The 121,896-nt window shown below is 37.4% G+C and overlaps 3 protein-coding genes and 2 long non-coding RNA genes across 9 annotated transcripts; 2 read left to right on the forward strand and 3 right to left on the reverse strand.

Moving 5' to 3' along the window:
* Window positions 1-34,637: 34,637 nt before the first annotated feature.
* LOC106092313 (uncharacterized) lies at window positions 34,638-38,791 on the forward strand. The gene is made up of 3 exons (XR_001222136.2): window positions 34,638-34,695; window positions 38,393-38,540; window positions 38,653-38,791. It is a non-coding gene; the product is annotated as an uncharacterized LOC106092313 (long non-coding RNA).
* Window positions 38,792-59,164: 20,373 nt separating this feature from the next.
* Window positions 59,165-101,985, forward strand: LOC106092319 (G protein alpha i subunit). Its single transcript, XM_013259147.2, has 5 exons — window positions 59,165-59,735; window positions 96,689-97,160; window positions 97,519-97,613; window positions 100,299-100,487; window positions 100,555-101,985. The coding sequence occupies exons 1-5, from the start codon at window positions 59,615-59,617 to the stop codon at window positions 100,743-100,745; spliced, it is 1,068 nt and encodes a 355-aa protein (XP_013114601.1). The 5' UTR covers window positions 59,165-59,614; the 3' UTR covers window positions 100,746-101,985.
* A 3,281-nt stretch (window positions 101,986-105,266) lies between these two features.
* Window positions 105,267-108,296, reverse strand: LOC106092312 (uncharacterized). 4 transcript variants are annotated; one of them, XM_013259139.2, is made up of 3 exons: window positions 108,098-108,296; window positions 107,804-108,022; window positions 105,267-105,658 (listed from the first exon to the last, which is right to left on the reverse strand). In XM_013259139.2, exons 2-3 carry the CDS (start codon window positions 107,979-107,981, stop codon window positions 105,432-105,434), a joined length of 405 nt encoding a protein of 134 aa, XP_013114593.2. In that variant the 5' UTR covers window positions 107,982-108,022; window positions 108,098-108,296; the 3' UTR covers window positions 105,267-105,431. The 4 variants fall into 4 exon arrangements, with proteins under 4 accessions (XP_013114593.2, XP_013114592.2, XP_013114591.2 ...); XM_013259138.2 differs by having other exon boundaries at window positions 107,804-108,042; XM_013259137.2 differs by having other exon boundaries at window positions 108,091-108,296.
* Window positions 108,297-110,144: 1,848 nt separating this feature from the next.
* On the reverse strand, window positions 110,145-117,247 carry LOC106092320 (putative serine protease F56F10.1). 2 transcript variants are annotated; one of them, XM_013259148.2, is made up of 8 exons: window positions 117,147-117,247; window positions 116,571-116,991; window positions 116,394-116,514; window positions 115,258-115,493; window positions 115,065-115,200; window positions 114,556-114,996; window positions 114,312-114,481; window positions 110,145-110,418 (listed from the first exon to the last, which is right to left on the reverse strand). In XM_013259148.2, the coding sequence occupies exons 2-8, from the start codon at window positions 116,887-116,889 to the stop codon at window positions 110,291-110,293; spliced, it is 1,551 nt and encodes a 516-aa protein (XP_013114602.2). In that variant the 5' UTR covers window positions 116,890-116,991; window positions 117,147-117,247; the 3' UTR covers window positions 110,145-110,290. The 2 variants fall into 2 exon arrangements, with proteins under 2 accessions (XP_013114602.2, XP_013114603.2); XM_013259149.2 differs by having other exon boundaries at window positions 116,571-116,986; window positions 117,147-117,222.
* A 1,580-nt stretch (window positions 117,248-118,827) lies between these two features.
* On the reverse strand, window positions 118,828-120,850 carry LOC131998509 (uncharacterized). Its single transcript, XR_009398751.1, has 3 exons — window positions 120,647-120,850; window positions 120,442-120,565; window positions 118,828-120,362 (listed from the first exon to the last, which is right to left on the reverse strand). It is a non-coding gene; the product is annotated as an uncharacterized LOC131998509 (long non-coding RNA).
* Window positions 120,851-121,896: the final 1,046 nt, after the last annotated feature.

Here is a 121,896-nt window from a genome sequence, read left to right on the forward strand (position 1 = left end):
AGCGGCGGACGACACCGACTTACAATGTCAAAACGATCACGAATATATAAACACATTTTGTTGGGTGTCAGATCATTATTTCGATGAGTTATAAACGGAATGACGACGCTAGTAAGCATACTCCCATCCTATGGTGAAGGGTACACAAAATAGGATTTTCGATGATAAGAAATTTGGAGCCAATTGTGAAGTAAAATGAGATTCAACCAGAGAGATAAATTTAAAAGTCTTCCTTCATTAATATGCTTCGAGCAAGGAGAAATCTCTATCTTTAAGTATTTTTTTTTTTTGTGTACGAGTATTGTCCTATCCTTGTATTCTTCCTTCTTTCTTTCCTGAAGTCACAGAGGGCATATTATCGTACGATTTTAAATAAATTTTAACAAGAAGGTTATATTGGTCCCTTCTATGTCTCTTCAAAGTGTTGTTTACATAGATATACTTTTCGTTTTCGGCTTTGAAAATTTTTAAAAATAGTTGATTTTTGTATTTATTTCAACATATATGCAGAAAGTATTTTTCTAACATTCCTATGTAAGAAAATACCTATGTATGTATATACATATGCCTATGTGTGCGTGTGGCAATGAATCATGTTTCACCGCCCATAATTAAAATCGATTTCAACTTGCAATAAACCATGATTTATGTGAAAAAGAATAAATGGCCAATACTTCTCAACAGTGCTCAGTCCTGCCACACACCACAACCACACAAAAGATGAATCCTCTATTTCCAAAAAACCATTAACCGCAAAACGAAATGCGCATTACTACAGAAGAATGAATAAAATGGCAGAACAGAACAGAACACTTGAGTCAGAACAAATGATTCCATAGACCCCAAATAACAAACCAACCAGCCAACAAACCAACCAACCTCAAAAGTCAATCGAGAAACAACAACAAACATCACACCACAGGTGAATGCAATAAATGACCCAATTATGGCCGAAAACAAAGTGTTAACAACGCTAGAACAATGGCCATACTTATGGTGGCTGCTGGCCAAGTTGCGGTGGTGGTGGATGGTGGTCATTGCTGAAAATTCTCAGGCAAACACGCAATTGGTAGCCCATCTTCCTACTTCCCTTTTCTCTTTATCCACGATGGCCAGGGTAAATGGCGGACAGACAGACTTATAGCTTGTGTTGAATGTTAAACGGGCGTTACTTGGTGCTGTGAATCTTTTTTGCTGAGCTGGTTCCGTTTTTCGAGGCTATTTTTCCATTAATTATAGGAGGATGGTCTGTGATCTCTTTCAAGTTTCCACAAAAGCCATCCGTTACTGCTGTGCTGTGTTTTTTTTTTTTCTTCTTTGGAAGATTATGGTTTTTTTCGTCTTCAGAATGTCTTCTGACAGACCATTTATTTTGTAAAATATTCCAGTTCAGTTGGAAATTAAACAGAGCATCGTATGAGTAATTTAAATAATCATATAACTGAAAAACTAACTAATTAATTGAACACGTTATAGTGATTAAGAGTACAAAGACGCAAGATTGTAAGCAAATGAGCAATGGTTAAAAGAGTATTTCACTTAGGCAAAGAATTTTAAACAACTAAAAAAGTGAAAAGTTCGGACGGGCCGAATCTTGGGAATTTCTATATACCAAATTTCTGCCAAATCAGGCAAAACAAGTAAGAGCGTGCTAAGTTCGGCCGGGCTGATCTTTTGTACCCTCCACCATGGATCGCATTTGTCGAGTTCTATGTGTGGTATCTCTTTCTAGCCAAACAAAGAATATTGAACAAGAACTGTTATGCTATTGGAGCTTCATCAAGTTATTGTCCGATTCGGAACATAAACGAATGCTGAATATTGTAGAAGTCATTGTGTAATATTTCAGTTCATTCGGATAAGAATTGCGCCTTTTGGGGGCTCAAGAAGCAAAATCGGGACATAGGTTTATATGGGAGTTGTATCAAGCTATTGATCGATTCATACCATATTATACACGTATGTTGAAGGTCGTGAGAGAAGCCGTTGTACAAAATTTCAAATCGGATGAGAATTGCGCCCTCTAGAGGCTCAAGAAGTCAAAATCCCAGATCGGTTTATATGGCAGCTTTATCAGGTTTGCGCCATACTTAGCACAGTTATTGGAAGTCATAAAAAAATACCTCATGCAAAAAATTGCGCGCTCTATTGGCTCAAGAAGTCAAGATCCTTGAGTGGTTTATATGACAGCTATACCAGATTATGAACCGATATGATCATACTTAACACATTTGTTGGAAGTGATACCAAAACACCACGTGCAAAATTTCAGACAAATCGGATGAGTATTGCGCCTTCTATAGGTTCAAGAAGTCAAGACCCGAGATCGGTTTATATAACAGCTATATCAGGTTATGGACCTATTTCAACCATACTTAGCACAGTTGTTGGAAGTGATACCGAAACACCACGTGCAAAATTTCAGTCAAATCGGATAACAATTGCCCCCTCTATAGTCTCAAGAAGTCAAGACCCAAGATCGGTTTATATGGCAGCTATATCAAAACAAGGACCGATTTGGCCCATTTACAATCTCAACCGACCTACACTAATAGAAAGTATTTGTGCAAAATTTCAAGCGGCTAGCTTTATTCCTTCGAAAGTTAGCGTGGTTTCGACAGACAGACGGACGAACGGACATGGCTAGATCGACTTAAAATGACGTGACGATCAAGAATATATATACTTTATGGGGTCTTAGACGCATATTTCGAGGTGTTACAAGAACAACGAAATTAGGTAACCCCCATCCTATGGTGGAGTTTATAAAAATTAAGCTTATAAGGGCAGTTGAAGGCTAATCGAAGTATCAGTTTATATGAGACCTATTCCAGTTTATAGGCGAATTTAGTCAATCCATACCATGGATGTTGTCAGTCCTAACGAAACACTTTGTCCAGGGGCGCAAGATTTACTACGTAAAAACTCAAACTGCACCATTGTGCGTCGTGTCGTCATGTATATGAGTTTCAAAGAGGAAACTTTTTGTTTTTTGGGACACCCTACCTACAAAATTATCTTAACGTCAATTTTTATTTCTGCATTTCATTTGACTTTCTCAATTTCAGATTAATTTAATTTGAACTATTGAAAGATACACAATAGAGCAACGCGTTAAAGTTATTCAAAACCAACGTCAAAATTTATACGCATTCTACAGAAAAGCAGAGGACCATACCCCTCTACGCGTTTACTCTGTGTGCTAACCAGTGATCTTGCTGGTCCACACATAAATGTTCGAATGCAGGATCTTACCGTATTCCCATTCGGAACCATCCCGCCTTGCTTACGTGTTTGTGAAAACCTGCAAAATCGTCGAGATGGGAAAAGAACGGCCCAAGATTGAGAGCCTGTGAACCAATCGCGTCCATGAAGCAAAGATAGCGCTTTGTCATGAGCCTGAAATTTATTTAGAGAATTTACACATTCCATCGCGCAGATGAAGCCTAAGTATCAAGGGTAATAGTTACCGTTCCATGATTTTGATTAGGGCTGTCTTAATGGTACAGATGCCTTGGGGATAGGTTACATATAACAGGCGGGGAAACTTGGTCCAAATGAATGGAAGAGTGGATTAAGATACAATATTGATACATTTTTTAACGAAATTTCACTGCCCGCTGGTGATAGGTTTATTGGCAAGTCATTTGGTTTACGGCCCAGCTATTAGATTATGGCAAATACAGATCTAGAAATGTTATAGGTCTAAGGTCAAGCAAAAACGCTGTAATTTATTGACATGCGCTTGAGAAGATAGATTGGCGGAAATTGAAGCTTTACGATAAATTATCCCAATTCATTTTAATAAAACTATAGTAAATAATATATTGTAGTAAAGTAAATATATAAAGTCACGTCCACTCTTCTTATCTCTATTCTATTTATTTGATCATAAAATTAAATGTCAAAATACTTCTGCCACCCAACATTTTGATACTTGGACCAATATTTTCTTCGAAAAAAATTTAAGTTTGAATAAAAGTATATATGAAGTTTTAAATTAGATTAACGACTCCTTTTGGTCATACTAGAAAATTTTAATTTTATTTTAAAAAATGTCCCTAATCTAAACTCTTTAAAAATAAGTTTATCAAAATAATAATGCATATGACTGTATAAGAGAAGGTTTGAAAAATCCTACAACAACCTGAGTTATGGACATTAAGATGAGGGATTCTGACTCTGGCCCGCTTCGGTTCTCCATGTCTAGGTAAAAAAGTATATGTTTCTTGGCAACAAGTGAGAATTAAAACCCCTTCCCTTATTGTTGATGTCTAAACCGCTGACTATGAGAAATGTTTGCCCTCGTTATCAAAGTTATGATATTTTGAGTGATACTCTAAGGAATGGAAATTTTTGTTGATCTGTTATGGTACGGTTTCCTTACGTTTCATGTAAATGCAAATTTTGCCCATGAACATTCCACTAAGGAACAGGGACAGGGGCGTTTCATAAGAAATTAATATATTTATATACGAATAACTAGTATATCCAAAGATATAAAAAAGCTTTTACAACATCGAATACATCACCTTCATTTAGCTTTGGATTGATGGAAACCATCCGTAATTTTTGCATGGAACAATATATAGCGAATAATTCGCTGCTAACAGATTTTCAATCTGGTTCCCGAGCAAAGCACAGTTGCACTACTGCACTTTTGAAAGTAGTTGAAGATGTAAGGAGTGATATTGACAGAGATAAAGTTACCTTTCTTGTTCTTTTAGATCATTCGAAGGCATTTGATTCCGTTGATCCCAATATACTTGGTCTTAAAGTGATACATTTATTAAAATTTTCTAAAAGAACAACGGATCTAATATTTTCCTATCTTTCGAATAGAAGCCAATCGGTATGTTTTGATAGCTGGTGTTCTAGCTATCTTTCAGTCTCAAAAGGTGTTCCACAGGGCTCTGTATTGGGCCCACTCCTTTTTCCCTTATATAGCAATGACCTTCCTGGGCATTTGCGGAACTGTGATATGTATGCCGACGACGTACAGCTGTACATGAGCTCCTCGCCGGAGAGGCTGATCGATGGCGTACTTCGACTAAATAATGACTTGGATAGGATAAACACAAGGCCAAACTCCAGCGGACTACTTTTAAATCCTGCGAAGTCAAAGTGCCTTGTGATTGGTAGGAATCGGGTGACAATGTCGCCTAATCTTGATGTAGCAATTGCTGGAGCCCCAATTGAGATGGATTCATCTGGAGTTCGATGATAGACTTTCATGGAAGAATCATATCAGTACGACAGTGGGCAGGACCTATGGCGTTTTACGAAACTAATAAATGAGTCGACAAAGGTATACTATTGTCAATAAGAATAATTTTCGCTGGGACATTTATTCTGCCGAAACTATTATACTCTTGCGAGGTTTTTTACAGTTGGGATGTAACTCATAGGAATAAATTGCAGGTGGCCTTTAACGATGTCGTTAGATACATTTTTGGTTTGCGTAGAAGGAACCGGGCATCTGACTTTGCCAGACAAGTATATGGTGCCTCATTTAACTCGTTCGTTAAGATACGCTCGTTGCAAATGATCCACAAGATTATTTATACCAATGAACCGTTATATCTGGCTTCTGTATTGCGTTTTGCCAACTCTACAAGAGATAAACAAGTAATACAAATACGTCTTCAATATCGTGTATCTGAACAACAGTTCTTTGTTAAGACTATACGTCTCTGGAATAATCTTCCCAGTAGTATTCAAATTATAAGTAATGAACGATAGTTCAAATTCGATTTATAATCATTTTAATTAATTATTGGTTTTGTCTTTTTTATAACTATTTTTTTTTTATCAGTAACTTTGATTAAATTGTTCAGTTTTCTTTAAAGTTTCTTTTTCTGCTTCTAAAGTTTTTTTATCCTTTTTTTATTTAAATATTGTATCAGTAACTCTGTTTAAATTATTAAATATTTTTTACCAATTATTGTTCTATTTAAATGAAAACTTGTTGAACTCATTGTATTTATTAATTTACCAACCCATGATTTATATAAGACATTGTCTTTTGTATGGGTTTTATCAATATAAAATACAAATACAATACAATACAATTGAGACAACGGAAATTTATATCAATGCAAAAAAAAAAAAAAAAAAACAATTATACTCCGCATGAATGAATAGAAAGCAAACAAAAAACAAATTGTTTACAATCTTTTCTGAAATAATTTTGATTTTTACCTCACTAAGGTAAGGAGAACGAAGCAATTTCAAAACATCGTCCCATTACAAAGCAATTATTGATGTTAACTATGATGGTCATAGTAAACAAAACCAAATGCTTGCTAATTGTTTTGATTTTAATAACATTTTTCATAATTCTATTCGGAAATTGAAAATGGAATACGATGTTGAACGATTATGATACATGGAGCCAAAGGCAACAACACATCGTTGTTGGTTGATCTAATCAAAGAGAAAAGTTCATTCCTTCTTCTTTTTGCCGTTGTTTACGTTACGTTGTAGTTTACGTTACGTTTCTTTCGGTTGTCTTCGGAGAAAGCTAGCCACCGGATTAGGCCATTATAGCGAGCGGGAGGGAGTTCATTGATCTTGAGCATCAGTTGTTATTCTTCTGTTTTCACGATTTATTTGGGAATTCCCTACTCAAATTGTTTACTATTATTATTTGTTTTGGTGTAGCTTGTTCTTATTATTGTTGTTATGATTGTTGTTGTTGGCTCCGTTTGGTGTTATTGTTGTTGTTGTTGCCGCTTCTACTTAAATTTATTATTGTTTATAGAAACAATTAAAAAATGATAATATTTATAATAAAGAGGTCACAAATGTTTATGATTTGTCTGCAAAGCAAATTGTGTACATTTCTTACAAATTATTTGGGAAAAGCATAGCAATATGTTTTTTTGGCATAACAAACACCATTGAAATAACAATAAAATGTCATTGATAAGCCGTATAGCAATTACACAATTTTATATAGATACTAGCTGAATCCGGCCCGCTCCGCTGCGCCTTCTTTTATTTTCGACAATTAAATAACTTTAAGTGAAATACCATGCTTCGAAAATAGTATATCGCTTGGCTAACAGTTTAACAATATAACTGCCTTTATCTGAATCCCATATGAACATTATTGGGTTACGAATTAAAATTTGGATGTAAGGTGTACTCCATACTTAAATTACTTTATTTCAGCCCGATATTCTCAAGATGTCTGACACTTGGCCCTGAAAAAATGTAAGCATCGTGCTCTTCTCTCAAATACAATTTATTTGAACTCCAATGGCAATGGTTTAAGGGGCGTGTAAAGATTCTTTTTTTGTCCATAAGCAGGTTAAGTTCGAAGATGGGCTATATCAGTCTATATCTTGATATAGACCCCATATAGACCGATCCGCCAATTTAGGGTCTTAGGCCCAAAAAAGCCACATTTATTATCCAATTTTGCTGAAATTTGGGACAGTGAGTTTCATTAGGCCCGTCAACATCATTATCAATTTGGCCCAGATCGGTTTAGATTTGGATAAAGCTGCCATATAGACCGATCCTCCGATTTAGGGTCTTAGTCCCATAAAAGCCACATTTATTACCCGATTTTGCTGATATTTGGGACAGTAAGTTGTGCTAGGCCCTCCAACATCCTTCGTCAATTTGGCCTAGATCGGTCCAGAATTGGATATAGCTGGCATATAGACCGATCTCGCGGTTTTAGGTTTTGGGGCCATAAAAGGCTCATTTAATGTCCAATATCGCTGAAATTTGAGACAGTGAGTTGTCTTAGACCCGAGCTTAACGCCTTTTTACTTGTTTCATATCAAATACCTTTCATTTGAGCCTCATATTGGCATGGTCGAAAAATTTTTACACTTTGGTCCTACCTTTATTTGAGTTCCATATAGAGATGGTCAGTAAAGAATTGGTGTTTGTGGGGTATTTTGGGAAAGGGGTAGATCCCCAGAAATTAGTCGCGAAGTGGGTTACAATTCTTGCTCTGCCCTCCAAAACCTTTCATTTAAGCTCCGTATTGACATGGTAGGAAAATATGCTCGATTTAGGGGTGTTTTGGGGAGTGGGTGGTCACCCAAACACTTAGCCCTGAAAATATATCAGCAACGTGCTCTGCTCTCGTATATCTATATATCATTTATTTCAACCCCAAATTGCCATTGACCTCATTCATATAAATCCCTTATTGCAAAAGCCAGCAAATATGTCCGGTTTGGGGTATGGGTCCTAAAAACTATAAATATCGAGCACCACTTGAATACCCATATTGTCTTGGTGAGCAAATACGTTCTATTTGGGGGTTGCTATGGTGGTGGGACGTCCCTAGATAATTGGTCCCGAATGTTGACAACAGATTTATGGTCTACTCCCAAATACCTTTCATTTGAGCCCTATTTTTCAATAGTCGCCAAACATGCCTATACCGGGTGTTTTGGGGGATGGGACGGCCACTAAGTGACTTGGTTTTGAAAATATATATTGGATTCGTATTCTACTCTAAAAAACCTCTTATTTGGGCCTCATATTGCAAGGGTCAGCAAATACTTCCTATTTGGGGGGTGTTATGGGGGTGGAGTGACCCCATAGACACTTTTCCCGAATATTGATATCAGATTTGTGCTTTACTTCCGAAGACCTTTCATTTGAGCCCCATATTGCTATGGTCGTAAATTTGTCCTCTTTGGGGGATGTTCTCGGGAAGGGCGGCCCCAAACATTTGGTCCCACATTTGGATATCAGAATCGTATTCTACGTTCAAATACCTTTTATGTAAGCCCCATATTGCCATGGTCAGAAAATAAATCCTGTTTGGGAGTTGATTTGAGGAAGGGGTGGACCCCTAGAAACTTGGTCCTATATTTGGATACCAGATTCGTATTTTACTCGCAAATACCTTCATTTGAGTCCCATATTGTCGTGATTGAATTATTTATATATTTGGTAAGTTTTAGGGTGGGGCGGCCCCCCTTGGTACCCCATCCGAAATTTGGATACCAACGTTTTGTTTTTAGGTTACTATAAGAGAGCCACCATTTCCAAAATCTAGCGATTCTGAAAATTAGGGTAAGAGGGAGGTAATCAAACTTTTTATTTGGCGTGTAAAGCGTTGTTTTGGTAGTAAACAGCAGTATGTTGACATCATTGTTACCATATCACTCAGGTTCTCGCAATGGTTCGAACCCAAGCGTTTAGCGATATAGGCGGATATGCAAACCTCTGCGCTAAGGTGGCCTCCATTGGCCACTCGATTAAAAATGCCCCGGAATCCATACTTGGGTACCAAACGCCTTCACCAAGAACCGCTTTGTACGACCAGGTTAATCGATATGCTACTTATGCCAACAATGCGACATATATACCAACAATACGGTCAGTCAATAGCAACTCGTCAAGCAAAGTATATGTATCGGGAGAAAAAGAGAGAGCTGAAACATCTATTATTAAAAAGGTAGCAGGAGCCGATGGCTTCCCAGCAAGACTATCAAAGATCGAAGGCTATGCGTAAGGCGTATGGTTGGAATTTCATCATATAACAGGGCAGCTGACACGAAGTGATGGCAATACAAACGGCCATATTTTTGGATTAAAAAACAATTTGTATACCCTCCATCATAGGATGGGGGTATACTCACTTCGTCATTCTGTTTGTTACTCGTCTAAGACCCCATAAAGTATATATATTCTTAATCGTCATGTCATTTTAAGTCGATCTAGCCATGTCCGTCCGTCTGTCTGTCGAAAGAACGCTAATTTTCGAAAGAGTAAAGCTAGCTGCTTGAAATTTTGCACAAACAGTTCTTACAAGAGTAGGTCGGTTGGGATTGTAAATGGGCTATATCGGTCCATGTTTTGATATAGCTGCCATGTAAACCGATCATGGATCTTGACTTCTTGAGCCACTAGAAAGCACAATTCTTATCCCATCGGGTCCGAATCAGACCATAACTTGATATAGCTCCAATATTATAGCAATTCATTTCTTTTATCCTTTGTTTGCCTAAAACGAGACATCGGGAAAAGAAGTCGAAATTTGCGATCTATGGTGGAGGGTATATAAGATTCAGTCCGGCCGAACTTAGCACGCTTTTACTTGTTTTTAATAAGCTCGGTGGCCTGTAAACAATATAAAGAGCTCTCAACACAACAAATATCATGTAGCTGTCATTTCTAACTTGACAGATGTACCAGTGTGAACTTGGTAACATTTCGTGTCAACTACCTTGTATTACTAGATATATCGAAATATATTGATAGTTTGCGTGCTACAGATCCGGCAAAAATTTTGGTTGTTGTTATTGTTTACAAACATTCTCTTGAATAATGCAAAAACATGGTTTCATAGCATGGTTTATTGTACTAGCTATGCAGTATTGTGAGTAAGTGAGCGAGTGAGTGAAGGCGAACATTTATAACAAATTTCGATCTAAACAACTTCAACATAAACACAATGCCGCAAAATCTGACATTAAACAACAATAACATCATTTTGATTGTGAATGGGAATTGTTTGGAAAATAATTGTGATGGCATAGACAAGTCGATACGAAAGGACAGACGGAATGTGGATTGTGATGTTTGGATTTTGCACACTGACCTATAACAACAACCTGTTAGCGTTCGAAATTACTATAAAAACTAACATTATCTTCAACTTCCATTCAATATAAGACTCCCGAGGATTTGTCTATTTATCATTGCCTTTCATGAGTCCAAACAAATTCGCTGAAAACGTAAATGATTTTTAGAGCAGGAGAACACTTTACAAGGGTATAGTTGCCTCCAAAGAGTCTGTTGAGAAGGAGGCGAGGGCGGTAGGATCTATTTGTTTAACATTGCTTTCTAAACAATGGGTAACACCAATGTTTTGGTTTTGTTCTATCTTCAAAATATTTACAAATAAAAAACCACCATGGCAGCATCAGCAGCCGCTGCAGCAACATTTATGCAAAGTGGATGGATGATAGGAGATTGGACCAAGCGACCACCTTTATTCGTATTTTTAAATATTTACAATAAAAATGTATTGCCAAGTCTATTCCAAACAAATCTTAGCCATCTGAATGATGGCATTATGTGAGTGCTTGCCTGTGTCAGTGGCTTGTATATTTTCCTATTCTCCTCAAGCACTCACGCCATAGGATCACGTGCCGTTTCTGTTATGAGATATTAACTTTTATTTAGCTCAGCTCTCGCAGCCAGCAGACCCCCATGTACTCGCATGTATGTAGGAGGACTGTGTCAAGGACCACATGTTGCAGATTCTGATTTTGATGATGTTTAAATTTAAATGTTTGTTGATCTCTTTTGTGGTTTATTTAACTTGTTATCATTTTGGTTAAATCTATAAATATTTATACTAAACCATAGTTGTGAATAAATTAAGAGAAAGAGAGAGAGCGAATTGAATTGAATTGGAATTGGTATGTTATGATGACTTTTGATTTGTTGTGAATTTTCAATGAAATTGAACTATTTTGTGTTTATAGTGGAAATAAACTGTTTATAAAAATTTGTAATTATTTTTATCAGAATAATAATAGTATTGCTGGCAAATATTGGCAAATAAAAGCAATAAATTTTTTTTTGTCATAAAAATTAACTTAAATCGGAGGTTATGGGAATTTTGAATTTTTGGGAAAAATAATCAAATTTAAATTTGCGAGTGGTTGTATAATAGGTAGTATGTGTTTCAACTCAACGGTAATCTCTCCTGATTGGCTAATGGTTTGGTCGAGTATACTATGTCATTCGAAGGTTCTCTTCCTCCCGTTGTTCAACTTAATTATACCCTCCACCATAGGATGGGGGTATACTAATTTCGTCATTCTGTTTGTAACTCCTAAAAATCCTCATGTCATTTTAAGTCGATCTAGCCATGACCGTCCGTCTGTCTGTCGAAAGCACTCAAACTTTCGAAGGAGTAAAGCTAGCCGCTTGAAATTTTGCACAAATATTTTTTGTTAGTGTAGGTCGGTTGGGATTGTAAATGGGCTAAATCGGTCCATGTTTTGATATAGCTGCAATATAAACCAATCTTGGGTCTTGACTTCTTGAGCCTCTAGAGGGCACAATTCTCGTCCGATTTGACTAAAATTTTGCCCGTAGTGTTTTGATATCTTCCAACTTCCAACAACTTCGCTAAGTATGATACAAATCGGTTCATAATCTGGTATAGCTGTCATATAAACCGATCTAGGATCTTGACTTCTTAAGCCAATAGAGCGCGCAATTCTCATCCGATTTGGCTGTTATTTTGCATGAGGTGTTTTGTTATAATTTCCAATAACTGTACGGAAGTATGGCGCAAATCGGTTAAAAAACCTTATATAGCTGCCATATAAATCGATCTGGGATCTTGACTTCTTGAGCCTCTAGAGGGCGCAATTCTCATCCGATTTGGCAGACATTTTGTACGACGGCTTCTCTCATGACCTTCAACATACGTGTCTAATATGGTCTAAATCGATCAATAGCTTGATACAGCTCCCATATAAACCAATCTCCCGATTTTGCTTCTTGAGCCGCTATAAGGCGCTTATTTTTGAGTAAGCTCAATGAGCTCTTTTGCAGGAATTGAAAGATCACATCAAACCCCAATGTGTATAGTGGAATATTACAGGAACAATTATTCGATGGTTGTTATTAAAGTCCGGATAATTGGTATTCGTTTCATTTAAACGAAGTTTGTATAAATTTATTTTTTAATAAGCAATAGTTCGGACAAATGAAAATATTTTCAAAGGTGCTAAGTTCGGCCGGGCCGAATCTTGGGAAGCCACCACCATGGATTCTGCTAAAAATGTATACACAATAAATTGAGTTCAAGGCCATAATTTTATTTTACATACCAAACTTTGTCAAACCAGCAAAAATCAAAGTTTCTAGGAACCGAACAAATCGGACCAAATTGTGTCTTCCAGGGGCTCAAGAAGTCAAATCGGGAGATAGGCTTATATGGGAGCTATATCCCAATCTGAACCGATATGGCCCATTTGCAATCCCCAACGACCTACATCGATATTAAGTATCTGGGTAAAATTTCAAGCGGCTAGCTTTACGCGTTCGACCGCTATCGTGATTTCGACAGACGGATGGACGGACGGGCGGAGATGACTAGATCGAATCAGAAATTCGAGACGATCCAGAATATATATATACTTTATGGGGTCTCAGATCAATATTTCGAGGTGTTACAAACGGGAAGACTAGATAAGAATACCCCCATCCCCCCATATGTGATGTCGTATAAGTCGCTATGAAAAATCGTAACGTCGACCAATTGGAAAACTTGTATAATTGTAATGTGACTTTTTCAATATAATTTGTATTTCAACTTTGCGGAGTTAAACGTGTGAAAAATGGATGGAATCAATAAATCCCAGCAATTGTTTTCAATAAATCAACTCTTCGACTGTACCGATTTATGTGGCTCATCCACAATTCCATCAGCTTCATCTTCATCCCATAACTTTCACCAAAAAGACGTATTTGTATAAAATATCATCGTATACACTCTATGGTTTAGATCAATAGTTACAAATCACTTGATTCCATAGTGGAGGGTATAAAATTAATGTTTTTCCATTAAAGTTACATTTCTTCAAAAAGCAGTATCCTTATTCTCATTCACTCAAACATGAATAGAATACAATTTAAATATACTCCCTCAATGAGAGCTATAGGAACTATTTTACACTCAATATCCCAAACAATCCGCATCCAATTGGAATATTCTCCTGTGTTCTGCCCCCATACTCTATTTGATAAAAGAAATCCAGCCAATTCAGGGAACAAAAAACTGTCATTCTGTCCACAATTGAAATCAACCACTAATCACATCACACATAGCACTGTGTGCCGACAATGCCACTTGACAATCAGTCAGACGTCTGCATTTACAGCCGAGATTTTGAGTGTCACACGCTGTTGGTGAAATAGCAACGCATTAAAACCCAAAACCACTTAGGATGCATTGGCATGTTTTTTACGGGATGTTGAATGTTGCAAGAGGAACTCTGTCGGTATAGCCTCCACGTATTCATATCTATATGCCCAAATTAAACTTCAAGTATCTCCTACCCTCCTCTCCTACTGCAGGCAAGATAGTTGAAGTCGGATTATACTCGCCTGATTTTATGTAAAACGAGTCCTGATTTGTACAGGGATATAATGGACATTTATCACACACAATATCACTAATGATGTTGGTACCACAAATATTTTGACATTTATCCAAATGCATTGAGGACAAGTTCAATAAGGATAAATTTATAAACTGTGTTTTAAAGTGGAATATTTATGAATGACCAACCCCATGACAATTGACACTGGCGCCAGTAGGAGGAATGGTTTATCGGTAATTATGAATATTAGAGACGCCTTGTCAACCACCTATGGTTGGCTATTGTGGTTTAGAAAACAGCAACAACTGTTCCTATTTTAACAGATAGGAAAGATATTTTCTTGTGTGGTCCTTACTTAGAACCCATTGAGAAATGACTACTGCTGACGAGATTATACCTTTGGTGTTTATACCCTACACCACTACTGTGGTACAGGGTATTAAAACTTAGTGAATTAGTTTGTAACACCCAAAAGGAAGAGAGATACCCCCATTGACAAGCATACCGATCAACACAGAATCACTTTCTGATTCGATTTAGCTATGTCCCTATGTCTGTCTGTCCATCTTAATTTCTGCACAAACTACAGGTCGCAATTTTCATCCGATCGTCTTCAAATTTGGTATGGGCATGTTTTTCAACCTAGAGATAAAGCCTATTGAAATTGGAAAAAATCGGTTCAGATTTGGATATAGCTCCAATATATATGTTCGTTCGATTTGCAGTAATACTACAATAAAAGGCTCATTTGTTAACCGATTCTCTTGAAATTTGTTAGGAAGGATTTTCTCTTGACTTTTGACATTACTGGTGAATTGCATAGAAATCGGCTCAGATTTGGATATAGCTGCAATATATGTATATCACCGGATTTTCACTCCTAGAGCCACTGTAAGCGCATTTATTGACCAATCTTCCCAAAATTTTGTACAACGCTTTCCTCGACGACATCCACAACATCTAAGTTTGCTTGAAATCGGTTCAGATTTAGCTCCCATATATATGTTCGTCCAATTTGCAGTAATATTGCAATCAAATGGTAATTTGTTAATTGATTCTCTTGGAATATGGCAGAAAGGATTTTCTCCCGACTTATATTATAGATGAATTTCATAGAAATTGGATCATATTTAGATATAGCTGTCATATATGTATATCGCCCAATTTTCACTTCTAGAGCCATTGCAATCGCATTTTTTGACCAATCTAGCTAAAATTTTTCACAACACTTTTCCCGACGAGTACCACATTATCTGATCGAAATAGGTCTGGAATTAGATATAGCTCCCATATGCTTGAAAATATATGCTCATCAAATTTTGGATAATTTGCAATAATGTTGTCATTTGTGAACCGTAGTTATAACAGTTTGAACATCTTTGCTTGAAATGTGATACGACTTTTGCCTTTCCTTACTGGTTTTTAAATCAAATACTTGAGTGGAGATAGACCATGATGATACAATCGATATTTTAGGCAAAGTATTGATACAATCGATATTTTAGTTACTGATTGAATATCAGTTGATATTTTTCCTATCGATACTATTGGCAAACTTACACCATTAGTAAACATGAATACCCTATTGAAGATGCATTGAATATGCCTTTATCAGTCTTATACATAGCTCCCCTATATACATGCATATCATTCATTCGATATACACTTCCTAAGCTGTAGCAGCCACAACTTTAATTTGCTTTTAGCATCTAAAAAGCCTAACTAAAACCGATGACAAAATTATGCCCACAAATCAAAATCGAAAGGTAACCACACAAAAGTTGAGCCATCATTAAAATGGAAGCCTAAATAGAATGAAAAAGCTAGAGTTATGCAGTACATCTGTATTTGTTGGTAGTGCTTTGGTCATCGGTATACATTAGAGTGGATATATTTTTGTAATCAACAAAACAATTATCAAAATAGGAATTTGCGATGAGTGCTAAGAAAGAAGGCCACCGTAGCGCAGAGGTTAGCATGTCCGCCTATGACGTTGAACGCCTGGGTACGAATCCTGGCGAGACAGAAAAAATTTTCAGCCGTGGTTTTCCCCTCCTAATGCTGGCAACATTTGTGAGGTACTATGCCATGGAAAACTTCTTTCGTAAGAGTTGGCGCACTGCGGCACGCCGTTTGGACTCGGCTATAAAAAGGAAGCTCTTTATCATTGAGCTTAAACTTGAATCGGACTGCACTCATTGATATATGAGAAGTTTCCCCCTGTTCCTTAGTGGAATGTTCATGGGCAAAATTTGCATTTGCAATTTGCGTGTTTTACCCAACCACATTAAAATTTTATTAATTATTTGTTACAAAGATTTTCCGCTTTCCACAATATCTGTATTATTGTGTATTATTTCACACAAATACCCTCCCATATATCAAAATATGTACTTTGTTCGCATTGCTTCACTTGTCTTTTGCGATTTCCTTCATTTTGTTTTGCAATTCAATTGGAAGCGTATTTTTATCTGAACACACCGAATTGACGTCGCCAACAGCCACAATGAAACAAAAACGATAAATAGCATAACCGAAAAACCTCCACTATTGGCATATAGAACCACAACAATTTTTGCACTGGCATCGACGCCATTCTTTATTTTAGTTACGCCACATCCCCCATTACCCCAGACCCGAAGAGAATTCTAGTGGGGTTTTAACTTCCGCTAGCACAATTTAGCACCTCCTCCTCCTCCTTACGGCTCCTCACGCTATTCCCCCAAATGTGATATTTGTGTGCGGAAGATGTGCCATTCACAAAGACAGAAAATCAAGGCATAAAGTGATACAGAGCCCAAGTATTTTTCGAAATGCTCGCAACATCTTACATTGGCGGCACATACTCGTATACGTGAATCGCTGGGTACAGCTGCCTGTGGACTGTCTGCTTCAACATGGCCATGTGGATATCCAAATTAACCGTGTGCAAGCGTATGTGTGGGGTTACTTGGGTGCCCACAGCCAACCAGCCATTGGACCTGCAACAGCACAATTTGGAATTCTCGAAAAACTCACATTTTTAACTCAACACCAAGAATGACGACACCAATTGTCGAGTGAAATGAAACAGAGCCAATGAAAGAATGAATGTCGGCCATAAAGACAGCCAGGCCATGATCAAACCTCCCCCAAGATCCTAGATAGCCATCATGACACGCACAAAACACCCGCACTTGTACTCTATGCTTGCAATGCTGAAAGTGAACCAACTCAAAACAACGACAGAACAAATTGCCTTTTTTTCTAAGAAATCAAAGAGTGGCAGACATCTTACCTTTTAGCGCGTTAATTAATTGAAGCTGATCGTGGCTGCTATGAGCCATTAATCCGTTAATTAATGCGCAATCAGAAAAGAGAGACGCACTTATTTTATAAAGACGAGCACCTACAACGGATGGATGTGAAACTGACATTTCCCATTTTAATTCCGCAGGAAATTCGGTCTCCTTTCTTTAATAATTGAACAGCAGAGAGGAAAGATAATAGGATAATCATAAACTTTAACAATGCCGATTTGAAATCCAGTAATAAAAGGCAAAACTCGGGGGGAGTCGACTATAAAAGACCCTACACGACTATATAATACCCTAAGTACTACGTGTACGTACTACTTTTTATACGTTGAACTTATCTCGAAATCTAGTCAAACTTTAATTTGGATACCTATTGAAATATCAAATAGAACCTTGTAAGATTTTCCTACGATAGGACAACAGATATTGATTTCCACATCCTTAAAAGGCCATACTGGATTAAAGATTATATGGGAGTTATATCAAAACCTGTGCCAATTTTTATGACACATACTGGGACGTCCATATCGGATAAAATATATACATTGGACTTATATCTAAATCAGGACCGATTTTAATGAAATTTTGCGCACGTATTGGAACCTCAAATAAATCGTCTCATACAAAATCGGACGAAAATTATGGTTTCTACAGGCTAAAGTCTATTTCGGATTAAAGATATCTAAATCCAACCCGGATTTTATGAAATTTTGCGCATGTATTAAGATGTCAAATAAAACACCTCGTACTACGTCTTGTTAAGATCGGACTAAAATAGTGGCTTCTATAGCCTTAAAAGACCATGGGAACCATGTCTTAATCAAGACGGATTTATATGAAATTTTTCATGCTAAATTTTGTAGAAATCGGGCCAAAATTGTGCATACTACAGCATTCTAATCGGATGAAAGATATTGGGTTGCCCAAAAAGTAATTGCAAATTTTTTAAAAGAAAGTAAATGCATTTTTAATAAAACTTAGAATGAACTTTAATCAAATATACTTTTTTTACACTATTTTTCTAAAGCAAGCTAAAAGTAACAGCTGATAACTGACGGAAGAAAGAATGCAATTACAGATTGTCAACGCCGACTATATGAAAAAACCGCAATTACTTATTGGGCAAACCAATATATATGAGAGGTATATCTTAACCGAACCTTTAACGACCTGTAACTTGATCATAAGAATACATGGAAAGAGACGGACAGACGGACCGACGGACATGTGTCTAGCTCTTCTCCTTCTAAGCGTTGCAAACAATGTACAAAGCTATAATACCCCGTACCACAGTGGTGGTGAAGGGTATAAACAGAAAGATAATAAGATAATCATAAACTTCAACAATGCCGAATAGGGATATATGTCGCTTTCTCATTCCCTAAGTAGCTACTCCAAGTATTGATCTGAAAAGCATAAGGTAGTTACATTCTTGACATTCCAAGCCGATCAATATGTCCGTATATCGAAATCTTCCAAAATATTTTGTTTCATACATGGTTTAGGTTGAATGGGTAGCCCACCCCGAAAGATGGGTTCACTCGGAGGCCTATTAGGCTACCCAGTTTGAAAAAAGGAAGACTAGGTGAAAAACAGTAAGTAAAGGCAAAAGTCGGGCGGAGGCGACTATATAATACACTACACCACTGAGTCTACGTGCTACATTTAATACATAGAACCTTATCGAAATATAGTCAGACTTTACCTATTCAAAGATCGAATAGAACCTTGTAAGATTTTCCCACGATAGGGCCATTACAACCTGGCAGCTATATCTAAATCTGAACTGATTTTGACTGAAATTGTATATACCTACTGAGACGTCACCTCATGCAAAATTTTTTAAATCTGACTAAAATTGTGGCTTCTACAGTCTTAGAGGGCCATATCGGATGAAACATATACATGGGAGCTATATCTATGGATCGACTTTTATGCAATTGTGCGCACGTATTGGGACGTTAATTAAAACACCTCGTGCTAAATTTTTTATACCCTTCACCATAGGATGGGTGTATACTAATTTCGTCATTTTGTTTGTAACTACTTGAAACATTCGTCTGAGACCCCATAATGTATATAAATATATTCTTGATCATCGTGACATTTTAAGTCGAACTAGCCATGTCCATCCGTCTGTGTGTCAAAAGACCGCTAACTTTCGAAGGAGTAGAGTAGAGCTAGGCGCTTGAAATTTTGCACTGGGATTGTAAATGGGCAATATCGGTCCATGTTTTATATAGCTGCATATAAACCGATTATTATGATTTCCAACAACCGTGCTAAGTATTGCTCAGATCGGTCCATAACCTGATATAGCTGTAATATGAACCTATCAGTGGTCTTGACTTCTTGAGCCTCTAGAGGGAGCAATTCCTATCTGATTTGGATGAAATTTTGCTTTCTTCGCTAGGACTTCCAATAACTGTGCTAAGTATGGTTCAAATCGGTCCATAACCTGATATAGCTGTCATATAAACCGATCTTGAATTTTGACTTCTTGAGCCACTGGAGCGCGCAATTCTTATACGATTTAGCTGAAATTTTGCATGACGTGTTTTGTTATGACTTTCAACAACTGTGTCAAATATGGTTCAAATAAGTCTATAACCTGGTATAGCTGCCATATAACGAGATCTGGGATCTTGACTTCTTGAGCCTCTAGAGGTCGCAATTATAATCCGATTTGTCTGAAATTTTCCTCTTATGGCCATCAACATACGTATTTATTATGGTCTGATTTGGTCTATAGCCTGGTACAGCTCCAATATAAAGCGATCTCTCTATTTTACTTCTTTAGCCCCCAAAGGGCGCAATTCTTATTCGAATTGGCTGAAATTCTCCAAAATATAATTTAATTATGGTCCGAATCGGACTATAACTAGATATCGCTCTAATAGCAGAGCAAATAGTTTCTTTTATCCTTTTTTTGGCTAAGTAGAGATGCCAGGAAAAGGAAAAGAACTCGACAAATGCGATCTATGGTAGAGGTTATATATAAGATTCGGCCTAGTTAAAATTTAAAATGGACAGTCAGATAGACAGATAGGCACTGAGGAATTGTCGACGTGTACATACCTATGTTCCGATGCCTCCGTCCGTCTGTTAGTGAATCTCCGTAGCTATTTCAGCCACATCTCTAAAACCATAATAGGCAGTGTTTTGCATATGTTCGTGAGAAGTTTGCCCCCTGTTCCTTAGTGGAATGTTCATGGGCAAATTTGCATTTGCATTTACATTGGGACATCAATAAAAACATCTGGTGCAAAATTTTGTTAAGATCGGATCAAACTTGTGGCTACGAGGTTGCCTTTTATATTTCGAGATTAGAGAACAAAAACAAACATTAATCATCGAAAATCGCATTATTGCTTTCAAAATTATCCCCATTAAGTACTATACACTTTTGCATGCTTTTGAGGTGATTGAGGTATCTTAAAAAAATTGCATTCTGAACGCATCAACCGCTTCTTCAGGTGTCGAAAAACGTTGACGTCTCATTTTATTTTTTACGTACGGGAATAAAAAGAAGTCATTCGGTGCCAAGTCAGGACTATACAGCGGATAAATCATCCAATCGATATTTGGAGTGCTCAAAAATGCAGTTGTTTGAGCTGATGTGAGAGAGCACGCATTGTCGTGGGGTAGAGTGATCCGTCTTCGGCGGTTGGTTTCCCTGATTTCTTGGACGACAACTGGCAAACAAATGGTTCTGTGCCACTCAGAATAGAGTATTCTGCATTTGTACGATTGCGACATGTTCAGTTTTTCCGGAAAAAAAACAGGTGAGCAACTTTTGTTGGATTTGGCTCATCTTGAAACACCCATACTGCTGTTTACTTTCGGGCTCATACGCGTAAGTCCACGATTCATCACCTGTCACGATGTCATAGACGTGTTTCGAAGCACCGCGATCGTATTTTTGGAACATTTCTTTCGTCCAATCGACACGAGCCTTTTTTTGAGCGATTGATTGAATTGTGTGGGATCCAACGCGCAATATTTATGTATGCTGGTCCCACTAATGCCCAAGGTCGTCTCAATCTCACGATGGGTCACATGACGATGCGCAATATTAGTTGACGCACAGCATCAGGTTTTTGGAACAACAACTGATTTTAAACGAACTTCACGAAATTCGTCTTGAAGTGAATTACGACCTCGGTTGAATTCACCATAACATCGATAAACACTAGTACTTGATGGAGCTTCTTCGCCAAAAATTTAATTAAGTTAATCGATGCACTGTTGTTGAGTTAATCCATGTCGAAAGTTGTAAAAAAAGGTGTAGGCTATAAATGTGATGATTAAATACTCTGCACCTTGCTCGGACCCGAAGCGGAGACAGGGAGATGACAAGGTATAAAAAATATAGGAAATATAGGAATCAAAAAGGGAACAAGTGCCTATCCCTTACGACGCAACGCGAATGCTTCCCCTGATTATCGGCTCACACTCACTCAAGTATACACTCGCCGAGTTTCGTCTCATCCACGCATCTGAGAAGACTCCCTAGAGACACATTTACAAGTTCGCCGGAGAAAAGCCACCTCCATACGATGGAAAGGCTGTGCCCCTGTAGACCAGGGCATGAGCAAAACAGATGTTCGATAGTCCCGTGCTTATCAAAAAAACGTACGCAGCAGTTGTTGTAGTAGTAGACTCCCATGCTCGAGGCCATATGGTCTATCACACATTATCCGGTTATGACTCCTGTAATCGCACTCAGTGACTCCTTAACATACATTGTTTCAGTATATTTATTAAAAAGCCTTTATTTTTTTTATTATTATTCATAGTGTCCAGCTCGTAGTTTTTTCTTAATTCACAATTTGCAATAAATTATAATAATCTGTCCCTGTACTGTATTCTAGCGAATTTTGCGAATGCATGTATAATTTCAACACTTGCTAAAAATGTTTTCATTGGAAAACAATCGTCTTTTCCGTTTCGTTTCCAAAACTGTTGCCAGCCATTAGAAACATTTAAAAATTCATTAAATTGGCAAATTTCTTTGTTGGTGGTTTTCTTTTGAGTTCATAGCTATTCTTCAATGGTAATTTATTCGCGTTGGACGACTTTAATAGCCTTTCTGTGATCGTATGCAGGCGAATTTGATCATAAAATTTTAAATTTTATATTTGAAATTTTATGTTTTTCCGATTTCGAAATTCATGATATTCCATGTATATCTCTGTCATAGGAAAAAGTGCATCATGGGGTAGCCACTTTAATTTTGGGCTGTGATTGTGGTGATTTTTATACCCTACACTACTACTTTATTACACCATCGACTCAGAACACTTTAAAGATTGAATTTAGCAATGTCCGTCTGTCCATTCATGTTTGTGATCAAACTAAAAATAAGGTTTGTTACAGAATGTCTGTCATTACAGAAAAATACATGCATTTGGAAAAGTACAGCTAATAAGCAGGGTTGTCGAGCTGGGTTAATGTGGTAATTGTATCAAAGGTGCGTTTTTGCCATTAATACGACTCAAATACAACATACCAACGCACGGCCCTTGAAGCCATCACACCCAATATGGTTGAAAAGTCTTCTAACCAAAGACGAAACGCGTTCCATAGTAGTTGGTGTGTGTTGCGATCTTTGGCTTTACTTTTCCGTTTGCATCTCCGAGTCCGAACGGCCTGACGCAGAGCGACACCTCTTTGGAGAGAAGTTTTTACATGCCATAATACCTCACAAAAGTCGCCAGCATTTGGAGGGGAAAACCGCTGAAAAAAATGTGTTTCTGTTGTTCTCGCTTGGTTTCGAACCCAGGCGATCAGCGTCATAGGAGTCTGCACACCCCAATATATAGAGTAAACAACAACAACCAAACTATTTGGGTGGTAATATAATTTTTGGGGTCTATTTGCATGTTAATGTTTGGGTTGAAATTGAGGAGCCTTTTTTTCCAAATGTTAAAACAATCAAAATTCGGAGTCTATTTTTTTTTCATATGAGGCAAATTTGTCTGGGGCCCAGTGTCATGCCGCCCAAAATTTGGGTATCATATTTTTACTACGGGTTTCCCATTGTTTACGGGGAACAAAAATATTGAATCACATTCGATGCATACATCTCCGACTTTTGGCGCTTTTACACCCACCACCATGGGGTGTGGGTATATTCGTTTTGTCATTCCGTTTGCAATATATATCCATTTGCTATCCTATCAAGTAAATATATTCTTGATCGTCTTAAAAATCTATTTGCAAATGGTAAAAAAAGCATCGCAGCCCAAAAATATTGAAAATACACACTATGTTTTGAGAAAATTTTCAATTTTTATATGAACGACAGAAAGCGAAGCCGGACAATATCCGATTGTAGGGAAATAATTTTAATGATCGCTCAATTTTTTTCAATTTACAGAAAAAGCTTCAGACGAAACATATTATCAAAATTCGGATGATTTCTTGAAAATTTTTTTTTTCTTTTGAAATGGCGAAGCTCCGCCAGCAAAAATATTCTCAAACGAGTAAAAAAGCGTTAAGTTCGGCCGGGCCGATCTTTGGATACCCACCACCTGGGGTATATATGTAAACCACCTTTCATCAAACTCCGGTGAAAATTGTATACCTTATGTCCTATAGTAGTTATATCGAAATATGTTCCGATTTGGACCAAATACTAATAAGTACAGTAGCTATATCTAAAAATAAACCGATCAGAACCATATACGACACGGATGTCGAAAAGCCTAACATAAGTCACTGTGTCAAATTTCAGTGAAATCGAATTATAAATGCGCCTTTTATGGGGCCAAGACTTTGAATCGAGATATCGGTCTACATGGCAGTTATATCCGAATTTGGACCGATATGGGCCAAGTTACAGAAAAATGTCGAAGAGCCTAACACAAAGCACTAGCCCAAATTTCGGCGAAATCGGACAATAAATGAGCCTTTTATGGGTTCAATCCAGATATCGGTCTACATGGCAGCTATATTTAAATCTGGACCGATCTGGGCCAAAATGAATAAGGACGTCGAAGAGCTTAACTAAACTCACTGTCTTAAATTTCAGCGACATCAGACAATAAATGCGCCTTTTATGGGCCCAAAGCCTTAAATCTATATCCAAATCTAGGCCGATCTGTACCATATTGCAGAAATATATCAAGGGACTTAACTTAACTCACTGTCCCAAATTTCGGCGACACTGGAAAATAAATGCGCTTTTTATGGGCCCAAAACCCTAAATCGAGAAATCGGTCTATATGGCAGCTTTATCCAAATCTGGACCGATCTGAACCAAATTGACGAAAAATGTCGAAGGGCCTAAGACAACTCACTGTCCCAAATTTCAGCAAAATCGGATACATGTGGCTTTAAAGAGGATACATGTGGCTTTAAAGAGTCTAAGTTCCTAAATCGGCTGATCGGTCTATATGGTAGCTATATCCAAATCTGGACCGATCTAAGCCAAATTCAATTCAAGATATAGTCTGATATAGTCCATCTTTTTACTTAACCAACTTATGGACAAAAAGGATCTGTGCAAAGTTTCAGCTCAATATCTCTATTATTAAAAACTGTAGCGTGATTTCAACATATAGACGGATGGACATGGCTAGATCGTCTTAGATTTTTGCGCTGATCAAAAATATATATACTTTATTGGGTCGGAAATAGATATTTCGATGTGTTACAAACGGAATGACAAAATTAATACAAACTCATCCTTCGGTGGTGGGTATAAAATTGTAACAATAGCTTGACTTGCGTCGCTTTTTCCTTAAAAAAATTTACAGTTTACGATTGAAAAAAATTTGTCTACTACTTCTTTTAGCAAACTCTTCTTTAAATTTGAGTCAAAATCATTGATAAAAGTACACCCCAAATTCTTTTATGCATTAACACCCCTAATTGTTTTCTGCATATACACTGTTAACCACAACAAAATATTTGGGGTGATTATGCACACATTGTAGTCATTTGCATGTCGGTGTTTGGGGTGAAATTGCATAATGAAAATGCATCCCAAATACTAACTCGATATTTGATCCCACGCTAATATTGGGGGGCAAATTCCATTTATTTTTTGGAATAAATTTGTTTTTGGGGTTATTATTTTTCATTGTGAAAAAGAACCTCAAATTTGGGGCGCAATTGTATGATTGGTATAAAATGAAAGGAATTTGGGCACATATAAGAAACTGCGATAAAAACTTGGTTTTTGGAAATAGAGTATTAATCTGACATCAAAATTTGTATTCCAATATGGGAATAAAATCAATTTTATTGAGAAACAGGGTACGAATCTGATATAAACATTTGCTACCAGAGTCTTGGGAGGCGCTCGATCCTCCAACTGGACATGTACACACATCAGTATGGGACTTGAATAAATGGGTTTAAAAGGTAGAATACAAATGTGACAGAAAAATTGGATCAAATGTCTGTACGAATCTGATATAAACATTTGCTACCAGAGTCTTGGGAGGCGCTCGATCCTCCAACTGGACATGTACACACATCAGTATGGGACTTGAATAAATGGGTTTTAAGGATAGAATACAAACGTGACAGGAAAATTGGATCAAATGTCTGTTCAGTAAAAAATGGGGTCTCAACAAATTTTCCGAATACATGTTACGTGGTACTCAAATAAAAGTTATTTGGTTAAAATCTCATATTCAAAATTAAGAACACGTTTGGAGAGGCTGTCACATACCCGAAATTCTACAAATGGATGTATGACAAAAAAATTTGCAACGTTTATGCACAAAATAAACTTTCAGACATACTATTGGGTTGCCCAAAAAGTAATTGCGGATTTTTCATATAGTCGGCGTTGACAAATTTTTTCACAGCTTATGACTCTGTAATTGCATTCTTTCTTCTGTCAGTTATCAGCTGTTACTTTTAGCTTGCTTTAGAAAAAAAGTGTAAAAAAAGTATATTTGATTAAAGTTCATTCTAAGTTTTATTAAAACTGCATTTACTTTCTTTTAAAAAATCCGCAATTACTTTTTGGGCTACCCAATATATCCAATCAGGAGAATGTGAAAATAAATGATTATTCAGAATTCAACCCTGAGAAATTCTGGACTTCCATATTTTGCAATAATTATTTTACAAATAGGCAAAATAGTTTTGTACCGTTGATTATAAAGCAAGACTCAGAGTTGCAGCCAGAGTTGCAAAATTAAAATTTTTTTGTAATTTTTTCCAAAAATTCATTTTGGCGTAATCTTAAAAAAAAACTATTATATTTTTAAAGAAAATTGTGCAAATATTATTGGCTTTTTTCTGTATTGGACTGCTTTTGCTGGAACGTTCCTAACGCTTAGTTCAAGATATATATAAATATTTCCTATCGTCGTTCCAACTCGTGAACACATTTTCAACATTTTTTTTTTTAAATCATAAATTCCTCATTGCCGCAAATATGTGGTTAAGCTTACTAAAAATTCAGAAAAGGTAAACAATTTCATTTTTGTCTCCCCATAACTATTTCATATTCCTTTAAAAATTTTTTTTTGGCACAATGTTGCTGCCAATAAAACGTGGCTGTATAGCTTTTTCAACATTCAACCTTCTGCAGATGTCAAGACATTGCCACCGTAGAGAAAACCCAAAAAGCAATGAAATAGCTTACATCTAGCTACAAATTGATCATATCAATGCATCATAAAAGAAGACTTTTATATCGGCATTAAAAGTAAAATGAAACGCTACGGGAAAAAAATTATGTTTTAATGCGGTTTTGTGTTAAAGTAGACATTTTTCGAAACAAAGCAACAAAAAAGTGGAATAATACGCCGCATATGAAACATAAGCCGAGCACTATGGAGCATGCGACGATTATCCCAGTCATCAAGGCAGCAAGCAACAGCAGCAGCATACATACATATATCGTAATGGGTGGTCTCCCAGTCAGTCAAGTGATCTGAAGGCACATTACACATTCGGACAAATTCTTACACATTCAACTCTAACCACATGACAGTGGGGTGCAAAGAAGAAAATGAGGCAAGACGCACTTTTTGAAAAAAAGAAAACTTGACATATATCAATAGTGATGATGAAATAAAGTTTATCTCATGAATACGGGTCTTTTATCCGAATCAAAATCTGATCGGCTTACCGTAGAGCGGCATCTAATGGTAGAGACTTTACAAGGGTTATTCCACCAACGTTAGTGATTATATTTGGTTTTTATTCAGGATTCAAGGGATTCAAACCTTAAAATTTAGCACTATAGGCAAAAACAATAATCTTTGTGACTCTGTGAAAACAAGCGTAGGAAACTTATTTTAGCCGGAATAAGAACCCATTCTTTATATGTCCTGACACATATATCCACCAATATAAAAATAATTTCAAATATTATTGATATGAATAAATTTCAATAGTATCATTTCAAATCACTGTGGCATCCAATGCTAGAAATGCATTTGTGAATGTATGAGGAGCTTCGTTCTTTTAGTGATCATTGATGAATCTACACTGCAAGTGCAAGTGAGAATGCAGCGCGAGCGATTGAAACTGACTGCAAGTGATGGATCGCGATGACGACCATACATGATGGGGATGATCTTGATGTTATTTTAGCTGTGTGAACTGATGTTGATGCTCGGTTGCCGGGTGATGCTGTCGCCGCCACTGATGTTCCTCTTCTTGTGGTTGGTAATGATACCGCTCTAATCATTTTTGTTCTGTTTCGTTTTCGTTTTTTTTTTTTTTTGTTTTTTGCTAAGATATTGGGGATTCTTCATTTTCACTTTAGTAACTGAATGACTGACAGTGACGGCAGACTTCAATGATATATGGTGTTTCATGCATTTCCATTCTAGAAGCTGGAGGGATTGTTCATTTCGGCACTATGACGATATCAAAAAGCATTGAAGTAAGGCGATAATCGGACAGTTATCAAAATAAATAGTCCTTTTGGGAAAAAGAACTTTAATTGTTCGAAACCCCAATAGATGTAAATATTTTTATACCACCACCGAAGGATGGGGATATATTCATTTTGTCATTCCGTTTGCACCACATCGGAATATCCATTTCCGACCCTATAAAATATGTATATTTTTGATCAGCGTAAAAATCTTAGACGATCTAGCCATGTCCGTCCGTCTGTCTGTTGAAATCACGCTACAGTTTTTAAAAATAGAGATATTTAGCTGAAAGTTTGCACAGACTCTTTTTTTTTGTCCATAAGCAGGTTAAGTTCGAAGATGGGCTATATCGGACTATATCTTGATATAGCCCCCATATAGACCGATCCGCCGATTTAGGGTCTTAGGCCCATAAAAGCCATATTTATTATCCGATTTTGCTGAAATTTGGGACAGTGAGTTGTGTTACGTCAGTCAATAACTTTCTTCAATTTGGCCCGGATCGGTTCAGATTTGGCTTTAGCTCCCATATAGACCGATCTCTCGATTTAAGGTTTTGGGCCCATAAAAGGAGCATTTCTTGTCCGATGTCGCCGAAATTTGAGACAGTGGGTTGTGTTAGGCCCCTCGACATCTTCCCGCAATATGGCACAGATCGGTCCAGATGTGGATATAGCTGCCATTCAGACCGATCTCTCGATTTAAGGTCTTGGGCCCATAAAAGGCGCATTTATTATCCGATTTCGCCGAAATTTGCGACAGTGAGTTGCGTTAGGCCCTTCAACATTCTTCCATAATTTTGCTCAGATCGGTCCAGATTTGGATATAGCTGCAATAAAGAGCGATCTCTCGATTTAAGGTTTTGGATCCATAAAAGGCGCATTTAAGGTTTTATTTCGCCGTCATTTGGGACAGTGAGTTGTGTTAGGCCCTTCATCAGCCCTCTTCATGTGCCGGATTATGACGAAAGGTGGTTTACATATATGCCCGAGATATTGGGTATCCAAAGCTCGGCCGAACGCCTTTTTAATTGTTTTCTTTTTAATTTAACAAAAATGGGCTATCAAGGATTGGAAGCAACCATATTTGAGAAACATGTTCATCCCAGTCTTGGATCTTTCAATATTGAATATATACCCAGATTAGCATTTTTACGCTTCTTCTTCAATAGGCAAAACTTTTGTATATGCGTTTTGCGTTCGCTCTTTTCATGAATGTCTTCAAATGGTTTAAAAATCTGTTGCAGTCTGCATTTACACAACATGATATAGCCAACTTTGCCGTTCCATATTTAACACGCTTAAACTATGTCAACGATTAGCTCTACAGCTAATCGTCAACCCTGGTTGACAAGGGATTGTCCTCTCAAATACTTAATGGTACGAGGGCTGCTATATAGGTTTCTGGCCTAGGCAGCCCCAAGTATTGTCAGGTTCAATTTGACATTTCCATTGCAAAGTTTGACATTTTCTAGCATTATGCTACTCAAAACGTTTTTACGTGCGACCATCAATTGTGTTGTTTACAGTGACTTAAAAAAACTAATTTGGCGAAAAATTTAAATGGTGAATATTTTCGTGCCATTTTTCATAACTTTCGACGTGGATAAGATAAAGTGCATTTATGAACTTCAATCTTTGTATGGCGATGAAGCACCATCTTATTGCGGTCAGTCGTCCAAAAACAGTCGTTGTACCAGAGAACATTGATGCCGTGCCTGAATTTATAATGGAATATAGTCATGTGACATACCGTAAGATAGAGGCTTCCTTAGGCAGTTCTTCCACCAGCATACATTCGATATTGCATGAACACCTAACAGTAAAAAGGGTTGCTCTCGTTGAATTCCGCACGCTTTGACAATCGCTCAAAAAAGGCTCGTGTCAATTAGTGCGAACAAATTTTGAGAAAAATCGTTTATAGGTGGCAAATCGTTGAACTATGCGTATGAGCCCGAAACAAAACAACAATCGACCGTGTGGGTTTACGAAGACGAGCCAAATCCAACGAAAGTTGTTCGTGAAAGAAGCACTTCGAAGCAACTGGTCGCCTGTTTCTTCGGCAAAACTAATCATGTGGCGACTGTTCCGCTTGAGCTGCGTCGCATGATCAATTCTGAGTAGTCGTACTACACAATTTGGTTGTCTAAAATCTTGGGAGAAATTCGAAAAATAAACAAGAGAAGACAAATCATTGTTAACCATGGCAATGCGATAACTCACACCACGGCTCAAGCCAGCGCCTTTTTGACCAGCCAAATCGTCGAATTGATGGGTCATCCGCCGTAAAGTTCCGACTTGGCACCCAATTGCTTCTTTTTATTCTCGCATATTAGGATAAAAATGCTGTTGAAGCGTTCAAAAACCATATTTTTTTCTCAACCGGAGTGGAATAAGTGATTCGACAATTGATTTGAGTGCATGCAAAATCATGCTGGAGGATACTTTTCAAAACAATAAAACCATTTTTGAGAATGAAAACTTGCATTTTCGTTATTAGGCCAGAAATTTATATAGCAGCCCTCGTATAAATGGAGACAATATTTGTTTATGGTTCTAGGACTTACAGATATTAGAAGTCAAATCGGGGGTTTGGTTTTTTTTTTTTGATCGTTTGACCTGTATACCCACAAAAATTTGTTTGCTGACATTAGCAAACACTTTCTGCTAACTTTTTATTTTTATACCCTTCACCACTATTGTGGTACAGGGTATTATAACTTAGTGAATTAGTTTGTAACACCCAATAGGAAGAGAGATAGACCAATTGATAAGTATACCGATCGACTCAGAATCACTCTTTGATTCGATTTAGCTATGTCCGTCTGTCCGTCTGGCCATGTTAATTTGTGTACAAACTACAGGTAGCAATTTTCATCCGATCGTCTTCAAATTTGGTATAGGCATGTTTTTCGGCCTAGAGACGAAGACTAATGAAATTGGAAATAATCGGTTCAGGTTAAGATATAGCTCCCATATATATGTTCGTCCGATTTGAAGTAATACTACAATAAAATGGTCATTTGTTAACCGATTGGAAATTTGGTAGGATCGATGGGCAAAACTTTGGCAAGTTTGGTCGAAAAATGCTCTTCTAGAAGTGAAAGTAGGGCGATATACAAATATGACAGGTATGTCTAAATCTGATTCGATTTCTATGAAATTGACCAGTGATGTCTGGAGTCATAAGAAAATCCTTCCTGCCAAATTTCGAGTGAATCAGTTAACAAATGAGCGCATTTTTCGACCAAACTTGCCAAAGTTTTGCCCAACGCTTTTCTCGATGAGTACCACACTATTTGAGAAGTTTGCTCAAAATCGGTTTACAATTAGATATAGCTCCCATATATATGTTAGTCATATTTTGGGTAATTTGCATTGTCATTTGTCAACCGTATTTATTACAGTTTAAACATATTTGCTCGAAATGTGATAAGGATAGCCCATCTGAAAATATCCGGCGAGGTCTATCAAAATTGGTTAAGAATTAGACATAGCTCCCACTTTGTACCTATGGGGTAGGTGTAGGGTATTATAAAGTCGGCATCGCCCGACGTTAGGCTTTCCTTACTTGGTTATTTATCAATGACTATCTTGTCTCCTTCAAAGTTATCCACCTCAGATTTTTTCCATTTTTTTCAATCCTCGAAACATTTCTGAAACATGCTCTTTGATCAATTTTTTCAAAACGTAAAAATTCAAAAAGCACACCACTGACCTTTTTTATCTCTCAAAAACAAACTGACCATCCAAAATGGCTGATATAACCAACATATATAACAGACATGTGTACCAGCATAACAAAAAAAAAAAACGAAATTTGTGCATATATACATCGCCCTTTGTAGACGTATAGAACCATAATTATTAAAATTTTGAACAGATTTACTCAAAATTTAGCCATCTTAAAACCTCTGCCAAAGCCCATCAAAATCGGTTCAGAGTTAGATATAGCGTTCATATTGTGGAATTGTCCAATTTACTCGTAGGTTATGTACTCTTGCCTTTCTTTACTTGCTCGAACAAGTAAGAACGTGCTAAGTTCGGCCGGGCCGAATCTTATATACCCTCCACCATGGATCGCATCTGTCGTGTTCTATGTGCGGTATCTCTTTTTAGGCAAACAAAGAACATTGAATAAGATCTGTTATGCTATTGGAGCTTTATTAAGTTACTGACCGATTCGGACCATAAATGAATGCTGAACATTTTAGAAGTCATTGTGTAATATTTCAGTTCATTCGGATAAGAATTGCGTCTTGTAGGGGCTCACGGATCAAAATCGCGAGATAGGTTTATATGGGAGCTGTTTCAAGCTATTGATCGATTCAGAACATATTAGATACGTATGTTGATTTATGTATGTTGAAAGTCATGGGAGAAGCCGTTGTACAAAATTTCTGCCAAATCGAATGAGAATTGCGCCCTCTAGAGGCTCAAGGAGTCAAGATGCCAGATCGGTTTATATGGCAGCTATATCAGATTATGTACCATACTTAGCACAGTTATTGGAAGTCATAACAAAACACCTTATGCAAAATTTCAGCCAAATCGGATAAGAATTGCGCGCTCTATTGTCTCAAGAAGTCAAGATCGCAGATCGGTTTATATGACAGCTATACCAGATTATGAACCGATTTCAATCATATTTAACACAGTTGTTGGAAATGATACCAAAACATTGCGTGCAAAATTTCAGCCAAATCGGATATATATATATATATCGGATATATATATATCAAAACATGGACCGATTTGGCCCATTTACAATCCCAACCGACCTACACTAACAAAAAGTATTTGTGCAAAATTTCAAGCGGATAGCTTTACTCCTTTGAAAGTTAGCGTGCTTTCGACAGACAGACAGCCGGACGGAAATGGCTAGATTGGCTATAAATGACATGCAAATGCAAATTTTGTCCATGAACATTCCACTAAGGAACAGGGGCAAACTTCTCACATATGAATGAGTGCAGTCCGATTCAAGTTTAAACTCAATGATAAGGGGCCTCCTTTTTATAGCCGAGTCCGAACGGCATGCCGCAGTGTGACACCTCTTTGGAGAGAAGTTTTACATAGCATAGTACCTCACAAATCTTGCCAGCATTAGAAGGGGAAAACCACCGCTGAAAATTTTTTTCTGATGGTCTCGCCAGGATTCGAACCCAGGCGTTCAGCGTCATAGGCACATGCTAACCTCTGCGCTACGGTGGCCTCCTCGACATGACGATCAAGAATATATACCTTATGGGGTCTCAGACTCATATTGCGAGGTGTTGCAAACAAAATGACGAAATTAGTAAATCCCATCCTATGGTGGAGGGTATAATAATTTATAGAATTTGAAAAAATTTTTAAATAATTCAACAGTTTTCTGAAAAACATAATTTCCGCAAAACGTGTAACAAATTTCCTTGACATTTTTTTATCAAATCGCGCCTAAGTTTTTTATGACAATTAATTATGATGAATTTTTCAAATAGACAATTTTTACAAAGTTTGCTATTAAAATGAAATTTAAACAACATTTTTATTCAATGAAGCTGTGGTCTTAAATTCTGTCAACGTAAAAATTCTTTTTCCAAAAGCATTGTGGAACAAATTGTGGCGTCACGTTATCGAATTTCCAAAACTAGACACTGACATATTGAGGTGTTGAAATGTCTAATTGATAGACTATGTTTGTCTGCCTGGCAGTGTGTCAGTTTGATCGCACCAACGATGACTGAAGGCAAATGATGGATTCTGTTTTACTTTTTGGTGTGATTGGCTATGCGGGAAGAGAAACGGTATTTTGTTCTTTGTAGGGTTGAGGAAAGCAGCTCTTATCATTAAACGATTGGTATTAGCATGTATAGAAAAACATCTTTCTTCAAGTGATACATTGACTTACATTGATCGACAACCGATTTTCGACACCTTTTCGTATAAGTAAGCCACGTGAAGTCTGAAAAACCTAATTTTTATAATTCCATGATGTGACTGTAAAGTGTTTTGCTTTTCTTAACTAAATCCAGTGAGCAATGCGATGAAAGTTTTCTACTTCTTAGCCACATTGAGGCATGTCATGTGTGTGCGTCTTTAACATTTTGATTTGTTGAGCATTCTGATGAACGTCAGTTTTATAAAAGAGTGTTGCACTTGAATACATTTTATCGCATGCATTTCTCAAGATCAAAGGCTGCAATTGAGAAACTGGCACTTGATTTTTAGAGCACCAATTACAAGTAATCGCTTCTGATGATAAATGGAATTGCAGACTTTGATGAACAGGAAGAAGGGGAATAAATCAACCCTCTTTTGTATGAAGGCAAATTCTTTTTTATCATTCCATTGAAAAAACATCAAAAAATCAATGTCAAATCGTAAATCTATAAACTTCATAATATTGTTGTTATTGTTAATTCTAGACCAAGCTATGCGAATTGGGGTAAGTTTCAAAAACACGCTTCTGATATCCAAATATGTAGTTAAGCAATTATGAAAATTCTCCACGGAGCAATATAGTATTCAAATGAAAGATATTTTGGCCCAATTGACAAGGAAAACCACTTCACCCCTAATGAAAATTAAAAAGGAATTAATGTTAAAAAAACAAGGACTTTTCAGAAAACACCAGTAATAATCTTACATTCTATTTTATGACTAAGTTTCTTAGGGTCACCCCAAACACAAAATCGCCTCAAGCGTACAACCCAAAACTAAGATAAATCAGAACATCAAGGAACATAAATATAATATAGATTATCAAGTACAAAGGCGCTAAGTTCGGCCGGGCCCAACACCTCGGGTATATATGTAAACCACCTTTCGTCAAAATCTGGTGAAAAATGCATAATTTATGCCCCATAGCAGCTATATCGAAAAATTTTCCGATTTGGACCAAATACTAATAAGTACAGATCATTGTTCAATTGTGTTTAACACAATATTGATCTTTTTAGTAGCTACATCTAAAAATAAACCGATCTGAACCATATACGACACGGATGTCGAAAATCCTAACATAAGTCACTATGTCAAATTTCAGTGAAATCGGATTATAAATGCGCCTTTTATGGGGCCAAGACTTTAAATCGAGATATCGGTCTATATGGCAGCTATATCCAAATCTGGACCGATCTGGACTAAATTGAAGAAAGATGTCGAAAGGCTTAACACAACTCACTGTCCGAAATTTCGAAGAAATCTGACAATAAATGCGCCTTTTATGGGCTCAAAACTTTAATCGAGATATTGGTCTATATGGCAGCTATATCCAAATCTGGACCGAACAGTGCCATATTGCAGAAGTATGGCGAGGGGCTTGATTTAATTCACTGTCCGAAATTTGGGCGACATCGGGCAATAAATGCGCCATTTATGGACCCAAAGCGCCATTTATTGACCCAAAGCCTAAGACCCTAACTCAGCGGATCGGTCTATATGTGGGCTATATGAAGATATGGTCCGATATAGCCCACCTTTGAACTTAATCTGCTTATGGACAAAACAGTTTCAGCTCAATATCTCTATTTTTAAAGACTGTAGCGTGATTTCAACAGACAGACGGACGGGCATGGCTAGATCGTCCTAGATTTTTACGCTGATCAAGAATATATATACTTCATAGGGTCGGAAATGGATATTTCGATGTGTTGCAAACGGAATGACAAAATGACTATACCCCCATCCTTTGGTAGTGGGTATAAAAATGTGATAAGTTAGTTTGATATAGGAGACAAGGGTGATATTTATACCCAAGCGACAGCAAAGGTATACAGACCTATAAGCCTTACGTCCTTCCTACTCAAAACCATGGAACGTATTGTATATACCATTATGATAAAGAGTAGGACATCCAGCGAACTGCTTAAATACACACAGCACGCCTATGTCAAGGGAAGGTCGGTGGAGACTGGCCTGCACGAGGTTGTGCATAAACTAGAATAATCCTTCGATGCCAAGACGTACACACTGGTGGTTTGCATTGATATCGAGGAAGCGTTTAACAATGTGCGGACCGACACATTGATCCAATCCTTAGAGCAGTACAGGGTGGACCGGGTCCCTAGAAAATTGATAAACCATATGCTAAGGAACAGATGGAGAAATTGCGGGTCCGATGACATAAATATATCGTCACTTCTTTGAGTCACAACCATAAATAACCTATTACGGATGCTTACTGAGGGCGAATTTGAACCCGTCTGCTATGCATACGATGTTATAATTCTTCTTAGGGATAAGGATCCGAACCAGCTATGCAGAAGGACCGAAAATGTCTTGCATATGGCATATGGCTGGGCTAGACCCGGGGGTCTCAATGTTAACCCAGAGAAAACTGAAATATGCCTGTTCACGAGGAAGACGAAGCTGGGCGAAGGAAGGAGGAAGACGAAGCAGGGCGAATTTCCACGTTTCCGCAATAAAACGATTTCAATATCTGACAAGGACAAATACTTAGGAGTGATCTTGGATAGGAAACTTAATTGGAAGTGCCACATTCAGAAGCGTATTGCGAAGGATCAGAGATGTTGGCCACTATATAGACGGGCCGTAGGCTCGCAATGGGGAATGAATCTGAGGATAGTCCACTGGTTCTACAGGAGCGTGGTTAGACCGATACTTACTTGACTGCTATGGAGAAAAAGTGCAGCATAAGAACCATACAACAGGTTCAGAGAAGGTGTTGTCTTGGCATAGGCGGAGCGATGAGGACCACGCCCACTAGGACACTGGAGACTATTCTAGATATCCCACCCATTGACATACAGATTAAGTGTGAAGCAGTCACTGCGGCTATGAGACTTAAAGCGATGTAAGAATGGATTGAGGATGAGCGTAGCTCATACTATGGCGGTATAATCGAGGCGACGATAGGAAACCTTGAAGGAAGGAAGAGGTTTCTGATCGAATACCTGAGACGATAGTTTAGGTCGATTATGAAGCACTGCTGCCAACGCCACTGTCTTGGACTGACGGAACCCTAGCATTGCCATCTGGAAGATCATCATACACAGATGGATCAAAGCTAGAGTGGACCTGGGGGTCTACATTGAGAAACCAACATTTATACCACCATTGCCATCTGGAAGATCATGTTACACAGATGGATCAAAACTAGAGGACAGAGTGGGCCTGGAGGTTTGCATTGAGAAACCAGGGACTGAGATCTGTTTTAGACTGCCTGACCATAATATGGTCCTGCAGGCAGAGAACCGGGCGATCACGGAATGCATAAGGTGGTGTGATGCTAACGCGGGGACGTCAAGTGTGAACGTCTTTATGGACAGTAAAATAACAACCAAGAGAGTAAGGTCACGAACAGTCTTGCATTGTAAGAAGAAGATAAACGCCTTCTCTAAGGATGGCACAATCCATATCGTTTGGGTGGCGGGCCATAACGCAGTAAGAGGGAATGAAAGGGCAGACGATTTAGCATTGTGAACTGCCGTCAATAAACTTGGCTAACAGTCCGAGTTAAGAGCGTGGGTGACGAATTCGCATGTAATGGGGGGATCCAGATCGTAAGAAGACGAGGCTATTTCTGAAAGGAGTTCAGTATAGCTATTGGTATCATGACGGAACACATATGACTACGAGCTCACTTATGTAAAATCGGTGCGGCAATTGATACCATGTGTGGGGCATGAAGGAAGATCATAAGACGTTAGAGGATTTCCTTTGTCATTGCCCGGCTTTCGCGTCTAACAGACATGAACCAACTTAGGGAAGTGGCATGGAAAACAATTAAGGATTTCGTAAGTAGCTCGGAATTCCTAACTTAGGTTTTCTTTTTCGAGATTACTTTTTTTGCATTTAGAGCGCATAACAAGCCGATTACTGGCTAAGATGTATGTCGATAGTGGCATGGGGCGGATATAATATCAGCACCCTCTTTTCAAACTAACCTAACCTAATACCTTGAACCCTAGTTTTAATATAGCCTCCAAATACACTGATTATATAAAATTTAATTATGCCAGTACTCTGTCCGTCTTATGCACTGTTTTCTATGAACAGCACATTGCACAGTAGCATCTGCTAGACATCGACAGGCATTGGCCAATCGGAGGTCATAAATCTTTATCTGGTTATTTGAACAATACGTACACTCGTGATTTATTTGTTGTTCCCATTTGCAGGAGGAGAACAAAAACGATTTCCCATTTTGCAGAGATGGTGTGAAAAGAAAACTCTTTTGGCCATTTCCACAGCATTTTGAAAAATAGTTGGCCAATACTTTTGTTCGCAGATGTATAACGTCTTACAACAAAAATAGAAACAGCATAGGTGAATTTCACATGACTAAACGAATGAAAAATGAAGGTCATCTTCCATTTGGAATTTAATGATAGGAAACGTTCAATTTTTTATACCATTTTTTTTACTTTTCAATGTTCAGCAGTTTACCATCATTCGCAAGTTTCTAAGGCTTTTGGCTGAGAAAATTTTCAAAAAATATTTTGAGAAACAATACCATATACATTTTATGATTCTTCAAAAAATTGCCGCTATTTAAAAGAAAACACTTCGCATTCATAGTGAAATTAAGTACAATAAACGTTTTTAGGGAATGCAATAAAGTAATAATCCTGGTTTTTGTTTCTTTGCGTTTTTCACAGGTTGGATACGTATGGTCACATCGTGCTATGATTTCTAGCAAATCCGTATGTACGTACTCATGCCATAAAGATACGTATGTTGAATGTGTGATAATGTAAACAATTTCAATCGTTTCAGATGATTTGTGTATAGTTTTATTCAATCTGTACAACAAGCAGCACAGTCATCCGAAATAAAGGAAAGTCGAGCAAAAAGAGCTTATTATGATTTCGTAGATAAACGTATGACCTTTTTTAATGCCATAATACAGTTTGGTATGTCGTGGAACCATAAGCATTACATCACCATTTCTACACGCAAAAAATAATTCATTAGCCATAAACGAACAACAAGTTAACTTCTTTTATGAAAAAAGTTTGGAATTTGGTAACGAAAACAAGTAAAAAGGCGATAAGTTCTGCCGGGCCGAACTTTGGATACCCACCACCTCGGATATATATGTAAACCACCTTCCGTCAAAATCCGGTGAAAAATGCATAATTTATGCCCCCATAATAGCTTTATTGAAATATGGTCCGATTTGAACCAAATTCGACACGGATATTGAGTGGTCTATTAAGTACAAGTCATTGTTGAAATTTGTAGATCCAAATATTGGTCTTTTTGGTAGCTATATCCAAACATAGACCGATCTGAACCATATACGACACGGATGTCGAAAAGCCTAACATAAGTCACTGTGTCAAATTTCAGCGAAATCGGATTATAAATGTGCCCTTTATGGGGCCAAGACTTTAAATCGAGAGATCGGTATATATTGCAGCTGTATCAAAATCTGAACCGATTTGGGCCAAAATGAAGAGGGCTGAGGAAGGGCCTAATACAACTCACTGTCCCAAATTTCGGCGAAATCGAAAAATAAATGCGCCTTTTATGGGCCCATAACCTTATATCGAGGGATCGGTCTTATGACAGCTATATCCAAATCTGGGCCGATATGAAGAAATTATAGAAGAATATTAAAGGGCCTAACACAACTTACTGTCCCAAATTACGGCGAAATCGGACAATAAATGCGCCTTCTATAGGGCCAAGACCTTAAATCGAGAGATCGGTCTATATGGCAGCTATATCCAAATCTGGACCGATCTAGGCCAAATTGAAGAAGAATATCGAAGGTCCTAACACAACTCACTGTCCCAAATTTCGCCGACATCGGACAAGAAATGCTCCTTTTATGGGCCCAAAACCTTAAATCGAGAGATCGGTCTATATGGCAGCTATATCCAAATCTGAACCGATCTGGCCCAAATTGAAGAAAGTTGTTGACTGGCCTAACACAACTCACTGTCCCAAATTCCAGCAAAATTGGATGGTAAATGTGGCTTTTATTGGCCTAAGGCCCTAAATCGGCGGATCGGTCTATATGGGGGCTATATCAAGATATAATCGAATATAACCCATGGACAAAAAAAGAATCTGTGCAAACTTTCAGCTCAATATCTCTATTTTCAAAGACTGTAGCGTGATTTCAACAGTCGTACGGGCAGACGAACTGACATGGCTAGATCGTCTTAGATTTTTACACTGATCAATACTATCCGTGCCTGTTCCATCTTGGTTTTTACTGTCGTGATAACCAACTTACTGTTCGTAAAGTTATTCAAACCTATTGATCGTGGGTGAACATTACCATTTGATGCACTGTGAGATCGCTCTGATATAGGCCAGGAAGATCGTTTATGGTCACGGAGTCAGACACAAAACTCAGTTTCTAGATCTTCAATTTAGACAAATCACTTGTTCTCTCCCCTCTCCACCTTCAATTCACTCGTTTAGCAAGACCTACCAGACATTCCCGCTGGCAGCAGTGTTTCGCCTTTGACCTCAACTATCAGATCCTAAAAATTTTCTAATCCACCACGATGGTATCACCTGCTACTATATTTTATGCACTCTCCCATCGCCTTATGTATTATAGCCGCTGTGTCTGCCCCATACTTGTGTCATCTCCTTCCCTATCTACCATACTACTGTTAGTTTCTTTACTTTACTTGGCTATGACAGAACATTTGTCCCATTAGCCGAACGTAGAATAGCGTTCGAAGCTCCTCGATCTTCTGCGCTTATTCTAAAATCTCTGACACCAAGTTTCGAGGTGTCTCTCACCACTTGGCAATGGTGAGGCCCCAGTAGGGAGCAACGTGGTGGCTGTGGTTTGTACCCAAATCGCGGGTAGAGCATAAGCTCGGCGTGGAGTTGCGTTTTCAACCGGGTGCCGTGACCCATAGATCGGAAGGAGTTTTAGATCCGCACCTAACCAAGGAGGTGAACACGTCCAAATACGTGGGATCCAATTGGTACTCATGTGTGGATAACCATATGTGGGGGCATTGGTAGACGCATTGTATTCACCCTTGGGCCTCGCAGGTTTGGGCCGTCATGGCAAGCATCTGCATTTAACACGACATTCGTGTGGTTTTGACCGTCTCGGTTTGCGTGTACCACCGCAAATACCCCGCCATTAATTAGGTATTTTAATATTAGCATGCTATGAATATGGCGACTGGATAAGCTGCCGATTGGGGAGGGTCAATTTTTGAATCGACAAAGCGGCTATCGAAATCGGATCAAAAATTTAAATCAAGTTTCTGGTTTTTAAAAACGACATCCGTCCGTCGGGTGGTATCTTTAGTTGGGAGTTATATCGAAATCCAAACCGCTTTTTATGACATTCACTGAAGCCTTCATATGGGTAGCAGCACATTCCATACTAAATTTCACAAATCGGTTCAAAATTGTGGTCACTACGTTCTTATATGTGCGGGCGATATTTATATACATATATATGGGAGCTATTTATCTACCGATTTTTACCAAAGATCGCAGCGTTCTACCCTAGGCTAAAAAAGTGATATGTTAAAAATTTCGTGATGATTAAATAACAATGCAATGAAATTTTGGTATCAGTATCAATACTATCGTTCATTTCCCATCACCTATATTTTAAACGAAAAGGAGATGTAAAAATCAGGAGTTCGAAGCTATATCAATCCACAGACCGAATAAAACCAAATTTAATAAAGTCCGTTGGAAAAGATTTTAGCCCAATCGGATGAAAATTGTGCTCTCCATAGGCGCAATGTATCTTATAAGACGCATTCAGACCGCTTATATTCATTTATTCAATTTAACAAAAAAATTTAACTTTGCCGAAAGCATCGTTAGGAAAAATATCAATATATATTCAGACAAACAAGTAAATGCGTTCGGTCGGGCCGAATCTTATATACCCTCCACCATGGATCGAATTTCTCTAATTATTTTCCCAGTATCTCTTTTAAGGCAAACATATGATAAAAGAAAAGAATTGCTATGATATTGGAGCTCTATCAACTTATGGTCCGATTCGGACCATAATTGAACTGAATGTTAGAGACCATAGTAGAAGTCATTGTATAAAATTTCAGACAATATGAGTAAGAATTGCGCCCTTTAGGGGCTCAAGAAGTGAAATATGGAGATCGGTTTATATTGGAACTGTATCAGGCTATAGACCGATTCAGACCATAATTGACACGTATGTTGAAAGTCATGAGAGAAGTCATTGTACAAAGTTTCAGCAAAATCGGGTAATAATTACGACCTCTAAAGGCTCAAGAAGTCAAGACCACAGATCGGTTTTTTATGGCAGCTATATCAGGATATGGTCCAATTAAAACCATATTTGACACAACTGTTGGAAGTCATAACAAAACACCTCATGTAAAATTTCAGCCAAATCGAATAGGAATTGTGCCCTCTAGAGGCTCAAGAAGTCAAGACCCAAGATCGGTTTATATGACAGCTATATCAGGTTATGGACCGATTTGGACCGCACTTATTACACACAGTTATTGGAAATCATACGAAACCACCTCGTGCAATTTGAATTTCAGCCAAATCGGACCAGAATTGCGTCCTCTAATGACTCAAGAAGTCAAGATCAAGATCGGTTTATATGGCAGCTATATCAAAACATGAACCGTTTTGGCCCATTTACTATCCCAACCGGCCTACACTAAAAAGAAGTGTTCGTGCAAAATTTCAAACGGCTAACTTCACTTCTTCGAAAGTTTGCGTGCTTTCGACACACAGACGGACAGACGGGCAGACGGACAGACATGTCTAGATCGACTTAAAATGACATGACGATCAAGAATATATATATACTTTATGGAGTCTTAGACGAATATTTCAAGGTGTTACAAACAAAATGACCAAATTAGTATACCCCCATGGTTGATAATAAAATTTCTAAAGTGCCATCGACATTTTGCCAGCTCTATTTCATATGAGCGTATAAGAAACAGCTATGGACGGACTAAGTCGTTAAAACCGGAAGCTCAATTTTGATTTGAGACCTATGGTTTCTTGGGCAAATTTTCTTAGAATTCGTCGTAAATTTCGGTTTTGATAACAGATAACAGCGAGTCTTAGACGAATATTTCAAGGTGTTACAAACAAAATGACGAAATTAGTATACCCCCATGGTTGATAATAAAATGTCGATAGTTTCTAAAGTGCCATCGGCATTTTGCCAGCTCTATTTCATATGAGCGTATAAGAAACAGCTATGGACGGACTAAGTCGTTAAAACCGGAAGCTCAATTTTGATTTGAGACCTATGGTTTCTTGGGCAAATTTTCTTAGAATTCGTCGTAAATTTCTTTTTTGATAACAGCTTGGTGGGGTTTGTTTGGTACACACAAATTGTACCACCCTAATGCCGATTCTTCACCTCCTTCTGTAGCAACACCGAAAATATTTTATAAGGATGTGGTGACTTTAACGGTTGGAGCTTTTAGCCATAATGTGCCCTCGATCAACATGTTTCTTAGTCCTGGTGTCTCAGGATATACCGATTATTGCACGATTTCGCTTTAATATGGAACAGTGGGTTGGATAAGGCCACTCAATATACGAACCGAGCGTAGTCCACATTAGATCACGCTTGTATAAAGCTGCCATATGGACCGATCTGCGATAAGCTTGTAAAAGGCGCAGAACTTATTTAGATATAGCTATACCAATCCGCTAATTTAAGGTCTTAGGCACATAAAAAGCGCATTTAGTACCCGATTTAGCTGAAATTTGGAACAGTGAGTTGCGCCATGCCATACAATATACAAACCGATTATGGTCCACATAAGACTTTAGTTTGATATAGCTGTCTTTTAATCCCTTCTGATGTTTTATGATCTTACACTTATAAAAATTCACATTTATTAACCGTTTTCTTTGAAATTTTAACTAATATAGGACTTCTTGGTACCTGAACCAAATATGTTCAGATCGACCCAATATGGGTAATGCCTAACACTGTGCGTTCATCCTCCAGTTAACCTGCCATCTCCTCTAAACGCGTGGCATTGTCGTTGTTGTTTACATTGATAAAAGAACCAAACTGAAACTATTTTCAGCATAATTTTCAGTTTTTCTCTTCAATATGGTTGTTGTTGTTGCTGCTGTCTATTTATCAGATTTTACTGCAGCAATTGATCTTTTTATGCTCATCGTCGTCATCGTTCTTAGAGATATGTATATGGTAATTGTATTGCAAGTTCATGCAAAAGATAGACACCATTTCCAATATGACGAACAAATGGATTATTCGAAAAAGAAACAAAAGATCTGCCAGAGGTAACGACCACTCACATCACCATCCTCTCATTCGGATATCAAAGATGTCGAGGCAACAATTTGGTTGCCGGCCTCCGAATAATTTATTTCTCAGCTTGAGTTTGGTAATTATTACGTCTTTTTGGCATTGTTGTTGCTGCTGTACATGCCATAATGTAAACAAAATTCAGTTAAATTTAGTTCTCGAAAAAAAGAATATACAACAAGAATTTTGTTCAATTCCTATGAAACAGCATGGATGGCTATCTTTTTGAACCATACGAGTCAAAAATTTAAAAAAATTTCCTTTTCCTCAATCTTCTTCTGGCCTATTCAAGACGAGCACAATTGTGGCAATGATAGGCTAAGAATGCATGGCAGGGAGCTGGAAAGTTGAAGGGATGAGGAGGTGAAAAAAAAAACGAAGACACTAAATTAAATTTATGACCCAAAGGCGATGAATTTTATTTCGATTTTTATGATTTTCAAATTGTCGGTGATTCCACACTCAGTACTGTTGTTCTCAGCCCGTTCATGGTGTTTCTGAATGGGTTAGGAAAAAAACGAAAAAATTATTTAATTACTCGCTTGGGTGCCTGGCTGACTACCTCGTGTTTTTTTTTTTTTTTTCACTTTCTGAGATTCAAAAATGAGATCTCAAATGTAGCACATACTCGTAAAGATATGTTAAAGGCCTGTAATAATCGTTTACCCTCCATTTTGCAAAGTTTAATGTGCAACAAACTGTCATAGAAGTATGGAAAGCTTGTTAACTTTGAACGTGCTAAGGCCGAATCTTATATACCCTCCACTATGGATCGCATTTTTCAAGTTCTATGTGCGATATCTCTTTTTAGGCAAACAAAGAATATTGAATAAGAACTGTTATGCTATTAGAGCTATATCAAGTTATAGTCAAATTTGGACCATATATGAATGCTCAACATTGTAGAAGTCATTTCAGTTCATTCGGATAAGAATTCCACCCTATAGGGGCTCAAGAAGCAAAATCTAGTGATAGGTTTATATGGGAGCTGTATCAAGCTATTGATCGATTCAAACCATATTAGACACGTATGTTGAAGGTCATGAGAGAAATCGGATGAGAATTGCGTCCTCTAGAGGCTCAAGAAGTCAAGATCCCAGATCGGTTTATATGGCAGCTATATCAGGTAACGTACTGATTTACGCCATACTTAGCACGGTTATTGGAAGTCATAACAAAACACCTCATGCTAAATTTTAGCCAAATCGGATGGAAATTGCGAGCTCTATTGGCTCAAGAAGTCAAAATCCAAGATCGGTTAATATGGCAGCTATACCATATAATGAACCGATTTGAATCGTACTTAACACAGTTGTTGGAAGTGATACCAAAACACTACGTGCAAAGTTTCAGTCAAATCGGAGGAGAATTGCTCCCTCTAGAGGGTCAAGAATTCAAAACCCAAGATCCGTGTATATAGCAGCTATATCAAAACATGAACCGATTTGAACCATACTTAGCGCAGTTGTTGGAAGTGATACCAAAAACACCACGTGCAAAATTTCAGCCAAATCGAATATGAATTGTGCCCTCTAGTGGCTCAAGAAGTCAAGACCCAAGATCTGTTTATATGGCAGCTATATCAAAAAATGAACCAATTTGGCCCATATACAATCCCAACGGTATTTGTGCAAAATTTCTAGCGGCTAGCTTTACACCTTCAAAGGTTAGCGTGCTTTCGACAGACGGACGGACATGGCTAGTTCGACTTAAAATGTCACGACGATCAAGAATATATATACTTTATGAGGTCTTAGTTGCATATTTCGAGGAGTTACAAACAGAATTACGAAATTAGTATACCCGCATCCTATGGTGGAGGGTATAAAAACACCTTTTAGATCAGCTGCAATGAATGTTAATGATAGTCCACGCTAAGGCTCACACATACAAATTTTTATACCCTACACCACCACTGTGGTATAGGGTATTATAAGTTTGTGCATTTGTTTACAACGCTAAGAAGGAGAAGAGCTAGACCCATTGATATGTATACCGATCGACTCAGAATCACTTTCTGATTCGATTTAGCCATGTCCGCCCGTCTGTCCGTCTGTGAGTCCATGTATTCTTTTAATCAAAGAGCAGGTCGTATTTGTTGTCCAATCATCACGAAATTTTGCACATATCACTTTTTCGGCCCAAGGATGAACGCTATTGTTTTTGGTAAAAATCGGTTCAGATTTAAATATAGCTCCCATATATATGTATCGCCCGATTTCAACTTAAATGGCCGTATATAACATAAATTTGTCACGAACTGTTCATACCCTACACCACCACTGTGGTACAGGGTATTATAGATTTGTACATTTGTTTGCAACGCTAAGAAGGAGAAGAGCTAGACCCTAAGTATACGGATCGGCTTAGAATCACAACCTGATTGGATTTAGCTATGTCCGTCTGTCTGTCCATGTATTCTTGTGATCAAGGTACGGGTCGCAATTGTTGTCCGATTTTCACAAAATTTTTGCAAAAAAAATCTTTTTTGGTCCAAGGACAAACGCTATTAATTTTGAAAAAATCGGTCCAGATTTAAATATAGCTCCCATATATATCTTTCATCCGATGTGCCCTTTTAAAACTGTAGAAGCCACAACTTTGGTCCGATCCTTACAAAATTTGCTACGAAGTGTTTTTTTAAGGACCCAAAATGTTTGCAAAATTTTATTGAAATCGGTCTAGATTTAGATATAGCTTCCATATATATATTTCATCCAATATGCCCTTTTAGAGCTGTAGGAGCCACAATTTTGGTGCGATCACTACCAAATTTGGCACGAAGTGCTTTTTGTGACGTCCCAATATGTATGAAAAATTTCGTCATAATCGGATCAGATTTATATGTAGCTCCCATATAAATCTTTCATCCGATATGGGGTTTTAAGGTTGTAGCAGGCACAATTTTGGTCCGGTCTCTGCAAAATTTGGCATGGAGCCGTTTATTCAACGTCCTCATATGTGTGCAAAGTTCCATAAAAATCGGATCAGATTTAGATATAGCTCCCATATATATTTTTCATCCCATATGGCCTTTTAAGGCCATAGAAGCCACAATTTTGGTCCAAATTTTTGGTCTACAAAATTTTTCATGAGATGGTTAAGTTGACATCCCAATATGTGTGCAAAATTTCATCAAAATCGATTTAGATAAAACTCCCATAAATATCTTTTATGCGTTTCGACTTTTAAGGCTGTAGAAGTCACAATTTTCGTACCATCGTAAGAAAATCGTATAAGGTTCTAAGCGATATTTCAATAGGTATACAAAATTAAAGTCTGACTAAATTTGGATATAAGTGCTATCCATTAAAAGTATTACGTATACTCTGTGGTGTAGGGTATTATATAGTCGGCTCCGCCCGACTTTTGCCTTCTCTTACTAGTTTGTTACTGATTTTAACATATTTGCAAAATGTCATCAAAATCGGTTCAGATTTAGATATAGCTCCCATATATATGTATCGCCCGATTTGCAATTAAATGGCCATAGTGGCTAAAATTTTCAACCGATCTGCACAAAATTTGGCACGATTTGTTTAGTTACTGATCTTAACATATGTGCAAGATTAATTCAGAATCGGTTCTGATTTAGATATAGCTCCCATATATATGTATTGCCCGATTTGCACTTAAATGGCAGTAGTAGCTACAATTTTCAACCGATCTGCATAAAATATGGCACGAACTGTTTCGTTATTGATTTAAACAAATCTGAAAATTTTCATCAAAATCGGTTCCGATTTAGATATAGCTCCCATATATAAATATCGCCCGATTTGCACTTATATGTCCGTAGCAGTTACAGTTTTCAACCGATCTGCACAAAGTTTGGCACGGATTGTTTTGTTATTGATTTTAACATTCTTGCAAGATTTCATCAAAATCGGTTCAGATTTGGATAAAGCTCCCATGTATGTATGTATCGCCCGATTTGCACTTATAAGGCTGTAATAAATACAATTTGTAAGCGATCTGTATAAAATTTGCCACGAATTGTTTTGTTACTGATCCTAACATATCTGCCAGATTTCATCAAAATCGGATGTAGCACCCATACATTTTTATTGCCGTATTTGCTCTTGTATGGCCGTAGTAACAACAATTTTCAAACGATCTGTATGAAAGTCGGTTCATATTTAGATATAGCTCTTATATACATATATGTTTGTATATTGCCCGAATTTATAATTGTAGGGTAGGTGTAGGGTATTTTATAGTCGGCTCTGCCCGCCTTTTACCTTTCCTTACTGATTTAATTTTAATTTGGAAAAATTAATTTATATAGGATTGTCTTTTAATTTTTTTTTTGGAAATTTTACTTTTATAGAAAAGTTTGCCAAAACTTGTTATTTATATACAGAATTTTAGCGAAATTTATTTTTCTTTAAATTGAATGGCAAGGCAGTGTAGAAAAACAGGAAAAGGTGCGAGTTCCTTGATCATAAAGTAAATCCACTCATCTTGTGGCTGAAAACCGTTGAAAACATTTTTCTTTAAACGACTTCATTTGACAAAATTCTTTTATCCAATAAAATTCTCACATTCATTTCCATCAGCTTTTAAAAAAGTCCTTCTGTTTATTTTTCTTTCGCTTCAAGGTTCCTTTGTTGATCTTGATCTTCATTTCACTTCAAAATGGACATAACAGATCATTTTGTTTGGTTTAAACGCTTTTTTTCAAAAAGAAAAAACAAACAAAAGCTCAAAACCCACTGTGGGAGTTGTTGCTTTTGGTCATAATTGTCCGAAATTAATTTCTCTTCGCAACATTATTGTTCATAATTTATGGTGTGAGAACCGAAAATAATTCGTTGAAGTCCATCTCAGGCCAATGATGAGTTGAAATGGTGGGAAATTGTTTTTTGAGAATTTTTTTAAGTGCTGCAGTTTAAAAATTACCGATTTTAAGAATGCACTCATGAATTTTCAGCCCATAGAACCTTCTAATTCGAAGTAAAGTGTCGAGGGCACCACACATTTAACCTTATAGTTAAACCTTATAAATGGATATGAAAGTGACCGGAACAATAAGGAACTCAAATAAACAGTATTTGGTAGTATAGTCCGCGTCTGATTTTGAATATAAAGGCCAAGTGTCTGATGGGAGCCGGATAACAAAGCAACTGGTTTCACATTTGTTACACACTTGTTACTCTTAGTTTTTAGATGTTTTTGTACCCACCACCGAAGGATGAGAGTATATTTATATATTTACCCGACTTCGTTAAATTTGGAACAGTGAGTCTTGATAGGCCGCTCTACATTCGCACTGAAGTATGGTCTAGATCGGACTATATTTGGATAGAGCTGCCACAAAAGAAGCATTTACAAACTATTTCCTCTGAATTTCGCCACAACGAGCTATTATAGACCCCTCGACATTCGTACTAAGTATGGTCTAGATCGAACCTGCATCTTCCAGAAGTTTTGTTAGTTCGCCCAAATGGCTTGATCAGATATATGTGGAAAGTTCAATGTTTTGCTCCATAGGGCTGTGAGCTCTATAGTAATTAGACCGACACTCTTTCCGTACTTTGGTTGTATATCTGACTACGACTAACGTGGCAACATGTAAAAGTTCAAGAATTTTCAACTTTGACCTCTGAAATCGGGCGTCGTTATGTGTGAAGTAGTATTTTTATATGGTCCGTGTATGATCTGTTCGAATCTCACTCTGTCCTTTCTGGTATTGCACCTTCGGTGTAGAGCATGGTGCACTCCATGTCCTGTAGGTCTTTTGGAACCATTCCGTGAAGTAATATTTTTAAGCATCAAAGTTAAAAATTTGTTAACTTTAGCACATTGCCTTTGTTTCCAACGGTACTGGCTAAAAACCCATCCTGTGCCACCCCTGGGTATTAATTCCATCTCGGAACCGCTGTCGCATTACTTCGAGGTGGACCCCATATCTGGTGACTATCTATATCATCTTTTTCCTTGCAGACCTTTGCATTCATATTCTACGCCGCTACGTCCAGGTTCATCATCTTTCAGCGCAGTACTTGTTCCTCGTATCTTATCACCATCCTCTGGACTTCGCATTCATATTCTACGCCGCTACGTCTAGGTTCATCATCTTCCTGCTCAGTACTTGTTCATCGCATCTTATCACCATCCTCTGGACTTTTGTCCTAGACGAAATGTCTCCAATCGCTGTTTCGAGTTCCCTGCGTCTTCGACCCAGCGCACGCAGTGTAAGAATGTGTGTTCCACATCGTCTGCAATCTCTAGCTTCTCATAAATGCACTTGCTACATTTGCCTATTCTGTGCTGGTATTTCCGAAGTAACCAACATATGCGCAACCTTATAGTTGACATCGCCGTGCTTCTTATCTCTCCATGTTCATTCACCGGGTATATGTCGTCGCGTCCACCTGGCCCGATTCTCATTCGTTCACCTTTGTTGCCATCTCTCGATAGTCTGCTCGCATACGGCCCGTGTATGATCCGTTTGAATCTTACCCTGTCCTCTCTGGTGTTGCACCTTGCGGTGTAGAGCATGGTGTACTCCATGCCCTGTAGGTCTTTTGGAACCATTCCGGCTAAAATAAGGGCTGCGGGCTTCACCACTGTTCGGTAGAGTGGTATGACCCTAAGAGCCACCGTCCTCTGTTCCGAGAACAGGGATTTCGCTCAGCATGCTGTGTGCAGTGTCTGGCCCCATATTTCGCCCCCCATAGACGAGAATGCCATTGCATGCCTCCATTAAGAGTCTGCGCCTGCTTGGTGCACACCACCTATATTTGCCATCAATCAACTGAGTTGCGCCGTAATCCTCGCTGCCTTGTTGTATTGTGCCGGATTACATCATCTTTGTATCCAGTCGGATCCTTTGATGTTTGATCGATTTCTTTGTCTTCACCAGTATGGTGAAGACCACTTCCACTAGGATATTTTTATACCCACCACCATAGAATGGAGGTATACTAATCGAGTCATTCCGTTTGTAACACCTAGAAATATTCGTCTAAGACCCCATAAAGTATATACATATGTTCTTGATCATCTCAACGCTCTGAGTCGATCTAGCCATGTCCGTCCGTCTACCAAAATCACGATAGCAGTCGAACGCGTAAAGCTAGCAGCTTAAAAATTTATTCAATTACTTAATATTGATGTAGGTCATTGGGGATGGCAAATGGGCCATGTAGATGTAGCTCGCATATAAACCGATCTCCCGACTTGACTTCTTGAGCCCCTGGAAGCCGCAATTTTTGTCCGATTTGGCTGAAATTTTGCATGTAGTATTCCGTTATGATTTCCAACCACTGTGCCTAACACGGTCCAAATCGATCTATAACCTGATATAGCTCTTATATAAACCGATCTCCCGATTTGATTTCTTGAGCCCCTGGAAGCCACAACTTTCACCCGATTTGGCTAAATTTTGCATGCAGTGTTCTGTTATGACTTCCAACAACTGTGCAAATACGGTCCAAGTCAGTCAATAACCTGATATAGCTCCCATGTAAAGCAGTCTCTTGATCATCCTTGTTCGGTTCCTAAAAGCTTTGATTTTTGCTGCGTTGACAGAAGTTTGGTATGTAAAGGGTGATTTTTTTGAGGATAGGATTTTCGTGCATTAGTATTTGACAGATCACGTGGGATTTCAGACATGGTGTCAAAGAGAAAGATGCTCAGTATGCTTTGACATTTCATCATGAATAGACTTACTAACGAGCAACGCTTGCAAATCATTGAATTTTATTACCAAAATCAGTGTTCGGTTCGAAATGTGTTCAAATTTTGACAAATTTTGTTCAGCGATGAGGCTCATTTCTGGTTGAATGGCTACGTAAATAAGCAAAATTGCCGCATTTGGAGTGAAGAGCAACCAGAAGCCGTTCAAGAACTGCCCATGCATCCCGAAAAATGTACTGTTTGGTGTGGTTTGTACGCTGGTGGAATCATTGGACCGTATTTTTTCAAAGATGCTGTTGGACGCAACGTTACGATGAATGAACACATTTCGAACCGAACACTGATTTTGGTAATAAAATTCAATGATTTGCAAGCGTTGCTCGTTAGTAAGTCTATTCATGATGAAATGTCAAAGCATACTGAGCATCTTTCTCTTTGACACCATGTCTGAAATCCCACGTGATCTGTCAAATACTAATGCATGAAAATCCTAACCTCAAAAAAATCACCCTTTAGAATAAAAGTATGCCCTTCAAATAAATTTATTTTGTATAAATTTTTAGCAGAATCCATGGTGGTGGGTTTCCAAGATTCGGCCCGGACGAACTTAGCACACTTTTACTTGTTTTTAGTTAGGAGTAGCAACTCGGTCTTCCGCATCGCAAGTTACAAGCCGTCGGAGTCGTAGTTTACGCTCTCCACCTCCCCTGTTTCTTGCCGAGATCAATGCAGCGATGTCGTTAGCATATCCTACTGGAAAGGTTCTGTTTGGCACTTCTGTTCACAGTATTCATTCCCTCACGACTGGCATTGCAGAGAACCAGACCAAGCATGGAGCCTTGCGCCGCTCCTGATGTGAACTCATATTTGTTCTTTCCATCCTGAGAGTTATGGATAAGCAGTACCCTTTTGTGCAAGTAACATCTCATGTTATTCTCATCAGATACGCCGGGATATTAAAGTCCTTTTTGAGTGCTTGCAGGACGCCAGACCATCTGAGGCTATTGTATGCGTTCTGTACATCCAGTGTGGCAAAATCGGTCTAGAGCAGTGATGTCGTTGCCTAGCCGCCTCTACTATCTCCACCCTATGTCTGAGAGCTCGGATCGTGGACATTCCTGCCCAGAAGCCATGTTGTTACACCTCTCTCAGCGGTAGTGTCCTGAAGCCGTGGCTTTATAAGCCGCTCCAAAAGCTTGCCGGCCGTAAGCACCATACAAAGTGGCCTGCAAGATGATGGGGATGTGAGATCACCTTTACCCTTGTTTATGAACACCAGCTTTTGTCTCTTCCATACCTCCGGAAAAACAACTTCAAATAGGCACCGGTTAAACATTCTCAGAAGAAATTCGGTTTGTTTTCAGCTATCAGCCTGATGACCTCCGCCGGTACCAAGAGCTTTTCCTGCTCTGAAGGCTGCCGGCTGCGGGACGCATTCCTTAGCTTCTTTATCGTAAACGGGCTTATGTTCAGGAGTGTGTGGAACGGTTTTTGCTTTTACTTTCGTACTAACAAATTTAAGTTTTCTTATACCCACCACCGTAGTATATTTATTTAGTCATTCCGTTTGTAACGCATCGAAATATCAATTTCCGACCCTACAAAGTATATATATTTCGGATCTTCGGCAAATTCTAAGACGATATCCGTGTGTCTGTCCGTCCGTCTGTTGTAATCACTCTAGAGTCTTAAAAAATTGAGACATTGAGCTGAAATTTGGAACAGATACGTCTTTTTGATAGACACTGGTTAAGTTCTTGAACGGGCCAAATCGGATTATATTTGAGCGTAGCTGCTATATAGACCGATCTGCCGACAAAGGGTCTAATGCCCATAAATGCTTTATTTTTTATCCGATTTCTTTGAAATTTGAAACAGTGAGTAGCTTAAGACTTCCCGATAACTGATCCAAATATAGTTCAAATCGGACTATATTAAGATATAGCTGCCATATAGACCGATCGCCCGATAAAGGGTCTGACAACCATAAAAGCTTTATTTATTACCCGATTTCGCTGAAATTTGGAACAGTGGGTAGTTTTAAGCCTTCCGATCTCTGACCCCAATATGGATTAGATCGGTCCATATTTAGATATAGCTGCCATATAGACCGGTCTCCAGATGAAGAATCTGAAGACCATAAAAGCTTTACTATATATCCGATTTCGCTGAAATTTGAAACAGTCCGTAGTTTTAAGCCTCCCAACATTCGACCCAAGTATGGTTCAGATCGGACTATATTTAGATACGGCTGTCATATAGACCCATCTGTCGGTAAAAGGTCTAATGCCCATAAATGCTTTATTTTTTATCCTATTTCTTTGAAATTTGAAACAGTGAGTAGCTTAAGACTTCCCGAAAAATGACCCAAATATGGTTCAAATCGGACTATATTTAGATATAGCTGCCATATAGACCGATCTCCCGATAAAGGGTCTGAAGACCATAAATGCTTTATTTATTACCCGATTTCGCTGAAATTTGAAACAGTGGGTTATTTTAAGCCTTCCAACCTCTGACCTCAATAAGGATTAGATCGGTCCATATTTAGATATAGCTGCCATATAGACCGATCTCCCGAAGAAGAATCTGAAGGCCATAAAAGCTTTACTTTTTATCCGATTTCGCTGAAATTTGTAACAGTTCGTAGTTTTAAGCCTCTCAACATCCGACCCAAATATGGTTCAGATCGGACTATATTTAGATACAACTGTCATATAGACCGATCTACCGATAAGGGGACTGAAGCCCATAAAAGTTTTTTTTTTATTACCCGATTTCGCTGAAATTTAAAACAGTGAGTTCTTCTGAGCCTCCCGATATCCGACCCTAATATGGTTCAGATCGGTTTATAATTGGATATATCTGCCAAAAAGACCAATGTTGTGTTCTACAAAATTTAATAGTGACATTTATATTAAACCACTCAATGTCCGTGCCGAAATTGGGTGCTTAAGTTATTTACATATATACCCTAGGTGGTGGGTATCCAAAGTTCGGTCCGGCCGAACTTAATGCCTTTTTACTTGTTTTTAAACATAATAGTTAAAATTTTTGTATGAAAATAAAAGCGAACAGATTTTATCCGGGGATCTTCATAAGTCTCGAGCAAATATATACCCATTCCACTAAGGAGCTGTGAAAAATTTTTTTCCCATTTCCCTCATTCTCAAACAGCACCTTTTACCGAATGCAGGCTATTTTAAATGCTAAATCAATTTTTTATTGATTTTTGTCCATAGATCAAAAGGGAGCAGCAGTCACCTTTTTGCTGTGGGTGAAACACATTTGCAACATATTGTTACATTCCTTGTATCCAGTTTTTCTCCTAACTGTCCGGCATACATTTTTCCTTCCCTACCATTTTGCTGGCGAGTTTTCACAGAAGACTGCAGAATATCGCACCCCTTTAAAAAAATGGAAGAATATCTCTTTAGAATATGCAATGCAAGACGCCTTATAATACCAAACGTTTCATGGTTGCAGTTCATTTAGTCTATGTTGTTGTCTATGGCAGATGATTGTCGTCTTCCTTCTTGGATGAGGCCTAAAGGGGGTTTGTTTATTTATTCTAAATTCGAATCAAATGTTTCTTCCTCCTCAGCGCGTTCGTTCGGCCCATCGTACTTATCAGGCGAACGAATCTTATATTTTTCGATATGTCTTTTTGGATAAATAAACAGATCGAATGGGCAATGAATTTTAGTTTCCATTCATTGATCGAATCAATGATCGGTTGTGAATGCATGGATATACGCATGTGGTAGGTAGGTGTGTTGCTAAGATCTTCTGTCATTGTACCATTTGTTGGGAATCAATCTCTTCCATTGGCTGCCACACCGCTTTTAGCGATGGGCAGTTAGCCTGGATTTGCAAATATTTTCCAAAGAATTCCAATGCAAAGTTGAAATGAAATGAATGAATGGATTTTAAAATTAAAGCTGTAAAATTTTCTACGAATATCACAGGTCCTAAAAATTATGTATGGAGTTAAAATTTTAAATACTTTTATATGAAATTAATATATTGCACATTTTCTGATGTGTAATCCAAAGTGCTTGGGCATTGTATCAAGGATAACACAGGATATTGTATCAATGATAACACAGTATCAGCACGGGACACATAGGACTACGAGCTCACTTATATAAAATCGGTGCGGCAAGTAATACGGAGCATTTCCTTTGTCGTTGCCCGGCTTTCGCGTCTAAGATATACCGGCATTTAGCTGGGGACACAATACCAGTCATGAACCAACTTTGGGGAGTGGTATAGAAAACAATTAAGGATTTTGTAAGTAGCACGGAATTCCCAACTTAGAATTTCTTTTTCGAGGTTACTTTTTTGTGTTTAGAGCGCACAACAATCCTAGTACAGGCTTAGGTGTATGTCTATAGTGACATGGGGCAGATTAATATCTGCCAAATTAAATTCAACCAAAACTAACCTATCCTCACAGCAGTGGTTGCAGCAATTTGTCTGGCAACAATGTCCAGAGTCATAAGGTTTAGCATTAAATGCAGTGCATCAGATGGTGCCTCCCGTCCTCAGTGCGGCTGTGATGAACAAACAAGCCATCTTTTGAATTCGGCTGAGTATTGAACAGCATATAAACTTTTGAAGCGCCGTCCACCAGACAACAACATCAGGAAATCCATGATGATGCTCAGCAACGGGGCTAGAAAGTAGTAATGTCTCGATTATCTTAGCTACTGGTGAGAGAAGGAAAATCGGTCTGGATGACGCTGCGGATGACGTTCGTTCCTTTTTCAGCAATAAATTGTGCTGCTTAATCATCCATTATCCATTTAAACTGCATATTCTGTGGTTAATTACATGGTGATTAACACTCTATGCAAAGTTAAAGAGATTTTAAATTATTATCTATTTTTATTTAAATTAAAAACAGGTAACAGCCTTTGCCATATACCAAATGTCAATTGAACATGTTCTCCACTTAATGGTGAGTTTCAACGGTCATCATGTTAACGATCACCTTCGTTATCGATATATAAGTACAAGTATATCGAAACACAACATAGCTGATCGATATAAAAGTTTCACCACAAAAACCAATCCGTAATAAAAATCACCATTTCACCATACCATAAAATAACCTGCTCAATTACTGCCCCCTATCGGTGGCATTATTTCAACTCGACCGTTTTGACCGAGCTAACAATAATAACCAATTGCTGGTGAAAATAAAAGGTGCTTGAACGGAATAACTATTATACAAGCAAACTGTTACAAACCGCTTGAGCTAGAAATTGCTATATCACACAGTAGGTTCTTATAGATAGATTAATTTCCCCTCTCTGCAAACATAACTAACTATAAACAACGATTAGAAATCTGACATATGGCACATCTACCTAATGAGCATCTGTGATCACCCCCAAAACAAAGAAGTTTTTGGTCCTATTCTGTAACTTAACGAAAATCGTTTAATTAAATTTATCAACACAAACGTTTGAGCTAACGATTCCGATACACAAACGCACACAAATTCGTTTGCGTGTGTTGACAAAACGACGATCAGCTTGATGGCAAGATGGCTGATTGCACCATTTGATTTGTGGTTGTTGTACAAATAAGACCTTTAATAATTTCGCCATGGTACGTAAGCAGATGATAAATTGGTTGGTGCCATATACATTTTTTTATATATCAATGGCAACATTTTGGCCAAAGAAACCCAAAAAAATCAAATGTGGTAACCTTATCAAACCACTGAAAGAACGATTTTGGGAAAATTTTCCCAAAAAAAACGTAGTACAAGCCAAAAAGCTTGTGAAAGTTTATAAGTGATGGCCACAACGAACTAATAAATATACAATAGTTTGTCTATATGTATTATGTTATTGTTGTTATACCCACAAATTTGTATGTGAAGGTAGCGATCCTCACTGCGAGAACATCATGGCCAGTTTTAAAGGCGCCAATAACTCGCCTGTTCACATCGATAGAAACGGGCGATAGGCAACAACAAAGTATCTGTCAAAATCAGTGATAAGTGCAACTCTGATTTTATGTATGTTACTAGTTCGCGTCATTATTTGTTTTTTGTGTGTGCTATGGTTCTTAACTATAATACACACACACAACTAAAACTCGTTGACAGATGGAGCACTTCGGGAGAAAAAATTGTACTCAGCTGCTTACGGTACACTACCTGGTAATTATATCATGGGCGATAGGTAAATACCCAAAAGGTATTTACCCGGTAAATTGGGTAAGTACTCATTTATACCCAAAAGCTGGGTAATTATAATTTTGGTTCAGATCGGATAACAAATAAATGGAAAAAAGAGTCTAACAAGAAAGTTAAAGTGTTTTAAAGTTCAAAAGCAAAAAATTTCCATAATCGATTGAAATCTAGCTAAAACACACAAATCACTTTTAATTTTCCATTCTCTTAATTTTCTTCGTTTATTTCTAATCTTTGCAAGAGTCGCTTGACAAATCTATCTATATTAACATCTGTGGTTTTTTTTCACATAAAAAAAATCTAATAATCGATCAATGCAACATCGATATTTAGCTCTTTCGCTCCGCTCCAGAGACCAAGGCCGAAGTTTTTCGTCGACGGCACCGGCTTAGCCAAAATCTTGATCGGCGGCGATCGTCAACGGTTGTATAAATGAGCATGTCTCAATGGATTATTGTTAAGTATGGTTGGACGTCAAATATTCAAAGAAAAAAAAAGAGGCATATGAGAAAAATGTCAAGATTTTTTTATAGTATATATTTCGGCTCAGCAATTGTGCTGAAAGAGGCGGTTCAATTAAAGCCGATGAAAACGGCGGCGTCGCGGATGAGGCGGCTCGGCCTCGTTCTCTGCTCCGCCTCGGGCATTCCTTCATTCCTTTTCATTCGTAAACAAACAATCATTTCGTTAAACAGAGACAGCAGTACAGTGATCGTCTGCCTCGTAAAACAGAGACAACAGAAAAATTGAGAGTGAGATGACAATCATGCTACTACTCAACCACAAAATTGTTCATCTTTTCATTCGTTAAACATCATCAGCTCGTAAACAAGTAAACTCCGCGCAAATTTTTTCTGTTTTGGCAGTTTTAGTTTAGTTATGGGAAAAGTTAAATAATAGTTTTTATAATTAATAGCAGTTAAAAGTAAAATATTGCAGCACAAGATACCGAATTTACGAAAAAAATACACAAATAACCATAAAAAGTACCTTCAAAAAAAATATACAGCCGAAAAGCGCAGACGTAAACGACGCCCAATAAAAAAAAAAATTGGGCAGATTAAAAGAAATTATCCGAAAAAGGAGCAAAACCAAAAAAAAATCAATTGAAATTGAAAATTAAAAGTGTATTGTTCAAGTGATTTCTGAAGTGAAACAGTTCAGTGTAGTGCATTTATCCACAATTTACAAAGTTTTTTTTTGTTTTGTATCAATTGAACAAAATCTAAAACCAGAAAAATGGGCTGCGCCGTAAGTACAGCGCGAGATAAGGAGGCTATTGAGCGTTCAAAAAGCATCGATCGTGCATTGAGGGAAGAAGGTGAACGTGCCGCTTCGGAGGTGAAATTGCTGCTTTTGGGTGAGTCTGTTTTCTTTTATATGCATTTTGTTTACACAATTGCAATAAAAATGATTTAAAAATGGAATTAAGGGAGTCTCCTCCACTCTGATTATATTTAACTTTGTCATTTCCTTTGAAATTAAATTTTGTTGTGTTGTTAGGTGAGCTATCTTGTTTTTGTTATTAGTTCTTGTCGTTTTTTCCCGATTGAAAATTACTCATCATAAGCGTCCACGACAAAATCACCACCATATCTTATATTTATTCTTCAACGAGGGGAGAGGATTGATTAGGGTCATTCTCAGAAATTTGCCAATGTTTCTGTTGCAGTTATTTTAACTGCTTTGATACACTCATTCACCACTTCTTTTTTGTATGCTTGATTTTCTTAGCGGCTATCGTTAGGTATATGAATGTGTTTTATGTATATTTGCGTGTGTTTTGTATTTGCAAATAATGGTGTTGAACAGACAGTTGTGTGAGAGTTTCAAAGAGCGAGAGAGTTTGCTGTGAGTTTCTTTCACCGGCCAAACAAAGAGCCAATATATCAATCCAGTTTTTGACTAATTTGCTAGATATGCCAAATTAGTTGATATGACATTTCTTATTGGTTCTTCTATCGCATTTCATACGTAAATAGAACTGAGTTAGTTCTAAATTTTAGGTATGGTGCAGTTAAATTTGTCTAAAAAATATATTTAAGTTATACAAACAAGATGATTAATGTTTATAAATTTCTTTACTTACTGATGTCAAATACTCGCCACTGAGTACTTGAAGATATCAAATAACGAACTTTGACTTAACTGTTAAAAATCATTCAAGTGCAATAAACCTTATAAAGGGTTGTTAAAATTTAAAAACATGTTTACACTGCTCATTAAATCCGGATTTCAAACTACCGTCAGCTGATTTTATAAAGGGAAAACAGGTGATCGAGCTATTCAATCCGGATTTTAAGAGCAGTGTAAACGGGGTTTAAAAGCCGCTGTTAATTTTGAATAGCCTTAAAGCTTTGCTCGATTATGTATCATTCCATGGTTCAATTTGAGTTAGTCTGAAATAGAGAAATGCCAAAAGAATTGAAGAAATAATTTATCTTAAGGTGTGATTCACATTTAACATTTATTTAAAATTTTTTTAAATTGTAAAATTTGCAGTACAATCTAAAATTGTCCAATTGTGCAAGTAACACCAATTTCGCTTTAAAGGGCAGTATTCATCTTTGGCGACATGTTCGTTACTTTTTGTGGTAACGAATGACACACTTTAAGCCAAATTTTCGTTACCATACTGCTACCGAAAATTTCGCTTGCAATGAAAATGTATTCTTTGATAGGTCTATGCAAATTAAAACGTGTAATTTCAGTTCATATGTAATTCATTAGCCTAAAATGATAAAAAATCGGGCAAAACTATTAATCGATGTTTGTAGTCATTCTCCATACTCAACCAATTTCTAGTGGTGACATAAGTGTTTTGGTTCAACGGAAAATTTCGTTTGACGTGCGTACTGCACTTTAAATGAAAGCTATTTATTAACTTTTGCCCGTTTTTTAATCTGGTAACACCTTATTAGTATTTTAGTAGTAGCTGGTTACAATGTGCCGTTATTTAAGGCATAGTAAAAATTTAACAGAAGAAAGTGGCTAAATAAAAAATTAAAAAAAAAATTACATTGAATTGTTAAAGTAAAATAATGATTCAGATCACATATTGGAGGCCACCGTAGCGTAGAGGTTAGCATGTCCGCGTATGGCGCTGATCGCCTGGGTTCGAAACCTGGCGAGACCGTCAGAAAAAAATTTTCAGCGCTGGTTCTCCCCTCCTAATGCTGGCAACATTTGTTGTTGTTGTTGTAGCAGTGTGTTATACACTGAGGCGGCAGCCCTTGCCGATGAAGAACTCCATCGGGTCAATCCGGTACGTACAACCGGCTGCCATGGGATTGCAGCCGACCTCACATGGCAACATTTGTGAGGTCGCACTGCGGCACGCCGTTCGGACTTGGCTATAAAAAGGAGGCCCCTTGTCATTGAGCTTAAACTTGAATCGGACTACACTCATTGATATGTGAGAAGTTTGCCCCTGTTCCTTAGTGGAATGTTCATGGGCAAAGTTTGCAATTTGCAGATCACATATTAGATATTTATCATAGAACAGTTTTGCAAGTGCGAAAGAGGCGAAAGGCAGGGGATAACTCTAGAGCTCGATTTGTTTAGTGTTTATCATCACGAGAAGCTCCGCTGATAACTACCGGGCGCGTCCACGGGTCGCGAATAGTGGAATGTCTTCGTATACGGAGTAGCTGCAATTGCAGTCGCGGACAATCAGCAATATTGAGTGGAGAGTCTCAGTGAGATGCCGGGCTGCACTGGTTGTAACTTAAATACTGAGTGCCTGTGATACTTATTATTACCAATGGCCATAACGTTCCCGCGGCGATGGGTCCAATGGACCGCAACGAGCTTGCTCCCCTATGGAGCTTGATGAGGATGGCGACCTTCACATGCAAATGGGGCTTCAATAACAATATGCATGTCGTCGCCATAAACAAACCTGCCAATAAGGGGTCGGCTTGAAAAGCTCTTCCAAGAATAGGCTTGGAATCGGCTATTACGCAAAAGAAACAAGCTTTGACAGATAAATATAAAGGCCAGTCTGAAATAGGATCAGGAGACGAAATTCAAATTTCAATGTTTTATATCACAAAATGGAGGTGTTTGGCGAACTGCTGGAATCATCTATAATTCTAGTTTTGGTATCCTTATTAACCGTGCAAAGCGTGGAGGAATCGAGCGGAGAGTCTCAGTGAGAGGTTGTGCGGCACCGGCTCTTGCAAAAATACTGAGTGCTTATGACGCTCGATATGACAAGGCGAGTTAATGGCGCCTTTAAATAACCAATAGCCACCCTGTTCCAGCAGCGGTCGGTCCTTTGGACCGGAACGAGCTTGCTCATCTATAGGAGCTAGATGAGGATCGCCACCTCCACAATAGACACGTGTATATAACAACAACAACATCTACTCTCTTGAAAATATTATATAAAATATTTCAATGTTTTTTGTTTTGGGTTTCAAATACAAATTTGAAGATGACCGTGCTACCATATATTCAGTCTCATTGTTCACTCCATCGTCAGCGGAGATTATTTATCTCCCCTGACTGACAGCTATATCAAAACATGGACCGATATGGCCCATTTACAATACCAACCGACCTACACTAATAAGAAGTATTTGTGCCAAATTTCAAGCGGCTAGCTTTACTCCTTCGGAAGTTAGCGTGCTTTCGACAGACAGACGGACGGACGAACGGACAGACGGACGGACATGGTTAGATCGACATAAAATGTCACGACGATCAAGAATATATATACTTTATGGGGTCTCAGACGAATATCTCGAGTAGTTACAAACAGAATGACGAAATTAGTATAACCCCCATCTTATGGTGGAGGGTATAAAAATATTTCATTTAAAAATTTGCAAAAATTAGTTGGGGAAATTGGATTCGATTTCCGATTTGACTGAAAATTTGCATGACGTATTTCGTTACGGCTTTTTAAACTGTGCTAAGTGTGGTTTAAATCGGTCTATAAAATGATATAGCTGCCATATAAACCGATTTTGGGTCTTGACTCCTTGAGCTTTTAGAAGGCGTAATTCTTATCTGATTAAGCCGAAATCTTGCGTGATGTGTTTTGTTTTGACTTCCAAAAACTGTGTCAATTATGGTCTAAATCATTCCATTTCCTTACATAGCTGCCATAAAGCCGATCTCCCGATTAGATTTCTTGAATGTGATAGTCGAAGGAGATTGAATACCGACCACCAAATACCCCAAAATACTTGGAGGGATCTCATGATCTAGGGCGTGAGGTTCAGCGCTACAAGAAGGAAACTCTAGATGAGGCGGTATATCAAGTGGGTCTAGATAACTTACATGCAAACAAAATAGCTGATTCGGTGAACAGCTACTGTCTGAATGTGGTCATTTGAAAATGATCTCCAACCGGAGCACCTCAAGAACTTGGCCTCGTCCGGCAAACGTAGTAGTTAGGGCTCAATTTTGTTCCAGCAGCTGCAGCTGCCTCAAATCCTACAGAGCTAGGATTGATGCCAAAGTGCGGGATGTGTGTGTCCCAATTGTGACCTAGTGCCACACGAATCACGTCAGGTGTGTTACTACCCAGCCAAACCTACTCATTTAGACCCAGATACCTCTGTAAGAACTCCACTTTAGTCGCAGAGTTCCTGGGTCTGGATATTCAGCAGAACCAAGAAGACCAAAGATAGAACACAACACACTGTTACACAAAATTTTTAAAATTTCGATATGAAAACTTTACGGAAAATATTCTAAAACTATGGAAAACAAAATTTCTATTACTTTTCGGCTGTTATTTCTTTTAGACCATTCATTAGATTTGTATGGTCTGCCGGGCAAAATTAAGTATTTTTGACATTAAATCTACAATTATATCAATGCCCATAATCTCTAAAAAACCCCCATACGGGCATACCATAAAATTAAATTTCATCAACTAATCACATTATTACAAAGATTGTGGGTGCCACGTCAAGGTTGCCGTATAACATTGACGATCGAAATTCATTTAATATTTAAAAAGTGAAAACGTGGAAAAATTCACTTTTATTGCCCAACACACAAAAGATAAACAAGCTCAATGTGAGGGAATTTTTCAAAGGTGACTTCGTTTTGGTATACATCCATGACCGACCATCATCCATATTTCAATGTTTGATGTTTCATGGAATTTAAAAATTTTTCTTCAAATTCTGAAAATTGCTTTTCAAGTATGTACAAGTACTTACTTCTCTGTACACATTTTGAAACAAAATTGACGGTTTATTGAATATAAACAAAACAACGAAGTGTATTCGCCCCCACTTTGATTTCACGATGACGACGAAGATGATGACTATGCCGATATCATGATGATGATGACTATGCCGATGTCATGATGATGATAATGATGATTGTAATCAACAATAACCGCTTTAAAATAATTAACTGATTCTATTTCAGGAGTGAGAAGAAAAAAATAATAAAAACTAATACTTAAAGAGAAGCGATGAATAAGCGTTTAGCACATGCGTTTGCTAAACAATAAATAATTGGGTGAGCTGACTGCCGCCTTATAGAGGCGAAATATGATTCAATATCATAGTTATTTGTTGGATTGTGCTGTTGTTGTTGGTTTAAAAAAGAATTTCCCCGGTTTTGAAATACTGAAACGTATTAGATAAACACTATATTTATTTGTTGGTAATATGAAACTGGAATAACTACTGCGATGACACAAACATAATGAAAGTGTTATAAGAGATCTTTGCAGTACTCTTTTCTCCTCGAAACTTCAAAGAGTACAAAAATAAAAAACTAGCATATTATGTCGAAATCATATAGCCATAATAAAATAATGATACTTATCGGTTTGTTGTATTTTCTTTTGGTTCTTGTTGTTATTACTTCTGTTTGCTTTTTAACGTACTTTTACATTTTGTTCGGGAAATGGTATGACCAAATTGAAATAATCGGAGAATATTTACTTAGCAACTAAAGGTTAAGAAATGAAGGCGGCAGCCGCAGTTGGCCGATCTTATCAGTGAATTTACTTGCTTTTTTCTCTTTATTTAATTAAGGCAAGATTTTTTGTTTATAAATAAATAATCGTGTTTCGTTGGACTTTATGTGTTCCGTATTCTCATGGTTTTGGGAGTTTTTGTTTTTGCTTTAATGATTGTAACTATTTGTTTTACATTTCAGGTAAGGTAATTGTTACAAGAATTTGAAATAGGGTAGAGCAACTAATTTTTATTTTGTTATCTTAACACGCCATACATGGATTAGTTTCTATATTTTTTTATTTTTAAATTGATTACTTTTTTGTAGGTCGCTAAAATCAAGATGGATTGAGGTGGGAGAAAAAATTATTTAAGCTAAATTTTGAAAATTTTCGTAATACAGTTTGCACGACGCACAGGGGGATAGAATCAATGAAAACGATAAAAAAAAGTTTCACTTAAAAAGTATCTACAACTTGACCTATTTACAAAAGAAAAACATTAAAGTATTTGACCAATTTTTTCATTAAAGACTAAACAATGAAAGCACTATTTTAGAGCAAAAAATTCCAAAAATTTAGTTTTTGCATTGTTTGACTACCAAACTGTATAACTTTTAACTGAACAATTGGATGTGGGCAATCTTTGCGGCAGAGTAAATTGCGTTGCAAATTTTGTCATCAATACAAAACATTCACCAAAATGAAAATTGAACCACAAATACCATCGTAAATCTCAAAATACAAAGCCTGTTTGAAACTCAAGGGGACTTTTTTGAAGGGATTTTTAAAATTTTCGATATTGTACCACAAATGAAAATTTGGCATCACAAACGAAACTTCCAAATGCCGAGATGACGAACTTTAGGGGCCTACCAAGAGGAACCCGGACCACCTAGGGCCTTGATGTTTGCACATGATTTTGTTATCTCCCCAGCTCTAGCCGTTCAAAATTTCAGCCATCTCTACCCGTTCTTAAACTACAGAGTGAAGGGAGTGAAGATAAAGTCCCCGAAATAAAGTCTCGTTCTTGTCTTGGCTAAACTACTTGTACAGAAAGTTAAATTCTCGTATAACTGTTATAAAAAAAGACTTTAACGCCTAAAGTCTTGTTGAAAAGTGTTATAAAAATAATTTGGCCAGAAATGTTCATAAAAATTTATGCTACAGCTGATTTATTAGAAAAAGGCAATAAATAAGCAAGTAAGAGCGTGCTAAGTTCGGCCGGGCCGAATCTTATATACCCTCCACCAAGGATCGCATTTGTCGAGTTCTATGCGCAGTATCTCTTCTTAGGCAAACAAAGAATATTGATAAGAACTGTTGTGCTATTGGAGCTATATCAAGTTATAGTCCGATTCCGTCCATAAATGGATGCTGAACATTGTATAAGTCATTGAGTAGTATTTCAGCTCATTCAGATAAGAATTGAGCCTTGTAGGGGCTCAAGAAGCAAAATAGGGAGATAGGTTTATATGGGAGCTGTATCAAGCTATTGATCGATTCAGACCATATTAGATACGTATTTTTGCAGGTAGTGAGAGAAGCAGTTGCACAAAATATCTTTCAAATCGGATGAGAATTGCGCCCTCTAAAGGCTCAAGATTGGGCCATACTTATCACAGTTATTGGAAGTCATTACAAAACACCTCATGAAAAATGTCAGCTAAATCGGATGAGAATTGCACGCTCTATGGGCTCAAGAAGTCAAAATCCAAGATCAGTTTACATGACAGCTATACCAGATTATGAAACTATTTGAATCATACTTAACACAGTTGTTGGAAGACACCAAACACTACGTGCAAAATTTTAGTCAGCTATATCAAAACATGGACCGATTTGAACCATACTTAGCACAGTTGTTGAAGTGATACCAAAACATCACGTGCAAAATTTCAGTCAAATCGGACGAGAATTGCGTCCTCTAGAGGCTCAAGAAGTCAAGACCCAAGATAAGTTTATATGGCAGCTATATTAAAACATGGACCAATTTGGCCCATTTACAATCTCAACCGACCTACACTAATAAAAAGTATTTGTGCCAAATTTCAAGCGGCTAGCTTTACTCCTTCGAAAGTTAGCGTGCTCTCGACAGACAGACGGACGGACGGACATGGCTAGATCGACTTAAAATGGCATGACGATCAAGAATATATATACTTAATGGGTATCTCAGACGAATATTTCGAGGTGTTACAAACAGAATGGCGAAATAGTATACCCCCATCCTATGGTGGAGGGTATAAAATGGTTTTTTTTTACAAATTTTTCGATTCTATCCCACTATTCGATAGAATCGAAATTGGTTTAGGGTTTAGATCTTGCCTTTAAATATTAAACGTACAGTTTTGCTTTCCTAAATCTTTCGCAGAAAAATTATGTGACTCAGTTTCAGTTTCATATTTACTCACACATTTTTCAACCATTTTTGCTCTCTGTCCGTCTCTTAGCAATTGTTCCACTTTTCACCTTTGCTTAAAACGGCGGCATAAATTGTATTTAATCAATCACTTAAGCCATATGTGAAACATTTAAGCACCAGCATGTGAGTACCCAGAAAGCAAACAAACTGATAGACACCGGTCGGTCAGTTTTCAACACAAATCAGAAAATGTAGCTAAATAAACATTCATACTTAGCAAATAAGAGCAATCCAACATATTTTTTTTTGTATGGTCGTATGTAAACACATACAGGGATCATAACACCATGTTTTCAATTTCGCAAACAAACCCACCGAGTGTAGGGAATCTTCATCCCATTAGTTGTATTGTGTGTTTGTAAATTAGAAGAGATCCCCTTAACACCAGCTTGCCATCACATTGCCATTTACGTTGTGTGCCAGTCGGCTCGTTCCTCCACGGTATAAATGCATACATACATACATAAAAACATATGTATAATGAGTATGATGATGATGATGCTGCTGCTGCTTGGCCTGCCATTGTATTGTATGTTATGTAGTTTTGTGTGTGCCTGGGGAACAATTGTGGTATTTTTTGTACTTTTTCTGCCAATATGCATTACAACAATCGAGTTCATGTACAAATATCATTAAGTGTAAGTGTTATTTTGTTGGATCTTTTTTTACGCTGATATATCTCCCGCTAAATAAGTAATTGTATTCATTGCAAATGATATCAAGATAGAGAGAGCGAGAAAAAGAGAGTGTGTGTGAGAGTTCAGCGGAGAGATATTTGCATTGAAGATATGAGAAAATAAGAATTAGACATATGAGTCGTTTTGAAGTGTGTTAAAATAAATCAGCTGGTCACAATGGTAGCAGCTTGAGTTAAATTAAATTTTGGTAGGCACTGACGAGTCCGTTGGCAACGCCACGAGAGGAAATATTGTAATGTCTTCTAAAGGTGATTGGATTATATTATGTAGTGTCATTTCAACCTGTAATGCGGGGTATATTATTGTACTCCTAAAGCCTTTCAGTCACGCGCTATTTTGCATTTGGCTCCATCCTATCCAATTTTGCAACTGTTGAAAAAGTCGCAATACCTAGGCCTAATTGTTGATAAAAGGAGCACACTAAGACGTAAGACAACCACACAGCACGGGGTAGCTTTGTGCACCACACAAGCTGGAACTTTGAGGTCCGATCTTTTTGGTGTTCTTTGCTGTCACGAGAAGTTTAGCTGCGAGCTACCGGGTGTGTCCACAGGTTGCGGATAGTGGAATGCTCCTTACGGAGTAGCTGCAACGGCAGTCGCGGACAATCAGCGGTACCGAGTGGAGAGTCTTAGAGGTCGGGTGGCACCGGATTTAGGGAACTCGTCACGCTGAAAGAAGACAGGTATGACCACAGTTCCGATTGGAATACAAGAAAAATGCAGAGAAATCTGGGGTGGATTTTAGACTATTTACCACAAAGACTGATTCAATTTCGCAACTTCAAGGTACTAATTATCAACAGATTGGCCGTCTGATGCTGTTAAGTGGGGAACGAAATCCACATTTTGATAACAAATTTTCTGCCTTCATAACTCAGGATTTATGCTAACAGTATCCTGACTCGCAAGCACGGCACTGAAATGCGTGGCATCCCACTCCAAACTTATGATATAGTGGTGATTTGGACTAGAGCTGCAAAATATCGATGGCACTGTCGATTTTAAATTTTTTGACTGAATATCGATTGATATTTTGGATGGATACTAACGGAAAGGTTATTTTTTTTTTGCAAAATAAAACTAAGCAATCCGACACTGAATGTATCCTGTAAGATACATTGCGCTTATAGATGGCCCAATTTTCGTCCGATTAGGCAAACATTTTGTACAATGATTTCTTTCGTGACTTCCAACTGATTTTATAAATTTTAGTTTTATTCGATCTGTGCATTGATAGTGCTTCTATATAAATCGATCTCCTGATTTTTAATTCTGATTTTCGTTTGAAATATAGGTGATGAGAAATTAACGATAGTATCGATACTATCGATATTTATTATAAAAACTGTCGAAAATATCGACTGTTTTGATTATCGATAGTTTGCCAGCTTGGCTTGTCATCGGCGACCGGACCGGTTGTATGTGTCATTTGCCGAATCACTGAACCTAGTTGACGAATTTACCAGTACGGGAGCGGCGTGAAGGTATGAATCTATACATGATTGCCAGATTATTGAGACTCTGGCCTGACGTCAAACAGAAAAGGACGAAAGAACAATTTTCGGTTAGTGACCTCTTACTGGTTACACTAACTGCAGTCATACATAATCGGTACTGTGAAACCTGTCGTGAGCACTATATTCATTTCCGGGTATGAAGTGGCTGTCCTACACCTCCTGTAACTTAGGCCTCACAATTGAGCAATCTAGCCTCCAAGTAGCGTTACCGTTTGTGACCCAAAATGGTCATTTTGACCCTTTTTATACTCTCCACCATAGAATGGGGTTATACTAATTTCGTCATTCTGTTTGTAACTCCTCGAAATATTCGTCTTAGACCACATAAAGTATATATATTCTTGATCGTCATGACATTTTAAGTCGATCTAGCCATGTCCGCCCGTCTGTCTGTCGACAGCACGCAATATTAAAGCAATTCTTTTCTTTGGTCCTTTGTTTGCCTAAAAAGAGGTATTGGGAAAAGATCTCGACAAATGCGATCTAAGGTGTAGGGTATATAAGATTCGGCCTGGTCGAACTTAGCACGCTTTTTCTTGTTAAAACCTTGACACTTTTGTCCCCCTTTTTAATCAGTACCCTTTTTTTCAAATTTTTGCTCTATTTTTTCTTTGTTTACATTTTTCGTTCCTTGTAACGACGTACTGTTGTCTATTACGTTTCTCCGTCAAATCCACTTGCATGTTCGTATTCAATTCGTTTCCAAATTTAACGATATCATCTGATTTTAAGGAAGGAAAACAGATATCGTTCACTTGACGTATGAATCGATTACGAAAATATTATTGTTGCGCTCTAAAAAAGGGCCATTAGATTTGGTATGAGGTGGCCTATGCGTCAGATGCATTGCCGTTTGAGATAATTACATCTGAATTTTGACTTTGGGTCCCTGATACTCATTCAGCACTGTGGAAAACCAGTACTAATGGAGGGATAAGGGTATACTAACAATTTTTGATCGTGGTAGTAGGAATTTCTGTAGAGAAAAATAGGTTAGACTTTAGTCACGCTAATGAAATTGCAAACACTGAAATTGAAGATATGTTCTCTTTACCTTAACAACAGGAATAAAGTCACCCTAATAGCCCATGATTATTGAATATAATACATAAACAGCCCAATTCTGAAAACTTCCTGGGAATAAACTCCCAGCGAATAAATTACTCCCTCGAATAAAATCCTCCTATTCTGATTGAATGGGGAGAGAAAAAATATGGGAGAGAGAACTTAAAATTTTCGAAACCAGCTGTTCCGCCGCAGCTGTTTTATTTTGGCTAAACATTTGACTGGAAAAAAGAACATCAAGTGGAAAAATAAGCAAAAATAATTTACAAAATTTACAAACATGTTTAGTGTTGCTTTTTTAATGTTTGTATCTTAATAATGCACAATTATGGCCTACAGCTTGCCACCATTTTCTTGTGTTGTGATAACAACTTTCCGTCTTCATACAACAATCGTTGGCTAAATTAGATGCTCCCACAGAGGTCTGGTGGACAGATAAATAGATTGAATGTGTCGGATGTGTGCCCCGCATGGTTGCATGCGGAGCACACATCCAGCATGTTGGCGTTTTCCCTTGCCAGAAGGAGTGAAGGAGGCTGACTTGTAATATAGTGGTTTGCTTCTCCTTCGTCGTCATAAAAGCTATGGTGGTCTGTCTGATGCGCCGCTTTATCTAAAGGCCTACTTTTATGGAGCTACAACTTGAAGATCTTATCGACATTTCCGGGCGGCGGTCGCTTTTCTTGGTGGCTGGGACAGCTGCTGGACATAATACTGCCGAAAAGCGACTTATGGATTTATTCCTACTCCTGCGAAGTAAATGCTGTCAAATGTGGCGCGAAGTATCTTTGAATAATTGTCCACGAACATTCCATTAAGAAACAGGCAGAAGACATTTTGGACATCATTGAGTGCAGCCAGATTCTACTTTAAGCTTACGTTAAGGGACCTCCTTTTAGTATCCGACTCGGATCTTCTATGGTGGGTACATGACATTTTTAAACCGGGAGAACCTAACAAAATTTTTACCTAATTTTGATGAAAATGTGAAAAATAATTTCCATACATTTTAAATTGTTCGTAAATAATAAGAAGTGGTACCATTTTTTTTATAAAAGCAATAAAATTTATAATTTTTTATCCTAACTCCCTTACATTTGTTTGGGGGATTTTTTTTCAAGTTTTATCGTCTCATTCTCCTTTTTATATATATTCAGAATAGCTACTTTTTTCCCTGGAGAGATTTCCCTTTTTCGAAGTTTTTTTGAATAAGGGAAAAGGGATAAAGAAAAAACTCCCAGTAAATTTTTATTCAGAATTGTGGAAAAGGGAGTAGGGCTGAAGAAGTACTACAACCATCGACCCGTGGTGCTATACATTGGACTTTTTATCGCAATGTTTTCTATCTGTGTAGTTTGGTGATTTTCATTGTTGTTTTTTTTTGTGGAAATCGTTTTTGTTTTGCAAAACATGCATTTCCCCATAATGACAATGAACAACAATTTTACACAATAGCAACAAATGGTGGCGGCAACAACAAAAATCACTAGAGAGAGAGAAAAATACAAAAGTAATTGTTTGACGTTTGTTGCCTTAATCATAACCAACCACAGGTGGAAAAAAAACTATAACGATCATCAGCAGAAAGCAGATTGTGGAAGAAAGGCCAAAAGTCCAGGTAATGCGGATTGTTCGTTTTTTTTCTTTCCATATCATAAAAGTGTTGTCTGTTTGTTTTAATTGCAATGAAATTTTCTTTATTTTCCACTTATTCAAGTGGTTGTGGAAATGCATCTCTCGTCTGTTCAAGGCCTCTGTATTGGGACTTGCAATGCCGTCTTCTTTCCTACTGCTTTCACACTTGAATGATTTCAATACTTTCCCAAGTAGTATTTTCCCACAATTCTTATAAGTTGTGATATGCCCCGTCTCTCTCTCTCTCTCTCTCGATATCAAGGGATAATATAGTCCAGTCTCCTATTCCTTGTTTCCATACATTATCGAGACGCAAGCAAAACAACCCTCTTCTACTGTTTTCCGCATGATCTTGTTGCATTCGACATCGTTCGTCATGCCACAGTGGCATTGATGCAATCTTATGTGCTCGATTTTTTTCATTCCTACTGAGTGTGTTATTTCACTTGCCCCGGAATGTTCATTTGTTCTTTCGTTATTTCTTCTACAGTGCGTTCCTTTTTCGTCCCCTTTTACAAATGGCATTGCACATTCCATTACTGTACTGTGTGTTGTTCGCGATAAGAAATTTCGGAGGGAAGTTTATTAATGTGCAAACAAGACAAATGTGAATGCGATGGCAATGGCAGAGCACAGCAAGACAACCCAAGGAAGTATCATTGGTGATGACGCCAGTTGAGGAAATGCCGTTTGAAAAGCATTTTTCATAAAAATCGATTTTATTGACTCTAGCAATGAAGATTTCCTTAATAAGCGGCCATGGGAATGTAGTTGTCAGTGTTGTATTGACCCCTTCTCTTCTTCATAGCGTTAATAATGAATGTCATTGATTTTAAAGAGGGTTGATTATATGATGAAATAGCAGAAGACAAAAGTTGGGGTTGTCAAAGATATCTAAAGCAAAATATTTTACTTATTCTCGTTGATAAAATTTTGATTTTCATTATTTAATATCCATATACATACATATTTTATCGAAATTGGATTATCATTGAAAATTCTTGAACATTTTTTGGTATTTTTTTTTCGAACTTTAATATTAAATTTTAAATAAAATTTTGTCGAATTGAATAAATATTTATTGAAAAATTGATTGCTATAGAAAACTAGTTGAACCAGTCCCACTCCGCTTCTCTTATTTCTCTCTCTAATGTATTTTACTTGAAACCAATATCTAAGTTGTTGGGCCCCGCCGAAATCTCTCCATTGATGTTGAAGAATCTGGATTCATCTGGAGTTGAGTACCTTACTGCTGTCCTCAACCTGTCTTTGAACACTCTTATAGTTCCCGATGTCTGGAAAATGGGCAGAGGGATCGCACTACTGAAGCCTGGAAAGGACCCGAGTTTGGCGGAGTCGTAAAGACCGATCTCCCTTCTCTCACCAGTGGCAAAGACTCTTGAGGCATTACTTCTCCCGAGCCTCGTAGGAGAATTTCCATTCGCCGCGCATAGCACAATAACAGATTTGCATGCCATCACCGCACACATTTGCCATGGCTTCAATCAGCCCAGGCCATGTGATAGGACGGTCCTCGTGACACTGGATCTATCGAAAGCATTCGACACGGTCAGCCATGCCAAATTATTTGAGGACATCGCGATCACGTCCCTCCAGCCAAGCCTGGAACGCTGGGTCGCGATTTATCTGTGTGGTCGCCAGTCATTTGTGGAATTTAGGGATAAGAAGTCGAAGCACCGTAGAGTGAAAGGGAGTTCCCCAAGGTGGGGTGATATCTCCGGCACTGTTTAACCTCTACCTATCCTCCATTCCTCCCCCTCCAGACAGCATAGAGATTGTATTATTTGCGGACGATTGTACGATCATGGCATAAGGCCCCCCACCCATTGTTAACATCTGCGATAGGTTGAACATCTACCTCAACGAACTTTCGCTGCAAGAAATCTGAAAATATCTGCCACCATATCTTCAGCCACATTGTTCACTACAAATACGCGTGAGGTGAATACTGAGCTGATTTTGATGGTCGATGGATGGAATGATTCCGACCATCAAGTGTCCCAAAATACTTGGTGTCACATTTGACAGCTCTTACACATTCTCCCCACATGCCACAGCAATTTGCCATAAAGTCAAAAGTAGAAACGAGGTCCTCAAGTCACTTGCTGGCAGCACTTGGGGTGAAGACAAAGAAACCTTGTTGACCACGTACAAAGCAATTGGCCGGTCTGTGGTAAGTTATGCAGCGCCAGTATTATCTCGTCAACTTTGTGACACGCAGTGGAATAATATTCAGATCTGTCAGAATGCCGCCCTCCGAACTGCGACGGGCTGTCTCCTCAGTTCTCATATGGACCACCTTAATCAGGAGACAAAGATCCTACCTGTGCGAAGACATAACTACGTGCTGTCTAAGCAATACCTTTTCGGGTGTTATCGCAGAGGCCATCCAAATCATCATCTTGTGGATAGATATCCATCGTCCAGAATCCTTAAGGTAGATCTACATGATCTGGAGCGTGAGGTTCAGCGCTACAAAAGAGAACCTCTAGATCAAGCGACATATCAAGCAGGTCTAGACAAAATTCATGCAGACACGGTAGCATATGCGGCCTTGGTGAATGACCGCCTTCCACTGCACCTAAAGAAATTGACCACCCTCGGCAAGCCAGAGTAGTTTTGGCTCAATTACGATCCGGCAGATGCAGCCGCCTCAACTCCTACAGAGCAAAGATTGATGCCGCCGTGCAAGATGTACGTCCCTATTGTAACCAGGGACTGCACGATACACATCATCTGTTTAACTGCCCCGCCAGACTACATTATCAATATATGAACTTATTTGGTTTTGAAATCGTATGATGATAAAATGTAGAGCAAAACTCTATTTTGTCACACCACCGTTTCTTATTCTGACAGACACAATTCGGTGCACGCTCATTTTTAGTAGGTTTTAGAAATGGCAAAAAAACGCAGCCACTGACTAAAAATCTTGCGAATGCGGTTATCGAAACAGGCTTGAACGATGTTTTCAGTTTTTTATTCGTCTATTGGGTGGGACCCTGAGCGGCGATTATGAATTCTATGCCCACTATCGATATGCAAGAAAATCGTCTTAAAATTATGACAATCTTTTTGCATCCCAATTTTGTCATACAATTTTTTTTACAAAATGTACATAATTTAATTAATTAGTCGAATTTTCAACTATATTTTAAAAAGCATTTTTTATAGAAAATTTCATACCTATTGCAATAAATATTTTTGTTTTCAAAAATATTCAGATCCTCTGTTTATAGGTAGTTTGGAAAAAAAACATCACTGAGAGAAAGTGTTTTTTTCATTATCGAATATTTATTGTCTTCGAAAACAGACCGTTCTATAACTGTCTATTTTGTGTTTGAATAAAATTCTTTTCCTTGCCTTCCACCCTTGTTGCTCTTTTGCGAAAATGGTTCGAATGCCGGTGGAGAATTAACAACATCAATAATTTCTATGATAATTTATGCACAGCAACCAAGCGAGCGAGTGACTGAACATAACAGCCACCAACTTCGACATGTGTTTTGGTTGATAAGATAGATAGAATTCTTTTTTTTTTTCTGAATCGATTTTATTTTCATTAATTTAAACAAAATGTAAATTAAAAATCTTACGCATAAATTAACGGTATGTGGTGGTTTGTGCCGTATAAAACATTTATAAACACATTCACATAAACATACTGATAAATATATAATAATCACATGATTGTGTTTAAACGCCGGAATGTTTGAAACATGCAGACAGACCATCGATACTATTGTTTATGAGAATAAATAAAATCCATTACTGGGTTAAAAGAGACTACAGACAGACACACATACTTATGTGCATGTATTTGGATCTCGGTTTTTTTCTTCTCTTGATATTTTGCTATTGACATTCGTGTCTTATCAGTCAGAGTATCAAAGAAAAAGCATGCATGTGACAGCATAAGAAGCAATAGCGGTATTTTTTGCTCTCTGTCTAACAAACGATAACAAATAAATGACGTCCATAAAAAACAAAATTAATAGAAATGGAAAATATGATTGAAATAAAATTTTATTGTGCTCAATTCGCCTTGGGCTACTACGAAGAGAAAGAAATTATTGTAAGCTGCTGATAACACAAAATGAGCGTTATGATTGGAGTTTAGGACCTAGGCAGGTGGGTTAATGGGTTAAGCAGATTGTAACTATAAACTGATCATTGTCTGCTTGTGGTCCACAGTGGTTGTTTTTAAAAGATTATTTTTATTGCACTATTCTTCACACATTGGTAAATTTACTTTCGTTTAAATTCTTACCAGAGTGTAAATTTCCTTCTTGGATTATTTTTAAGTGGCTTTGTGCTAATCAATAGCTTATTGAAAAAAATGTATGGCTTATAAATGCCTTAAAAAGAAAAACGTTGTTGTTAAGCATATTTATAAACAATTAAAAGTTTTTTTTAGAGTAACTATTTCCTTAAATAGAAAAACAAGTAGAAACTTGCTAATATCGGCCGGGCCAAATCTTTGGAATGGATTCTACTACAAATTTACACAACATGAACTTAGTTTAAGGGCATAATTTTACTCAACGTACCATATTTCTGTAAAACTAGGCAAAAGTTGAAGCTTCTAGGTGCCGTAGAAGACTTATAGTGAGATCCGTTTATATGGGAGCTATATCAGATTATAAACTGATTGTGAGAAGACTTACCATAGAAATTATAACAAAACACTAAGTACACTAATTTCAGCTTAATCGTATAAAAATTGAAGGCTCTAGGGGCTCAATATGTCAAATCGGTAGATCGGTTTATATGAGCTTTTTTTTTCAAGTTATACACCGACCATACTTGGAATGAGTGTTGAAAGTCGTAACAGAACACTAATTGGATAACAATTGTGACCTCTAGGAAATAAAGAAATCAACTTCGAGGACCATTTTATATGGGAACTATTTTTTTTTATTATATATAATTTTTATACCCACCACCATAGGATAGGGGGTATACTCATGTAGTTATTCCGTTTGAAACACATCGAAATTTCAATTTCCGACCCTACAAAGTATATATATTTCGGATCGTTGTAAAATTCTAAGACGATTTAACGATGTCCGTGAGTCTGTCCGTCTGTCTGTTGTAATAACTCTAGAGCCTTCAAAAATTGAGATATTGAGCTGAAATCTGGCACAGATACGTCTTTTTGTTGCACGCTGGTTAAGTTCTTGAATGGGCCAAATCGGACCATATTTGGATATAGGTGCTATATGGACCGATTTTCTGATAAAGGGTCTAATACCCATAAAAATTTTAACCGATTTTGCTGAAATTTAAAACACTGAGTAGTTTAAGGCTTCCCGACAACTGATCTAAATATGGTTCTATATGTAGACATAGCTACCGATCTCCCGATAAAGGGTCTATAGACCATAAAAGCTTTATTTAACAGCAACAGTAGAGTATTTTAAGCCTCCCAACATCCGACCTAAATATGGTTCTGATCGGACTATTTTTAGATATAGCTGCCATATAGACCGATATGCCGATAAGGGGACCGAAGCCCATAAAAGCTTAATTTATTACCCGATTTCGTTGAAATTTGAAACAGTGAGTCCTTCTGAGCCTCGCGATATCCGATCTTAATATACTTCAGATCGGTTTATAATTGGATATATCTGCCACAAAGACCAATATTTTGTTCAAAAAAATTTAATAGTGACATATATATTAGATATAAGTTATCCAATTTTCACCGGATTGTGCAAACCTCCGCATATATACCCGAGGTGATGGGTATGCATTTTCACTTGTTTATATATAATTTTTTATGTCCTACATCACCACTGTGGTACAGGGTATTATAGATTTGTGCATTTGTTTGCAACGCTAAGAAGGAGAAGAGCTAGACCCATTGATAAGTATACCGATCGGCTCAGAATCTATTTCTGATTTGATTTAGGCATGTCCGTCTGTGAGTCCATGTATTCTTGTAATCAAAGTGCAGGTCGTATTTTTTGTCCGACATGTCACCTATTTGGCCCAGGGACAAGCTATTGATTTTGAAAAAAAAAAAAAATTGGTTCAGATTTAGATATAGCCCCCATATATATATCTTTCATCCGATATGTCTTTTTAAGGCTGTAGAAGACACAATTTTCGTCCGATCTTTACAAAATTTGGCATTGGGTATTTTATTTCTACATATGTGTGCAAAATTTCATAAAAATCGGTCCAGATTTAGATATAGCTCCCATATATATCTTTCATCCGATTTCGCCTTTTAAGGCTGTAGAAGCCACCATTTAGGTCCGATCTTTACAAATTTTGCATGAGGTGTTTTATTAACATCCACACATATGAGCAAAATTTCATAAAAATCGGTTTAGATTTAAATATAGATTTGGGCAATAGCTTCCATATATATCGTTCATCCGATATGGCCTTTTAGAATGTAGAATCCAAAATGTTTGCCCAATTTTGCATGAGGCGTTTAAATTGACGTTCCAATACGTGCGTAAAATTTCATTAAAATCGGTCCTAATTTAGATATAGCTCCAATATGTATATTTCATCCGATATGGACTTTTAAAGCAGTAAAATCCACAATTTTGGCCACATTTCTACAATATAGGGCGTGAGATGTTCTATTTCATGTCCCAGTATGTGTCAATAAAATTGGCACAGGTTTTGATATAACTCCCATATAATCTTTTATCCGAAATGGCTTTTTATTTGGTATAAAAATTAAAGTCTGACTAGATTTCGAGATAGGTTCTACATATAAAAAATACTACATACACTAGGTCGTGTAGGGTATTATATAGTCGGCACCGCCCGACTTTTGCCTTTCCTTGCTGGTTTTTAATATCGATTTCCCGTGCAGTCATATTTACCGACCAAGGCAGTATGAGACTCAAATGAAAGATCGCGGAATCAATGTCCCCTTTCGGGACTATTCCTTGGGGGTACGTCCCACCTTAAAACAAACTGAATTTATTTACTGACTATTCCAATGTGGACCCACGTTGGAATGGTTAAATAAAATCTATTTGTGAGTAGACCTTAAATCGGATATCTTTTTTCCAAGTGTCTGGGGGCATCCCAAATAGGACATATTTACCGAACATGGCAATATAGAGCTAAAATGAGAGATATTAGGGAGTAGAGCATGAGTTTTTTTACCTCCACATTAGAGGCGAAATGTCTTAGAGGCTATCCCCACCAACAAAACTTCCCCAAAACAGGACTTATCAACCGACAATGGAAGAAATGTAGGGCCAAAAAAGTATTTGATAGTAAATGAAGGCGCAGCGAAGCTTTCCCGCTTCAGCTAGTTCTCTTAAAATTTAAATTTTAATTTTAATCGTGCTGTTAACACGAACTGATTTCAATTTTTAAGCATCTTGCGATAAATTTCATAAGTGATGATTGATTTTTTCTACATATTTCCGTTGGCTATCTGTCCCATCACCTTGCATCACTTAATCGTATTATAAATGTCAAATGACATCGAACTTCACACTTAGTAGACGACGTAATTTATTTTATTATATAAAAAAAACTATCGACATTCTTCAGCTTCTTCAAGTTTATCAGCCATCTGTAAGTAGTGAAAAGACCAAATAAACGAGTCTACAAAAGAAAACGGACGGACGAACAAATGAAGCTGATAAAGAGATAACAATGGTGGCTGATGATGGAGTGTGCGCGATTTTCGATGCCTGATCGTGACACCGACAATAAACTGATGATGAGCAGGTCGTCAAAATGATGATGCTTTAATTGTAATTGTTATCTGTTTGATGCTTTAGAAGCAACAAAACAACTCTTATTTGTGGTGTGTTTTATTCAGCTAATCAGTCATTTCTGTTTTTTTTATATTTGTTGGGTGTCGCTTTCGTCGTCATTATGGGGTATTTTAAAACCAGATGGTGATGTGTGTTGAGGTTTTAAAAAAGTGACAGTTCTTAAATACGCTTAAAATTAATAAAAAGTCATGTCTTGTCGGCCCAAAAAAAAATCTTAACCCCAAGCAAAACATTTGCATAATTTTTTCGCTAATCAAAACACCTTTTTTTATTGTGTTGACTGACCACCTCATTGAGGAAACATGATTAGCAATTGTTACTCGTATTATTGGTACTTATTATGTAAATAAGTATTAAATAATTTATTTTTTTTTATATTAATTGATGTAGTTGCAATGCAAGACATGGATGGATGAATGAATGTATAGCCGCCTTAAATGCTTTGAGTTTTTCTTTTCATTTTCTTTTTTTGGTATGGTCGTCGTCTTTATGTTGTTGCGAATTTTATTACTTTCACTGTGGAGTATAATTACAATTTTTTGCATTATTAGTATTATTATTATTATTATTGTTGTTGTTATTGTTATTACTATTATTAGCATTATTATGTCTAGGGCATTCCAGACTACTAGATTCGCAACGACTCTATCATGAACGCCGCCTACACACTGCCCGTTGGGTGGGGGAGGTAGTGAGGGCCTTCGATTTGTGTGTTGCCTTAAGCACGCAACAATGGATTATGGAAAGAAAGAAATGATTGCACACGGAATGTTATACCATGAACACTCATGTAATTGACATTTAATTACAAAATGCTTTAACTACAAAGAGTTTCTAGTAGTAGATAAATGTTTTGGAGTTAAATTTCTAAATCGTTAGGGGTTATTTTGAAGAAGAGCTGCGGTAGCGAGAACAGTTGTCTAGGTATATCTAATGTCATAACCTAGGTTTTTGAACATTTAAACAAGATTTTGGTTGCAAAGAAAAAGTTTATGATACTTATTGGTCCCTTTAAATGTATTTGTATTTTTCGTTGTTAGCCACATTGGCATTTCACCTATCCCATTGCCGATGTAGTTGTATTTTCTTATCATGCGTGTTTTATTTTCACATTTCTTCTTATGGAAATCCATGCAATAATTATTCAAAGCTCAAACCAATTATAATATGTTCCAATGGCAAACGAACGGTCTGGGCAAATATGCCAGAAAAGAAAACAACACAATTTGACCAAACATTATTACGTGAAGCTTTTTAGTATTATGGTAATACAGCAATAACATTATTAACAACAATTATTATAATAAGTCTGCAAGTGTTGTAGTAAAAAGCCACAACAAACCGATAAACAACACTTACACTTGTTCAAAGAGTATTCGAGAGACGCACGTCAAACAACAACAACAACAGATTCGCAACATCAATCAATCAAGTATCGCATGAAGGAATTTGTTCAGCTCAAGCTCAAGCTAAATGCAAAAGTGCGATAATCGAGTTACTTTTTTTTTTGCTTGTATGTACGATATGTGATGTGAAATGAAACCCATGTTATGATATCCGATATACACATGTACGAGAAATAAAATTTTACAACGTTAACGGCTTTGCTCAATATGGCGTACAAATTCAATTTAAACATAAAGAAAACAAGGCTAATGTTCATTTCATATCAGAGCGGGCAGCTGGTTTACAATAATTGTGATAGGTATATGAATCGGTTTGGATGACATGCAATTTGAACAATAAACAAGAAAGAGCGTTCTAAGTTCGGCCGGGCCGAATTTTATATACCCTCCACCATGGATCCCATTTGTCGAGTTCTATGCGCGGTATCTCTTTCTAGGCAAACAAAGAATATTGAATAAAAACTTTTATGCTATTGGAGCTATATCAAGTTATTCTCCGATTCGAACCATAAATAAATGCTGAGCATTATAGAAGCCATTGTGAAATATTTCAGTTCATTCGGATAAGAATTGCGCCTTGTACTGGCTCATGAAGCAAAATCGTGAGATTGGTTTATATGGGAGCTGTATCAAGCTATTGATCGATTCAGACCATATTAGACACGTATGTTGAAGGTTATGAGAGATGCCGTTGTACAAAATTTTATCTAAATCGGATGAGAGCCTCTAGAGGCTCAAGAAGTCAAGAGCTCAGATCGGTTTATATGGCACCTATATCATGTTCTATACTGATTTACGCCATACTTAGAACTGTTGTGGGAAGTCATAACAAAAAACCTAATGCAAAATTTCAGTTAAATCGGACTTGCGCCCTCTAGAGACTCAAGAAGTCAAGACCCAAGATCGGTTTGTATGGCAGCTATATCAAAACATGGACCGATTTAAACCATACTCAGCGCAGTTGTTGGAAGTGATACCAAAACACTACGTGCAAAATTTCAGTCAAATCGGACGCAGCTATATCAAAACATGACCGATTTGGCCCATTTACAATACCAACCGACCTACACTAATAAAATTATTTCTGCAAAATTTTCAAGCGGCTATCTTTACTCCTTCGAAAGTTAGCGTGCTTTCGACAGACAGACGGACGGACATGGCTAGATCGACTTAAAATGACATGACGATCAAGAATATATATACTTTATGGGGTCTCAGACGCATATTTCGAGGGGTTACAAACAGAATGACGAAATTAGTATACCCCCATCCTATGGTGAGGGTATACAAAAAACTGTTCTACAACAATTGTTTAAAGTTTTTTTTTTTGTAAGAAAAGTTTTTGCGTTCTATTCCAATTCTGGTAAAACACTGCTCATAAAAACCGGATTAATGCTCTCGTCAACTGATGATTGAGTCATTTAAACATGTTCAATGATCAGTGTAAACGTAGTTTAACATTTCGTTAAAAGCGTAAATGAGTATAAATGTTATGCAAAGCATCAATGAGACTAGTCCTCAAGGAAAGTGAAACTTACACAAGAATTCACTTAGCCTCTCCCTTAGAGCTGGCAAACTATCGATAATCGCAACATTCGATATTTTCGATGGTTTTACTAATAAATATCGATAGTATCGATTCTATCGTTAATTTCCCATTACCTACAAATAGAACTTTTATGGGTTTCAACCCTTTATCGGCGGAACGGTCTATATGGCAGCTATATCTAAATATAGTCTGATTTGAACCATATTTAGGTCCTATGTTAGGAAGCGTAAAACTATTCAATGTTTCAAATTTTGTCGAAATCGGTTAAAAAACAAATCTTTTATGGGCTCTTTGTCTGGAGGTCGGTCTATATGACAGCTATACCTAAATATAGTCCGATTTGATCCATATTTAGGTAAGATGTCAGGAGGCTTAAAATAACTCTCTCGAAATCGGGTAATAAATAAAGCTTTTACGGTCTTCAAACCCTTTATCGGCAGATCGGTCTATATGACAGCTATATCTAAATATAGTCCGATCTATACCATATTTAGGTCAGATGTCGGGAAGATTAAAATAACCTACTGTTTCAAATTTCAGCGTGTAATAAATAAAGCTTTTATGGGCCTTAGACCCTTTATCGGCAGATCGGTATATATGGTAGCTGTATATATTGGGTTGCCCAAAAAGTAATTGTCGGTAATATAGTAGTAATATAGTCGGCGTTGACAAATTTTTTCAACGGCTTGTGACTCTGTAATTGCATTCTTTCTTCTGTCAGTTATCAGCTGTTACTTTTAGCTTGCTTTAGAAAAAAAGTGCGCGAAATTTTGTTTACATTTGTTTGTTTGGCGTCAATTTTAATATGGGTACCACATGTATTGAAAGAAATTCATTTAACAAACCGAATCAACGCTTGTGATATACACCTTAAACGCAATGAATTCGATCCGTTTTTAAAACGAATCATAACTGGAGATGACAAATGGATTGTTTACAACAACGTTAGTCGAAAACGATCATGGTCCAAGCATGGTGAACCAGCTCAAACCACTTCTAAGGCTGATATCCACCAAAAGAAGGTTATGCTATCTGTTTGGTGGGATTGGAAGGGTGTGGTATATTTTGAGCTGCTTCCAAGGAACCAAACGATTAATTCGGATGTTTACTGTCAACAATTGGACAAATTGAATACAGCCATCAAGGAGAAGCGACCAGAATTGGTCAATCGTAAAGGTGTCATATTCCACCAGGACAACGCTAGACCGCACACATCTTTGGTCACTCGCCAAAAACTGAGTGAGCTTGGCTGGGAACTTTTGATGCATCCACCATATAGCTCTGACCATGCACCATCAGACTACCATTTATTTCGATCTTTGCAGAACTCCTTAAATGGTAAAACTTTCGGCAATGATGAGGCTATAAAATCGCACGTGGTTCAGTTTTTTGCAGATAAAGGCCAGAAGTTCTATGAGCGTGGAATACTAAATTTGACAGGAAGATGGCAAAAGGTTATCGAACAAAATGGCAATTATATATTAGATTAAAGTTCATTCTAAGTTTTATTAAAAATGCATTTAATATTTTTTAAAAAATCCGCAATTACTTTTTAGGCAACCCAATAAATATATTTCGATATGGACCATATATGGGTCAGATGTCGGGAGGCCTAAAACTACTCACTGTTTCATTTCAGCGAAATCGGATGAAAAATAAAGCATTTATGGACATTAGACCCTTTATCGGGAGATCGGTCTATATAGCAGCTATATCCAAATATGATCCGATATGGCCCATTCAAGAACAGAAACAGCGTGCATCAAAAATACGTATCTGTGCCAAATTTCAGCTCAATTTTTGGCGGCTGTAGAGTGATTACAACAGACGGACAACCACACAGACATCGTTAAATCGCCTTAGAATTTTACGACGATCCGAAATATGCATACTTTGTAGGGTCGAAAATTGATATTTCGATGTGCTGTAAACGGATTACCTAAATGAATATACCCCCTATCCTACGGTGGTGGGTAAAAAAATAGTATACTCGGAGATCTTTTATCATTCTGCTAGAATAGTTGGAAAGAGAAAAAGAAGAAAGGAAAATTCTGCCGTAAAAAGCTGATATAGTTGACAACTAAGCGATCTTTATTAGAATGTTACTTCTTTGGCGAAACAATTAAAGGTGGTCTCATTTGTACAACAACCACAAATCATATGGTACAATCCGCCATGTTGTCATCAAGCTGATCACGGTTTCGCCAACACACAAAGAAATTTGTGTGCGTGTTTGCATACGTGTGCGTACATTAGCAGAGAATATGCGAGAAAGAAGATAACAAGAAAGAGAATGCAATCAAAAATCTTTCATCTTAATACCGTCAAACCTAACCGGCTGTTAACAGCTGTTCGCGTGAGACCACCTTTTTAAATCCGCCTTGTTTAGGCTCTAGCTGTTGAGGTTTCCCTAGCATCTTTAATTTTTCAGTACATCTCCCTTTCTATAAAAGAGTATATAAAAATGTTTATTTTCGTTTTTACCTAAGATATTTTGTAACATCGACCAAATAATCAGAATTTGTTCATACATGATAAACAATATTTTTTAAAGAAAATCTACGACCATACTTTAAGTATTAATGGGCGCAGTAGCAAAATTTCATTGAATTATTCTAAAACAACATTAAGTTGCTATTGTTTTATGAATGTTTGTCATGATCATGGACACGTCTCCCACCAAGAAAACGCCGCTCCCTGGCTTGAAAATTACGCTAATGATGGAGCAATACGATGACAGCGCCCCATTCATGCATTCGTTCGTTCATTCATGTATTCATTGATGTCACTGTTTTGTTTTTGTTTTTTTTCTTTCTTTTTGTTTTTGGGAACTCGTAATATGTGAACATTTGTTTTTCTTACCGTCTCTGCTTTCATAATGGACAATTGAATTTTATGAAGATTTGAGAGCAGAGGTTTGAAAATTTCCGACAATCAATGGCTAAGAAATTGCAATTCAAAATTGTGTTTGTAGTATAGCTTCTTTACATTTTGTACACCGTGTCAACTTTTTCTTAATGTTAATTATAATGTTAATTCATAAAAAATTAATTATTGGCTTGTTTGTTTTTGATTTTATTTCTCTCTCTCTCTAAATTGGGAGTATTATAATTGCTCTTAATTTCAAAAGAGGGCTTCGAATCGAAATGAATCCAATTAATTCAATACAAGTTGCAACATGCAAAATTTCCATATGAATCTTTTTTTTTTAATAAAAGAAATTGATTGATCATTTCGTTTTTGGGATTAGCTGTTGTTCGCACCAATTTTTTAAAGATATCGTTTATTGTTTAAATTTGTTTCATATTGTAACTAGAAATGAAATAAATATTATGTCATTAGTATTGAATTCAATCAATTGTTTGATTTAACCCATTACAAAAAATATGCATTTAAATTCATAAGTCGCTTCTCTTTTTCCGGCCAAACCGAAAGTAAAAGTATACATGTGATTAAAGCGTATCGTATTCCTGTAATTTTTATACCCGCCATCATACGATGAGGGATACTAATCTAGTCACTCGTTTGTAACACCATTGATCTGGGACTCTATAAAGAATACTAGCCGAACCGGGCCCGCTCCGCCACGCCTTCTTTAACTCTCTAATATCTTTCGCCCTGAATGCGGATATCGAATTCGTGCCATTGTAGCCTATGACGCTGAACGCGTTCGAATCCTGGCGAGAACATCGGACAAAGCAATGTTTATCCCCTTTTAATGTTGGCTACATTTGCGAGGTACTGTACTATGCCATGCATGGAAATTTAAAAAATTTTCCCCAAAAAGGTGTCGCACTGCGGGATGCCGTTCGGACTCGGCTATAAAAAAAGTCCCTTATCATTGAGTTTAAACTTGAATCGGAAAGCACTCATGGATTTGTGAGAATTTGCCACTTCTCGGTTCCTGGTGGTAATGTTCTTCCTTAATGTAATGTTCGCATTAGGGGAGGGATAGCACCTCCGACCTTTCGACTCAAATATGGGAATCAAATTCGTGCTGCACTTCCTAATCCCTTTAATTAAGCCCCATATTGCCATGGTCGGTAAATATGAACCGTTTGGAGAGTGTTTTGGGGCCGGGGCCACCGGCACTTTGCACTGAAAATAGATATCAAATTCGTTATTTATTCCCAACGGAAATGAAGTTCAGCTTAGGGGGTTCTTTAGGGCGTACCCCGAAATTGGGTATCAAATTCGTATTCTACTCTCAAATATCTTTAATTTGAGTCCCATATTGTTATAATGGGTCAAATAACCCATTTGACGTATCTTTAGGAGGAAAAGCGCCACCTAGACTTGGACGCAAATTTTAATGTCATATTCGTAATCTACTCCCTAATACCTATCATTTGAGTCCCATAGCCATGGTCGGCTAATATGTCCATTCAGGGGTATTTGAGGGTGGGCGATCTCCCATTGCTTGGACCTAATGTTTTATGTCATATTTGTAATCTAATGCCTAATACTAAAAAATTATATAGCCTATGTTTCCTTCCAGACTAACCTACACAATATGCGAAAATTTCGAGAAAAACGGTTCTGCCGTTTTTCATTCTATACGGAACAAACAAACCGAGTTCCATATATCCGTGATTGGCTAATGTGTCTATTTTGGGTGTTTTTGTGGGGGTGCGGTGACTCCCTATATGCAAGATTCGTTATCTACTCCCGCATACTTTTCATTTCATACCCATATTGTGCTTATCGGTTCACTTTTGATTTTAGTCCTTCCAGACCAACCTACACAATCTGTGAAAATTTCAAGGTAATCGGTTCAGCCGTTTTTGAGTCTATACGAAGCAAATAAACAAACCGACAAACAAACACAAATTGAATTTTTTACATAAGATATATTCTTGATCGTCTTGATATTTTAAGTCGATCTAGGCATGTCGGTCCGTACGTTTGTCGAAATCACAATAGTTGTCGAACAATTAGAGACATTCGCTTGAAATTTTGCACATATACTTCTTATTGATATAGGTCGTTGGGGATAGCATTGTCCACTTGCAATCGGTTTAAATTTGGAAATAGCTTTCATACAAACCGATCTCCCGATTTGAGATTTTGAGCCACTGAAAGCCGATTAAAGCTAGGCGCTTCGTCCTTTTAGTCTGTCATCCTTTATGCTGAAGACTCTTGAGAGGCTGATCGAAACATATCATAGGGCAAAGGCAAATCCACTGAGATAGCTGGAAGATAAATGTGTAAATTAAATTCGTAGATCTATACCTTTTCAGCAAGAGATACAGTGTCACCTGTCTCCTAGGGAGGAGAGAATGTTCCATTTACAGAAAGCCTAAAATACCTGGGTGTTTTGCTGGAAAGGAAATTGAACTTCAAATCCAACATTTACACCAGCAAGAGAGCCATTGACAAAAGTTGGGGGTTTAAACCGCGCATCATGCTATATGGTGTTGTTGTCTGGTGGACGGCGATTCAAAAGTCCACCTACTGTTCAATAGTCAACCGGATCCAAAGGATGGCTTGTCTATGCATCACAGCCGCACTGAGGACGACACCATCTGATGCACTGAATTTAATGCTACATCTAATGCCTCTGGACATTGTGGCTAGACAAATTGCTGCGACCATTGCCGTGAGGCTAATGGAGCTGTCTCTTTGGTCATGTGGCGGCTACGGACACTGTGTTATCCTTGATACAATATCCGTTCCAGTGTGTGGATTACACCCTACTTGAGCCGCTTTAGATAAAAAAGTACTGTACCACTAATCCTGATGAAAGCGATTGGAACTACGATATCCTTGATAATAGAGGTTACAGAGACTTATACGGATGGTTCCAAACTAGACGACCAGGTGGGCTTTGGGGTGTACTCTAAAGATCTAGAACTGGTCATATCGAAAAGATTACACGACCACTGCAGTCTGTATCAAGCAGAGATGCTTGCAATTATGGAAGTGGTGGAATGGAATGTCATTAACGACGATTGGCATAAATATCTACTCAGACAGCCAGGCAGCCTTTAAATCCCTGGAGAACGTATTTCTGAACACAAAAACCGCCCTCAGCTGTCGCAGATCTCTCAACGAGATGGCTGAACACTTCAAAATTCACCTGTTCTGGGTGCCGGACCATAGAGATTTCCCAGGGAATTGTAAAGTGGATGAGCTTGCGAGACTAGGAACTACCCTACACATTCCAGGGAAACTGTAATTTGTGGGCATGCCTCTAGCGACATGTAAGCTAAGTTTTCAGGACCAGGTCCGAAGGACAACGAATGATAGATGGGGGCTGTGAGCATTCTAAAACTATGCGGCCTAATCTAGACTTGAAGAGGACTACCACTTTGCTGCCACAGGCTAGAACAGACGTCTCAGTCACTGTTCAACGACAGGAACGACTTTTGCAGAAGCTGTGAGGACTTAGAAAAAGATGAGACTATATATGTGTGTGTGTTCCGCACTAGCAGTTAGAAGGAGTTCGACTTAAGGTTCTTATTTCTTTGAGAACCTGTTTGATTTAGCGCATGTGAACATTCAAAATATGTTGGTTTTTTTTAAGCGATCTGGATGGTCCAACGGTAGGAACTAGAAGGCATCTTTCTTCGAATACGCCTGAGTCTTATGGCAGACTGCCACTTAAACCTGACCTAGGCGCTCGAAATTTTGCACATTTACATCTTATTTGTGTAGGTCGGTTGGGATTATAAATAGACCAAATCGGTCCATGTTTTGATAAAGCTGTCATATAAACCGAACTTGGGTCTTGACTTCTTGAGCTTGTAGAGGGCACGATTCTTATCGGAATTGGGTGAAATTTTGCATGAAGTATTTCATTTTGACTTTCAACATTTGTGTCATTTATTGTCTATATCAGTTCATATCCTGATATAGCCGCCATATAAACCGATCTCCCGATTAGATTTCTGGGGCTTCTAGAAGGCGCAATTCTTATCCAATATGGTTGAAATTTTGCATATATTGTTTTGGTATAACTTCCAACAACTGTTCTATGTATGGTCTAAATCGGTATATAATCTGATATAGCTGCCATATAAACCGATCTGGAGGGCGCAATTATTACTCGATTTGTCTGAAATTTTACAGGTGACTTGACTTGCCATGGCAAGTACGGTCCATATTGGTCAATAACTTGATATAACTCATGTTTATTTGAAAAAGTCATTCAAAGAACTTGACAAATGCGATCCATGGTGGAGGGTATATAACATTCGGCCTGGCCGAACCCAGCACACTTTTACTTGTTTTAAATCTATAATTTACAATCATTCTTCTTTGAGTGCTTTTCCGTCTCATGTAACTGCGCTGAGTGACTTCATTTATTACCTAACTTTATGCACCATGTGCATTGCATAGTCCAAAGTAACTTTTTTTGATTTTCCATAAAGATCCAATAATTGAAGATTACTCATACATGTTCATATGATACAAGTTAGAGATCATAGCAAGGGCTTCACATCGATAGGGTTATTAATTTAAGAATTAATAAAAAGACGGAAATAAAATTTTAGAAAAAATTTTGAGCAAATAGAACTTTGTCAAAACTTTTAATAAGATGAAATTATTTTTCTAAATTTCCGGGTCAATATTCTTTTACATTATTTAAACGAAAATAAAATTTTTATCATTATTAAATAAAAAAAAAAACAGAGATCGCAACACACACCTCTCTGGATTTCCTTTTCTATTTGGAAAAAAAATCTCTGAAATTTAATGATCTTCTCCCCAACAGACAAAATAATTTGAAATTGAAAAAAATCCAATTTCAATATTTTCTATAAAGATATAGCCTTGGCGCAGTCTGAATATCTGGTCCAGGGTGGATTTACCAGTTCTAAAACCGCATTGACAGGGCCCAATTATCTCATTGACTTTAGGTTTTAATATTTCACACAGTACGCTCGAGTGCATCTTGTATGCGATGGGGAGGAGACTTATTCCTCTGTAATTGGCACATTCCGTCTTGTCTCCTTTATTGTGTACGGGACATAGTATGCTGAGGTTCCAATCATCGGGTATGCGTTCTTCTAGCCAGATTGCGCATATAAGCCGATGTATACGCCTTATCAGCGTGTCGCGTCCGGTCTTAAATAGTTCAGCGGGTAACCCGTCGGCTCCTGCTGCCTTGTTGTTCTTTAGTCGGGTCACTGCTATCTGGACCTCATTCTGACTAGGAGGTAAACATTCTATACCATGATCATTGATTGGTTCAATGGAAAGATCAAGTGGTGGGAGACACTTCGAAACTTGGTGTCAGAGATTTTAGAATGAGCGCAGAAGATCGAGGCGCTTCTACGTTCGGATAGTGGCACAAATGTTTTGTCATAGCCAATTAAAGTAAGTAAGTATATAGCCTTGGCAGAATTTTAATAAAATAAAATGTTTACAATATGTTTCATCAAATCGATTTGGTTTTTTTTCTAAAATTTGACTAAATAATTTTTTTAATAAATTTTCTTCAAATTTATATTTTCAATCGTTTTCTGTAAAAATATAATTTTTCCTTTACTTTTTTTAAATTTGTTTTTTAAACATATTTTGCAATTTAAATAACATCCACTCCTAATAACCCTTTACAACTGTCGTTATTGATGCCAATCGATTTGGTATATGATTCTATGGTTTTCTAACCCAATTTCGCTCTTCCGTTCTCCCCTCTCTTGTTCCGACATTTTGTATATGAATCAATTGAATGATTTTTTTCTCAAATTGTTGCATTTAATTATTTGTTTGTACATTTTTTGACATGGCATTTCCGTTTTAGACGGCAAGTCGGGGTCCAGTTGGTTCTGTTGTGTGTTCTCTTCAGCCTCGGTTGTGATCCATCCATTTCGCTTTCACTTGATTAATTTTGCAACAACAATGTTTTGTGTATGTGTATCGAAGCTTAGATGCCGCCAATGAGACACTATGACAACGACTGAGTCGAAAAGTCTGTTGTGTCATTTTCACACTTTTGTAGGAGTGTTGTTGTAGTGGTTCTGTTCTCCAATGAGAACTTGAAGAAGTGGGGAAAGGGTCAAGTGGCTTTTGTTTTGACAATTATTATTGAAATTTATGTCTGATCCCATGTGATGGAGCATTCTTAATTGAGTCAAAAAGGGCTAGGCTTTTGTGTGTGCGTTATGTTTTTTTTTTGTTGGTTTTCTCTGCTGGACTTCTCCTTAGCAAATAGCTCTTTGGATGATTCTTTCTATATACTCGTATAACACCATTGATCTTTTTGACTTTTGTGAAAGAAAAAATGCCATATTGATTGGTTTATAATAGAATTAACCTCTTGAAATGTTGGCTTAAATGTCATTGTAGTACTTTAACAAAATGTTATGCACTCTTGCGTTGTGCTCCTCTCGTGTGTTGTATACATGTATGAGTCATAGAGAAAACATTTCTGTACGTTGTAAAGGCATACTGATTTTTGGAAGAGAATTGAGAACTAAGAAATTGAAAAATGTAATTATTAAAGAGAGTTTCCGGATTCGAAGCTGTATAGATCGAAATTTTTTTAATAAACACTAATATGAGGCAAAGGTTACCTTGTCTGCCTATGATGTAGAACATCAAGGGTTTCTAATCTTGGCACGAACTGAAAAAGCATTTTTCTTTGGAAGTATTATTAAATAGAAGCACCCTTGCAGCTGAGTTGGTGGGGAGATCAGATTACCAGTACGGGATTCATCCCCACCAAAGGATTTGGTCTGTCACTACTGTGATATCGCAATGGACAAAAATGGTGTGGGTTATATTTCATACTGCCCCTACAACCATACCTTAACGTAAACAACTACAATAGCGATATAAAGTCGGCAAAAAGGGCTTTTTGGGCTAATTATGGGCTGGATACAAGCCCTCTAGGTTCCGTAGACTGCTCTTCAGGAATACGACTAAACTTTGCAGCAACCTTCCTTAGTAAATAAAAATTTTGCCCATGAACATTCCACTAAGGAACAGGGGCAAACTTCTCACACGTCAATGAGAGCAGTCCGATTCAAGTTTAAGCTCAATGATAAGGGGCCTCCTTTTTATAGCCGAGTCCGAACGGCGTGCCGCAGTGCGACATCTCTTTGGAGAGAAGTTTTACATGGCATAATTTTTGTTGTGTGTGGTACACTGAGTTGGCAGCCCTTGCCGATGTAGGAATTCATCGGGTCAATCCGGTACATACAACCGGCTGCCATGGGATCGACATGTCATATTTCCTCACAAATGTTGCCCGCATTAGGAGGGGAAAACCACCGCTGAAATTTTTTTTTTTTATGGTCTCGCCAGGATTCGAACCCTGGCGTTCAGTGTCATAGGCGGACATGCTAACCTCTGCGCTACAGTGACCTTCCTTAGTAGAGTGGGTCAATTTTGACAACAAAATCTTGATCTACGAACTTTTCACAAGTTTTGTCCATGAAAGCATAGATCTCAAATCATGGGTCCATTTAAAAAATAAATTTTTTCAGAAAATAGAAGTTTGAAAAATTTTTGATAAAAATAAAACTTGGGCAAAATTTTCCATTCAAATAAAATTTTGGCATAATTTTGCATAAATAAAATAATTGGGCAAAATATTAAAATATAAACTTTTGAGAATTCGGGGTTTCCTATAAGGAATGGACAACTTTTTTAAAAAAGGGGTTAAGTTCAGCCGGGCCGAACTTTGGATACCCATCACCTCGGGTATATATGTAAACTATCTTTTGTCATAATCCGAAAAATGCATGCCTTATGCCCACTAGCAGCTATATCGAAATATGTTCCAATGTGGACCAAATACTTATAAGTACAACTTATTGTTCAATTGTGTATAAAAAAATATTGGTATTTTAAGTACCTATATCTGAAAATAAACCGATCTGAACCATATACGACACGGATGTCGAAAAGCCCAACATAAGTCACTGTGTCAAGTTTCAGTGAAATCGGATTTTAAATGCGCCTTTTATGAGGGCAAGACTTTAAATCGAGTTACAGTTCTAAAGGGTGATTTTTTTGAGGTTAGGATTTTCATGCATTAGTATTTGACAGATCACGTGGGATTTCAGACATGGTGTCAAAGAGAAAGATGCTCAGTATGCTTTGACATTTCATCATGAATAGACTTACTAACGAGCAACGCTTGCAAATCATTGAATTTTATTACCAAAATCAGTGTTCGGTTCGAAATGTGTTCATTCACCGTAACGTTGCGTCCAACAGCATCTTTGAAAAAATACGGTCCAATGATTCCACCAGCGTACAAACCACACCAAACAGTGCATTTTTCGGGATGCATGGGCAGTTCTTGAACGGCTTCTGGTTGCTCTTCACTCCAAATGCGGCAATTTTGCTTATTTACGTAGCCATTCAACCAGAAATGAGCCTCATCGCTGAACAAAATTTGTCAAAATTTGAACACATTTCGAACCGAACACTGATTTTGGTAATAAAATTCAATGATTTGCAAGCGTTGCTCGTTAGTAAGTCTATTCATGATGAAATGTCAAAGCATACTGAGCATCTTTCTCTTTGACACCATGTCTGAAATCCCACGTGATCTGTCAAATACTAATGCATGAAAATCCTAACCTCAAAAAAATCACCCTTTATATGGCAGCTATATCCGAATATGGACCGATTTGGGCCGGATTTGCAGACAAATTTCGAAGGGCCTAACACAATTCACTGTCCCAAATTTCGGCGAAATCGGACAATTAAAGCGCTTTTTATGGTCCCAAGACCTTAAATCGAGAAATGGGACTACATGACGACTATATCCAAATCTGAACCGATCTGGGCCAAATTGTAGAAAGTTGTTGAAGAGCCTAACGCAACACACTGCCCCAAATTTCAGCGCCATCGGACAATAAATGTGCCTTTTATGGGCCCAAGACCTTAAATCGAGAGATCGGTCTATATGGCAGCTATATCCAAATCTGGACCAAATTGCAGAAAGTTGTTGAAGAGCCTTACACAACTCACTGTCCCAAATTTCGGCGACATCGGACAATACATGTGCCGTTTATGGGCCCAAGACCTTAAATCGAGAGATCGGTCTATATGGCAGCTATATTTAAATCTGGCCCAAATTGCTATATCAAGATATATTCGGATATACCCCATCTTCGAACTTAACCTGCTTATGGACAAAAAAAAAAGAAACTGGGCAAAGTTTCAGCTGAATATCTCTATTTTTAAAGACTGTAGCGTGATTTCAACAGACTAGATCGTCGGAAATTGATATTTCGAAACGAAATGACAAAATGAATATACCCCCATCCTTCGGTGGTGGGTATAAAAATTCAGTTTCATTGTAGCTCTTTGATGAAGATGATTCCATCAAAACACTTAAGAAACCGATTATTGCTCTTTTCTTGGTGTCTGGAAGAATACAATGTTTTAATTTTTCAAGACTTTCTAAATAATTCCGCAAATTTTGCACTTACCTTCCAACGACCGACTTGATGTAAAATTACAACTTCATTTGTCGAGTGCTCTGTACCTGAACCCTAGCTGCTGCCTTGAATCTTCATTAAAAGTAAATAAAAATTAAACAAAGCCTGTCTATTAGCTGTACTCTTCCTAATGCATGTATTTTTGTGTAATGACAGACATTCTTTTTGTGACAAATTACACTTCTTCCGTACTACACATGATTTTGTGCATCTTTTGAAAGTTGTATTGATAGCTTCGAACGCTAAGACAACGGCGAGAGCCATTGCCGTGCATTAGGAAGAGTACAGCTAATAGACAGGGTTATCGAGTGTGGTTAATGTGGTAATGATATTATAGATGCGTTTTCGCTATTAATACGATTCAAATACAACATACCAACGGACGGCCCTTGAAGCCATTACTCGTCTCGAAAGAGAAACAAACAAAAATTGTAAAATTTAATGGTCTGGCCCTAACAGGCAAAAAACTTGAAAAATTAAATAAATATATAGAATTAAATAAATATATAGAATTAAATAAATATATAGAATTAAATAAATATATAGAATTAAATAAATATATAGAAATAAAATTTTGAAATTTAATTTAAAATTTTCTATAGAAATAAAATTTTTAAAAAATTTTCTGTAAAAATAAAATTTTTAAAAAATTTCTATAGAAAAAAAAATTTTAAAATTTTCTATAGAAAAAAAATTTTAAAATTTTCTATAGAAATAAAAAATTTTTAAAAATTTTCTATAGAAATAAAATTTTGACAACATTTTCTATAGAAATAACATTTTTACAAAATTTTCTTAGAAATAAAATTTTGACAAAATTTTCTTAGAAAATTAAACTAAAATTATGACTGGATTAAAAATAAAATTTCTGTGGTTCTTTCTCATTTTCAGGAGCTGGCGAATCTGGCAAATCAACCATTGTGAAACAAATGAAAATCATCCATGATGCCGGCTACTCACAGGAAGAATGCGAAGAATATCGTCGCGTTGTCTACAGCAATACCATACAGTCACTAATGGCCATCATTCGTGCCATGGGTCATTTGAAAATCGATTTTGCCGATCCCTCGAAGACGGAAATAGCCCGCCAATTCTTTACATATGCCTCGGCGGCGGAAGAAGGCATACTGCTTCCGGAATTGGTATTACTCATGAAGAAACTATGGTCCGATGCGGGTGTACAACAGTCGTTCTCACGTTCGCGAGAATATCAATTAAACGATTCAGCTGCATTTTATCTCAATTCACTGGATCGTATATCACAGCCAAATTATGTGCCCACACAGCAGGATGTGTTGCGCACGCGCGTCAAAACCACAGGAATTGTGGAAACACATTTCAAATGTAAAGGTTTATATTTCAAGTGAGTATGAATCCCCTCACAAGTGGCGATAGGCAAAAAACAAACGTAGTAATGAAATAAGCAATATGCGAAATGACAACTGAAAGCCATTTACAATTTCTATCTCCCCTGTTTTCTCCTCTTTTTTTTTAAATGGGTGCTGTTAAAGGCTGTGTTGATGATTGCTAGCCCTTCTGCCCCATGCCCCAGAGGAGCAAGAGAGAGAACATTTAAATGATTTAATGCTTTGGAATTCGAATTCCTTTATTGTTGTTGTCGTATTTTGAAAAGTTTCAGTTTTTTCACATTTAATTGATTTGTTTTATTTCCATTGACTGACTATTCATTTTTTTTTGTATTTTTCTTCTTTTCTGTGCAGAATGTTTGATGTTGGCGGTCAACGATCGGAACGTAAAAAGTGGATACATTGTTTTGAGTGTGTGACAGCAATTATCTTTTGTGTAGCATTATCGGGTATGTATGTCAAGAACATAATGAGAAATGACGATTTTTTACATTTTTGAAAAACAACAATACGCCAATCACTATGAAACTTTAGCTATGGACATTAAGACCTTTATAGCCTAATAGAGTTGGACATATAAGCAATCATTGAACTATGATTTTCATAGAAAATTTTGTCGAAATTGGTTTGTAATCGCCCTGCAGTGGAATTCTGTAAAGTGTTTTAACGAAAATTATTTAGTTAAAAAGTGATTACAGAAAATTTAACGAATTTGGTATTCAATAGTCACTTTTTACGATAATCGATATCATAACAAGTAAAAATGTTAAGTTCGGCCGGCTCGAACTTTGGATACCCACCACATCAGGTACAAATGTAAACCACTTTTCGTCAAAATACGGTGAAAAATGCATACCTTATGCCCCATAGCAGCTATATCGAAATATGTTCCGATTTGTACCAAATACTAATAAGTACAAGTCATTGTTCAATTGTGTTTAACAAAATATGTATCGGTCTATATGGCAGCTGTATCCAAATCTGGACCGATTTGGGCCAAGTTGGAAAAAAATGTCGAAGGTCCTAACACAACTCACTGTCCCAAGTTTCGGCGAAATCGGACAATAAATGCGCCTTTTATGGCCCCAAAATCTTAAATCGAGAGATCGGTCTATTTGGCAGCTATATCCAAATCTGAGCCAAATTGAAGAAGAATGTCGAAGGTCCTAACACAACTCACTGTCCCAAATTTCGGCGACATCGGGCAATAAATGCTCCTTTTATGGGCTCAAAACCTTAAAGCGAGAGATTGGTCCATATGGCAGCTATATCCTAATCTGGACCAATCTGAGCCAAATTGAAGAAGGATGTCGAAGGTCCTAACACAACTAACTGTCCCAAATTTCGGCGACATCGGACAATAAATGCTCCTTTTATGGGCTCAAAACCTTAAATCAAGAGATCGGTCCATATGGCAGCTATATCCAAATCTGGAACGATCTGGGCGAAATTAAAGAAGGGTGTCGAAGGTCCTAACACAACTTACTGTCCCAAATTTCGGCGACATCGGACAATAAATGCTCATTTTATGGACACAAGACCTTAAATCGAGAGATCGGCCCATATGGCAGCTATATCCAAATCTGGACCAATCTGAGCCAAATTGTAGAAAGATATCGAGTGGCCTAACTCAACTCACTGTCCGAAATTTCAGCAAAATCGGATAATAAATGTGGGCCTAAGACCCTAAATCGGCAGACTGGTCTATACGACAGCTATATCCAAATCTGGACCGATCTGGTCCTAATTGCAGAAAGATGTCGAGTGGTCTAACGCAACTTACTGTCCCAAATTTTGACAAAATCGGATAATAAATGTTACTTTTATAAGCCTAAGACCCTAAATTGGCGGATCGGTCTATATGGGGGCTATATTAAGTTATAGTCCGATATAGCCCATTTTCGAACTTAACCTGCTTATAGACAAAAATAAGAATCTGTGCAAAGTTTCAGCTCAATATCTCTATTTTTAAAGACTGTAGCGTGATTTCAACAGACAGACGGGCGGACATGGCTAGATCGTCTTAGATTTTTACCCTGATCAAAAATATATACTTTATAGGGTCGGAAATGGATATTTAGCGATGTGTTGCAAACGGAATGACAAAATGAATATACCCCCTTCCTTCGGTGGTGGGTATAAAAATCAGCTGTTTTCTTTAGCGAATACAAAATCGATCGATGAATGAAGATCAGAAAAATTTTCGTGCCGAAGTCCATATAGGTAAAAGACTTAAACCACAACACTAATATCTATGCAATGCAATTGAGATCATTTATAGGGCATGTGGGTAAGATGAGCATTTAATATGCCATTGTCCTGCTTTTGCGGCTAACAGACAGTCGACGAATGACAATCAGAAAACTTTTCGTGCCAAAGTCCATATTTGCAAAGGACTTTATATCAAAATGCAAATTTGCCATTGACCATTCCATTAAGGAACTGGGGCAAACTTCTCACTAATCAATGAGTGCTGTCCGATTCAATTTTAAACTCAATGATAAGGGCCCTCCGACACTTCTTCGGAGAGAAGTTTTTACATGGCAAAGAACCTCACAAATGTCGCCATCATTCGAAAGAGATGTCCAAGGTTATCCCCTCCAGGTTTCGAACCCAGGCGTTCAGCTTCATAGGCGGACATGCTAACCTCTGCGCTACGGTGGCCTTTATATCTTAACACTAATATCTATACGTTGCAATTGAGATCATGTGTAGGGCATGTGGGGAAGATGATGTGATTGCCCGGCTTTCGCGGCTAACAGACAAGTGGGGACACAATTCCAGACATGAACCAACTTAGGGTCGTGTTGTAGAGAACAGTTAAGGATTTTGTTATTCCTGACTTAGAATTTACATACGTGACTTAAATTTTTTCAAGGTTACTTTTTAGTATTTAGGGTGAATACTAGCTTTGGTTGTTGTTGTTGTAGCAGCGGCAGCCCTATCCGATGAAGAACTCCATCGGTTCAATTCGGTACGTACAACCGGCTGTCATGGGATTGAACTAGCTTTGGTGTATGTCCATAGTGGCATGAAGCGGATTTATAAACTTTAAACTTCTTTTTACTTTGAGAATAAAAATAAATCTCTCCAACTACAATATTTTTTATTTTATTTTTCCCTCTCATTTTTAGGCTACGATTTAGTATTAGCTGAAGACGAAGAAATGAACCGTATGATTGAATCTTTGAAACTTTTCGATTCCATATGTAATTCCAAATGGTTTGTGGAAACCTCAATAATCCTATTTTTGAACAAAAAAGATTTGTTTGAAGAAAAAATCAAAAGATCTCCCCTGACAATATGTTTTCCAGAATATTCGGGTAAGTTTTAAGTTCTTATTTAAATGCATAATGCAGCTAAAACTGTTTTTTCTCTCATAACTTTTAGGTCCCAATACATATGAAGATGCTGCTTGTTATATTCGAATGAAATTCGAAAGTCTAAATAAACGTAAAGATCAAAAAGAAATTTATACACATTTTACCTGTGCCACTGATACAAATAATGTACAATTTGTATTCGATGCCGTCACCGATGTCATAATTAAAAACAATCTCAAAGATTGTGGTTTATTCTAGATATATTTTTATTTTCTAAATATATATATATATAATAAATAATACTATATGTATGTCTATGTATGTAATTTAATGATGAGAAACTAAGAAGAAAAAATTATGTTTAGAATTATTTTATGATTTCTCACTCATGCAATCAGTCATTCCGTATTCGAGACGACCAAGAAGAAGATGAAGTAGAAGAGAAGAAAGAAATTCAGCAGCAGTAGCAGCAGTTAAAAAACATTTGCTTTGTTGAATGGCTGGCTGGCTGGCTTATCCATGTCTATATACTCCTACTCAATTGCTGCCTCATATTCATCATTAGCTTCAATGATGCTCTTAGGGCAAAAAAAATCCACAACAAACATTTCCATTTATTTAAGGAATTCCCTGAACCCATAGATACTAACTGCATCAATGATGACAATGATTGAAGTTTGAAAATAAAAAAATGCAAAGTTTTATGAGTAGTTTAGTGTACTACTTACCCCATGTTGGCCTTATTTTTGCACTATTATAAAGCTATGGAAATGAATTCTATTGACTAAAGGCCTACATATGTCTTTAAATATATCCTTATAAGTATTCCTATGGAAGGCATTGCTGGTTTTCAGTTAATTAAGACCATCTCAAAGGCGCCCCGGTAGCTGAGTTAGTAGCGTGCTCCGTTTCCCAGTGCGGCGGCCGTGGGTTCGATTCCCACCATTTTTAGCTTTGGGCCGTCGCTACTGTGTCCGTAAAAGACTGCAACTCTTACCTAACCTTAGACCATGGCAAGCTTTGGTTAGTTACAAAAACAAAACGTTAGCATTTTTCATGTCTTGCGCTAAATTTATTTGGTCTTTGGAAATAATTCATACAATCGGATATTGTCCGGCTGCAGACTATAGGGCAATCTGTTTCTATTATAAATAGAACACAAAAAACACCGTATTTTTTTAAATAAGGCAGAAAAAAGTGTTTTTTGCTTTGTAATAACATTTGACTGATTTCCCAGATCGCGATTTCGTTTGGAACCATCCAAACTCGTCGGTAGGATTTGTCAAAAAGGCAAGTGGGCCAGTTTGTTTGATTGTAATAGTTGGATGTCTCATTTGGTAGAAACATATGAAACATTTCTTGCTGCGCTACAAATGAAAATAATCTTAAGAGCATAGTTTCAACCTAGAAGACATGCCTTTTTGACAAAACCTACCGACGAGTTTGAGTGATTCCAAACGAAATCTCGATCTAGGAAACCAGTCAAATTCTATTACAACCAAAAAAACACATTTTCTGCCTAACTTTAAAAAACGGGTTTTTGTGTTCTATTTATAATAGAAACTGATTACCCTATGGTCTTCAGCCGGACAATATCCGATTGTATGAGTTAGCATTTTTATCTAAAAATTTTTTTTTTAACAACTTAGAAGACAATTAACCGCCTTTATAATTAAGCCAACTAAAAAGTTTTTGTATGTTTTTTTGTCTGCTTTTGGCTTTTATTTTATAAATATTGAAATGAGTGAAAATGTTTATATCTTCCATTCTTTCTCTCTCGCCTTGCATTTCCAACATTCTTCTATCAAAATTAGCGTTAGTATACCTTATGTATCGCATAAAAACAAACTATTACCATATGACTATATATTATATTAGAGTTTAAATGAAAATTTATTACAAATTTAACGAATTTCTTTAAGTTATACAACAACAAGCATTATTATGTAATAAACACGAGAAATAATAATATATATAAATTAATAATAATAATTATAACAAAAACAAACAAAAAAAAACGCTCTTCATCTACAAAGTCAAGTCGCCTACTCACAACTACTTACATGACAAATCATCGAGTCTTTTTGTATTCCATTGTTATAACATCAGTATCACTTAGATTCTCCTCTTTGCAAATGACTAAGACACAGATTCTATGAAAATGTTCTTTTCCGATTTTAAGAAAACATTGATCAAAATCATGAAATGTGAAAACTGTCCCTCTCTTTCACTGTCTATTGTTTTTAAGCAGCTGCATTGTTTCAATATTTTTTGCATATTACCATTTAAAGTAACAAAAATGTATAAGAAAATATAAATTTTAATCTTCTTTCGACACCATATAAAGGAAACAAAAGAATTAAGTAATGTTTTTATTATTTTTTACAAACAAATGAAGTGATGATTAGTTTTAAAAGAAATACATTTTGTCATTAATTTAATAAATTAAAATATACATTTTGGAAAAACAAATCAAAATGATTTCGACGATTTTTATTTAATTATTATATGCCAAAAAAAATGATATATACGAGGTCAGTTCCATAGGAAAGGTAATCACCCTTATCGAAGGCGAAAATCAACAGCAGTCACAGTCAAAGGCGAATTTTACATATCATGGTATTCTGTAACTTAATCGCCTTCGACAGTTTAATAATAGAAAATATTAAGGTAAATAACAAGTAAAAAGACGTTATGTTCGTCCGGGCCGAACTTTGGATACCCACCACCTCGGGTATATATGTAAACCACCTTTCATCAAAATCCGCTGAAAAATGCATGCCTTATGCCCCCTAGCAGCTATAGCGAAATATGTTCCGATGTGGACCAAATACTTCTGATCTGATCTGAACCATATACGACACGGCTGTCGAAAAGCCAAACATAAGTCCCTGTATCAAGTTTCAGTGAAATCGGATCATAAATGCGCCTTTTATGGGGCCAAGACTTTAAATCGAGATATCGGTCTATATGGCAGCTATATCAAAATCTGGACTGATTTGGTCCACGTTACAGAAAAATGTCGAAAAGCCTAACACAACTTACTGTCCCAAATTTCGGCGAAATCTCACAATAAATGCGACTTTTATGGCCCCAAAACCTTAAATCGAGAGATCGGTCTATATGGCAGCTATATCCCAACCTGGATCGATCTGAGCCAAATTGAGAAAGAATGTCGAAGGGCCTAATACAACTCACTGTCCCAAACTTCGGCGAAATTGGACAATAAATGCGCCTTTAATGGACCCAAAACCTTAAATCGAGAGATGGGTCTATATGACAGCTATATCCAAATCTAGATCGATCTGTGCCATATTGCGGAAGTATGTCGAGAGCCTAACACAACTCACTGTTCAAAACTTTGGCGAAATTGGACAATAATTGCGCCTTTAATGGACCCAAAACTTTAAATCTAGAGATCGGTCTATATGGCAGCTATATCCAAATCTGAACCGACCTCGGCCATATTGAAGAAGGATGTCGGAGGCCCTAACACAACTCACTGTCCCAAATTTCAGCAAAATTGGATAATAAATGTGGCTTTTATGGGCCTAAGACCCTAAATCGGCGGATCGGTCTATATGGGGGCTATATCCAAATCGGGACCGATCTGGGCCAAATTAAAGAAGGATGCCGAAGGTCCTAACACAACTTACTGTCCCAAATTTCGGCGACATCGGATAATAAATGGGCCTTTTATGGGCCCAAGACCTTAAATCGAGAAGATCCTAACAAATTTCGGCGAAATCGGACAATAAATACACTTTTAATAATTAATTACGTCTGGTCCAAAATAGCGCGACTGGTAAACCATAGGCTGTTGCCTTATTTTTATTTAGCTGGTTTACTCCTGTATTGACTTATTCTGACTACAGTACGCACTCAATGTCATCCTCAGGGATTTGTTTGAGGGCATCTTCCTTCTCCCAACTGTCGGCTAGCAAAAGTCACCTAATGCTGGCGACATTTGTAAGGTACTATGCCATGTAAAAACTTCTCCCCAAAGAGGTGTCGCACTGCGGCTCGCACTCAGCTATAAAAAGTAGGCCCCTTATCATTGACCTTAAGCTTGAATCCAACAGCACTCATTGTTATGTGAGAAGTTTCCCATGTTCCTCAATGGAATGTTCATGGGTAAATCTAGTAGTATTTAAGTATAAACTATTTGACTCTTTTAGCCCCTCGAAGACTCAACTTGCCATCAATTTGAATGTAAAGTCCTTTATAAAATAGGTCCATAAATTGGTAACATGTTTATACCGGCACGGGGTAGCTGTGAGTACCACGCAGGCTGGAACATTGAGCTTGAATTTGTGTGGTGTTCATTGCTGTCACGAGAAGCTAAGCTGCGAGCTACCAGGCGCGTCCACAGGTCGGGGATAGTGGAATGCTCCATACGGAGTAGCTGCAACGGCATTCGCGGACAATCAGCGGTATCGAGCGGAATCTCAGTAAGAGGCCGGACGGCACCGGCTCTTGCACAAATACTGAGTGCCTTTGATGTTCGATATGGCAATGCGAGTTATTGGCGCCTTTAAGTAACCAATGGCCAACCTGTTTCCGCGCCGATCGGTCCTTTGGACCGGAACGAGCTTGCTTACCTACAGGAGCTTGACGAGGATCGCCACCTCCACATGAAATTGTGGCTACAACAACACCAGTCGAATCCATAGTTATGGGTATCCAAGATTCAGCTTGGCCGAATTTAGCGTTTAGTTTACTATATTTTGCCTTTAATTGGAACCACCCTTAAAATTACTTATAATAATATATTAACAATTATTTTTTGATATTATTTATTTAAAAATTGTGTTACAGACATGACATAAAAATTGTTTAAGCGTGTAAAAGACACTCGCATAAAAGTGATAGTCGTTAAATTGAGAGTTCGAATATAAGTTAAGATATCACCATAATTTCATTCCTGTGGTAAATCACATTCTTCTATTTCTTCGATTTAATGGCTTGACGTTGTTGTTCCAAACGATCGGTCAACTTTTTCCAATACTGTTGTAGTGTGGGATTCTTCAGAATATAAGTATCGACAAGTTTGAGGGTCAAACAAAAGACATAATAACAAAAGTCCCAAACATACACCAAGGCGGTAAAGAAATACTTTTCCACTTGATCACGGTTGGGTAGTTTAATATCAGGCGGTTGAATGCGAGAATCTGAAGAGAATATATTAGAACATTGATCAGCGGCAGTTGACGATGAGGGTGGCGATGAGGAAGGAGGTGGGCATGATGATTTTGATTGGGCCGGGGATGAGGATGCAGAATGTTTGAAAGATGTAGGTTCTATGAGGGATTTTGGAGATTGAGGTGGCACAGAATTTGAGGATTGAATGGTTGTATTAGTTTCAGTTTTGTGAACGGTTTCCGGTACCGTAGATGAACTCCAACGCATTGGGTTTAGATTTGATGTAGTAAAACCTACAAATTGTTAGTTAATACATACATACACACAAAGAATTTTAAATGAATTTCCTTAAGTTAGGTTGAAAAGAGGGTGCAGATATTAATCCGCCCCATGCCACTATGGACCTACACCTAAACCGTAATCGGCTTGTTGAGCGCTCTATAAACTATAAATTAACCTCTAAAAAGAAAAATTTAATTTAGGAATTCCGTGCTACTTACAAAATCCTTAATTGTTTTCAATACCACTTCCCTATGATAGTTCATGTCTGGTATTGTGTCTCCAACTAAGTGCCGGCATCTGTTAGACGCAAAAGACGGGCAATGACAAAGGAAATGTTCCAACGTCTCATCATATTCCCCGCATGCCCTACACAAGCTATTACTTGCCGCACCGATTTTACATAAGTGAGCTCGTAGTCCTATGCGTCCCGTTATGATACCAATAGCTATACTGATCTCCTTCTTGCTTCTTTTCAGAAATATCCTCGTCTTCTCACGATCTGGATCCCCCATAGGATTTTCGCCGCCCTACCGATCGTTTCGCTGTTCCACAATGTTGCATGCGCATTCGTCGCCCACTCCCATAACTCAGACTGCGTCGACCCAAAAGGCTTCGGGTTAACCAAGTTTATTAACGGCAGTCCTCAGGCCTTCGCCGCCAAATCGTCTGCCCTTTCATTTCCCCTTACCCCGTTATGGCCCGGCGCCCAAATAATGCGGAATGAATGAATGAATGAATTTGTCTTCATCAGAGAACCACTCCCATAACTCGGACTGCGTCGACCTGAAAGACTTCGGGTTAAACAAGTTTATTGACGGCAGTCCTCTGGCCTTCGCCGCCAAATCGTCTGCCCTTTTATTTCCCCTTACTCCGTTATGGCCCGGCACCCAAATGATGCGGATTTTGACTTCCTCAGAGAAGGCGTTAATCTCCTTCTTCCACTGTAAGACTGTTCGTTACCTTACCGTCCTGGTTGTAATTGCCCTTATGGCAATTTTACTGTCGGTAAAGATGTTCACATTTGACGTAATCGCGTTAGCACTATACTACTTCACGCATTCCGTAATCGCCCGGATCTCCGCCTGCAGGATCGTATTATGGTCAGGCAGTCTAAAACAGATCTCAGTCCCTGGGTTCTCACTGTAGACCCCCAGGCCCACTCTGTCTTCTAGCTTTGATCCACCCATGTAACATGATCTTTCAGATGGCAAAACTAGGGTTCCGTCAATCCAAGATTGTGCCGATGGCAACAGTGCCAGGCACTCGACTTCAAGGTTCATCTCAAGTATCCGATCGGAAACCTCTTGCCTTCCTTCCAGGGCTTATATCGTAGCCTCGATTATACCGCGATGGTATGAGCTGCTCCCATCCTCAGTCCATTCTCCCATGGCCTTAAGTCTCATAGCCGCAGTGGCTGCCTCACACTTAATATGTATGTCAATCGGTCGGATATCTAGAATAGTCTCCAGTGGCCTAGTGGTCCTCATCGTTCCGCCTATGCCAAAACAACATTTTCTCTGAACCTGTTGTATGGTCCGTATGTAGCACTATTTCTCCATAGCAGTCCAGCAAACTACTGAGGCGTAAGTAAATATTGGTCTAATCACGCTCCTGTAGAGCCAATGGACTATCCTCGGGTACAGGCCCGATTTGACCGATTTATGAATTTCCTTAAATAAAATTAGTGTTGCCCTAAACTGTTGAACATTTTCATTTATTTATGTACCACATTTCCCATACACATTCAACAGTTTCAACGAGGTGACTCATTTCTATAACACACGCTTACACACACACACAAGCTGTCTTAATGTTGTCATATGCATGTGGGAGAAATCAATGCACCACCATCAAATTCCTTTATAATCGAAAAATAAATGAGGACAACTTACCATTTTTGGCATCCTTGGAATAAGCAGCGGTCATTGCAATCATGGGTGGTCGCGGCACATACCAAGTGGTTGTTGTCTTTAAAGCCAAGGGAGCATCTTGAGTCTTCAGTGACCAAGTAAACAAAGGAGCCGGTCTGCAGTGAGAGGCAAAGAAACGTATGCTTCGACCAGCTAACATGGCTGCTGGGCTTATACAAAACTAGTTCTCTTTCTGTTATCCTATTTTACAAGTTTAAAGGCTATTACTAGAGTTATTAACTATTATTTTGACATATGGGGTATTTTACCTTTTACCTGATTCACAATGAGATCACTTTTTGGATGTTTTGTTTATAAACTAACCAGCGGACAAATGACGATGTTTCTATACAATGCAAAAGCTTTTTTCTTCTATAGCTGAGATAAAGCTTTTGCCAAACTAATAGCGGAAAAGCTGCTTTAAAGCTTTTATTAAATCAAAAGTGTTTAATAACTGGCATATGGATGTAACAGTTGTGGCGGAGAATGAATAGAAATTCTTTTTGAAATTTAAATTTTGGGCTACTCGAAATTATTTTAAATTTGAACAAAAAAAACAGGTATTGCCAAACTGTTGTCTTTGCAAAATTTTGCAGATATTCTGATCTCAGACAACAAGCAATAATAGACAGGCACGAAACCATATAAACAGCAGTGATCACAGACATTAAGTAGGTATGGAAAAAATGGTTACGCAAGATAAAACAAGTAAAAAGACGTTAAGTTCGGCCGGGCCGAACTTTGGATTCCCTAACACCTCGGGTATATATGTAAACCACCTTTCATCAAAATTCGGTAAAAAATGAATACTTTATGCCCCATAGCAGCTACATGGAAATATGTTCCGATTTGGACCAAATACTTATAAGTAAAAGTCATTGTTCAATTGTGTGTAACAAAAATGCAAATTTCAGTGAAATCGGATTATAAATGCGACTTTTAAGGGGCCAAGACTTTAAATCCCGATATCGATCTATATGGCAGCTATATCCAAATGTGGGCCGATCTGAACTAAATTGCAGAAAAAATGTCGAAGAAACTAAAACAACTCACTGTTCCAAATTTCGCCGAAATCGGACATTAAATGCGCCTTTTATGGCCCCAAAAGCTTAAATCGAGAGATCGGTCTATATGGCAGCTATATCCAAATCTGGTCCGATCTGAGCAAAATTGAAGAAGAATATCGAAGGGCCTAACACAGCTCACTATCCCAAATTTCGGCGACATCGTACAAAAAATCGCCTTTTATTGGCCCAAAACCTTAAATCGAGAGATCGGTCCATATGGCAGCTACATTCAAATCTGAACCGATCTGAACCAAATTGAAGAACAATGTCGAAGGGCTTAACACAACTCACTGTCCCAAATTTCGTATAATAAATTTGGCTTTTATGGCCCTAAGACCCTAAATCGGCGGATCGGACTATATGGGGGCTATATCAAGATATAGTCCATCTTCGAACTTAACCTGCTTATGGACAAAAAAAGAACCTGTGAAAAGTTTTAGCTCAATATCTCTTTTTTTTAAAGACTTTAGCGTGATTTCAACAGACAGACGGACAAACATGGCTTGATCGTCTTAGATTTGTACGCTGATCAACAATATATATACTTTATAGGGTCGGAAATGGATATTTCGATATGTTGCAAACGGTATGACAAAATGAATATACCCCCATCCTCCGGTGGTGGGTATAAAAATCGTGGTATTAAAGGAAAGTCAAAGCGCCAGACAGACAAAGATATGAGAAGATCGTAGAGATCCTGTTTCACAGGGGATCATGCCATATACCAAAGTTTTCTATACGCTTATTCTTAAATGTATTCCTACACTTTATACTTTGATAAAAGTCCTAACCTCAAAAATCTATACTAATACCATTTTCTATTCTATGTCCCTAAGGTGGTTCATACATATCTCTCATTGCATCTACACCCAAGTGCCGCCATATGTTATTTATGGACCGTTCTATCGATTCAAATAAAGATTTCACGCATTTTTCTGAATTTTACGTGTTTTTTTTCAAGCCTTCTTATAGCTCTTAAAAATGCCTCTTTATTTGTTATCAACTGAAGCGAAATGTATACTGACGCTGTGACATGTCACTACTATTTTGCTCATTGAACTCAGTACCACACTTCTACAGAATGTGTTCGCATTTTCTTCGTGACCATTTCTTTGTAATTCCTTTTGGCAGTTGTTCGCGCGAAAAGCCATAGTCAGTACTAAGCCTAAAGCGTTTTGACAATTGTTCGGACGATAGGTCGAACACAGGCTAAAATCCCATGTCTGCTTGACTGTATATAATAAAAAAAGAGAACATTTAACGTGTTTTAAACTTTTTTATATTATTATTATTATTACCCTTCCAAATTTTTACAAAAATTAAAATTTTTAAAGTATCTTTTCCTTAAATTATGCCTGTTTTACTCTTTTATGATTATGTGTTATATTTAATTTTTAATCTTTCACGACATGGTAGATGTATAACCTTCCAACAATTGTGCCAAAAACTTCAAAATTTTGTGTCGGGCCTCAACCAGTTGAGGGGGATCAGTTTTTATGGGTTCATACATATTGGCGCAATGAGCAGTTCCTGAAATAGAAAAAATATGGTTTTATATAGAATGTGGAAAAATTTTTTGATTTTCTTGTGAGTTCACATAAGTCTTGATTGTCTCGTAAGTCGTGATTTTATTGTATTGCTTAAAACAAAAATCTTTTATCGACGAAAATCAAATTAAAGTTGAAATTTATGAAATTGATTTTGAAAACATGTACTTCATCACGTTGTGGGCCTATTTGGACTACACTTTGGATAGATTTTGCACTCGATATCGAGTGGAGAGTCTCAGAGGAGATGGGCGGCACCAGAAAAACAAGGAAATTTGCCCATGAATATTCCATTAAGGATTATGGGCAAACTTCTCACACTTACCAATAAGTGCTGTCAGATTCAAATTTAAGTTCAACGATAAGGGGCCTCCTTTTTATAGCCGAGTCCGAACGTGGTACCGCAGTGCGACACCTTTTTGGGGAGAAGCCGCCACAAATGTCGCCGGCATTAGGAGAGATAACGACAGCTGAAAAATTTTTCTGATGTTCTCGCCAGAATTCGAACTCAGTCGTTCAGCGTCATAGGCGGACATGCCAATCTCTGCTTTACGGTGGCCTCCAGCGGCACCAGCTCTTGCTTACACACTGAGAGCCTCTAGCGCAGAGGTTAGCAAAATTTTACAGATATTCTGATCTCAGACAATAAGCAATAATAGACAGGCACGAAACCATATAAACAGCAGTGATCACAGACATTAAGTAGGTATGGAAAAAAATGGTTACGCAAGATAAAACAAGTAAAAAGAAGTTAAGTTCGGCCTGGCGGAACTTTGGATTCCCTAACACCTCGGGTATATATGTAAACCACCTTTCGTCAAAATTCGGTAAAAAATGAATACTTTATGCCCCATAGCAGCTACATGGAAATATGTTCCGATTTAGACCAAATATTAATAAGTAAAAGTCATTGTTCAATTGTGTATAACAAAAATTCAGTGAAATCGGATTATAAATGCGCCTTTTAAGGGGCCAAGACTTTAAATCGCGATATCGGTCTATATGGCAGCTATATCCAAATTTGGACCGATGTGAACAAAATTGCAGAAAAAATGTCGAAGAACCTAAAACAACTCACTGTTCCAAATTTCGCCGAAATCGGACATTAAATGCGCCTTTTATGGCCCCAAAAGCTTAAATCGAGAGATCGGTCTATATGACAGCTATAACCAAATCAGTTCCGATCTGAGCCAAATTGAAGAAGAATGTCGAAGGGCCTAATACAACTCACTGTCCCAAATTTTGACAAAATCGGACAATAAATGCGCCTTTTATGGGCCCAAAACCTTAAATCGAGAGATCGGTCCATATGGCAGCTACATCCAAATCTGAACCGATCTGAGCCAAATTTAAGAACGATGTCGAAGGGCCTAACACAACTCACTGTCCCAAATTTCGGATAATAAATTTGGCTTTTATGGCCTTAAGACCCTAAATCGGCGGATCGGACTACATGGGGGCTATATCAAGATATAGTCCGATATAGGCCATCTTCGAACTTAACCTGCTTATGGACAAAAAAGAATCTGTGAAAAGTTTTAGCTATAAATATCGATAGTATCGATACTATCGTTAATTTCCCACCACATATATTTTAAACGAAAATGAGACATAAAAATCAGGATCGATTTATATAGAAGCAATATCAATGCACAGATCAAATAAAACCAAGGTTAATAAAGTCAGATAGAAGTCATGAGTGAAATCATTGTATAAAATGATAGTCTAATCGGATAACAAAAATGCACCCTCTATAGGTGCAATGTACATTAAAGGATACATTCAGTGCAAAATTGCTTATTTTTGCAAATAATAAGCTTTTGCGATATTCAATCAATTAGATATTATAGTGCCATCTATATAGAATTAGATATCGATAGTGCCATCTATATATGGCCAGCTCTAATTTTTGAAATACTATGTCATGTAAAAACTTCTCCCCTAAAAGGTGTCGCACGGAGGGACACAGTTCGGACTCATAAACAGCACTCAGTGACATGTGTGAAGTTTGTCCCTGTTCCTTGATAGAATTGTTCATGGGCAAATTTGGAATTTACCTGTATTAATCGATATAACAAAGCGAGCTACGTGCAACTTTAAATATCCAATGGCTGTAACTTTCCCCCGGCTATGGGATCTATGGACCGGAAGAGGAAGAAGAAACCTTTTGTGCCTAATTTAGTGAGGATCGGTTTACCAATCACCCAAACATTGCAGTGTTAGTTAAAATCGGACCAATATATATATATATATATATATAAGGGAGATATATCCAAATTTAAAGCGATTCCGACGAATATCGGTCCATATTGTGGTAGTCGTAGAAGGAAACGCTGGGCAAAATTTTGAAATCAGTTGATAAATTCGTTTTTACCCCGTTCTTCGTTTCATCGCGTCGAATAGCAATGGCCTTAAGGGGATAGCAAGCATCGGCTTAAATCAGCTCGAAAAAAACGAATGGACCAATTATCACCACAACTTTAAACTTATTATTGCAAACAAAATAAGGTCACCTTCATTGCAAAGATCACATCTGCAAAAATACATTCGGTTGAGTTTAGGACACACAACCCTAACGCACAATGGCCACCCTGTTCCCGACAATTGGTCCTTCAGGCTGCAACGAGTTTGCTCACCTACAGAAGCTTGACAAGGATCACCACCTGCACATGAAAATTTGGCTACGACAAAGACTACAACAACAACACAAGCATATTTTCAACAATACAAATACACCTTAATGCCCACTTTGCAAAGCTGATATTTTAAGCATTCAGCAAATAGTACTTAACTGTCATATTTTAATTGGAGCCCGATGCTTGGGACCGGAACGCGTTTGCTCACCTACAGGAACTTGACGAGGATCACCATCTCCTCATGAAAATGTAGCTACGACAATGACAACACAAGCATCTTTTCAACAATACAAATACAACTCAATGCCCACATTGCATTGCTGATATTTTAAACATCCAACATATAGTTCTTGACTGTCATATTTTAATTGGAGCCCAGATTACAATTTTTGGTACACAATGCTTCGCTGAGCTTCTACGCACAACTACCTCCAATAACGTTGGCGCTGTCATTACCGAAACCTTGCAATATATTCTATTTAATCTAAAATTTATGACCTTCAATTACAAGTTTTGGTCAAAAACCTTTGTTTTGTACCTTTTTATAATACCTTTAATACCATAATTTATTATGATATTAAATTTCGTAAAAAAATAATAATATATTCGTTTTTAAAGGCTCTAGAAAGCTACATCTAAATCGGAACCGATTTCTAAATTAATATGGACAGAAGCACATAGCTAAATCGAATCAGAAAGTGATTCTGAGACAATCTGTATACTTATTAGTCGAAAGGTATACTAATGGGTTTATCTCTCTCTCTTTTGGGTGTTTCAAACAAATGCAATAGGTTATTATTGTATATATTAGTATACCCCAATCCTATAGTACAAAAAAAAAAAAAGATTTTTTTGGTAGTCGTTTTTGAATTAAAATAATATTCAGTCAGCAAGCTAAAGTTGAAGTGAAACCGTTGTACACGTTGACTATAATTTGAAGTAATTTGAAGACTTGAAGCTATAACCAGCAGATCTTCCGATCCAGAAAAATGTCCTTGTAACTCTATGTGTCCCATAATAATACCAAAAGTCATATTAAACTCGTATGAGTTCACACACACATTTTGCCTTAGTTTTAGTATTTTCAAAATTAAATTAAATTTCTAAGAAAAGTTGGTCGATTTTTGCATATGACTTCGTAAATTTCAAAACTATTCTTTCAATATTGAAATAGATTTTAAACGGTTTTACTAGTTAAAATATGCAGAAATTCGGTCCCAGGATTTCTAATTGCACTTACCTTCAATGTAAATGGTAGGCGTTTTCTTATTGATAGGCTTTATCAAACCCAAAGCATGCCAAGGATCAATGGAACCATGTACGTACAAGACATTAGTGGTGGTGGGTTTTAAACCGCCATAGTACGAGTTTGTACCATCAATAACAGAATTTAAAAAGTTCATGTCCATGCTACAACAGAAAAATAAAAAAAATGCACAAACTAAAATTCGACATATTTTTAAAAAACCTGTAAATGCTCATACCTATTATCATAGATATCCATGCACTGTTTTACGAAAAAGTCCAACTTGAAGCGGTCACCAAAAACATCTGTGGGTTTTTCGGAAGTTTGATAAAATCCAAACTCATTACATGTTTGCCAAGTCCACTGACGTGCACCCTTGGCCACCTCCGAAGTCCAGGAAACATTTTGATACTCTTTAATCATTTTATCATATTTGTAGTCTAAACACTTTTCCTCGGATTGTTTCAAAAGCATATCATTGACAGCACCCAAACGGGTGACAGGAGGTCCAATGGTGGTATTGAGCATCACATCGCAAATCTCATCTATGGTAATTGTGGCATGAGGACTGTTATCCTTATTATATTGCACTACACCAGCGAAATCACTGGCTATGTTTTCAAAGAAATTCGATATGTCCAATTCATTCTCTATGGAGTCTTTGATGGGGGTGCAGGTTCTGGGGATTGTTTAAAGCCAGACCAATATAAGTATAGGCAATTTTTTTCTTACTTCATCTAAACTCACTTGAATTTATCATCCAAATTACGCTGGCCTATCATATGCTTCAACAGTATTTCGATTTGTTCAAAACTTTTGCGGACCACATCAACGCATTCCGGTTTATAGCTGGCCAAAGATGTTTTCACCACCTCAAAGTATTCTAAAGAAGAAAATTATTATAGACCTCTCGTATATCTTTTTTTTTTTGTCTTTGTACCTGTGAAATCTAATTTCGCCAATAGAGGTCCACTTGTGCTTATGGAGCCATATATTAAATCAGGATATTTCTCTCTAGCCCATGCGGCCAATGAACCGGGATATGAGCCACCAAAAGCTATCCATTTTTGGGTGGGAGCCAGATTATATTTTTCCTTCATGGCCAATACGAAAGCTCCCAAATCCGCTAATGCTTGTTTAGAGGTTAGATATTTTAAGTTGAATGTGGAGAGGTCGCTGGAGACAAAACAAAGTGTATATTGGTGTTAAATGCATAATAAGGGGATAAGAAGTTAAAGACATTTAATATGGCTTTTGGTTATAATTCAGGAGATATTAGGCATAATGAAGGTATACCGAGTTCAGTCCTTCTTCCATTTCGAATGTCTGGGACTTTTTAGAGTAAACTTCTCTACAAGAGGTCTAGCTCTCAGAGATGAGAATGGGAAATACGTAAATCTTTTACAATAGATTACAAATGCAAATTTGCCCATGAAAATTCTATTAAGGAACAGGTGCACACTTATCACATATTATTGAGTGCTGTCCGATTCAAATTTAAGCTCAGTGATAAGGGGCCTCCTTTTAATAGCCAAGTCCGAACGGCATACCGTTATGCGACACCACTGTGTGGAGAAGTTTTGTACATGGCTGCCATACCAAGTGTTACAGTTCCTTACAAAGGAGGAAATTTCCGCCTATGACGTTGAAAGCCTGGGTTCGAATCCTGGCGAGAACATCAAAAATTTTCAAAATTTTCTCATAATGCTGGCGACATTTGTGACGAACTGTATGGCAGCCATGTACAAAACTTCTCCACAAAGAAGTGTCGCACTGCGGTACGCCGATCGGACTCGGCTATAAAATGGAGGCCCTTATCACTGAGCTTAAATTTGAATCGATAACATGAGATAGATTTAGATTTTGGCCGAGGTTATACGATTAAACATGATTTAAACATGTCCCGATTTTGGGTCAATGTTCTCTAAAAGCGTTGGTTGAATAGCTAGATTCATTTGCTAGCGATTACATCAGATTCGTCTAGGCCCTCATTTCGTTCCCTTGAAAGGGCTCATCTGGTCAATATCGGTATCAATATATGGGTTATTGTAAATACATCATTTAATTGTAACGCACCTGGTTGGATGTGATTTTCCATAGAAACGATGTTCCAATTGAAAGCAAAGTGCTCCAAAATGCTCAGCATAATGTATCCATGCTCCCTCATGCATCCATTTTTTTGAGGCCTCGGCTTCACCTTAAATTGCAATTGTTTTTTTTTTACGTAAACCAAAAATCTTATTTACTACTTACCACCAATCATCAGGAATATGGGAGCTGTGTTATCATGCCGATAGTAATCATCATTGACAAAATAACGTTGCTTCCAGGTGGCCTTATTGGTTTCGGTGAAATGATCCAAAGTCTGTTCAAACCACAAATCTGGAGTATCGCGCTCCCGTTGCAATGATGGAATCTTACTGGGCTCACCCAAAAAACCATGCCAATGGCGACCAAGATGATAGCGTTTGCTAATAGCATCTACGCCAGCATTCTTATCGCCAATCAAGTAAAGCAATGAGAAGACCAATAACAGACACAAGCGATAATGAGGGCCATAGAAGACACCCATGATGGTTGTTTTGTTTTTTATTCAGCTTTCAGCCGCAAATGTTGTTATTGTTTGTTTAGGTCAAACTCTGATGACTGTGGATTACAATGGGTTACGTCTTTACTACGGATAGAAAATAATTAATTGGCCTATTTTTTAATCGTAAATACCTATGGGATGTTTATTTATTTTATATTTCAATTATTAATGGAATACTGCAATCTTTGCACATTTCTTGTTTAATTTTTACTTTGTCTAGTCTTCAAGCTTTTACTTACATATGTATGTCTGCTGCGGCTGTCTTCTTTCGAAGCCCAACCGGTCACCACCAGCCACTTTAAACGCTGTTTTACGAATAAACCTCTGTTTTCGCATTTAGCGGCATAACAGCACCATTGCAGAGTGGACGCCGCTACAATTTAATTTGCCTCACATAACAACAACACTATGCATTTTGCAATTTTAAGTCATGTGGCGGAGAGAGAGAGAGAGTCTCTGCAAACAGTTATTTTCTCTTATATTTATTGTGAGAGAGGCATGTATATTAATTTCGTAGTCTCGTTTGTTACTTGATTAAAAATTTAGGTAAAAATTAGTTAAACAAATTTTAAAATATTTCTACTGAAATTTTGCCTAAATATAATTTTTATAAAAAAATTTCGAAATTGTTTTTTCTTTGCTTCATTAGCTGAAATTAAATTTGCTTAGAAAACTAGCTGTGGAGGTCAACGTAGCGCAAAAATGAGCATGCCCACCTATAATACACAACGTTGGGGTTTCAATCCTGCCGATAGCATAACAACAGTTGTGTATATCTGCCCGCTATACAAGCGACATTTGTGAGGTCTTGATTCATGCAAAATTTCTTTACTAAAATCAGTTTCAAACAACGAGGGATGGAGGTTTATTAATTTTGTCATTCCTTTTGTAATACATACATCGAAAATTCCATTTCCGACTTGACGAAGAATGTATATACTAAGCCACATATATATATATATTCTAAGACATGACAGTCACATGTAACATATAACATTTAAAGAAGTCGGAAGATGGTGGTAGCTAACTTGTGGAGGCAATGCACGCTTTCCACCGGCCTTATTGCTCGTCGGAATGGGGGGGTTAGAAACTCCACTATAGTTATTTCCGCTCATTGTTACTCACAAATACATTCAGTATTGCGTGCATCAGACTATTTTGTGTGCTGTGCGTATCTCTTGGCTGGACAGCAAAAGAAAGAAACCAACAGATACAAAAGTAGCGGACAGATACAGCGAAGAAAGAGGAAGATAGTTTAGACAGCAAATGGTTTATAGCAACATGATGTTCTGTTGCCAGAGATGCCCACCCAACCATGATCATAATGCGAAAATACGTCCATAAGAGAAGGGTTGTCATTATGATCCCAAGCCCACACCAGCAAGCCCTACTGCTAAATGTTTGAAATCAACCAGAAATATTTAAAATTTAAGCACAATTCATATTGATTTTATTTACAAAAAAAATCGTAAAAATACGAACTTTTTAGGACAATTTAGAAATTCAAAATATATAATTGAAAAACAAAAGAAATAAAGAAAAAGATATAAAACAAACTTAAAGCAAATTAAGAAAAAAAAATTAATATTAATGTAGTAAAGAAATAAAAATAATAATGAAAATCAACCTGTTCATGCAAGGTATGGTACTGATCCTTATTTGCATACATGAGAAAAAAAAAGTAAATACGCAAGTGTAGAGAAAAAAACTAAATAAAAGTACACTCGTATTTTTAGTTTTATCCCCGGACTGGTGTGCGGTAATTTTTAGCAAAATTGTTATATAAAAAAAATTGTTTTATTTTCTGTATTAATAATCTTATTTTCCTTTTTAGTTATTTTTAAATTTTTGCCTTGTGTTTTTCTTTTCGTTTTTTTTTGAAAATGAATAAAAAAATTCAAAACTTGAACAAACCGGCAGTAAAAAAAAAAAAAAAAATAAATGTAATGCAAAATTGATCACCCTTTTACTAGATCAGCAGCATTTGTTTTTATCCCAAAAAAAAAAAAAATAATGATATCAAAGCAACATAGAAAAGATCAATGACTTACTTTGTTCTCTTCTTTATAATCGGGTCCATCGTTGAAAGGCCTTTCTCAGAACTGGATCTAGGAGAGTATCAATGTTGACGACAGCTTGAGAAATGTTGCTGGGATGGCTGAAATGGTGCTGTGTACAAAAGGTGATTGAATGCCTAAAGTTGCGAGAGAGAAATGTTGCTTTCGTGTTTGTCCGCTCTTTTTGTTTTATGTTGATCGAAGATCTTGCATGTAATTAAACATTGTGTTGCGAGAGAAATTGTTGCGTTGTAATGGTTTAAAATGATCAGTACTCATAGCGACATGTTGCGAGAGAAATATATCGCAACATGGTTTGTTTCCAACGATGTTTATAAACACCACGCATACTTATAAACGCAAAGCACAAGAACACATTGTTTCTGCAACATTATGAACTTTAGTCAACATGGTCTGTAAATAACAGTCTTGACAAAAAGTATAGCTATACAAATGTAATGTTGATTGTGTATCAACCTGTGCTCTTTGGCAACAAACAAACGGGATCACTGTAATCATGCCAAAAAAAAAATGTTTTCGCAAATCTTTGCTATGCTTTTAGAATTTTGCGCAACAATAAATTGCAGGTAAAATAACACTTTATGGAAGGGAATGAAATGAACAAAATTTCGGCAAAAACTAATGAAAAAAAAAACCTTATGAAATAAAAAAAATAGGAGAAAAAAAAAAAAAAAAGGACAAGAATTGCCAACAAAATTTTTCTCTCACAACTCTAATTATTTAAATTCTATGTTTTCAGATTTTTTCCCTTTCTTTTTTTTTTTTTTGCAAATTTTGCAATATTTCTTGTTCACTTTTTTCCCGTTTTAAAACCTATTAGAAAAATCACACCAACTCCGAGCAAAATTAGCACATACTAAAGAAAAACTATTTTATAATTTTGTCTCACAAAATGAAAAGTAATATAAAAATTTAAAAAGAAATATATAATACTATGTGTTGGATGGGCAGAAAAATAATTCCAGGCAGTTATTAGATGTTAAGTTTTGTTCACAGTAATTATCACGAAACAATCGTACGTTTTTCTGTTGTTCGATTACGGACAGGGGGTTAATTGGCAGGCTTTCTATGTCGAAACTATACCACTTTTCATTGATTCTCGGGCTTCCAGGCCATAAAACTACACACTTTCATCGAATCTCACATATTATCCGGTCTAATTTCTTCGTCGGGCAACGAACCCCTGTGTTTAGAGACGATATGTAGGATGCAGCGACAATAGAAGACTGAATTCTCCAGTGTTTCCAGTGTAAGCAAACCACAATAAAATTTTGCTGAGAAGCAAGAAAAAGGGAACTGAGCCGAGGACAGGTTTCAATCGGTGGTTTTCTTTTCTGCGGTGCTCGACAGTGCCGTGAATATACAATATGTAGAAACCTATGTAAAAATTGAATTTTTTTTTTTTTTTGCTATCAAAAGGGAGCCTTTTATTTGATTATGTTAGGGAAAGTATTACCTCATAAAGGTGGCAAGAAAAAGGCAAAAAATCCTGTGGGCTTAGGCAGCCCTGAGGAAAGCCTCCAAAGCTCTTCTATGGGACCCAATGGTCCAAAAATGGTAGGAATTTTTAAGAGGAGGCACTGATCGGAAAAAAAAAGAAAGAAACGAAAAAAATTGTTCTCATAACGAGAGAGTGAAACGAGAACAAAAAAAAAACTCACCAAGTGTCTTGTTCGTAAGCAACACAAAAAAAATAAAAACCAATGTGGATAAAAAAAAAAACGTCAATTCACTTTAAAAAAAAACTTTCACCAAGTTACTAAATTGAACTTTTACACTCGCGATTTACCACGATAGCTTTAGAAAACCAAATGAAGGAGTCCAAAGTTTGCTACCAGTATTAAACCTCGGTAACGTTCTTGGATAACGTTTTCCTTCCAATTTCTGGTAAAATCCAAAAAAACAAATGAGGGGAAAAATGTCAACTATATGATAAATACTATTAGCCAATCCTACTCATATCCACATGAAGATGGCGTTGAATCAGAAAATCATATTCAAATTCAAAATAACGACCTATTTCAAAAAGAAAAATTTCAACCTGCAAGCGCCATTACAATTCCCCCCCAACAAAATCAGGCTTTGGGGTGGAAATTCTCACCATCAAAGCTGATACCGCTTGCGAGGTGAACTATAACTATTGACGTATGTCCTTGGCGTGATACGTACCTAAAAGTTTGCCCTGTAAGTCTTCTAACTCATAATTGCAATTGCCCAGTTTCCGTCGAACCCGTGCCTTCAGGAAAGTTGGACCTAACTTGGAGTTATATCCCTGCTCGAAGCTGCTCTGTTTAAAATTTCGCCGGTAAACTTCTTGGCCAACATCATAGGATACATTTCTAGAACGAAGATTGTAGGTCTTTTGATTTCTTTCGAATTGTTTATCCATCAAAATCCTTGCTTTATTGCTCATAATGGCAAGGGAATCATTCCTATTAAATTTCACGGCCCTATCCTCCAACATTTCTAACTGCCGCAACAACGGGTAAGTGGAACCGTTTGTGATCATGTTTTGACCGAAAGCAAGATAATATGGCGAAGTTCCTATGGCAGAATGAACAGTTGATCTAAGGGCGCAACCGATACCACTGAGCAATTCGTCCCAGTTCTTCTGATCAGGCCTCACATATGATTTTATAGCCGCCAACACGGATCTATTAACCCTCTCCGAGGCGTTTGCTTGAGGGGCATGAATGGCTGTAAACAAATGGTTGACACCATAGCGGTTTAAAAATTCTTTAAATTGATTGGCACGAAACTGGGAACCGTTATCGGAAACTATCACCTCCGGAACACCAAATATATGAAACAAATCAGTTTCTAAATATTTAACAACAACATCTGTTGTAAATTTTTTTACTGGCTTCAAAAATGGAAACTTACTAAAATGGTCTAGGGCTATAAATATGCC

Source organism: Stomoxys calcitrans, chromosome 1, assembly GCF_963082655.1.
Source record: "Stomoxys calcitrans chromosome 1, idStoCalc2.1, whole genome shotgun sequence".
NCBI classification, from domain to species: domain Eukaryota; kingdom Metazoa; phylum Arthropoda; class Insecta; order Diptera; family Muscidae; genus Stomoxys; species Stomoxys calcitrans.

What these genes read in the sequence shown, in the direction of transcription:
- LOC106092312 (XM_013259139.2), bottom strand. Translation starts at nt 107,981, where the DNA reads ATGTTAGCTGGTCGAAGCATACGTTTCTTTGCCTCTCACTGCAGACCG. An exon ending in TTCCAAGGATGCCAAAAATG is followed by an intron (nt 105,659 to 107,803) that starts GTAAGTTGTCCT and finishes TATTCTCTTCAG; the next exon opens with ATTCTCGCATTCAACCGCCT.
- LOC106092319 (XM_013259147.2), top strand. Translation starts at nt 59,615, where the DNA reads ATGGGCTGCGCCGTAAGTACAGCGCGAGATAAGGAGGCTATTGAGCGT. An exon ending in GGTGAAATTGCTGCTTTTGG is followed by an intron (nt 59,736 to 96,688) that starts GTGAGTCTGTTT and finishes TCTCATTTTCAG; the next exon opens with GAGCTGGCGAATCTGGCAAA. An exon ending in TGTAAAGGTTTATATTTCAA is followed by an intron (nt 97,161 to 97,518) that starts GTGAGTATGAAT and finishes TTTTCTGTGCAG; the next exon opens with AATGTTTGATGTTGGCGGTC.
- LOC106092320 (XM_013259148.2), bottom strand. Translation starts at nt 116,889, where the DNA reads ATGGGTGTCTTCTATGGCCCTCATTATCGCTTGTGTCTGTTATTGGTC. An exon ending in CATATTCCTGATGATTGGTG is followed by an intron (nt 116,515 to 116,570) that starts GTAAGTAGTAAA and finishes TTGCAATTTAAG; the next exon opens with GTGAAGCCGAGGCCTCAAAA. An exon ending in ATGGATATCTATGATAATAG is followed by an intron (nt 114,482 to 114,555) that starts GTATGAGCATTT and finishes TTTCTGTTGTAG; the next exon opens with CATGGACATGAACTTTTTAA.